We start from the raw sequence: 136,736 nt of genomic DNA, 5'->3' as shown, positions 1-136,736 counted from the left end.
TTATGATCGATCAACTTAGAAAGTCCTGGATGACACATGTTTGTTTTTTATCATTCCATACATGATTAACTTTTTGCGAGTCTACTATACCTTCATGACCTAATTAATGGAGAAAACTACTGCTCTATTTGTTTCACAAGTCACATATAATCAGTACAAAAAAGACTTGACCCTGCTAGAGAGAGAGAGAGATAGAGAGAGACTGGTTCTTCTAAGACCTAGCCTCTTTTAATTGATTGGTTTCAAAAGGAAGCCCTTATGACTTGACCAAGCAATGCAACCAGCGACAATTGATTATGAGGTACACTATTCTTCTGTTTAAATATCTATTATTATTTTTTGTGGTAAGACTTGAATTGAAGATCGATACTCGGACTTCTATATAAGATATCGAAGCTTCTACTTAGAGATATATCGAGTAGCTAGAATATTATAAGCCTGCGCTGAAAGAAGCACCAAATCTAGCTGATATCAAGAGATGGAGGAAGCACAGGGGAAACTCAAGGATGATGACGAGGAAGTAGCAGGTGGGATTCTTCCTGGGTTTCGGTTTCATCCTACAGATGAAGAGCTTGTTGGATTTTATTTGCCCGTTAAGGTGGAGAAGAAAAATATTAGTACAAGAACTTCTACTAGATTGGATCAACTCATCAGACAGATTGATATCTACAAATATGATCCCTGGGATCTTCCAAGTACGCTATTCGCGACGATCAGCTAATTTTAGCTTATATACTAGCTACTTCATCAGTTCGTTCTTAATGATATGCTTCAGTTATAATCTGTAGGTTTTCTAATACGTACTCATGAATAACCTAGGTTTTAGTAGTACTCCATACATGTCTTTTTTAGATCAGCTAGTTATATATAGATAGATGATGTCTGTATGTATGTGTCCCAGCCTACAGATAACAGATCGATATGTTTCTTTGACCAAACAGGATATCATCATCTTCACATATGATGAAAGAATTGGTTTGAGTGCTTTCAGCCAATCTTTGCGTAGTTGATTTTTTTTCTTTAAATTACCGAGTAGCACTTTAAATCGAATTATATGTAGGTTACTTACTTAAGTTTACTCTGAATGAAAAGCAATCATTTAAATGAAACTAGCTTTCGAATTCTTTGACAATACAGCTGGGATCATTTAGCGGTCCTTGATGGAATCATCGATCACTTGACAAAAAAAAGCATGCAACTGGACGGTTAACTATTTGGTTAATCATACCAATCAATTTTGATTTTAAGACTAGTAACTATTCTTAAGTTTTAGTGAAGTATTCTGAAGCTAACCTCGGTTGGTATAGATTGGACATACTCCAGTATCATGAATACAAGAGAAACTGAAGTTATATATATATGACACGTATTCAATGCCTGAATGAAAATACGTATTAGAGGGAATACATGATTATATATATATGACACGTACTCATGTCTCATGCATGCATGTTAGCACCATTTTCCGATTTACACTAAAAAATACAGTACACTTTTGATGTTCTAATGGGGGTCTTTACACTGAAGCAGTGAGCACTACTGTGGGAGACAAAGAGTCCTACTTCTTTTGCAGAAGAGGGAGGAAATACAGAAACAGCATAAGACCAAACAGAGTGACAGGGTCTGGATTTTGGAAAGCAACTGGCATTGACAAACCCATCTATTCAGGTAAAGAACCTCTAGAATGCATCGGCCTCAAGAAATCATTAGTGTACTACCGAGGGAGTGCAGGCAAAGGCACCAAAACTGAGTGGATGATGAATGAGTTTCGCCTTCCACCTAATGGGAAAAGTACCACCAACTTCCTCAATGCCAAAGACAATACACAAGAAGCTGTAAGATTTCACTCTTTAATATACTTCCTTTAAATTTTATTAACTCTTAGCTAGTCTGGATGATCATTACTTGGGGGGTCACAGTTTTGTGAGTCTTCACGCAAACGGTCATCCTTGAACCCAGCTATATCAAGAAAAGTATCGTTTTGAGTACTCTATCTATGAGATAGAGTAAATAAAAATGCTCATGTATTGAGCAAACAAAAGGAAAACAACATAAATCTAGCTTTTCTGCTTACAAACATACATGTATGTATACAATAACTCAATAGTATACTCTTATGTTCTAATGAGAATGAGTTGATAGTGATTTCACATGATTTGATTTGTAATAACTAGACCTAAAAAGCGACTATCATGCATTTATGTTGATCATTTGAAAGTTTAATGTGAACAAAATAATGGACTCGGGTCCTCACATGAGCTGCTGTTTTTCTTACAATATTTATAAATGTAGGCCATTTGTAGATTGAATGTGACCGATAGAACTAGAAGTCAAGTTGTAATGACTTGATAATTTGATATGCACCTTGTATTTGAAATTAAAATAAAAAGGTGATAAAAAGAAACGACGCCTGAGAGATTCGAACTCTCGCGGGGAAACCCCATGTACTTAGCAGGCACACGCCTTAACCACTCGGCCAAAGCGTCGTTGTTGTTAAACTTTCTTACCTTTTATATTGGTTTGGTCATATTGCAGGAAGTTTGGACACTCTGCAGAGTTTTCAAAAGAATCCCATCTTATAAGAAATACACGCCAAGTGGGAAGGAAGAAGCCACAGCAACCAAGCAGAACCCTAATACTACTTATTCAAATTCAAAAACATGCAGCTTCGAGTCCGAGAACTGCAGTACTCACGATCCATATTCGAGCCTCGAAGACTCGGCAGTCATGCAACATATTAATGAAAGAAAGCCAGTTGTGGAACAAGTCCATCGTGGTGTAACGAATAATCACTGGTTTGATGGAGCGCAGTTCGCCTCTCTAGCTGATGAACACCATCATGAGGCAAATTCAATGACAGCAGCATCGCGCAATAGTTCATCCTTCATGAGGAATGAGCTCTCTCTATATCCAAGCGAAACAGATGAATTCTTTACTGACGTCGGAAGCTGCTGGGATGAGTTGAGACCAGTAGTTCAATTGGCTGTGGATCCATCCACTAAGTTTATGACTGTGTATAGATAAGCAAGTTTACAGCTAGGAGTCGATCTGCAGTTCTGCTGTGTATAGAATGCTGCACGTTGATCGACTTTACTTTTGAGTCATTTGCTGTTTGATTGATAGGCATGGATAGGCAGGTTAATTAAGAGTATTAAATAATTATGTAGTGACACTATCATGTTTCAACAAATCTTTTTCCGTTAATGTTAGTCATTACATTATTATGACGCTACATTGCTGAACCTCATCCAACTATTGTAAGTTTTTGACCCTGCTGCCTACCGTCCTACGACCAAGAGATTAACCCTAACTTTGATCATCTTCTGTTACACTCCGAAAACAAGCTATACCACTAGCCAGCTATAGCTTATCGATCAACAATATGTTTTTTTTTGGTATTGATGAGTTGTTGATAACCATTGTTGATGTTGATCAACAACATCGTTACTTTTGTAAAAAAAAAAAAACAAATAAAAAAAAAAACTCCATGACCCCTCCATGTACTTGACGCAGAGATGATATTAATGCTTGACGTTTAGGGGTTGGCAAAAAAGGGTCTATAAATTCTAAACTCTAAATCTTAAATTATAAATTTGAAAACAAGCTCCATAAATTCTGAACTCTACAAGCTAAACTGAAAAACATGCAAAACAAGCTAACTCCATACACTCTAAAAGCCATATGAGTCTGTTACATAGCCTCCTCAATAAACCTCAAACCTCAAGTATAACAGTAACTGAACGTCCTGATCTTTATGAATTAGTATTGGTTTTTTTCCAACAGCTCAATCAATTATAAAGTATACATACATGTCACAAACTGATTTCTTCCGAACATAAAGAAACATTAAGAGATAAAGTAGTAGAATCTAAAAAATTGTATAGTATTGTTGCAATGCTATATATGTACGTCCAGACATATAACACATGACATGGAAACAAGAAGCGTGGCAACATTATGAATTTATGATCGATGAAAGTTGTGTGACTAGCCAGTAAGATGAATATCATTGACATTTGTATGAACACGTCGAAATATTTTGGTTAGGTTTAATGAAAAATGCATGTCAAAACACCAATACTGATTATGTACGTGGCTTTTACAATGAAGGTTACACATCATTTTGTTCCCTTGACAGTGTCATTCATGACTTTGATTCAAGATAGCATTTGATGTACATGCAATCTGACCAAGAGTGAAGTAATGAGTAAATAATATAATTATCCATTCCTAAACAACAATAGAGCTAAATTTTGGAAGTTCTTCTATACGAGAACAAATAATCTATTTGCTGGAACCAACGAGAAATGCACCAGAGTTACTAACTTAAGAAATTAACGTATTGTATACTGTATAGTTCAAGATAGTGAAGATACAAAGTCTAGCAAAAAGGGGGAGAGCACAATGGAGAAGAGACAGCCGGAAGAATGTAAGCTCAGTGGATAGTTTTAAGAGCAACCTCTTCAATATAAGTGAGTTAGGAATACATTATAGCAGTATGGACAGACATGGGAGGAATTGTTGTATGTACTGGGTATAATAACCACATGGAACCATTACACAAAGGCGGGTTTCAACATGTTTTTCATAGTCTGTCAGTGTCCGACCCACTACGACGGATGCGTACAGTAATCTCTGCAGAATCAATTTGTTGAATAAGAAAACACCAAGTTCTCGTTCCTCCTATAACTGACTTCTATATAGTCTTCTCTACAAACGCATCACTTTTCAAGGCTGTTGAAAAGTGTTCCCCCCTTGATCATGATGGTTACAATCTGGTTGGCTAACAACAGGAATATCTAAGCTGCTTCCGTTGGACTCCGGGGGGATTTCTCTTACGTCAGCTATCCTCGACTCTGTAGCCTGAATATCACTCCATTCACCATCTCCAACTGGCCGGAGGTTGGTCTGATCCCCTGCCATATGGACTACACTCTCTCCTGGTACTGGAACTGATCTAGAAACACTGAGGCATGCTTTATCAACATTTTCGTCAGATAAGTCTACATGTTTAGTCAGGGGTGCATTGCCAATATCTGAGCAAGACTCTGATTTTTCCTCGAACACTTGCTTATCAATATGTTCTCTGTAACAAGCAAAATATAATTAATTAACTATGCACCTGCATAACTTAGAACTAGATAAATTATGCCAATGACTTTCTCAAGATAACTCTCTTTGTTATTGACCAATTCAATCAATAACCCATCCGCACAGAGCCCAAAATAAGAAAAGAATATACAACCCAAGTACCCACAGCCATTCGGTCTTTATCCAGAAGTAGGGGGGTCATTACTATCCCCATCAATGATAAAATAACTTGTTGAAAAAGTTGAGGGGCTAAAAGGATTAACACATTATTATTGCCAGGCAAACTAACCTTTGAAGTTGTGCTTGTAACTTATTTACATGGACGAGGAGTTCCTGCTTGTCATTCAGCGCAGCTGACTCTTTCTGCACAGCCTCCTTTATTCTAGATTCAGCATCTGCATCTGCAACCCTGACCTTCTCTTCGGCTCTCACAACGGCTGCTTCTAATATCACAACACGCTCTCTAGCTTTTGCTAGTTCAGTACGCCACATGTGAGCCTCCTGATGAGCAGAGTCTCTCTGCCTGATTAATTGCTCTCTTTCTTTGATCAAGTCCAAAACCTTTCCTTCAGAATCTTTTAGCTACAAATATAGAGAACGCCACAAGAAAAACCAGATCCATTTAAGGGGCTCTAACAATAAAAATCATTTCTACTTAGAACACATATACGAAAAGATTTATAGACATATGAGACCTCATCAATACCTTTGACATGGAAGATTCCTGCTGCTTCTGTAAATCTTTTCTTAAACGCTCAATTTCTGCACATGCAATTCTCCTTTGTTCATCAATTGTATGAGCTGCTGAGGCTGCAGCCTCGGCAGATTCAGCGGTCTCAGTTAATTTCTCTGCAAGTTCTTTGATTGTTGAATCACGTGCTCGTAAGTCCCGAGCCAAACTTTGTAGTTCCTCATCTTTAACCCTCAGTGTCTCCTAAAGAACAGAGATACATACTCAGAAAACATAGGCCATGTGCAACTAGATGATTACAATATTAAAGATAGTCAGATTATTTGTACACCAATGCCAAAATCCCATGCAAAAGGAAATTGCACACGCATAGAAGGCAGGCTTAGACGCAATGGGTAAGATTTGTCCAGAAATTTAGAAGCTCCAAAAGTTCTCTATTAATAGCCAAGCGACCTCAATATCTCTGCTAATAATTAAAAACCCTTCAACATCATGATTGAACCATCTCCGTCATACCAATATAACTCACATAGCTGGATAAAACTTACCCAAGTCAAACTGTAAACTGTTCCACGATGTGTACCCAAAAAGGATTTGACAAATGTAGAAGATAACTATCATTTAAGGGTTCCACCCACTACACTATCAACTTACTGACAAGGGTTTTACTCAATATACTATCAAATTACTGACAAGGAATGTCACTAGCTTACAAACTCATAGGCTCATGCAGCCATAATATCATTCCACCATGCAACTATCATATATACATTCCCTGACTAAACACTATCAACTATCATGTTTTCACGACTGGAACCTACACCTAAAACTCCAAATTCCCCCATACTTCTAAGAAAATGATTACCAACAACTCCCACCCCCTTATTTTTGGTAAACCTTACAAGTAGAAATTTATTCTTACGCTCCATCTTGCTTTCACACAACTTTGAAAAGAATCAATACTCTACCATGCTTGAATCTATATTGAGCTCAAACGGTGATTAAACATTATAGGTGTGTATTACCTTCTAAAAGTGTTAAATATCCTCTTCATTACACCCCTATAAGAGTATAAGCCATGCTAGTTAAAAAAATGATTGAGTAGAAGTGCAACGAGAGCTAATCATTAATAATAAAAAGAAAATTTAGTACATTTCAAATATGAATTTAGGTGGCGCACCTTCATTACTGCAAAATCATCCATGGGACCATCAGTTGTCTTCTGGGTTGTAATTCCCAAAGCATTTCTTAAAGAGATATGCATTGCTGCTTCGATTTCCTTTGAACTCTCTGCAGCAGTTGAATTGGCAGCAGCAACAACTGCTGCAACAGTTCCTAGTTTTGCTGAACCATTGCCGCTCAAGGAATTCACAGCTTCTTTATGGGCCTTTAGTACCAACTGTGTTGCTCTAATTTTTCAGAGGGGCAAAAATAAAAAAAGGCATAAGACACAAGCTATCTCAATGGATTAGCTACTAATCACAGAAAATCACTAGACCGTACTGAAAAGGGATAAAACTTACTGTAATGTTGATACCCAAGCTCTAGCTGCACCAGGAGTTTCTGCACAAAGGAAATAGTCTTTCTTCTGCGGGGTTCCAATATCTAAAGAATTTAGTTAAGTAGCACGCAAGATGATATATTTGGATTGATCGACAGGGGTGTTTATTTTTTTATAGCAATAAAAAGTATAACCTCATGCTTTTACCGTTACTTAAACAACTGAGTAAAACAAAAGGATACAGAAACAGCAGCCATCATACTTTGGCATCCCACTACAAAACAAAAGAGGGTAAACATCAAAATTAACAGCTGCTCAGATGAATGAATGTACAAATCAGGCTACTATGCAAAGATCAATCTTACTTGAAGTTCACTGGAGATAGGGCGATTGTGCTGTTTGCATCAAACAGAATGGTTCCCTTCACACTCGGCTCATTTCTCCTAATCCTAAATCATAACAAAAACACAATGTCATCAGTCAATGGCATTTATAAAACTTAAACGGGAGGCAGGAGTAGCAAAAACTAACTTATATTCCATTCTCCCTGTCGTCGGGTCCAAGATCACCCACCGCTCGTTCCATTTCCGCAGCTGTTATATTCAAAATGACAACTAATTCAGCTAATGTCTACAGCTCTTAGCACCGAAAAGACTCTGCACTTACCTTACTCTCTATACCATAAAATATAAAGAAACTACCAAAACCAAGCTCAAAGATCAACTCTTTCGGTGTTTCTTATGTCATTCATCATTCATCACAATCAAAGTTACAATTTTTCCATTTTGGGAACTCATTCAAGCTTTGAAATAGAACAATTGGGGTTTCGAGCTCATACAACTTGTATAACAATCAATCAACTGAAGCTTATGCAATGTAAGCTAACTAGATCCTACAGAGGTAATACCATAAGCCGAAATTGAATCATACAAAGACTAACAATCACAAGGAGAGAGAGATTAGGGGGGATAGTTTACAGTCTCGGATCGCTTGAGGAGTGGGCCTTGGAGCAAGTTGCGACCCGAACCGGAAGCGAGCTGGCGCTTGATCTTCTCCAAGCTATTCTCTGGGTCTGCAGCTCTCTGTGAATTGATAAAAATTGAGAATTAAAAACCCAAAATTGAATCGAGATCAAAAGGCAGTAGTTAGAGCATTTGAAGAAGGAATGTGGGACTGACCGGAGAAGCACCATTGGAGGCCATGGTGGTAGATCGAGGGAGAGAGACAGAGTTGAAAGGGTGAAGCTTTTTGAGAAAATGGAGGAGCTTTGAGGTCTGTGAATGTGAAGGCTGGTAGGTTTATTGAAGCGACTAGCAGGTGAACAAGTCCCTTTCACGCACGCAGGATTAACCCAAACAATTTACAATTGCAAGTTACAGTGTATATATCTTGACTTTTCTTTTTTTCTTTCTTTTAATTCTGTTAAATTTTATTACATTAGTGTAAACTGTATTAACTTTCCTTTTTATTGTGAAAGAAAACAATATCTCGTATTCAATTTCCATTGTCACAGACTCATAGTGTGGGGTATATTGAATTCACAAGTATAAATGTGTCCCTGTGTTTACTATATTCATTGATACACTAATACAGTTGTGTTTTGATTTTCGTGAGTGTCTATTTTGGTATTATTGGTTCTTAAAACTGAAATGCATATGCAAGATTGTTCCAAATCAAGACACGTTGAACCATATGTGCTATCCATTCGGAATTCAAGCAGGCGAGCTCGATTGAATTCGGGAAGGTTGTTACTAGTCGACTTGACACTGAAGAAATGATCTTATTACCTCTACACAATTTGGTCAGGGGTTTTGGAGCTGATCCCTGTTGAGTCCAAGTCAGAACGAAACCAGCTATATTACCCCCCCCCCCCATTAGATAAGAGTACTGCTTCTCAGTGTGGTGGTCAAATGGCTATATCCGTGACACTATACCAGAGTGTTGAGTTTGGAAATGAATTTCACTCATTTTAAATTTCAACAGATAAAAATCGGGTCCTTTCGTCTCTGCTCTCCACGCCCAAATTAGAGCAGGCAGCAGCAGCACAATAACACACTTCCCGGTTCTTTTTCAAAACCCCAGTCGCTTTCTAAAACCCTCACTCTTCCTCACTCAATCCCTAAACCCTCTCTCTCTCTTCTTCCACCGCCACTGCCACTGCCACAATGGCCGGAATTGTAAAACCCCCCGGCGCTTTCCAAATCACGCCGCACAAAGTCTCCGTCTGCATACTCCTCCAGATCTACGCCCCTCCCGGCCAACTCGCCGTCCCCTTCCCCTTCTCCTCCGCCGACCACCACAACCGCTTCGGCCTCTTCCTCCTCGCCCTCACCAAGGTCACTACTTCCTCTCTCACTCTTCACTCACCACTGCATTTCGACTCCACAGTTCTCATCTTTATCACTCTATTTTGAATTTGCAGTCCTACGATGACATTTTCGAGCCGAAATTGGATGATCTGATACATCAGTTGAGGGAAATCGGAGGCGTAGTCGACTATTTCTTGATTGACTCTCTCACCAATAGGCTCTCTTCTCTTTTGTCTCCTGATGATTTGTTTAACTTCTTCAATGATACAAGAGGTTGTCACTTCATCAATTCGAAGCCTTTTCGTTTTCGTTTTTGAGCTAATATTTAGTTATGCTTATTGATTTGATACTGTTGGATGTTTCTGTTCAGGTGTCCTTGGCGGTCCGGATGTTATTTTGGAAGCTGACCAAGTTGTTTTGGATCCCAATAGCAACCTCGGCATGTTTCTTCGCCGCTGCATTCTTGCGTTTAATTTACTGACCTTTGAGGTAGTCTGTTTTACAAATTCAGTGCATTGCTTCCTCTTAATGTAGTAGTTTATTGTGTGTCGCGATAATGAGGCAAAATCGAAAGAATGTGCTCCATCAGCTTGTGACAAATTTGTAGTACTGTGCTTTTAGCAACCGCTTGATGAATGCCTAGGTGGAAATGAACGCTTTATTGCACTGTAATGGGGGTTATATGGGGAACTGTCGTTTTCTTATGAGTTTGGTATTAACGCAGGGTGTATGCCATCTTTTGGACAGTATAGGGACATATTATAAAGAAGCACTCTCAAGTTGTTCTCCGAATGAGGCACCTCACTTGGATGATCCTTCTAGGTTATCAGAATATGAAAACATGGACCTTGAGAATTTTGTTTTTGATAAAGTTACTGAAGAAATGGAAGCTAGGCAAAGAGATGGTGGAAGAGTTCCTTTTCATCTTCATGCACCTAAGGCACTTGTTGGACTGGTTGAAGGTATAGTACTGAGAATCGTTCTCATGAAGTGCACATGGATGCTTCTAATTCATATAGGTCTTTCTTTATGACTTTTTACTGTTGAAACATGTTTTTGAAATAAGTTGGACATCATTCTCATGCATCTGTAAGAACAGATTGGAAGAGAAAGTTGAACGAGTTATTCTAGAACTTTTCACTGACATATCATTCATAAAGCTAAGTATCCTATATTTGTGATTGCTGGCATTCTGAAGAGACATGATATAAGTTGGACGGGAGCATTAGGTTCAGAAATTTAACATATATCATGATTTTTTTTCCACGTTTACGTTCTTTTTCCTCATAAGAGTATCTGAAAGTCTTTTTCTTCAGGAAAACTGCATGCAATGAGACAAAATATTTCATTTGTTATGCTGAATATGCTGTGCTTACCCTGGCTCACATTTTTCTGTTCCTTAATTCATGGATGTGCTAACAAGTCTCAAATATGAATTTATGATCAAGTTTCAACTCAGTGGTATGCACATGTGTAACACAATTAAACATGCAGATATTGAGGTTCCTGCAGCTCCAAAGCTGAAATATGGTGACAAACTTAGAGAAAGCTCTCAGTATGCCTACCCTCCAAGCAATACATTAAAAGATACAGATCCCAATGGTGGACTATTCCTACGAACAAACTGGCAGGTGCAAGGGTTTCTACAGGAGCAAGCTGATGCCCTCGAAAAGTAAGAGATTAAATATCAGTCAAATATTTTTTTTTACCCCATGTGTTTTACCCTCTTATGTGCTGTAAATCTGTATTAATATTTCTTTGGCAGGCAAGGGGGCACTTTCTCTTTGAATGATTTTGAACTTATGCTGAGGCAGCTTCAAAACTTGGCACCTGAACTACATCGTGTTAGTAACTTGCCTATAAGCTGTACTTATCTAATGATGTGTGTTGTACTTGCACTTGGAACTGTGCTGCTTCTCATTTATTTTTTCTGGGATCTTGATGCAGGTTCACTTCTTGCGTTACTTGAATAGCTTGTCTCATGATGATTATTTTGCTGCTTTGGAGAATCTTCACTGCTATTTTGATTACAGGTATGTCAGAACTTTTAGCTCCGTAGTTACATATGTAACTGCTTGATATATTGCTGGTTTTTGTCTTTTACTTCTTCAATTTGAACCCTGAATCCAGGATGCTTTGATAAAATGCCCTGGCTTCCTGATATTCATACTAAAGATGTCCTTTTAAACGTTGTGATGACCAGATCCTCCACCACTATTTAAGGTTTCTTTTAGTGTCTAGTGTCATGCTTCTTGGACTTACCTCAATGAAATTAAGTCTGACATATATTCTTGGGCTTTGATTTAGATTTTAAGAAACAGATCTTTCAGAATTTTTTTGGGTTAGTTTCCTGCTTCTGTTACCATTTTAATCCACTGTTTTCTTGGAAGAGAAGGAAGGGGTTTGGGGGGGGGGGTGACTAATATTTCTCTGCTCTCTAAACCCCTATGTTCTAGTTTTATATACCTGCTTACTTAGGTTGGATCCTATTGGGCATTATTATTTACATATATCTGGTTTATAATACTTTCTTCACCCATGGATGTTTCAAATTTGAATTACTTTACTTGGTACACTGTTTCGTCTTTTTTATAAAGCTTGTTATTCATAGAAAGAATGAACACGGGGGTATTTTTGTTTCTGTATATGATTACCTCTAGGCTCTAGATGATGCATGAAGAATATTTGTACTATTGTTGTTGTATGTATCTTATGACCACTGATCAGCTGTTCATATATGTTTTGGTACAAAAGTGCAGGGATTGAAGGATATGATTTTGTTCCTCCAGCATCTGTTTCCGATACCTTAGGAAGGTTTGAAATTGCCTTGCTATTTTTGGGGATGATGCATTTCCACTTTGGCCACCCAAAGCTAGCTTTGGTGGTGAGCATGAGGAGGGAATTACCTCTTTTCCAGAAAGAACTCATATTTTCATCTTTTCTAATTATGATCTTTTGTTATATTTCTAATATTTTTTCCTAAACATTTTCAGGTATTGACTGAAGCAGTTAATGTTTCTCGGCAGGTTATTTCTATACCCTACACTTGCATCTAAATCTTACATATTTTAGTAGTCAAATATATTAGTTTCCTTTATCTTAATGTTAGTACACCTTTTAGCGGTGTCTTCATCATACAAGTTTGATCATATGTTTTGGATACATACATTCTAATCAAGGAATACTGTTTTTTACATATATGCTCAGTTAAGTCTAAGCCTTACGACATTTAATTTGTGCAGCAAAGTAATGAGACATGCCTTGCTTACACGTTAGCTGCCATCTGCAATTTGTTGTCAGAAACTGGCATCTCTTGCACAACTGGAATACTGGGATCATCATATTCACCTCTGACCCGAATTGGCATTTCGCTATCTGTCCAGCAACAACTGTTTGTTCTCTTGAGAGGGTCTCTGAAGAGAGCAGAAAATTTGAAGTTAAAGCGATTAGTAGCTTCCAATCATCTTGTGATGGCGAAATTCGATTTGACGGTGAGCCTGGGAATTCAATGTCTTCAATGAAGACTTTTTAAAAGGAATCAACAAGCTTCGATATTAGCTAGCTTGGAGGCATAACAATCCCCTCCTCTCCCCTTCCACTCATTATTTTAGTATAAAAATTGTCCTTTTTGTATATTGTTTTGCAGCATGTACAAAGGCCTCTCATTTCTTTTGGTCCCAAGGCTTCAATGAAGCTTAAAACAAACCCAGTTAATGTGTGCAAGGTAATGTGGATCCCTTTAAGCAATTCAATTCTCTTTTACCATGTTGAACTGTTTGCTTTCCTAATATGTAAATCTCTCTCAGGAACTTAGATTAAGTTCTCACTTGATTAGTGAATTTTCCGCTGAGACTTCTTCAATGACAAGTGAGGGTGCTTTTAGTACTGCATGGCTTAAGAATTTAGAGAAGCCAATGGATTTACAAGTTTTGTCTCATGAAAGTGGAGGAAGCCATACCAATGCTTTCCAATTCTGTGCACAACCAAGTCCAGTTCCTGCATCTGTCTTACAGTTAGTAGGTTCTTCATATTTAATCCGGGCCACAGCATGGGAAACATACGGAAGGTAATCTTCAGTCTGTAATAGATTATGATTTTTTTTTTGTGCTGATTTAACTTCGATAGTTGACAAATACTGCATTTCTATGGGAAAGTGTACACGTTTCATTGACTAGATTGACTTAGCTTGTCATATGTAATTCTGTGTTGATTGCTTGATGGGCCTTACATTTCTTACTCTATTTTTTTATTTTTTAATAGTAAAATCCATAAGAAAGGAAAAAAAAAAGGTAATTAGGTTATTGGTAGTTACTACTTGAGTTTTCTTAGATTATAAGTTTGACTAAAAATGCTGATTCTATTTTTTTCCCCTTGGTCTCACTACTTTTCAGAACTCTATTGACTTGCCTTTCTTAACTTTTTTTCTTCTTCTTTTGTTTGTATGTTATCAGCACCGCACTTGCTAGATATAATGCTGTAGTTCATGCAACTTGTTTTCCTGATGTTTCGAGGTAATTTCGAGCTGAAAGTATTACAAGACTTGCACTTTCTATTTTCATTTATTTACTGAAAACTTCATATTTTTTCGGTTAACTAACTGAGCTCATTATTTCATGGATGCCCTCAGCTCATCTGACACGGCGCTAGCATATTTGAAGCTTATCCAACATCTAGCAGTTTCTAGAGGATACAAAGGTTAGATGAAATGCCTGATGCCCTTTCCTCTAACTTTCTCTTTCTGAAGTGAAGACGGTTCTGTTAATCACACTGTTCCCTCTGAAATGTGTACTTCCTAATATTTTCTTACTTTTGTGTAGTAAATTTCTGATGACGTGTAATTCATTTGTTTATATTTGTTTAGAGGCATTTAGCGCTCTGAAAATAGCTGCTGAAAAGTTTTTGTCCGTCTCGAAGTCGCGGATCTTGCTACTAAAACTTCAGCTGCTTCATGAGCGTGCTTTACATAGGTAAGGTCATCAGGTAAACTTAAACAAAGGTTGTTTTTTTCCTATGCCTTGTGGGTAACTACCTTTGAACCTAATATTTTGCTGAAATCATTTAGAGGACATTTGAAGCTTGCTCAACAAGTATGTGATGAACTTGGAGTCCTGGCATCATCCGTGACTGGTGTGGATATGGAACTGAAGACAGAAGCAAGCCTTCGAAATGCTCGTACATTGCTTGCTGCAAACCAGTTCAGTGAGGTTTGATATCTTTAGCACAATGGACTTCTTACTTTGTATCTAGAGTTCTAGACTCCATCTTAAGAATGCGTCATAAGATTCTTTTATCTTCAAAGTGAGTGTGCCACAACTTAGCAGGGCCTCTGTATGCAAACTTGATATGCTTTAAAAGGATGAGAATAATATTTAGCTTGCATCAATAGGAAGGAAGTTTGGTTGTCTCATTTCATCAAGGCATAGACTTTGATATCTGCTTGTTGAATTGTCTGAGTTTGCTTACATATTGGATGTTTAATGGCAGGCAGCAGCTGTAGCGCACTCCCTGTTTTGCATGTGTTACAAATTCAATATGCAAGTCGAAAATGCCACTGTTCTTCTTTTACTAGCTGAAATCCACAAGGTACAATTATACATTTGATGCAAAATGTGGTTGGAGGTGCATAACTTCAGATATGCTAAACTTGTACTAGATCAGTTTACTTCAATCAATACATAGGAGTTAAGGACCTTATGTGAATCTGTACATGCTTGTTTATAAGGCCTCCTCAGCTGATTTCTTCACAAGCCCAACCTAGTAATATTAATATATATATATATATATATATATATAGATTTTCTCAGTTGCGGAGGTCCGCACCAATGGTTTTGGTGCGGATTTCCATTTTTGTGCCACTTTTCGATAGAATTTCCTCATCTCCATCGTCTAGTATCTAGATAATATTGTGTAGATCATCTCTGCAAAATTTCAGCCAATTTGGTAATCGTTAAGATCCTCAAAATTGCGTTTTTCTGTTAAAAACATGGACGGTTCATGTTTGACAGAATTCAGTCTGTCCATTTGTTTTTCGATTTTGAGGGTTTTAGCGATAACCAAATTGGCTGAAATTTTGTAAAGATGATCTACACAATATTATCTAGATACTAGACGGTGGAGATGAGAAAATTCGATCGAAAAGTGGTGCAAAAATGGAAATCCACACCAAAACCATTGGTGCGGACCTCCGCAGCCAAGAAGCCCTGATATATATATATATATGGTTTTTCACTTTGTCTCATATTTGAATTTAGTTTTTTGTTGGCTGCATTTCTTTATTTGTCTATATTATGTAAATCATGTTGTATCATATAAGTTCCGCAGTTAAATTCTGTATTTTATTTTTTTTAGAAATCAGGTAATGCTGTATTAGGTCTCCCATATGTGTTGGCTAGCCTCTCATTCTGCCAGTCATTTAATTTGGATCTTCTCAAAGCATCAGCCACACTCACACTAGCTGAGTTGTGGCTTGCACTTGGATCAGATCATGCTAAACGGGCCTTGAGCCTTATACATGGGGCTTTTCCTATGCTTCTTGGTCAAGGAGGTTTGGAACTCCGTGCTCGGGCCTATATTGTAGAAGCAAAATGCTATTTAGCTGATCCAAGTTTTTCTGGTAAGTCAACTATAGCCAACCTTTTCTGTTAATCAGATACTACATAATCTCACCCCCATATCCGTTAGGTATCATGCATATATGTCTATCACAACATTTTACAATGTCGAATAATTTTGTACGTTCTGCTTTGGAAACAGTGTGCATCTTATTATTATACCTGAATCAGCGTTGACTTTTATTCATTAAGCATTTCTTCCTAACCTGGTAATTTGACTGTAGAAAATGTTTTTCGAGTTCTTTTGGACTGTTTTGTTTTGAATAATACTGGGATGCTTTGCCTTAACTTTTATTAAAAGATTGGGTTGTGTAGTCTCTAACTAGTAACTACTGTCCCAAATTTCATTTGCAGTTCATGAAAGTCCTGATGTTGTGCTGGATCCTCTGAAACAAGCTTCAGAGGAGCTTGAATTGCTGGAGGTAAACATACTTAAAAATTTGAATATGCAAAACTCAAGAATCCGTTACTAATGAATTAACTTTGATTTTCTTAAGCCAACTTGATAAATCATCAAAGCTTAGAAATTGATCTTCTCGTTGTTTCTTTTTTCTTCCTGTCTGGCAATGATTTTGTGGTGCTTTGTGCTCATGGTGGCTGAGCAGCTTATACAATGTGACAGCCATTTATAACGTAACTGAGATGCAAGTTAGCATATAATAGTATAGACTGTAGACGAAGTATAACATACTAGATTGGAATAGTTGGCTGCTCTAATATCTCTGGTTTTATTAATGAGATAGAAATGTTTCTTGTGCACAGTACCACGAATTGGCAGCAGAAGCTTTCTACTTAATGGCTATTGTCTATGACAAACTGGAAAGACTAGAGGACAGAGAAGAGGCTGCAGCTTCATTCAAGAATCACATTTTAGCCCTTGAGAACCCTCAGGATGAGGAAGATCCTCTGATCGACATGTTTTGAAGGCGACATTGATGTTTGTATATTCATGTCTGTATAGATTACCTAAAATGTGCTTATAAAGAACAGATTTTTTTGGGACATTTTAAGTAGATAGAATCAAGTGACCACACAGGTATTAGGTCATTTCTAAGGATCTTCCAACCTTTTGTTACTATTTGGGAACTGCTTCTTCAAAGGTTCGCCTATCTCTAAGCAATTAGACATAGTATTGTATCATCTGGTGATCATTTTTTTCTTGAGATTAAACCAAAATCCCATTCATGACCAAAAGTCATATTTAGTTATCATGTGAATTAAGCTAGGTTCGTCTGTCACAAAATTGAACTGAGTTGAATCGTCTGTTTTGTCTGGCATTGTTGACATTTCTTTGCTAGGAACCTAATGCATACAAACACTAGCATACATATTCTCCAGTGTCATGGTGATGACTTATCATCCACGTTGATCATACATTTTACTATGCCAATGCTTATTCTGTAGCTCATTATTTTCTATTCATTACAGCTAATCTAAACAAAAGCATATTTGTTTCGTATTCAAAGTTGTATAACTGCTGTTATTCATGGTCACTGTAACCATCCATATCCTGTTGATTAAAATAAAACTCTAATCATAACAACATGAATCCTCGACGGAGCACTTGAAAAGTTCAGTACAAAATCGCAATTTCACCAAGAGTGGTGTAATTAACAGACCCTATTTAGCTATTTACACACGTAAGAGACAATCTTAAAAATCAATTCAAGGGGCAATTCGTAAAAATCATTAGACTGATTATGGAAATATGGATGGGATGTGTGAATGACCCTTTCACTAAAAGATACATAATTTGGAGAATGCTATAGATGTTTGAGATACCTGGACTAAATGGATTTAAAATCACTCATTCCAAATGCTTTCTACTAAGCAAACAAAAGGGTCACCTGTAGGCTGTAGTCCTGTATACTTTAATATAGAGTTTAGAGTAGGAAGACATAAATTTGCTACAGCCCACAGGCAGGAGTATTCATGGAAGACCAATTAGTTCTATAATCAGCCATTTAAGAAAATGACTTGCTTCCCCAATCACTAGCACGACCTATCTTCGTTCTTGAAATGTGGCACTGTGTGAATGAAGCTAGCAAATAGTATAGGACAGCCAAAGCCTAAATTCCAGATTTTTTATGTGACACCCGAGATGTGGACATTGAAGCTAGTTCACTGTATTCACACATCACTGTTCTAATGGCATATCTTAAATTCTTAATTTCCATCTCTGCCTCACAAAACAAGTAAATTAGGATTAAAATCCCATGTCATTACTTGGTGTCCTCCTTTAAATATCATTCTTGATAACTTGAAGGCTTGAAGCACAATAAACAATTATACGGCATATATAATTGTAATCTATCATTTGTGAATAGTTGGCGACGTGCCCTGAATGATCTTCTAATCTTATATGGCATTACATGCAGTATAACATTAGTCTACTGTTATCTCCTATCCTCTTGAATTGACCAATGTCTACATCTGTTTCCATGTAAATCCATAACCTAGCATTTGGTTTGAAGTTTGATGGATCATTCCCTGAAAATGAGATTTAGTGTGTTTGGTCAATATGGGTTATTCCTGTTATCAAGCTTTCTTTTCTGATTTTTAAAAACCAACATCATTTCAGCATCTCTAACTTTTGTGTCTTATTCTGTTACCACCACCTTCAAAACTCAATCTCCATTGTTAGCCTTGATATTTATAGCTCTTCAAGCATCCGCTTTAGTATAATATCTGGAGGTGAATCCTAGACAGGCAGCTAAGACAGCTAAGTAGAATTGTAAGAAACTATGGGGAAGAAAGTAAGCCAAACATCGGTGAAAATATCTAAGAAAGAGAAGAAGGAGTTTAATAACAGTTTGATCAGACTCTTGAGGCCTAAAGTCTACATCACTGACTGCTCAAGCTTCAAGTCCCTGGTTCAGGACCTCACTGGCAATGGAAGCTCCAATATCTCAATTACTACATCCTCATCATACCCGCAGCAACAGCACATAGTACCAGTTGTAGATGTTGAGGAGTATCAAGTAGAGCCTGAAAGGAGCACTAGTAGTGTAGGTGTCTCAACTGATGCATCATTTGATTCATCCGAGCTGTGGAACCAAGAAGTGTTTATGAATGACCAAGAATTGAACCAACTGTGTTCCCAGATGTACTCAAATGATACGACAACAACAAATATTTTAGAAGGTTCATCACCCTCGACAGCTGACCAAATGGTCGATATGTTGCCATTCCAAGATCTTGAGTCCTGGCTTTTAGGGGCTGAGCCTTTTGATCCATTCAACATTCATGGTTGTGGTCTGATTGATCAAGAAGTCAGCATCTTTAACTATGAGCTTTCAGGGCTACTATGATCAAATTGTTTGTTTTTCAAGTAATCCTTATGTAGACTGTAATATTCTTCCCCTCTCCATGTTTCAGTACGTTTACATGTTAATAGCAATAGATTTATTTACTCAATTCTTTGTATAGAGATCCCATTTGCGCTTTTACAAATTACTGTTCTTGTAATTTGTACTACCTAAAGTACTTTATCCCATCTGCGTTTAGTTCCTAAAACCTATACATTAATGATTAATCAATATGGATGCTACTTTTATGAGGTTCAGTCATTGTGGTACTTTCGAGGGAGCCTTTAACTTCCAATTTTTTCTAAATTTGGTGGACACTTGATCCAAATACTGCAATACCGAGTTGCCATAGTGTTCAATTTTGCGAAATCACCATATCTGCAGGGATTATTCCTGGAAGTTCCTATCACAAAACATTTTGAGTACTTGAAGAGAAGACAACTTCTCAATTTGTCAATCCCTTTCAGCATTGCTTATAGCGACCCTGGGATGTGTCCCAAATGAGATATCTGGAGGCAGTGTCTCTAAGCTGTGACATGCGCTCAGATCAAGTTCAAGGCTAATGATCTTGAAAGCACAAAAAGGAAGTTGGGATATTTCTTGTACTCCCCGGAGGTCGAGATACATCAAGTAATTATTCAGTTGAGTCCTCAAACTCTTTTAAATTCCCTCCCATCTTCCACACAAAGTATGATATGCAGGCGTGATCTATCTTGAGCTTAGGAGACCAAGTCCCAAACTAATAAGACCAGGATATCTCCCATTTACAATGAATTCAGTCACCAGATCCTCCACTTTGGGGCCAGTATTCATCCTGTTCATGTTGAACGTCAACAAAGCATGCTGTCATACTACGTACTACTTGACGCAGTGTCACAGTTAATTCAATAATCACCATGATTATTTCTTATTCATATATGTTGTCTACATGACTACATATCAGTGTCACAGTTAATCCCTTGATCCTTAATCTTTTCTATCTTTGTCTCAGAAAACAGCAAGCATATTTCAGTTTAGAGAACAGATTTTTAGTGAGATTGTACACTCACTCAACGACGTATTGGCAGAGCAGGGTGACTGCACATACACAACATAAAATCTGCAAATCTGTGATCCCTGCCCTTCCCTGTTTCCCATCTAAAGCACCATTTTGTAAAACAGCCAAAAAGTGGTTGCAGAACTCGTCTGGTGCACATATTAGGAACCAAACAAGGAAAACAGTTTGGTGCTGGTGATGATTATATGTTCTAAACTATCCTAGCAATTGCAAATGGATCAATCTGTGCACTTAAACGGAGGGCACAAATAATATGTTGCGGACAAGAATATGCAGATAAAAATGAAGAACTTAGCTGATTGATGACACATATATGTCAACCTGTATCACCAATTAAGATTCTAGTAAATAATCTAGTATCAATAACATGAAATACAATTAAAATCTTAGTAAATAACTACTCAACTATTGGTCTGGCAATCTGACATCCTAGATCGTCTGAAAAGAGAATACTTTTCATTGGTTACTAACCTACTCAAACACAGTTGTACCCTGCATCTTCACTCCAAATAATATTGGCATCGTATCGATCCTTTTCAATCTCATGACAGTTGATTTTTTCCAAGTAGCGCAGACGAGGAAACTCATCCTTCAACTTTGGCAAATCTATTATCAAGTTATTCAAGTGCTTGAGACGCAAGACTTCAACTGTCCATTTGTCAGTCTCTCCATGATCCAAGCTATCAAATTCCCCTCCCCTTATATAGAGCTTCTTTAACTTCTTCAGCTGGACAGGGTTCAACCATTCTGGTACATGTGCTAGAGGGATGCCTTGAAGATCCAACTTTTCCAAATCCGGCGGAAAGGAGAACTCCAAGGACTGGAAAGCAACTTTTGCTTTCAAGTTTGGAGAGACCACGCCCCAAGATAGTTTGAGGTGGCGAAGAGATACAATATCCTTCAAATTGTGGAACTCCCCCTTTTGAACTTCAGCTTGATTCCCCATGTGTATACTAAGCCGCTTTAGATGCCTCAGCTGTGCAAGATCGCCAATTCTGCAGGGAGTTCCTTCCAAATCTCCAATCACAAAGCCTTTTAGCACCTGAAGAGAAGACAGCTTTTCAATCCCTTTCGGCATTGCTTCTAGCAAGTAACACTCGGATATGTCGAAATGTGTGAGATTCCTCAATGGTGAGATATCCGGAGGCAATGTCTCTAAGCTGTGGCACGCCCTCAGATCAAGAATTTCAAGGTTGAGAAGCTTCAAGATAGAAGAAGGTAGTTTGGTAATTCCTAATATCCCTCGTAGGCTAAGATACTTCAAGAGCTTATTCTGTGCTCCTAAGCCTTTCAAAAACCCCTCATCTTCGACTTCAATGTGATGTGAAGCCAAGTTCTGCCACCGACCTAGCTGAATCACCTCAACTCTTTTCAACTTCTTAAGCCACTCCCGTTTCAAAATAAGATACTGTTCGTTCACATTGAACACTGTCATTAGATCCTCCACTTTCCGGCCATTAGCTCCCTGCGGAATTGGGTTGTCATAAACTAAACAAGCACGTCTACAACTTGAACTACTATCTTTCTTATAAGACGGCATCCTCGGCCACCTCGAATCGAAGTCGAAAAGCTTAGCATGCTTGGCCAAGGAGACCAACATATGACGAACCCAAGGATGCACTGTACAACTATTTGCAGCCACTGAACTGATTGCATTATGTGGTTGAACTTGGGTATGTTCTGGTAAGCGCCTGACCTCCGAGAGCAGAGCTGACGTGTCAAATGGCTATAGGGTCACAATAATGGTGTCAGTGATCTCCGTCAAACTCAACTGTTAAAAAAAGCGGAGGTGCCGGCAATGCAGCGAGCCTCGTCGGCGGAGGGAGTGCGTTGGTGGAGTCGTCGAGGTTATGAGTTTCCGGAAGATCTCCTCACCTGTCTCTTCAGCTGTTCTGTCTTGAGTTGTTGTGACGAAACACTCGCCAATCCACCAGTATATCAGAGGCCTCTTCTTGATCACAGAATCAGGAGGGAATATTGAAAGAGATAGACAGCACATCTTCAACTCAACACTCTCAAGATGTTCATAGCTCCTCTTAATATCCTCCATGCCGCGAGTGTTATCAACCCAAGTTTCGAGGCCGAGCTCGGACCACTCCGGTGACATTTCCCGATCAGTCAGACTCAACTCAGGTTGAGACCTGTGCCTCCACGTCGGCTCCGAACTGCGCTCGGGTGAAGGCATCAGCTGCACTAGAGGGTATGAGACTTTGATCTGCTCCACATTTTGAAACATGCGATTCAGTGTGGCGGTGATGGCCTCGACGGAGGTCTCAGTTCCCAAGAGGATCTTGTCGAGGCGGCGCTCCAAGTTAGTGAACTGGTTTACCAGAGTTTGCTCCCAGTGCTTCACTCTGGGCAGCACGCCTTTGATGTTCTCAAGTTGTTCTTCCATCTTTTTGAAGCTCACGAGTAAAGCTTCGTCTTCTGTGCCGGCGGCGACGGCTCTGGCTTTACTTAAATGATTCAGCAGCTTGGGCATGAACTTGTCCGGGTCTCTTGACCACAACGAGGCCGACATTTTGCAACGAACTGGTTTCTCCGATGAGCTTGGGAACTGAAGTACTGAACAAGAGGCTGGGGAATCTCTGGACTATGGTCAATGCCCATCATTGTATCTAAAAAAACATAGAGATAAGGTTTGTGACATTTTTTAGTGTTTCACTGTGTCTCTTAGCTTCTCCGCCTATCTGTACAGCATTCGTCAAAAGATGGGAGCTGCATTATTGTCCTTCATGTCGGCTGCTTCTGAAAAACGTAGGGAGCTTTCTTGGTAAAGGAGTTTACTTTAAAGAACTAAACTGCGAGTTTGATCGCCGTTCACGAAACTAGAGAGTTGAAGTACCGGAACAAGATATGACACTGGAAGTTGCAGAGTTCCTCCGGCGCAAGTTCTTGAAGTCCATTCAAGACGCGGAGTCTGAAATATCAGGTTTTATGTTCGTCTCCCACTTCGAAGCAATCAAATGCTTCGTGGAAGAGATACAAATAATCCGGGAGATCAAGATCACTCTGGGCTCCGGTGACGAGCTCTACCACAAGACCGTGTCTTTGCTCTACGAGCTCAACGACGCGTTGGCCGAGTGCCGAGTCATGGCTAAAGAGTGCAACCAGCAGAATAAGAAGCGCTTTTTCTTGTATCAATTGGTGAATTACTCTATCCGGAAGATGAAGAAGCGACTCAACCAAATGAAACGCAAGTTCGCGGCTTTGGTGGAAGAGGAGAAAATGTATTCCACTCTTGTAATCTGTGACCAGGCGAGTCTAGACGGTGAGCCGGGGAGTGAGATGGAGGACGACAGGACGAGTCGTATCGGCGGCGAAACGAGTATAGTCGGCGCTGATGAGCAGGCGGAGAAGATTGAGGGCTTGCTGTGTGGCGGTGCTTCGGCAGTTGGGATAGTCGGCATTGCTGGCGTAGGTAAGACCACTCTGGTGCAACAGGTTTTGAATAGGCAGAGAGTGAGGGATGAATTTTCTCCGATCATTTTGTTATGCTTATCAGACAAAGATAATTATGAATCTACTAGTAGCATCGGCATTAGCATTGTGACACGCATTCTTGATAAGTTGGGGGCTGCCGTAGCTAGTGGCGATGGTAATGGTATCATCGACCATCTCAACGATTCCATAGTCGATGAGGAGAGGGGTATTGAGTGGCACTTGGCAAGGCTATACCGGCTTTTATCTGGTAAAAGGTATTTGATTGTGTTGGATGATGTGTGGCACATTAGTGAGTTTTACTCGGATTTAGGTTGTACATTTCAGGGTCGATTATCTTATGGATTGCCTAAGGGTAGTGGTGGTGCTGTTATTGTCACAACTAGGAAACCAGAAGTTGCTGAATACATGGTTGGCAGAAAGAACTTGATTACTGTTAAGCCTCTGGACACCGAAAGCTGCTGGCGTATATTTATGGAGACTATCAAGGACAATAAGGAAGTTTTAAAAATGTCAACTCATGAAACTTTGGACAAGATTAAGAATGAAATTAAGGATCAGTGTTACGGTCTACCATTGGCTGCTAAGGAGCTCGCAGGAATCATTCCCAAACGCATACGTGAGATCGAGTATTCCTCCCAACTTTTCCTAAATGTACATTTTTGTTTTTCTCTCTATTTTCTGTTTATTTTTCCCTTCTTTCTCTTCTTTTTGATGGCCTGTAATATATGTGTGGATGGAGTGTTGAACTTTACATCCTTCATCTTGAATTCTTGCTACATTATTTATGCATAAGGATGTTATATGAATAAAGAAATAAGAATGAAGATTATGAGAGATTTATGTCTTACAATTTAAATTGTGGATGGAATTGTAGGTCCAACCGCTTTTTGGAGGAGATGTACATACCTGATGAATTGCTTCAACCTGATTTGGATGTTGAACCTGCTATTCATATACCAAAATTTCCAGTATTGGTGTTCGTTGATATGAAAAATATGAACAATAAACGGCTTGGAGAAAAACTCCTCGACAAATTTCGGTACCATCTTAATAAAAAGCAGGTACTCTACATTTATTTATTTGTGAAATAATCAACCCCATGTCATTGCGAAGATGCATGCCTTTTCACCTTTGGCTCATTTCTTTTCAGGTTTTTGCTGTATTGGAAGATGAATCTAATACCAAGCAAAAAGTAAAAACACATAATCCTGAGAAGGTGCTAAATGATATTTATGGGACTTTTGAAAGCCTTAAGCGTAAAGGATATGGTTTTGCTGATGAAATTCAAAAGACAATGATGATTATAGTGAGTAATGTGTTAACATGTCTTATGCATTCCCAAACTGGTCTCTTGTTTTTTGGATTATGGTTGAGTTCAGCTTCTCCTGAGATTTTATGAAATTATTCTTCTCTGTGTTTGGTGTTTGTGTCTGTCTGTATTTTTTTTTTTTAGAACGTGGTGTCTGTATCTCTAACATATAATTCATTCTCAGATTGTTGGTGGTGATTCTGTGGCTAACTGGATTTTGGGAGTTATTTCTGATTTAAAATTGCCGGAACTACCCTCCATTGCTCCAATACCATTAGAATCCATTTCTCCAATTGGTGGTAGCATCTCAAACAACTTTGGATGGGTAGGACATTATCTTTTATCTAGGCATATTTTCTGTGTGCCAGTGAAATGCTGTTGGTTTTTTGTTAGTGTTGCATGCTCTGTGGCTTAGGTAAGTTCTGACTTCTGAGATATGTCACTGTGCCAATGCTGACAAGTTTTAGTCCAATGAGCATGCTAAATATGGACTAGGTGATTGCAGTAGTTTGCAGTTTGTTGCTTCTCTCATAGTTGTGAAGGTATCAGTTTCCATGCTCATGATTTTATAACTACATTAAGCATATTAGACATGCATTGTATATTTCAGTGTCTTCTGCAGTACCGCACTTTCTTCATTATATAAACAACTGGTTCTGCCATAAGCCACTTGTAATTTTCAGGAAACGATGTAGCATTTTAATTTTGTTTGTTTTGTTGATGGCTCCTGAATCCTGATGGAGAGACACAATCCATTGAAAGTGGTGCCAATTTCACCAATTTTTTTCTGAAACAAAATTATATGTAGTAAACTTCATTTGATGGCTAATGTATCAGATCGAGGAATATGGTCATGTGTGTATTTGTACTTCTTTCTCTATATTTGGAAATGGGGATGAGTTTTCTTGTGCATCTTTTCATTTAACTGCAATGCATCTTTTCATTGCTTTCTTCATTTTATTGATGATGATCTGATGATTTCCAGACGAGCATTTCTCCTGATGATCTAGTGAAATTTTCCCTGCTGGATGTGCAATATGCGAAAAAAATGAAAACTGACAGGTAACGGATCTTACCTGAACTCTCAACATGCAATATAATATGCCAATTTAACGGATCTTCTTGAGTTTTCTTCTTGTTCAGTTTATATTCTGTAATTCCCGTCCCAGCAACTTTTACTTTTTCCTTGCTGCATTTTCTTATATGTTAGTCAGTTTGTGGTAGGGTGATAACCTAATTTCTTGTTGGATTCAGCTGGCATATTCTCATTAGGATGAAAACCGCTAATTGCTCTACAGCTAATCAACAAATACCTCATTCTTTACATCTATGCCGTCCTGTTCATGAAGAGGATATGCAAAATGCGGTAATAAAAGTGCTCATTTTATTTCCAAATACTATTCATTATGTTCATTAGCCATTAGAAACACATCTTGGAGTGTAACCATACATCCCCGGCCCGCTTAAATAGAAAGAAAAGAAAAAGGAAGTGCAAGCAAGGCATCAAAATCTAGGCATGATAAATTGGTTGGTTTAGACTGTAATCATCAACAATAGTTCTTGTGAATCAAATAGTTTATGATATATTTGGGGTAAAGTTAATAATACATGAAGGGTTACTATTAAGATTTTGATTATAACTGACAGTTATGGTTGATAGCTAGGCTCATCAACTTTATTCATATGTCCTTGTTTATGCATTTTTAAAACAGAGTATTCTAACTTTCCTTAAAATGCTACATATCTGTGTTCTCTTTCATGCTTATGTATTTATATATCCTAAACTTTCTCCTCTTATTTCTTAGGATAATTTCAAATTGTTTGGAGGATTTTGGAACTACTTTAGCTTGGGTAAGCATGTTTCCTTACTATTTTTGCCTGTAAGGCGGCTGACTTTCTTCCTTACTCCTGTAATCTCTTTCCATGTGATTTGAGAAAAAAAATTTTAAGGTGGTCAAGCAAGTGCTAAGAGTCATTCATTTCAGTACTGCTCCTAGAATTGATATACTGTAGATGTCATTGAGTTGATGTTGTTGAAGACTTAAATATAACTCGCCTCATAATTCAGGGACTCCTTGTATAGTTTTACTTTTTTTAATTGGGTAACTTATATAAAGGAGTTCGAATATATTCTCTAATTGGATTTCTTATTATTATCTGATATAGAAGTTGATGCTCTCCGACAGTATGAAAATCACTGCTGTCATCCTATCCAAAGGTCTTTAGCCAAAAAGAATCCTATTAACAGGTTATGAGCTCCTCTTCTTTCTCTCTGAATATACATTTTTCTGATATCCAATGAATTACTCCCAACTCCCTAAGCATTCTGCGTTTATTCTATTCAGAATCTTTTTGTACTGTTTCTATACTTTTCCTTTTGCCTGCAGGACCTTGTCATCAGTTGCAAATATAAAGGTTATGAAACAACTCGGCCAGTGGGATAATCTTGATATTACTTGCGGGTATCCAGCTTTAAGCTCTTATACATCCTTGCATAATTGACTTTTTAACGCTGGCAACTTAAATTATCTACATGTTTCTATAAACTATTTTGGAGTCATCAAATCCTTTTCTTGTTTTCTCTTTTGGTTCAAAGACTATGAAAACAGATGCTTCCTTTGTTACAGTCTCTCAGCAGACTTACCGAATGAAGTTCGAGAAAAGTTTGATCGATAACATTATTTTCTTTAGTATTAGTGTGCGTAGTTGTGTACTGTATTCTGAGATGTAGTATGGATGATAAAGCTGAATTTTGGATATTCAAAGATGAATAGCAGCAACATCATTGTTCTATGACTTCTATCATTAGTACCTATTAATAATGGCCGTCTTCAATCTTAAAATATGTTAAATAACATTCACAGAACATTTGCAACAAATTAACGTGCTTGAACAACTGGATAAGAGAGGTAGTCAATCACCACGCATACACGGACTTGAGAGTTAACGTTGTCATTTGAATTTATAGTCTCTGTGGTGTACAGCATCAGGTCAATCCTTTGTTTTAACTTGTCTAGACCTCGGATTATGAAGAAAGATCGAAAAGAGGTACGTTATTTTCATTTTGGTTTATTCTCTTCTTCTTTTTTGTTGGTATTCTAACAGGAGTTCTCAATCCTGGTCTTGTCCTTATAAATTTCTGCCCGTCTGCACTTACTAATCAAAACTTTCTTAAATGAAATGATCTACAGAGAGAACCGTTTCCGTCTTTCATAGATGATGGGCATCTTCAAATTATTGGTTATAAAGATGTATTATTTCCTCTTAGTGAAGGTTCTGTTCACCTAGCCCAGGTAATACGTCATCTTAAACTATTTTCAAATTGCTTCTGTTTATTTTTCTTCTGTTTTCAAATGCTAAGAGCTATTAACCAAGTATGAAAATATCAGTTCCTAGTCACTTGCATTGTTCTAAAGGTCGAATCTTGTACTTTGCATTTTACGTCAACCATCCATCTCAGGTCTTCTTTGTTTCAATTTTTGAGCGCTTTCAGTTTGATATTTTTATAAATAGTTTCCGTCTTCAAAGTTTGACATGCTAACATTGCATGCTGGTAGTCCTGATCTTGTAACATTTGCAAGTTCCTTGAATTCATAATCAACTTACTGCCATAATCTGAAAATGATGTTGTTTCTAGTTGGTAGTATTGCATGCATCCTGATTTAATTTGAGTTCCCCAATTGAAGTGAAATGTATTGATTTCGTGCACTGATTTCAAAGAGATGATCCTATTGCTAGGTTCGAGGAATTCGTTTCGAGTTTATTGAAGGTGAAGAAGAGGATGTGAACATGACAGTTGACGGAGCACAATGGGAAAATATCCCCCTTGTCACCGGCCTTGATGATACTGGTATCACTGTGATTGAAATAACTCATAATTGTCAAGTGAACATTCTTGCGAATCTCACCAATCCATACTGTGATTGCCAAGTGAAAAGTATCCATGATTCATCATCATCTGACATTCTGATGCTTCTGAAAATAGTGATGAGAACAATGCTGAAAACTATTCCGAACAACATAAGAAGTTTGGTCAAGCAAGCACTTTCAAACTTTCCTATGCTGATGAAGGGCACATTACCCCTTGTGAAGCAAGCACTTCCGACGTCCTCTAGATCTATAGCTGTCTTAATTTTTTTTTTTTGTATGTAGTTACCATAGCTTAAACTATTTGTGTGAAAAGAAAAAACATGGTAAATTATAGTCCTTGCCATGGCAATCTACCTGCCATTGAGAATGTATTACTCTTCCAAGCTAATAATCTCTTTAGCACTTTCTAAATGAAACCATAATAAGTCTTTTTATTCAATTTATCATATTAAAACCTCAATAAATTAATAGCCCTGGGACCGATGAACTTTATTAATTTAGCAAAATATTAATATATCAAAAAATTAATAATCTATTAATTTATCGATTTATTAATAAATTATTAATTTATAAATATATAATAAATATTTTGCTTCAATTTTTTTCGAAACAAAAAAAAATACTTTGTTTATGTACTACATTGTTTAATTTATCATGTATACTTTATTAATATACTGTCATTTCCTATGTATTACATTGCTCAAAATATTATATTGTTTAATGATTATTCTATTAATAAAATTCTTTAATGAAATCCCCATAAATTTAAAATTTATTATATAAATTATGTCTAATATTTCGGAAACGAGCGACGGATCAAAAGTCAACTCTTAAGTCAACCGAATTAAATCGAAAAAACGACTTAATGGTTCTGGAACCGATTTTTCTACTTCGAATGAAGGTTCTTTAAAAGACGTAGAATATGTATATAACTAAAATATCATTTCATTAATCTTCATGAAATTACAAGACATTAGTAACGAAATTTGGGTTATTACAGATCTAGAGTAGCAAGATAAATATGCATGAAGAGACCAAAGAGATACTTACAAGTTTGTGTCGAGAAGTGTCATCCAAAATGATCTTGAAAAAGTGAGGAGTGGTAGAACAAAATCTAGGCGGGCAGAGAGAAGCCATTACTCAGCTTCAAGAGTTTCCTGGACATGCAGAACATAGAAGATGGTAGTTTCTGATAATTTTGGTGAGGAAGGAGATTCTGGTTTTATGGGTATTCCAAAGCCCTAAGCTACAAACTAAAATTGTTTTGGCCAATAGCTTTTAGTTACTTCTGAATCCGGATCAAGCAATAGATTCTCCATAGAGCTGAAGATGCAACCGTTGCTAAATTGCTATCAACTGAGATTTCACTGCACAGAAGCTCAAAAGCCAATACTTAATCGATTGATTATGCTTCATGCATGCCTAACATTTCTAAGGCTTCATTAGGTTAATATATATATATATATATATAAATATTTTTTTGGTTACAAGTTTAATATATATTTTACCATTGGCCAGAAACCAAAAGACAACTCAATTGTCACTTTTACAGCGTCTCCTGCATCATCAATACATTGGATATGATTTTTGAAGCAATATCTTGCAACTAGCTGGTATATAATTTTGGTCCAGCTTGTCATTATAGTTATCCAGAAAACCAGATACCATTGTTTGAACATTTAAACTAAGAGATTTAAACTAACCACTTCTCTGAAAGCTGAGCCATCTCCATAGCATCTTAGATTAGTGAGAAGGTAATATTGTTACATCCAAACTGCGCCAGAGGAGCATTCACATTGATTTGTACTACTGTAGGCACCACAGATACAATTGATTTAGTAGACATTGCGATGATCATAACAGATAGTTAGATTACTTAGATACCGTAATTTACAAACATCATGATTATAAGAGCATCCAAAAGAGTTAGTAAACTCACATGAAACCTACTAGATTCATCTAAGTATTTAACATAAGCCTGACCCTGCTACCGCAGTCTGCAGTCAATATCAGTCGAGCAGCCTAGCATCTTCTAGATGAAGAAATTTGGGGAACCTGAACCTCCCAACTAAAAGGTTCTTCATCGATGAGATTAAAGAAGTAGTCAACACCAAAGTTGTTAGTGTTAATGTCATAGTCCTCAGAATTGATCATCACCTCTTCCTTGATTAGAGCCGCACTTGTATACACTTTTGATGGTGAGTACTCTTGCTTCATTTCATCATGGACCTTCTCATCATCATCTGCTACACCTGATTTCTTGTCTACTGTTAAATTAGCTCCATTGCTACTTTGCTTCTCTTTCTGGTTGATTCTCTTCCTCAAAAATGAGAGTTCCAGTAGTTCTTTACTTCATTGTCTGTTCGACCCGGCAATCTTGCCGCAATCAGAGCCCACCTAAAGTTTACACATACAATCCGATAATGCAAACCCCAATTCAATAATGAATGAATCGACTACAGAAGAAAGCAAATGAAATGAGCTTGGTATGAAGTTACCTATTTCCAAGTAGCTTATGCAGCCTAAGAATCAAGTCCTCTTCCTGGTCAGAGAAGCCGCCTCTCTTGACGTCGGGGCTCAGATAGTTTATCCATCTCAGCCTGCAACTCTTGCCGTTCCGATTCAGCCCTGTAGTGAATCGGTCAACAAGTTAGTCAGATAAACAGAACAAGCACAGCAAACCAAGAGAAACAACCACAAAGAAAAGAACACAAGAACACAGATTTAAGGTGGTTCAACAAATAGCTTTGCCTACATCCACCGGACAGAAACACACTTCCACTATATTAATAATGGGTACACAAGAAAGACTAAGAAGATAAGGACTCTCTTCTCTTCCTATCTTTCTCCTCTCTGCCCTCTCTCACCCTCTAACCGATAATGGAACACACTATGCTCTTTGTCTCTGTGATGCCTAAACCTAGAGCATAACCCCTCCTTATATAGCCATAAAGACAAACATATTTCCTTACCAAATAGGAATCTTATTCCTAATAGTGGTAGGCTATAAAACCTCCTCCTTCTACAAGTAAACCATCATCAATAAGGATTCCTTATCCTTACCGGAACACCATACTCTAAGAAACCATCTTAGGAAAAACACATGGGCTGAAAACCCAACAATCTCCCCCTCCAGAGCATGAGGGAGGTACACCGGCGCGACTCCATCACTGAGAGTCCGCCCGAGCTGACTTGATGCAGAACTATGTGGTTGGAGCATGCAGCTCCCCCTGATCGAATAACTCATCACCATGTCCCTGTTGGTGGAACAACTCTTGACCATCTTCACCCTGGTCAGAAAACCCATTGGAAAAGGACATTTGGGACCACTTTTCCAGAACGCCTTTCTTCCTTATATGGCCGTCACCATGACGCCGTATGTCCGAAGAAGTATCACCCATTGTACTCAAGTCATCTTTATACACCAAGCTATGTGTCTTGTACAAGGAACGACAAAACTCTCCACTAGCAACGTCCAACGATCGATTCGTCAGCTTCCACTTCCCATCACCAATAAACTGGTAGAAACCTTGCCTGTCAAGAGCACTTGCAGACAGTATGTTGACACGTAGATCCGGAACGTGCCTCACATCCTTTAATGTCATATGGTAACCTAGATTAGTCTCGATGCAAATATCTCCTATTCCCGAAATCTTGGAGTAGCTTGAATTGCCCATCTTTAACATCTCAAAGCCACCTGCCTTGTATGTAGAAAAGAGTTCCAAGTTGGAACTAACATAACAACTTGCACCCGTATCCACGAACCAATCATGACCATTGTCACCCACATATAGACATTCTTGTAAAGTAAGAAGCTCATCCGAAACACAAGCAGAATAACCGTTATCTTCATCTTGGTACTTGCTTTTCTTTTTGTTTTGTTTCCACTTTCGACACATCCGCTTCATGTGGCTCTTCTCTTGTCACCTTTCATCATCCATATTGGTTGGTCTTGCAGCCACACCCTCTATGGCCTCATGCATATCCCTACAATACATGATATCCTCCATTCTTGGCTTCCACGTCACCCAATTCTTGTGGGTGAGTTTGATCATTGTGCCTTTCACATCATCATACATTCTGACAATACCGATTCAGCCGAACCCAACCTTCAACCAGGCTCTGATACCACTTGTAGTTAATCGGTCAACAAGTTAGTCAGAGAAACAGAACAAGCACAGCAAACCAAGAGAAACAACCACAAAGAAAAGAACACAAGAACACAGATTTAAGGTGGTTCAGCAAATAGCTTTGCCTACATCCACCGGACAGAAACACACTTCCACTATATTAATAATGGGTACACAAGAAAGACTAAGAAGATAAGGACTCTCTTCTCTTCCTATCTTTCTCCTCTCTGCCCTCTCTCACCCTCTAACCGATAATGGAACACACTATGCTCTTTGTCTCTGTGATGCCTAAACCTAGAGCATAACCCCTCCTTATATAGCCATAAAGACAAACATATTTCCTTACCAAATAGGAATCTTATTCCTAATAGTGGTAGGCTATAAAACCTCCTCCTTCTACAAGTAAACCATCATCAATAAGGATTCCTTATCCTTACCGGAACACCATACTCTAAGAAACCATCTTAGGAAAAACACATGGGCTGAAAACCCAACAATCTCCCCCTCCAGAGCATGAGGGAGGTACACCGGCGCGACTCCATCACTGAGAGTCCGCCCGAGCTGACTTGATGCAGAACTATGTGGTTGGAGCATGCAGCTCCCCCTGATCGAATAACTCATCACCATGTCCCTGTTGGTGGAACAACTCTTGACCATCTTCACCCTGGTCAGAAAACCCATTGGAAAAGGACATTTGGGACCACTTTTCCAGAACGCCTTTCTTCCTTATATGGCCGTCACCATGACGCCGTATGTCCGAAGAAGTATCACCCATTGTACTCAAGTCATCTTTATACACCAAGCTATGTGTCTTGTACAAGGAACGACAAAACTCTCCACTAGCAACGTCCAACGATCGATTCGTCAGCTTCCACTTCCCATCACCAATAAACTGGTAGAAACCTTGCCTGTCAAGAGCACTTGCAGACAGTATGTTGACACGTAGATCCGGAACGTGCCTCACATCCTTTAATGTCATATGGTAACCTAGATTAGTCTCGATGCAAATATCTCCTATTCCCGAAATCTTGGAGTAGCTTGAATTGCCCATCTTTAACATCTCAAAGCCACCTGCCTTGTATGTAGAAAAGAGTTCCAAGTTGGAACTAACATAACAACTTGCACCCGTATCCACGAACCAATCATGACCATTGTCACCCACATATAGACATTCTTGTAAAGTAAGAAGCTCATCCGAAACACAAGCAGAATAACCGTTATCTTCATCTTGGTACTTGCTTTTCTTTTTGTTTTGTTTCCACTTTCGACACATCCGCTTCATGTGGCTCTTCTCTTGTCACCTTTCATCATCCATATTGGTTGGTCTTGCAGCCACACCCTCTATGGCCTCATGCATATCCCTACAATACATGATATCCTCCATTCTTGGCTTCCACGTCACCCAATTCTTGTGGGTGAGTTTGATCATTGTGCCTTTCACATCATCATACATTCTGACAATACCGATTCAGCCGAACCCAACCTTCAACCAGGCTCTGATACCACTTGTAGTTAATCGGTCAACAAGTTAGTCAGAGAAACAGAACAAGCACAGCAAACCAAGAGAAACAACCACAAAGAAAAGAACACAAGAACACAGATTTAAGGTGGTTCAGCAAATAGCTTTGCCTACATCCACCGGACAGAAACACACTTCCACTATATTAATAATGGGTACACAAGAAAGACTAAGAAGACAAGGACTCTCTTCTCTTCCTATCTTTCTCCTCTTTGCCCTCTCTCACCCTCTAACCGATAATGGAACACACTATGCTATTTGTCTCTATGATGCCTAAACCTAGAGCATAACCCCTCCTTATATAGCCATAAGGACAAACATATTTCCTCACCAAATAGGAATCCTATTCCTAATAGTGGTAGGCTATAAAGCCTCCTCCTTCTATAAGTAAACCATCATTAATAAGGATTCACTATCCTTACCGGAACACCATACTCTAAGAAACCATCTTAGGAAAAACACATGGGCTGAAAACCCAACAAGCCCTACACCGAAAACCCATTATTCTCCACATCAGTCAGTACACAATGTGATGAATCATATTGGGTTACATACATGCATACCAGACAGACCTGCTTTAGACGCTATTGAGGTCCATTTCTTGGCACCATGAGCTGCAACAGCCTCGGTTAGTTTCTCATCTTCTTGGGCTGACCACTTTCCCTTGCTTAGTTGTCTTCCGGTGGGCTCTTGTTTCTGTGAGGCCATTTCTCAGTCACTTGATCGATGTGCGTTTCGAGTTGAGGCTGGTGTGAGATTGAGAGGGGCGTCGGGGATAATGGTGCGGTGTGAGAATGGAATGTAGAGGAATGGGTTCTGGGTTTAGGGGAGAGGTGGATGATGGGGTTTAAGAGTATAGAGAGTGCATGTCTGCAACAGTACAGTGTCCTAGAGACGAAGAAGAAGCTAAATTCGTTTCTTTTGATTTTATTTGTTGTTGTGTTGTTGTTTTCAGGTGGAGACAATAATTTAAATAGTGGTTTTATAAAATAAGAGCGGAGATATATCGAAATATAATAAATTATATCAGATTTATTATTTTTATTAGTTTTAAATTAAATTTATTATCACGCGTGGTTCAATAAGAAAACTCTAATATAGTCGCTAATGAGTCGTGATACGTACATGTAAGCAAAACGCTAGATCCTACTAAAGCAAATGAACCTTCGATTACATGTTAAAAAAAAAAAGTAACCAGTGATATTAGCAAGGTATATGTTGGGCGAAATCAATGTGGAACACATACCTCGATCAAAAAATGACTTGTTAATTTTGTGCAAACTCCAAAAGGATGCCTTTTAGACCTGCAACCCGCTTACCTGCAAGCCCACAAAATTGATTCCTAGACTCATCGAAACATAACCTCTTCGCCACTCACAAGCGGCACACCTGACCTGCGGCGCCCCTATGCCATTCGCATCACGAGGGAATGTCGATAGTTGGCACCATCAAGTGAAACCCTAGGTTGCCAAAGATGCTATAAGAAGTTCGGAGTCGCCTTCATGCTCTCTCTATCAAAAAAGTATACTTAAACTTGTGGTGATCGATCTTATAATTTAAAAAAATTAATTGAGACATTGATTTGTATGAGGATTTACGGAACTCTCAAACTGGACTGTGAATGACATTAATTTTACTATTAATAGGTTAATGAATTAGTCTTTTGTTTTTAAGAATACATTAATGTTTCCACGAGTGTTTGTTCTTTCTCCCCATTTTGGCATCATCTTCTATCCCTTTCCTCGCCAAATTCAAACCCAAAGTCTCAAATTCAGTGTGTTTTCTCCTCCCGCATAGGACGCTCGTCCAACAAAGACCATTGGTGACAAAATATTTAGGGACACAATTGTCTTTTCTCTGACACACTGATTTGTATTCGACTAAAATGTGGGAACATTGGGCACATATCCGATCAGTTGTTGAGAGTATATTATTCTGCACCAAAGGAAACGCGCCGGAAAATGTCTGGTTCAAGCTTACAACGAAGGAATACGGTCCAGTACGTTGTCACAAAGACTATTTAACCCTTTGTGGATTTAAACGCAGCCTGTCAAAGCCCAAAACGGCACCGCTTCGCAGATAAAACTCCAGTCCGGGACTTCCGTCACTCAACCCCCTTCCTCACCACCAACCACACCCCGCCACGCGTCTTATTCACAATTAAACTCCACCCCTGGACACGTATCGCCACCTCACACTTCACTCCAAACCCCAAAAAAGTCCACTGTCAGTCAGTCTTCTATATCCCTCCTCACAGTAGTCGTCACGGACCTGATCATCAGCAGAACCAGAAATGGGCCACCAAAGCGAGACCCAGTTCGAGCTCGTCGGATTCTCCAACTTCGTCCGGTCCAACCCCCGCTCCGACCGCTTCACCGTCCTCCGCTTCCACCACATCGAGTTCTGGTGCACCGACGCCACCAACGCCGCCCTCCGCTTCTCCTGGGGCCTCGGCATGCCCTTAGTCGCCAAGTCCGACCTCTCCACCGGCAACCACTCCCACGCCTCCTATCTCCTCCGCTCCTCCGACCTCTCCTTCCTCTTCACCGCCCCTTACTCCCCTACTCTCTCCGACCCCACTTCCTCCGCCTCCCTCCCCTCCTTCCACCACTCCGCCTCCCGCTCCTTCTCCGCCAAACACGGCCTCGCCGTCCGCGCCGTCGCCATCCAAGTCTCCGACGCCGACCTCGCCTTCCACTCCAGCGTCTCCCACGGCGCCACCCCCGCCTCCCCGCCGGTCCTCCTCGACGGCCGCGTCGCCGTCGCCGAGGTCGGCCTCTACGGCGACGTCGTCCTCCGCTACGTCAGCTACAAAGACCCGACCCACGTCTCCGACCCGAACCCGGACCTCTGGTTCCTCCCCGGGTTCGAGCCCGTGCCGTCGTCTTTCCCGCTCGACTTCGGCCTCCGCCGCCTCGACCACGCCGTCGGCAACGTCCACGACCTCTCCACCGCCGTGGCCTACGTGAAACGCTTCACCGGCTTCCACGAGTTCGCCGAGTTCACGGCGGAGGACGTCGGGACCAGCGAGAGCGGACTCAACTCCGTTGTCCTGGCCTGCAACGACGAGACGGTGCTGCTTCCGATGAACGAGCCGGTGTACGGGACCAAACGGAAGAGCCAGATTCAGACGTACCTCGAGCACAACGAAGGCGCCGGAGTCCAGCACCTTGCTTTAGTCAGCGAAGACATATTCAGAACGCTGAGGGAGATGAGGCAGCGTAGCGGCATCGGAGGTTTCGACTTCATGCCATGCCGGCGCCGCCGCCGCCGCCGACGCATTACCGGAATTTGAATAATAGAGTCGGCGATGTGTTGAGTGATGAGCAGATTAAGGAGTGTGAGGAATTGGGGATTTTAGTTGATAGAGATGATCAGGGGACTTTCCTTCAGATTTTCACTAAGCCAGTTGGAGATAGGTGTGTGCTATTTCTTCACTACATTTCTTTGTTGAAGTTATGATTTTTAGGACAATAAAGATGATGATAGCTATGTATGCTTGCTGAACTGAAATTGGGTCCATTTGGTGTGTCATAACTCATAACTAGTTTTGGGGCCATTTTACCTACTTGTTCATGTGATCATACCTGTTTATATATGTTGGAAAAGGAATAGAGGTATTTACGTAATCACATTGTTTTGATCGGTAGGCCGACGATATTCATTGAGATCATACAGCGAGTTGGGTGCATGATGAAGAATGAGGAAGGGAAGGTTTACCAGAAGGGTGGATGTGGGGGGTTCGGGAAGGGTAACTTTTCGGAGCTCTTCAAGTCTATTGAAGAGTACGAGAAGACTCTGGAAGCCAGGCAGATTGCAGAGCCGCAGCTGTGTGATCATTGAGCTTTATTGCTGTACGATGGAGATAGTTGCGGAAGCCAGGTTGGTTGTAAGTTTGTAAAGTTTTACTCTTTTAAGGTTGGTGTATATGCAAGTGCCGTATTGTGTATCACAAGCTGCACGGTTGGCGGCTATTGAATTGTATACAATGACCTGCATTCAACTCTATGAAAGTATAAAGTCTGTTCTTGATGAACTTGTTACTGGTTCAGGTCATGTATGTAAACAATTTCAAAGATAAATAAAGTCCATATAATAATTTATACTGAAATCTTGTTCTTTTGCTTCATCTATGGGAGACAATCCCACTATAGTGACACAATGTTGCACATTACATGTACACAAGATCAGATAAATTTGGCTAACGAAGTTTTGAGTAGATGATCTGTGATCAATTGATTGGTTTTCTCTGAAGGATGAAAGGCATCCCAGAACACATACTTATTTGCATCTTGGCATGTGAATGGACTATGTGAATCACATAGGAAACTCATCTCAAATCTCCCTGTGCCACAGCACCCTGTTTGTGCTTCCTCAAATCCTGTCACCAAAAGAAACCTAAATATCTTTAATGGAACTAAGAATTAAAAAGCCACACACAGAGTTGATAAATGCAGACATATAAGAAGTGAAAATCAGGTCAAGATTGAAACTTTATGGCAAAACAACCAATCATTTGTGCATTCAAGCTGAAACTTACCATAAACAGAAGGCTTTTTTATGAGTTGCAGCAAGAGGTTATATGCATCTGCAAATACCACATCAATACCAGGAAGCTCCCTGTTCAGCTTTGCCACCAAACCCTTTAACTTGCCATTATATTCCAAACCAACGTTGTTGTATTCCTCCATACAAGCATGATCTTCCATTATATTTGTGGCTCTCTCCAGTGGCAAACACCCCATTGGAGGGACTCCTGTTAGGGACATCCTCCTCGCCCCCAAAGCATATATTGTCTTCACAAAATTTTCAGCAAGCCCTATGATGAAATCCTGAAACTGTTCTACAGTAAACTGCGACCGTCGGGTTGGGAATGTGTAATAGTTTTCTAGAAAGTCATTTGTTCCTATGCTAATCAAGTACAAAGCCTCACTAAGTATTATCTTTGCCTTCCTTTCTCCAAGATAGGCTTTTAATTTTTTCTGGTACTCCTTGTAGTACTCCACTTCCTTCCACAATGGAATCACACCCTACAACAAAGCTACTAGTATCAAAAAGAAAAACAGTGCAGTTGTGTCCTTGATAGAAAATCCTAAAGATTTTATGAACAAATATAATCTACTGATAACAGTTTACATAAACTAAGAAATCAAGTTCAGGATATTACAGTGACAAGTTGATTCGGATGACTTACTGCAACATCAGAAGTGGCATTATCAAAGCCGGTCCCTGCAGAAGCAAAGCAAACTCCAACAGCAAAATCTGAAATTTTATACATTGGATCCAAGTATGCAGGCACGGTTGGCTTGAGGCCTAGTGCTTCAGAGATCATGTCAGGTGGAATTCTGCCGTTACAGAACCGCCCTGTGGCTTGGCCTCCTGGAAAATCTTTACCATAAGGTGCAAAGTTGCTCCTGGCAATTGTTGGATAGAAGTTGTTGTTGCCTGAATCAACAGAAGAATCTCCAAACACAATGACTGCTGGAACTTTAGCTCTGGATTTGGCAACAACTACTAGAGTTTGAACCAAAAATAGCCAAGGAGCCAAGAACTTTGCCATTTTCCCTGGAAATGGATATAGACACGTAATCTAATAACTGGTTTCTTGAGAAAGAAGACCCAAACTTGAGTGTATGTATTTATATTATGGAAGTAGGATATTTACTGAAAAAGTTTGGTGGCAGTTCTGCTCTTAATGAAAATGCCAAGCTGTTAGGTACTGGGCATTATGGGGTAAAGGGTTTATGCAAAATGGGTTCTGCAGTGAAGTAAATTCACTGATTGCCTTTAGCCCTTTATCTCTGCAATCATAGGATTTTGATGAAAAAGAGAGGAGTAAAAAGTGAATGAAAGCCATTACACTTATTACAGTAAGAATGGGCCGGGGAAGTCTGCAATGGCCACATCCTCTTCATTTCTTATGCGATTCTGTGGCTATTTATGATGCCATAAATGTAGTGGATGCAGCTGCAGATCATTGAAACACATAAAAATGTGTGATCAATTCCCTCAAGTCCAGACTGATGGGGAAAAAGACTTCTAAAACTAGGAAGCAATTTTGTTTGATGCGGTGAGCTATGGCCCGTTAGAACTTATTACAACACTGTCAAAAGAACTTACAACTCCTGTGGACGTCAGACGTTCAAATTTCACTGACATCATAGGAATGAGAACACCGAAAATAGAGAAACGTTGCTTTGCGTTAGAGGGGGGTCTGGTTGGTGGCCATTTATGACCAATTGCTTGTATCTATCGATCGCTTCATTGCTGTGATACTAACAACATAAGTGGTACTAACAGCTTTTATTTCCTGCGGTATATCATCAAGACTGCGACTTATTTCGAGTTAGTGTTTCATTAAAACAGTATTATTTCTGTATTTCATTACAATTGGAGAGCTATGCTAGCTTAAGCTGAATAGCTAGTCTGATTATATGAAAATAACCTAGATATGAAAAGGGAGGTTCCATCATCTGACCTCTAGCTTCTATATCTGATAATGCATTTGCTTATACAAGGGCCTAATCAGTGGCGGACCTACGTATTTATATTTGGAGGCGAGGTTTCGGGTTGATATGTGCGTTGCACCCGACAAATATACATGTATTTTTCATGAATTTGTAAAGCTATAAATATGTAGTTTCAACCTAAATGGGGGCTGTCCTTAATGTTTATTAAACTTTTCCATAGCATGTATCGGAAGTATGTTAATTATTCAGGAGGATATGCGAAGTTGAGTAGTGACTAGAGGGCAACAGTACTGTAGGCAGCCCCCTAAACAGTTGAGTCTTGACTATTCTTTCTGTTTCATTTGTTAGTTCTATTTCAGTATCTGAAGTTTGTGTATACAGAAATCAGTCCCTTTTGTCCACTGAAGGGAGTGATCTGATCTGAACCCAGTCACGATTTTTCTAATGGATGTATATATGTTACGATTACATTTTCCTGTCGACTTAGTTAATTAACTGCAAGTCTAGATCATAAGAATTGGATTTGAACGTAAACAGATAGAATAAGGGCTACAGTTCCATCCAATAAATTGAGTAGCGATTAAAAGACTAGTAGCCTAAAATTAATGACATATATTGGTGCTTGCTGCAGGTATATGAGTACAACACGAAAGGGTCTTGGTAGTACGTGATCGATTACGTCTACCTCGGACCTTAAATTTTATTGGTTTTGTTAACTATGCTAAATCAAGCAATACATTGTTGTGCATTCGTCATATTCAGTCACTCACAAAAAGCTTGTTCAATGCAGTTTGCAGTCTGGCATGAAACATGGAGTCATGGAGAAACCCCTGGAATATTCAGTAGTCTCCATCAAAGCATGGACTATGCACGCCATACTGTAGATATACGAAGATCTAATATATAGTTTATGAGTTATGACTGATCTCCCAAATCTTAGATCAAGCAATATTAATGTTATATGATAATGGATAAGATGGAGTATATATTATTTCATTGTCAAGATTCATGCAGTTTAATATTAGAACCTCCATTACAATCAACACGGAATTATTAAACTCTCTACTGAGCTACTGACGTAACTGTTTGACTAATTAAGTAATTTCTTAATGATTTAAGAAGAAGGATTATGTAGAAACTTGAACTATTAATTATTTGCATTGGTGTTTAACATCTTGCTATAAATAAAAGATGAAAACGATGCCTGCAAATTGCAACTGACAATCCATGTTCAAGACATTGAGTTGGCATGGAAATCAAAATGGGAAGTAGCTGCTGCATGCTCTTGTTCATCAGCCTATGTTGAGTTCATAACCAGCAGTGCTGAGAGTCTGAGAGTATGGAGAGATCAGGTCATAAGGTAACTCGCAAAGGTTATGTCCCTGTCCTTTTGGGGAAACAAGGGGATGAAGATGAATGCATGGAAAAACTATGGATGCCGATTAAGCTTCTCAACCATCCTCGCATTGTTGAACTACTCAATAATTCAGCTGATGAATTTGGGTTTCGCCAACAGGGGTTGCTTAAGATAGTTGCTCAAGATGTTCACTATTTCAAAGGTCTGATAGAGAGCTTCTGAAGCAACTTGCACGTATCAGTGTAATAGTATACTGTATAGTAGTATAGACTTAAATAATCTTTTTGATAAGAAATGATCGAGGAAGAATATCATTCTCTATCTCATCGTTCTTATTTCTTGATATTCAGCATGCCAAAACATACAAGCTTATTACGTACGTACCAAACAGAATTTTTTTTTTTTGAAATGGGTTATTGGCTGCACTCACGATGTATTCATTAATAATAAAATCGCAGAATAGAAAAAGGGACATTGAGCCTAAACCTCATACTGTAAGAACTTCCTGAAATAATATCAGCGTTAGGATAACCTATACATTCTAGCAATCACTTTTTAGCAAGGTGTGCACCATTTGCTTTACAAATTTGGCGACACAATGGAAAGACAGTACTGCTCAGGCAGAGCCATAAATTACTATGTCTATCAGCTTTCCTACCATGTTGCCACTGGAAAATACCAGTGATACTAAGTTTCATCTTACCACTAAGAAGCTATGATCATTTGACAAAGCAAAGAACTCGCCGCATCAATAGAGTAAACATGACATAAAGAGTGCAACAACTAAGACATAGCCCACTTCTTAATAAGAACAATAAACGACGAACATCTAAAAACATAGAATAATATAAAACTTTAAACATAATTGTCCTAAATGGGCTAATTTCCTCAACCCAGACCAGGCCCAAATGAAGGATTCAAGCCCAAGCTAAGGGGAGGGGAGAAATCACCGCCGTCAGTGGTGTCATGCCTGCCGTATCAGTATACTACCCAGCGCATCAGACCGCCAACAGCCCTGCACCTCTAGTGAGCTTGCGCCAAAACTCGGTACTGTGATCTTGCCAGATCTGATCACCACCACACCACGAAGACCACAGAACCACCACACCAAGCGCCGTGGTGCCCCTCCCACTCCTCACTTCACACACCGTCGCCGAAATTTCCCCAATCAAAATCGAATGAAGGGTTTAACGACAACAACAAAATCCCACCCGGCCAGTGGCGGATCTTGGACGGCTGTTTAGGGGATACTTGATCTAGAATTGTAATCTATGGAGGATTTGAAATTTGGTCGAAGACAAAAAAAAATTTGACAATGTACTCAAAATACTATGTGATTCACTTTTGAACTGATTTTTTTACATTATCTGCATCAAAATACCTCCAAACATATGTAATCGAGGGTGGATGGAAAACAAACGTAGAAAGCCAGAAATCCCAAATGGGAAAATCTCCAATTCAATCATGACATCCAGTGCTCACTAGAAGAGTGGAGGCCGCGAAGTTAATCACTCTAATTTAAGAATTAGGCTTTAGTTTTTAGGGTTAGAGATTTAATTTTATAGAAAAAAAGAAGAGAGAAGAAGACACAAGAGATAAAAAAAAATTGGTGGTCCGTGTGACATTAGAGATGTTGGTGTGGGAGGAAATTGGGTGTGAGTGTGTGTATGTATGAATGTTGGTGGAGGGATTGAGTGTGGGAGAGAGTAAGGGATGTTAGTCCTAATTAAAAAAAAATTAATAGCAATTTTTTTTGTCTTTCTAATTGACTTGGGGATACTTGAGCATCCCTAAGCTTGTAATAAGATCCGCCCGTGCACCCGGGGACAAACAAGTCTTTCAGCTGCCGGACAGGAAGGTAGGTGACTGTCAAAGTTTTCTCTCAGCTGCGCTAGGTTTTTTTTTTCGACATTTGTACCGAACAGAAACTTGCGTATATATAAAATTGCTAGCCACATTACCAGCAATGATCAGAGACAAAGCATTTGAAGGTTATTTCCTGGTAGTGCATCTCGATATTTCATTGAATTTATAGCTTTGTCTACGGTAAAAGTTTTTAGCATGCATTTGATCGACTACTCGACTTGTGCTTGTGGAAGCTTGTAGCAATGATGAGAAGCTCAAAGAAACTTCCTAGTTATATGTAAAGCTCAAACTAGCTAGAAAAGAAACACGTAAGTACATGTTGTAGGTAGGCAGCAGCATCAACATCCCTCCTCCTCTATCATCCTCCTCTCCTTTCTTTCCCGAAACCCTGCGAATATTCCAGCCAGGTTTTGAAGTCAGCTAGCTAGATCGATCCCGCCATGCATTTTTGTTCAAAACGTACGTTTTCATTAGGGCGTTGCGTCCGGAATCTTTTAGCTAGCGAGGAGCTAGTACGTACGTAGCTACTTAATTTGAGCTAGTAAACCCTTCGTTTTTTCCTTGGTCGATCAGGTTGAGCTAGTAAACCTTAATTGGCATGTCACCACTTAATTTAACGGATGGTTAACAGAGTCACAGAGGCATGACAAACGGTAAGTAAGTTGCTATAGGTGAGCTATCAGAATTCTAGAAGTGATACATTGTGTTTTATTAAAACAAAAAAATGAATTGATATTGTGTATAAAATTGAAAATGTCACTATCGTTCGGGACTAATTTGTGTAATTGATTAATCTTTTTTTTTAAGGAATTGATTAATCCTTTTAATCAGGTAACAGTAATAGTTGATTGAATCATTGAGAAATTTAGATAAATAGCCATATTTTGATCACTAAATTGATTTTTAGCTCTTTTTTTTCTACTTGTTGAAAACTAACCAAAATATGATTGAACAAGACCACAATATAGTTATAGAAGAATGTTAATTCCAACCATACATGGACTTTGGTTATTTCTGGGTTCTGACCAACCAAAATCAACATGACTGCATAATAAATACAACTTCCTTCCCCAAGATCAACAAAACAAGTATTATTTTAGTACGTTCCAAGATACAATCACCCAGTAAACTAAGTTAAATGTTTGTTCAAGGGTCATGCACGTTGGAAAATTGGAGTACTAATTAAGGTCTTGCTATATAAACCTAAAAATTATGGATGTGTGTGATTAAATACACACAAGTTCAAGCTGAAAAGGAGTTTCGATCAGGAAACCGATAATGAGTATGAGCAGCTGCAGCTGCATTTCTCCTTCATCAGTCACAATCCGGAAAGGTTATGCTCCGGTGATTATTGTGCCGAAACTAGCGGACGATGATCATGATCAGACCATTCAGACGGAGAAAGTTTGGATTCCGATTAAGCTTATGAATCACCCTCGAATTGTTGCATTGCTCCAAGACCAATCAGATGAATTCGGATTCCATCAGCAAGGCTTGCTTAAGATTAGATACGACCTCCATCTTTTTAAAGGTATGGTAGAGAGTTTATCAACCCCACGTAGAAGTAGTTCGCACTGGTTGCCATATCTAAAGTTGTGATGTGATGCAATATTAAAATTGGATATATGTGATGTAAATATAGATCAGCCCTTCACGCCATAGATTGTCATGTCAGAAATTCATAATCTAGGCGTTATACATGTTCATACGAAATTATCTAATCTAGCTCTTAACTGCATGCCTTTCCTCGCCCTCACTTTAATAACTAACTTGATATATAAGTGCAGTTAGATTGAGGATCTGTTTAACGATCATACGAAATCTCAACTACTAAAGCATTTTAGATCCAGGATCGTTTCAGGATCGATCATGTATATGGAATCCTCGATCATAAAGCGTGCAATGTTTAGGCGAATTGCTTGGCCTATGAGATTAGCTAGCTGGAGCCGAAAGTGGGTAATATGCTCATCTTTGTAATTAGTATGGATCTCCATGCCAACCATAAACAAAATGAAAGTGGAAAAAGTTCAAACTTCTTTTATACAAGCAGGTATTTGTTGATAAGTATCGGAGCCTAAAATGACACCAAAACGATATCCCAAAACAGTTTGATAACATGTGACTTATACCTAGCTAGCAACAAAAACGTGTTTATATTAGCTTCAGATTCACATGGTGTGATGCCAATATGTGTAGATTGCACATGCTCATTGTTAGGCCTAGGGGTAGTTGCTTTTCCATCTACAGAGGAGGAATGAGAGACCAGAAAACAGACTCCATCGTACTGTTTTATCTGAAATTTGGTAAAAGTAGTGCATGAGGTACGTGTACCATATTACCAATCTAACTAGCTAGTTGATTAGTTATCATCGAGAGTTTGATGCAACGTGGGAAATGGATGCATTGTCGTTGCTTCAATCTCAATCCCTCCAGACGAACTGAAAGAACAAATTTCGTGATGAACTTCAGTATTCAAATCAACATTCACATGTAACTTTTGTATACTGATATTATTTAATTATCATTGAAACTCGCTATAACGGGTTATGATCCTATTACACAGTTGAAGTGTAAAAGGTTTTTTCAAACAGCCTCGTATATAATTTGCAATACAGGCTGGGACATGGAATATAATTTGGAATGTTTAGATTAAAAGATTTTAAACTCAAAGTCGTTCGTCGCCAGCCACCATTGAAGATTTGTTTCAAGTGTTTTGTCAAACTCTTCAAGTTAATTCCAACAGTGGGTGACTTCAAAATTCCTGGTCATCCGGTGACTTTGCGAACTATATTGTATAATAATGTTATATGATCTGTTAAATTTGTCATGCAGATAAATTTATTTGGATCATCACAAATGTCTATCTATAATCTAAATATTTTTGGTCCATCTTCCGACCACTCTAGCGAAAAATTTGAGCGTATTGTCACGTCCCGTTTTTTTGAGTGTCAATCGTGGGCGTCGCTGGTTAAATGAACATCAGACATATGTGGGATTGTTCCAAGATAACGTGTGGGAGATATATGGCTGCTCCTTCCGAGGGGTTCAGGCAGGCCAACCCAGTTCAGTTTGGGGAGCTTATCGTTAGTCGGGGACTTAATGTCGAAGAAAGGAGTTGGCCGCCTTACACACAGGTTGGAGTTGTCGCCGAACTCGATTGAGTTCGCTCATTTCTACGCCAAATTGTTGTACGAGGCGGCCAACGACAACAAGGAGTATGAGGAAGTGGTATGAGAGCCACCTCAACATCGTTGTCGTTGTGTCGCCAAGTGCTCACACGTGTCGCCAAGCGCTCACACGTGTCGTCGTGTCTCCAAGATACGGGGGGCTCCGCGGGGAAGTCGAGTAGGTAGGGTCGCCTCCAGGGGGATGACTGGACGAGAGGATCCATGGCAAAGTCCAGGACGAGAGATCCGGCGCGAAACATTGTTGGGCGATCATTGGGAATTGAACTCATTTTCGTCACTCAAGCATCGCGGGCGTACAAGGGTTACGCGGGCCGCAAGTGAGGATGCCGTGTACGAGAACGTACACCAAGTTTGGCGGGGGAGGATGTCACGTCCCGTTTTCGGGAGTGTCAATCGTGGGCGTCGCTGGTTGTCGTTGCGATTTGGATGTCTAATTGTCCAGGCGGTAATGATAGTATCTTGTACCTGAACCGGTGGCTCACTTTTTTTTAAGTAATGGGGAAGAGGTCCGAAACATGCCACTGAAAGACGCGTTCCGAGGTGTGAGGTGGGAGAGAAGGGATTTCATAATTGGATTGGGGTTTTGAATAAGACATATGTGGGATTGCTCTAAGATAACAAGTGTGGGAGATATATGGCTGCTCATTCCGAGGGGTTCAAGCAGGCCGACCCAGTTCAGTTTGGGGAGCTTGTAGCTAGTCGGGGACTTAACATTGAAGAAATGAGTTGGCCGCCCTACACACAGGTTGGGGTCTGGAGCCGATCCCCTGATGAGCCTAAGGCAGGGCGAAACCAGTGCATTGCCCCGTTGGATAAGGCAAGTTCCATGAGGATGGAGCGCCGCATGGATCAAGTGTGTCAGCCGAATGGCTAGATCCGTGATAGTATGCAATATTGTAATCATGCATGAATAGTTTGTTTATCTGGTAAACGTTATATATTGGACTCGAATTGATATTTTGATTCAAAAGAATATATGGCGGAATGACTCCACAATGCTCTGAAATGTTCTTAAGATAGAATGGATTTTCGGATCGTGATTAGAAGTCCGAGTGAAATTAGGCCAATTAAAATCTAAAAAGGATATGAATCTTGATGAATCTACAATGCATATATCCGAAGTGTTCATGTGTTCATTGATCTAGAATAGGACTCGAATTGAAATTTTGATTCATAAGAATATATTGCGTAATGACTCAACAATGCATTTCTCCGAAGTGTTCTCGAGAGAGAGGGAATTTTGGGACTTGAAATTAGAAGTCCCGGCGAAATCAGGCTAATTAAAACCTAAAAGGGATATGAATCTCCATGTTTGATGTTGATTGAAAGGGTGGAAATTTTCCATATCATTCATATCATTTTGCTTTATTCAATCGTGCTTGGTCCCCATATATGTTTGCACCAATTATAGCAAATATTGGGTACATGTAATTATCATGATGACCTATGATATATGCCGTAAATCTACTTCCTTGACATGGCAAAAGTTCGATCGGTGTGCCTACTTGAGGCCAACTCTCATCACTATATATAACTCAAAATCGGACTCTAAGTTGTACCAAGTTTTCAATTTCAGTTAACCAAGCTTCTTCTTTTTCTAAGCTGTTGCTTCGTATCTGCACTCTCTGTTCATTTTCTTTCGTAGGCATGGCCACAGAATTCCCGGAGACTAACACTTTGCAGTGTGCTGTTGGTGTCAATGAGTTCGAAGATTTGGAAGTCACAGAAGTTGATGGAACCATTCTGTGGGATTTGCTTGAAGAGTTGGATAATCAAGAGAAGAAGAGTGAGCTCACTGGTCATGAACCTAAAAATGTGATGACCAATGCCGAGGAGGTTTCGTTGGAGAAGGACGAGATTTCCATCCCAGACTCGAGCTCAACTTGGGTAATGATGGAAGATATGACGTTGGAGACTGATCCATTAAGCGAAATAGAGGGTTGGTTCACAGATGACATGGTGGGAATGGTGGACTTTGGTTATGCTGTTGGAGATTACTTACAATTGCAAAATGGAGTTGGAGCCTCCAGCAATGAAATTACCTATAATTGCTTGTGGGATGAGAGCTGATTGCTATGAAAGTATCATCTGTTATGTATGGGATGAGTAAATAATAACCAACAGCAATCAATGCCTGCTGTGTCTTTTTATAATATAATGCCTTCTTACTACTGTAAATTCTAACTGATGCAAAATTGCAAATTGTGAAACTGCATTCCGATGACCATTTGTATAGTTCCAACTTCATAGTAACACATGCACTTTCGAGATTCATTCAACGAAACTTCTCTAGTCTATGTAATATAGAACTACTAAATTACATTCCAGATGGATGATACGGATGATCTGGCTGACTAACTGAATTAGATTACATAGGTTGCCAATACCCTGCTTGCTTATTCTGTCAAGTTGCAGATTGTTCCAACTTGGAGTCTTTTGATCCAACTACAAATTTGGCTATGAAAAAGCCGATTGTATCAAGCGGAGATGATGGGTCAAACCTCTGAACAAGTTCTTCCTGGCCAGGTTTCAGCCACTCCCTGTGAGGTCGATCATATTTAGTCAATATGTGATTTTGATATCGTTTGATATTTCTAAACTATTTTCTTCGATGTTGTTTTCATTAAACAGAAACTTATTTTTGGTAATTTGGTCAACAACATATGATTTTGAAGTCATAAATTGTACAGAATAGAATAAAGATAAGCGTGTAGTGATGTAGAATTATTTATTTCCCACATGATACCAACTAAAAATAATAGTACAAGATAGCAACTAAGATAGGTATGTAGTGAAGTAGAGCTTACTCAGTATATCCATCAGGAAATTCAAATCGACCAACTAAACCAGGTCCTCCAATCCTAGGGTTCTACAAATCAAAGTCAGAAGTATATGAAAAATCATATAACGAATAGAAACATAGAGAGATAAACGTAAAGAGTAATATTATATAGACCTCCTAATAACAAAATATAATCTAACCTGTGGTGCCAAAGATAGGAATTTATAGGTATCCAAAGCATATCGAACTACAGCTTCATTCTCTCCAGGATTTATCGTGCATCTACATACGAAAACAATATTGGAAGTTTACTTCGAGGGTAAGATGATACAGAACAGAAGGAAACTAAGTACTTTGATACACATCATGCAATGCTCAATAGAACAATATGAATAAGAGACGGCCAATCTACTTACGTTGAATACACAAGAACTCCACCCGGACGTACTAACTGAACAGCCTGATCAAACATTTTCCTTTGATACTTCGCATGTTTTCTCAAGGATTCAACTGTTTCCTGGAATATGCAAGATGAAATTCAAATCCTCCCAGATGTAGAAGAAGCTTTTGAAGTAAGTTAAAATAACCTATATACATCTAAATTCCAAATTTCTAAAGTATGTTAGAAGTAAAACTTCTAAAAAATCGTGAAGCAAGGAATTAATTTCCCAATGTAGATTACCATTGCAATGATATCGCTACTGTCCTCCCACAGAAAATGCCAAAACAGATATCAAGAAAAAAATCTACCTTCTAAAGACTAAGATCTCAAATGAAAAATGGAACCTCAAACCGGCCATATTTCATTAGAATTATAATGATACCATGAGTGTTAGGGCGTCCCCGAGATATGTTTTCAGATACCACCAACTAAGTCTAAATATCTGTCACAGGTTCACTAATCACTTAACTGTTTATTGGCGGGTCTGACTGGAGACCCTCACCCAAATGAAAAATGAACAAACCGAACACCTCAACAACTGAACAAAGCACTAATAAGCATAGAATTCAAATCTATCCAAAAAGAGCAGAAGGTATAAAATCGATTTAAATAAGTAAACGTGAAAAGAACGCAAAAATTGATTAGACCATAGTACCTCTCCAGCAAAAAGTCGAGGTCTTAAACCAAGAGCTGAGCAGGGAGCATCTAGAAGAACCCGATCAAAACTGTTGGGAACAAAGCCTTTTGACTTCTCAGCCTTGCCACCCACGCACTGATTTCTTCCTGGACCATTACGCTTTCTTCGCATATCCTTCCTGATGTCAGCTCTGCTAATGTAAGTTCTCTCATTCGCTTTTTCATTGGCAACTATGACATTGAGTTAGAAAAGAACTTCTAATTTCAGAAAGACCCATTTCATGTATAACATTTACGCAAAGTGTGCCAACTTAGCTCTAATATGGGAAATATACTATATACATGATATACAAGATGCTATTGTAAATAATGTACTATACTTTTTTTTTTGCTCCATTTCACAAGTTTAACGGGTTTTTGGGCAGACCAACAGAGTATATTGACCTACCATTTTTCTTAAAGTCCTTGTTGGCATTCAACCTTTCTGTGGCAATCGCTTCAATTTTCTCTTCTTCTGACTTCATCAATTCGGAACCTTGATTTGAATTATTTTCATTGCAGCATAGATTAGTTATATCATCTGATTTATTCCCACTACAAACAGCTTTCAGAGCATCAAGTCTGCAAGTGGTAATACAACTAAGGCCCATTTCTGAATATCCAGTACCTACGAACATGGTGGGTGTGAATAACATAAGATAACCAAAAACCTTAAAGGAAAGAAATCAAGGCAGGAATATTGGTTATGCAACATTGAACTCTACATTGTTTTGTGAGACAACTTCTAGAATGATAGTATGATTTCAATAAGGAAAACAGAATATATTCACATTTGAAAACAGCGGGAACCAAAAAGGAGACAACTTTATAAAGAACTACAATATAACATGACCTAAATATGATTCAGGGAATGAAAAAATTAAGAATGCAGGAATATTGGAATGCAAGATTGAACTTCACATTTTTCTGTGACCCAACTTCGTTTTGCAGTAAAGTCGTTCCAGACTTAAAAAGGAAAATACAACATATCTACATATGAAAAATAAAACCAAAAAGGACACAACTCTATATAAGGAACTACAATCTGATATGACCTACATATACAACAACAACAACAAAAAAGCCAAAGGAGATGCATGATAGGGACTATCTTTAGTTACAAAGTTTACTTTATTGTGAGATCTATCAGCAGCAACAATTTCCCCTTCATCCTTCATAAGAATTGCAATTGCAGTTGTCTTCCCCCCGGGGGCAGCACACATGTCTAGAATGCGATCACCTCTTTGAGGATCTAAAACATAAAAGGAAAACAAGCGACGAAAAGAAACTCACTGAGACAAAACAGTCAATTCAGAGGCATATACCAATAGGAACCTAATTCCTATGGAATGAAACATTATCCTATGATAAAAATACCAACCACATCCAAAGAGAAACCAACAAAAACTAACACAAATTTTCCTAACAGAAACTATGGTATCACTTTTGAGATGTTGACACACCAAAACACAGCCTTTCAGAATTCAATGGTGATTATGAAGCAATAACATATGTTAAGTATTTCAGAAACCATAATACTGTAATACGTACCTAGTGCATGAGCAGTGACAATGCTTGGCAGATTTTGTAGAAATATTTCCCCCTCAAGCACACCTGCATATCCAAACAAAAGAACATTCAATGTCTACAAATTTTTCTATATTCCACCTCGTTTTGATATATTCAAAAAATCCTTTTGCTAAACATGTAGGAAATTAATTAAATCATACCACGAAAAGAGGGCAGATTATATACTCTGTCACTGAAATCCACAGCAATTCCTTCAGGAGCACGAAAAATCCCAGACCTAGTCATCATTGCTTTACCCCGGCCAATATACAGCCCACTCCTTTCAGTATGATAAGGATCTACAACACATCATTTTAGCAACATATCTTAACTTCAATTTAACAAAACTCATAACATCACTTCAGCATCATGCTAAATACGTTACCTGTCTCAGCACCTTGCAGAATAGTCCCTCTAGTTATCCCAACCACCCATCCACCCTCCGCACCGGGCTGCTCCACCGACACAGAAACCGCAACCTCATCCCCTTTCTCCACATGAGCACTACAAGCCAATACACCAGGAACATACACCTACATTACAAGAAAGAAAAGAAACTCTTTATTCAGCTAATCACTAAGATCAATCAATAAAAGACATGAAAATGAATAAAGGAGCGAACCTCGGCACCACGAAGAACCGCCTCGGCACATTTGCGGCTGACAAGAACCTCCTTAAGAGGAGGGTTCACATTGCCATCCTCATCATCACAACCGTAATCAACTGAGTGAGGACCTGAGCCCTTCACAAACACCAAGTACTCCAAGCCTTCTACTTCACACTTTGAAATCGAAGCCCCTTTCAGAATCTCCCTCAGCTTCTCGATGGCAGAGTCCGGCGTGGACTTGAGTGTGTTCACTCTAATACATGAATAACAAGACGGCCGCCTAAACCAAACCCAACCCAGTTACAAAAACAGTAGCAGTCACAGAAACTGAAGCAAGAGTTGAAATAGAGAGAGAAGTACGTGAGGGCTTTGGAGATGCGAGAGAAATGGGCGGGTGCATAAGCGCTGGACAAGTAGGATTCGACCTCGGGATTCCAACGAAGAGTTGGGTTGTAACTATAACGTTGTTGCTGTGAACTCTCCATTGTTTTCGGGCGGTCGGTGAAGAAGGGTCTGATGATTCTTCGGAACAAGTCCCTCGCTTTCTTCTTCATTCAAAGAGAGGCGGACGCAGCCACCATTGTTTTGGTCTCTCGCTTAAGCTCGCTCGGGTCGGGCCTTCGGGTCAGTGTCAGGTGGCTCTTTCTTTCTAAATTTTAGGCCCAGGCCACATTCCCGTAATTCTACTTGTATTTAACTATTTATAGATGAATAGATAGACGAAACTTTTGCTGCTTCAGAGAAATTCCAGAGAGCTCCTTGAGGCGATTTAAGTGTGTATGCAAGCCATGGTATGATTTAATCTCAAGTTCTTCTTTTGTTATGGAGCACGCCAATCGTGCCAAGAACTGCAGAAACCGCTTGAAGATTCTTGTTTCAATGGAGCCTCCTCAATCCGTCGACTACGATCGAAGAGTTATTGAACCATAAAGGTAATAGCCATGTTGCATGCAGAGAACTAAAACTAGAGTTTTCAGGGGGCTATGTTTTGTCGCATGTTACGACTGCGTTTTACCGCATCGATCTACATTGTGGAATCCTGCAATGGCTTGATATGCTAACATGGGTTCGGACGCGTCGTGAATTTGTTCTTGTATGGAATCCTAGTGCAGGATACCAAATGCTCGCCGTTTTCGTAATGTTTCTGATGATGATTTTCTCCCTAATCTTTTTGGGTTCGGTTATGATTCTAGCTCTGAAGATTACAAGGTCATGCTTGGGAACATAAGTAGCACTAATACAGAGTGCTTCACCCAAATTTATCTCTTTGCACTAAAAACTGGTTCCTGGAGATGTTTTTGAAGATTGTCGCCCGATTGGAACAAATGATTGTTAAAATGGTCGGCCAAGGGTGCTTATTAAACGGAGCTCTACACTGGGCTGAACTCGTGTTTGACTCTAAGGGATGCCTAGATGGTTCGAGATCGAGAATAGTAGCTTTGGATTTGGCTGAGGAGCAATTTCGAGAGATGGCGTCCTTATCCAGTTTTATCGACAATGAGTACTTGGACGAGATTTGTGTCAGCTCAGATATCATCGTTGGAATTGGGATTACTATTGAAAATAGTCTCATTGTATATCTTTACAATCGAGGGAATCGATGTTCCAAAACTAAAGGTCATATCCTACACTACAAATATGGGTGATGAAGGAATATGGGAATGAGAACTCTTGGACTAAATTCTTAAGCACTTCTTTGAGAATTACGGTGCCTTGTCGAGGCTCCTTACATCTAGCTAAAACGTATTATAATTTTCGTATGAATACTGCTATGGAGGACTACCTATTTCCCATACAGATATTAGATGATGGTAAAGTTTTGATGAGTTGCGATGAAGAGAAGTTGATGTTATACAATCTAAACCAGAGTAGGAAAAGGAGAGTGAGTTCTTGAGACGAGTTTGTTGGAAATAGATTGACTTAGATTTGAATCATTTGGAATTCCACATTCAAAATTGTGAAAAGTCATATTTAAGTTATATAAATTGATACCACACACACACTAATGTCGAGGCTTTTTGTGGAAAACCTCATACCCGAACTTTACCAAGTGGCTAAAGTGGGGGGGTGTCGACATTATTTGACCCGTGTGTGTGATTGTTGATCGCTTCTGCACAACAATTGGTATCAGAGCCCAAGTTACGTTTGAGACTTGATGTCTCGTAGGATCAAATTTAGTGGAGCTCCTAGTTGGATTGAGGTCACAAGATTTGGACTTGGATCAATGTTTGTGGTCAGGTGGAGCTATTCAGATCGTGAAACAATTGGTGATGACTCGAAACATGCCAAGGTGGATATTGTCTTCATATTGAAAAATGTGAAGAGTCATATTTGAGTTATATAAATTGATACCACACACACTAATGTCAAGACGTTTTGTGGAAAACCTCATACCCGAACTCCACCGGGTGACTAAAGTGGGGGAGTATCGACATTATTGGACCCGTGTGTGGGATTGTTGGTCGCTTCCGCACAATAGAGTTTGTCATCTAATGCAGTCATCTATGTGAAGACTATAATATCACCAAAAGTTAGAGAGGGGGAAACATCTTAAATCAACAATGCAGTGACAAGCTCTCCGAAAATGACCAACTGTCTGAACCTTAACAAGCATGTCTTAAAAATCAGCATGAAGCCTTGGGTTGCAATTACGAGAGCTTAAATAAGACAGTTTATATATCGGGGATCCGGTAAGTGATTGTTGCAAAAACAATTCTAGGTACTTTCTTTTTTTCAATGAGAAAATAAGAATTGCATGCTTGAATCTTAAAGTTCGTCTGTTGTACAGCTGTTATATGTCATACAACAGGATCAGACGATGGATAGAGGGAGAAGATGTTGATGTACGTGGGGTGGATGCAGCTGATGTATGCTATACAACAACGTACCCTAGAATTTTTCTGAATCTTTAGACTAATTGATTTTACTTCATTAAAAATGTGGACTATTGGATTGATTTTACTTTATTTAAGTATTTTTGTAATACGAGCTTTGGATTCATGTTTTTTTTTTTTTGCTACGATGGATTCATCTTTGTTAACCAAGATTAATGGTTCGTTATTATGCTATATATTTTATAATTTAGGCATATATATATATATATATATGTGGTTTTCCTTAATTCATTGTTCAATTTCCTTCACTCTCGGGCCATATATTTAGCCGTGCAACAATGCACATATAAAAACTTTTGATTGTCTGAGCATCGACTCATTGGTCAATATCATCAACACGGGAAGCAAATTCATTGACCACCCCTTATATGTCCACTCATACTCACCCACCTAGATGAAAGTCATGTGTATTTTTTTTTATTATAGTTATACTATAGTTAACTCTTACATTTCTTAAATTAATTATTAATTTATTTTTACCATGTGTTCTTAATTTATATAGATAATCATGGTTATATCATAGTTAATCTATGACACATGACTTTCATCTAGATAAGTGAGCATGAAGGTGGTTAAAAAAGGTGGTCCGTAAATTTGTTTCTCATCAACACGTACATGAAACGTAACTCATATGTTACTTGCTAACCAAGCTGCTAACTATTATAAATGTGAACTTGGTTGTTCTCTTTCTTTTTAGAATAAATGTGAACTCGGTTCTGTGTTCACCTTAGGTAGGTATATATCCGGATATATAATTATTAGAACTTCACATGCGTATATACTTGATCGGCCACCAAAACGCGCCTATACCAGAGTTCAGTTTGTCTACATCATTTATACATAATACATGAATGACTCCAATTCCTAACATCACCAACTTAAATAATGTAACAACCCAAGCAAGAGTCCATTGATTTGAATTGGCACCGCCGGGCCAAAATCAAAGCTCGTTATTTCCTTTCATCATAGCTAGTCAATTGTCTAAACTTTGTAGACCTGTCACCAGCTTTCAATATCAAAGAGCTGTCGCTATTCTTATGTAATGCGGCATACTTAAACTAGAGCTCGATTAAATGCATATAAAAGGGCTTCAATACCCCAACTATAGCATCAAAGACAACAAGAGCTTCATCTTCTTTCTCTAAACCTACAACTTCTCTTAAACGTCATGTCTTCCTCTAAGGTCTCAGTGATGCTTCACCTCTCTGCTGTGTTGTTGATTAGTCTTTTCGTGGCCATGGCTTCAGCTGGTAATTTCTATCAAGACTTTGACATCACATTTGGCGAGCAACGTGCTAAGATACTCAACGGAGGACAACTTCTCTCTCTCGACCTCGACCAATATTCCGGGTCTGGTTTCAAGTCCAAGAATGAGTACTTGTTTGGAAGGATCGACATGCAAATCAAACTTGTTGCGGGCAACTCAGCTGGCACTGTTACTGCATACTATGTATGTCTAGCTACATATTTCTTCATTTATGCTAGTAATTTAGAATTTACTTCCCCTTTTGTATATACTTTCATCAATATATACTGATTTCTTGCATGAACACATGTGCAGTTGTCTTCTCAAGGTCCAACTCACGATGAAATCGATTTCGAGTTTTTGGGAAACTCTTCTGGTAATCCCTACACTCTCCACACCAATGTGTTCAGCCAGGGAAAAGGAAACAGAGAACAACAATTCCATCTTTGGTTTGATCCTACAAAGGCCTTCCACACCTACTCGCTCGTCTGGAACAGCCAACGTATTATGTAAGTAGTCATTCACTAGCATCGTTAACCAATTTCTTTCCCGCATTCGATCACCATTTAGAAGGGTCTTCTAACACTAGCTCGTTCATTTCTTCAGATTCTTGGTGGATAACATTCCGATCAGAGTGTTCCACAACTTGGAGTCAGTTGGCGTTCCCTTCCCCAAAAACCAACCGATGAGAATTTACTCGAGCTTGTGGAATGCTGATGATTGGGCTACACAAGGCGGGCGCGTCAAGACTGACTGGACTCATGCTCCTTTCACTGCCTCGTACAGAAACTTCAAGGCCAATGCCTGCGTTGCTGGCTCGTCGTCATCTTCATGCGGTGTCTCCACTTCTGCTTCGACTAGTTCCTTAACTGATCAACAGAGCGCATGGCAGAATCATAACCTAGATGCCGCGGGCCGAAACAGGATTCGATGGGTGCAGCAGAAGTTCATGGTCTACAACTACTGTACTGACCTACAACGATTTCCCCAAGGCCTTCCTGCGGAATGTAGACGATCAAGGTTCTAGTCTTCTAGATCACTACAAATCGATGCATGATATACTCAGATGACAAATTCCATTGCTCTCATGTGCCTGAATGAGCTCGCTACCTTTTACTTTATGTTACTTCATCTTCCCTAAATACTCTTCCATTCAATTAGTTCCCTAAATATGTACATCGCAATTCTCTTCTATGATTTCCTATTATTTTGTTGTATATTGAATTCATTTTCCATGGTCAAATAAAGTTGAGCTAAATTATTGGCTGTCACTACATTTTTTTATGTATACATAATGAATATATATTTATTTCATTATCAAGGAAAAAAAACAAACTCAATAAAATTGCGTACACAGTCGGACCATAATTAACATTGCATTCGGGAAATTCCATGTTGCAACGTTGTATGAGTGCAACGGTCCTAATCCACCACAAACACATCTCATATAACCCAAATGCATTTCAATACAGTCCTCTATTCACCGTCAGATTCGGTGTGTATGGAATTAGTAGCACTACACCCATTCGCATTCGGCCCTTCTTGCACTCACAGCAGTCGCTGTCATTTACTCACTGGGTTTGGCGCGCACAAAGCCAAAGCCAATCGCAATCCTCTGATATATCCACCTTAAAGACCACGATTCCGCTACTCGTTTTCATCGCTGTCGCCTACCCACAGAAACAACCCACTACAAACTTCAAACCAAAGCAAAACCATTATGCTTCGACTCAGTCTCCTCCCATTTCATCGTTTCTCACTCTCTTCCCGTTTCCCTTCTCTCCATCCCAAACCCGCAATGGCCGTCTCTTCTTACACGACGTCGTCTCACTCCTCATCCTCCCCCAAGCTTCTCTTCCGTCAGCTTTTCGAGAAGGACTCCTCCACCTACACTTACCTCCTCGCCGACGTGTCCCACCCCGACAAACCCGCTCTGGTTCTGCCTTTGGCTTTATCTTAAACAAATGAATATGATTCTGGGATTTGATTGGTTGGTTATGAAATTATTATGATCATATCGATCTGATTTGCAGTTGATTGATCCTGTGGATAAGACAGTGGAGAGGGATCTTTCCCTTGTTAAGGAGTTGGGTTTGAAGCTGGTTTATGCTATGAACACTCATGTTCATGCTGATCATATCACTGGCACTGGTCTCATCAAGGTTTGAACTTTGTAGCTTTTTTCTCAATCCTTTTTTGTTTTGGGGATTTTGGGATTGTGCTGGTTGGGACAAAGTTGTGGTCTTTTATGCAATTTAGAGATATGGGAGAAAAAAAGTTGTGATCTTTATGCATTATGTGGTTTGGTACTTTGATCTTGATGTGAATGTGGTGGTTGTTTATGGCAGAGTAAGGTTGATGGTGTGAAGTCTGTGATTTCAAGGGCAAGCAAGTCGAAAGCTGATCATTTGATTGAGGCTGGTGATAAAATCTATTTCGGAGACCTGTATTTGGAGGTTTGGCATCACTTGAGTTTATTGTTTTGAGATTAGTGGAGAAACTGTGTGTTAATTGAGGCGTGAGTGGATGAACTACTGTAAATGCTTGTTTTCTGAGCTAGGATATAGTTCTACTTTTGTCTATATACTTTGTCTCTTTGGTGTTTATTGAGATCAAGTCGTCTTCGTAGTCATAATGAAATAATGAGCGAGTACTAGGGAGATCAATGTCATAGCCTCCCAGGTGAATGTAGAAGTTAAATAGGTTGAATAATTTTCCAATTCGGCCAGAGTTTTGGAAACACATTATGAGGTTTGAGGGCTGAAGAGTCAGCTCTTGTCTGATTAATTAGGAAATAGTTCTGTAATATGGTGATGGTATCTCATCAACTTTAAAACTTTAGTCTAGGAGGATCATATGTACTGGTTTATGCTGTGGTCTACTGCATCGCATCCCAGGTGAATTGAAAGAGATGGCAAGAAACATGAGTCTTTTGCAACTAAGTTTGTCTGGTATTTAGAGATTTTGACTTGCCTAGTCCCGTACTGTTTATGTTTGCTGTGTGTGAATGTACATGTATGCATCTCTGTTCTTGTTTGTGCTTGTATGTGCTGTTTTGTAGATGTCTTAGGTCTACATCATGATCGTGCTATGAACTGACTGCAAAAAAGATAAATAGTTAAATAACCAACTGTACTGAATATGTCTCGTTACTGATTGGGATTAGTTGGTTATAAATGCGATTCTCTGAATCACATTCTGTCTGCCTCTGGGTATGTGTGCACATGTATTGGTACATATGAATCTTGGACTTATTTTTATTGTAGGTTCGAGCTACTCCTGGGCATACGGTAGGTTGTGTTTCCTACGTTACAGGTGATGGGCCTAACCAACCGCAGCCAAGGATGGCTTTCACTGGAGATACTCTACTCATACGTGGATGTGGGAGAACTGATTTTCAGGTACAGTATGTAAACTTCTCAACTCTTCTTATTTTTACCAACTGATTCACTCCTTTTACAAAGAAAATAAAAGCACTACAAGCTTTCCTGAAAAGAGTTGACTATCTCTTTATTCAGACTTGTAAAGGGATTTGTCTAGGGCCTTATGTTGAGTTTTGTTCAATCTCTCTGCAGGGTGGCAGCTCAGATCAACTCTATGAGTCCGTCCATTCACAGGCAAGTACAAGCTGATGAGATATCATACCTTTAAATCCATGGGGAAGAAATGAATATATACTTATACAGATAACATGATTTTTGGGAACCACTAATGTATTTGTGTTTACATCTGCAGATTTTCACATTGCCCAAGGATACATTAATCTATCCTGCTCATGATTACAAGGGATTTACTGTATGGAACCATTTGATTTTCTATATCTTTTCTACCAAGTAAATCTTGGCAGCTTCTTATGCTACATGTCTCCTCGGATGCAGGTGAGCACTGTGGGGGAAGAGATGGTCTATAATCCTCGGCTTACAAAAGATAAGGTGCACCTATTTTTCTTTGCCGTTCTTTTTTTGAAGTGATGGTCACTTTCATTGAATAAATTGCTTATATTGAACACTCTTCTTCCCTGCATTTATCTAACTAATTCATTTTAATGCTTATTTTCAGGAGGGATTTCAAAATATCATGTCAAGTAAGTAAAACACTATGTACCCAAACTTTTAGATATTCAATTCCACAACTCCCATTAGTGTCAACCACTGAGGCTTGGATTAAGTCTCTTATTGTTTCTTTTGGGCTGGATTTTTACAGATCTAAAACTCGCATATCCGAAAATGATTGACGTAGCTGTGCCTGCGAATCTTGTTTGTGGATTGCAAGATTTGTCTGAAAGGCCTGTTGAGTCCGTATCAACCTAGACATAATCATGGGTCAGACTTGTGATTTGTACAAAAACGTCTGGTGGAGCTGGCTTAACTACATGAATACATTACCTTTCCACAACACATGATGAATTCTAGTATTCTACCCTTACCGTTTGAGTGTGTACTAGACTCTAGAAATATACAGATAATACCATAACAGTATTCACACATTGCATTCAAGCATGACTAAATGAGCAAGATACTTGTGCCTGTTGTACAATAATGACTAGATAGTATCATAGTAATAAAACATCTTTACTGCTCGTCATACTGAAGCATCACGATACATTCTACATTTGTTCAAAACTTTTGTTGATCTTGTGGATCTGAAGTTTTCTATAGATGGTTCTGGTCTTGTGGTTACTGTTCTTCAAACATCGTTGGAGTCGTTCTTTTGTTCTTGTTCAATAACAGAATGGATTTCTTAGAAATAAGACAGTTTTATCTCTCAATTTTCTACTTTTCTATTCTCAGTTTTAGACTGTAGAAATTGGATTTAGCTTGAACCAGCACCAACTGATTATCAAGTTGTAAATACTGCTTTGTAGCTTGTGAATTTAACATTCTTGAACATTTTACAGTAAACCTTTCCTGGTCTAGAACCTACAAATGAAATTACTAACATGCAAAGAAAGTAAACTTATTCACCTGCGTTAAAAGTTAAAACGATGAAAAGCTCTTGATTTTCTAAAGCAAAAGCTCTTTAACGTTCGTCTGTAAATAAGCAAATCCATTTCCCTGCAGCCTGCTGAAACTTTGTTTCATTGAGGTTTAAGGACTTGGACTTTATTTTTAAAAAAAAAATTTAAGGACTTGGACTTAGGCAGCTACCATTTGTTTAAAATGGATACTGATAAACTATGAATTATGACGCTAATGACCAAGATGATCTCTTTTTTAAGATTGAGACGTCAATACATCATCAATTGAACTGTTAAACTTTGATAAAAATATCAGGAGGCAGTATTTCCCACATAAAATGTTTGTTCAATAGAGCAATACTATCTCGTAGTGCTTCAATAATGTATCTATATACCTTGGGGGAGAAAAACAGTTGAAATATTAAAAGTACTTCGAAGTAAAACTAGCAGCTATTTCGAAAGTCTTCGGTATAGATTTTCACATTCGGACGATTGAAGAAAGGAATGTGGTGGGATTTTGATTCACATCCAAATGCTACAAGACAGATTTGGCAATTGGAATCCTCATATTATTCCCAAAGTTCAAGATCTTGGTAATCTTTTTACTTGCTCCAATATCCAAATGTTTGATTTTGTTTAAACCCTTTGAGAGTTTGAGGCAAGCCTAAAACGTGATTGCGTGTTGGGACTGCCGTAGCGCCACCACCATCAACTGCTTAATTTGTGTGTCAAATTACAAAAACTCTTTCCCACATTCCACTTCTGCCTTGTTTTAAGATAAACACGTACTGTTTCTAGGGTAAATAGATTTCCATGCTAAAGTGATGCGACTCCTGCACAGTTGTGTACGGGAAAGCTATGTAATTACACCTCAAAGCTATGTATATTGTTCGTGAATGGTAAAATTGTTAAAATACATCTTAAAGTTGGTTAAAATTATCAATTTGCATCCCGAACTTGCATTTGAGTCATTTTACTTCTTAAACTTGGCAAAAATTGCCAATTTGCACTGAATCCGTTAAATTTAACTGTTTCTATCTAATTTTTTGTCACATGTCATGCACATGAGGGGTAATGTTGTCATTTTCTATTTATATTTTTCTTTAAAACAAATAAAAATATTCTTTAAAATTTGGATTATTTTTTTAATTAAATTATTTATTTATATTTTTTTTCTACATACTTAACCCTACTTCGAATTATATATTTAACATACACACTCATTCAAATGTAGTGTGTTGTGTGTGTATATATATATACACATTTATTTTTTATTTTTTATGTATTTATTTCTATTTGTTTAATTTCTTTTAACATACCATATCACGTAAAATAATAAATATATAAATCAATAACATGTTTCGAAAAAAAACAAAAAAAAACATAGTAGCAAATGTTCTTATTAAATAATTTTATTAATTTATTTCATTATTAAATATGAATAAATATATAATGACAATAATGCCCTTAAATGCATGATATGTGACCTAAAATAGGATATAAAACATTAAATGTAACTGATGGGGTGCAAATCAGTAATTTTTACCAAATAGGAGGTAAATTGACCTAAATGTAAGTTCATGGTGCAAATTGACAATTATGGTTAAGTTTGAGGTGCAAATTGACATTTTTGATGTTCGTAAAAGTACTAGTTGTACGTAATTTTTTTATTTGAACAAATTTCCGGCTTATTCATCGAAAAAAAAAATGTTTTGCAGGTGCTGAAGAAATACATTCCAAATCGAGTTACAGGTGCTCGATATATACATTCCAAATCGAGTAGCTAGCTTGGATTCTAATACGTACAGCAGTACATGATTGTTGAAACTGTTGGCTACAATTGTACAGACGACTGTGTCGGGAATATAGAGCATGGTAATAATACCCTGAAAATCTGGCCAATTTCTCTTTGAATTATACTGAGGCTTTTAAGTGATCGACTAGCTAGCTGCTATAACATAGAAATTTATTCAAAATCTTGGTATTTAATTTCAAAGTCAGAACCACATGGGATCAGAGACAAGAAGTTTTTGTATGGCACACAATGTGAGAATTATTGATAAAAAACCAAGTGTTCATATATTTTACAGTTTCAGAGCCTTGTTTATAGGCTTTTTATATTAGTGTTAGTGTTTAGAGTCAACATTACTCAAAACCCAAAGTAGTCCAACACTGCAAACCAAATCCCTTATACAAATCCTTGATTAACCCTACATATTATATGTTATAGTACTGAAAGATGATTATGGCGGCAACGGCATGTCAATTTTATGTGTTTGTGTTCATATTTATAGGTGTCTTGTTGAACATTCCAAGCAAATAATGGCAGACATTCTCCCATATTGAATTGCTAGGTACAGTATTTGGTCCAACATATATTCTCATTTTCTCTTCCATTTCGTTCTCAGAGAGATTATATTCTTGATCGACCAAAGCTAGGTTTCAACAAGTTACGGCAATGTACATTCTCCCTTGGAAAACAAACGTTACAAATTGTCACGTATGTGGAAAAGAAGGCCGGTAGCTTTTGTACGTTATAAGTTAAGGTCACGAGTTCACGAGTCATAATGCCCAAAATAAGGAGTTCGAGTTTGATTAACGAGTCAATGTACGATCAATCGAGAAATATGTTGAAATTCTTACTTCCTCAATATGATCAAGAGAGAGAAATTTCGCTGGTTCCTTCTTAGCGTTGCGGTGTTTGCGTTACTTGTGACGACTGCAGGTCCAACAATCGACCGGCGTCATCACCAATCAACATCGAAGCGAGGGATGTAGTTCAAAACAACACTTAAAAACGTTTAAGGTTCGCCCATCGTCATGATAAGTATATAATCGCTTTCACTTTGAATTCCCCTAATGCTACCCTAGCTACTGGCTACTGCACATCGATCCTCATCAGGAAACCACAACCTTCAACCATGGGAATGGTGTTAATTTAGCTAGCAAGATTCTTTCCGCGCGTTTGGTCGATCTTTTAGTGTGCGAGGCTTTACTTTCCGGTCTATTCTTCATATAATACCATCATCTTGTAATAGATTATCTGTTAATGTACGTACTATTCATGCCCTTCTTTGCAGGGTGATCGACTTGCTTATCACAACTAGTCACGAATCTGACCAAAAGAAATGACGAGTTGATCTGTTGAATACCCTAGTTGATTTATTACTTACGTACGAATAATAAATGCTTAATTTATACTCGCAGTTCGGCTGCGGCCCTTAGAAAATTTTCTTCTCTGACTATATATTTAAGAAGCTGTGCATGCATGTTTGAATTATCAGGTTGAAATGATGCACCTGCCTAATTTTTGAGTAAGGTACTAAGGTTGGGGTAGCCAAAAGAAAACGAAAAGGAAGAACTATATGGTTGAAAGCTTTGATAGCTTCGATCAGTTTATTATCTGATAATTATAGATTAGATAATGAAGGCAACAGTTTAACTTAGACTTAACCAAACTACAGTATATGCAAGTTAAGCAAGCGCGGTACCGACATTTTAATGAAGTATACTCAGCCAGAAGAATGGATATATATGTTCTTGGGTGGGTGACATTTTAATGGTTTCATGAAGTAAAGCGTTTCAAACTTCCTGATACATCTATATGTTGGAATTTCGTAAATGTTTATTGTATTCAAACTCCACATCCCCATGTATATTAAACAATTTCACTAACGAAATATTAAGAACAACCGCATCGATCAGCCCTTGATTTAAAACAAAGAAAGAGAGCAGCTAGATATCACATACATTGGGTGCTTGAGTTGTCCTCCACTCTACTTAGCAAAGAGAGTTTTTCACATTTTTGTAAAACAGTGTCATGCGTGCTTAGTTCACTTAACTACTAATGGTTATGATGTTGATATTGTCATACTTTTGATTAATTTTAGTGTAAATTACCCATATATATGTCAGTAATTTTTTTCTAAATCTTCATAATTATTTTTGGTTAAGTGTTCTTTATGTTATTTCCGTTTTTATACATTTTCAAACATGAAAAGGAAAATAATTATGGCTTACATGTGCGAGAGGGGGTCATGGCCCCGTGCAAGTCAAAATCTCTCCTTTAATTGTTGTATAATTACATCTAATTTATAGTATATTTGTTAATAACTATGGTATAATTACATACTAGCTTTGACGTGAAACCGTAGGGGTGTAATCTCACTATTTGTACTTAAATCCACTCCCACGTCATATGAGTCTCAATCGACAATTGTTGTGGCAGTTCTCCCCTTGCCTCCAATGCCTCGTGGTGTATGTGGAGATAATTTTGCTAATTTTCCTATCTCTCATGGGTTGACTTTTTGACTTTTGTTTGTACCATTACTATCTTATCCATTTACCTTATTTAAGGAATAAGTAGATCTTGATTTTTTTTTTGAGTAATAAGTAGATCTTGATACACTAAGGTAATTCGGACACTTCAAAAATTTAATCATTTTTTAATAATTTTTTTGTTTTATTAATAGAAGATATTTTATGATATGATTGCTATAGTTATGATATAATTGTATGTATTTTGGTATAATTTACCTCTAAATATAATATGATTGCGTAGTAATTAGTATTTAATAAAAAAATTCATGTTACATTGGCCCCTCTGAAATTTAATTTCAAAATCCGTCATTGTTTATATGTCTTTATTTTCGGCCAAATTTACACATTGCTTTTCCAGTTTCCATAGTTTGGTCCCGACAGAGAAGGAATCAAATTGTTTCGTTAAGAAAAAAATAACTCAATATCATGACTATTAGATTTTCAAAAACATGACTAAAGCTAAACACCCAGAACAAATGTAAAGTCAAAACCAGGACCATGGACTGTATTAGCAAGTAAACTAAAGAATAAACAGAAGTAAAAAACACCAAAAAGTATATGAGAAAGACTGGTGCAATGGCAGGCACTTGAAGTCTGTAAGCTTATAACGGTAATTGATGATGAAGAAGAAGACGAGAGAAATAGAGAGGAAGCAGCAGAAGATGAAGAAGACCAGGTAAGCACTTACAGAAACAACCATAAAGGTAAAAATAAAACTTTTTCTTATTGAAACCGCGTATTCAACACACCTCTCCCTTTTGATTCAAAGTCCTTGATGTTGATTCTGAACACAATAGAGAAGAATAGACTACTACTACTCCCTCGCATCCACAACTCAGACGCCTCTTTCTTTCTTGGCTTTGCTTTCTCTCTTCAATATATATATATATTTAAGTTCATATCTCCCACATACACATATTTATCACCTCAGTAAATGTGTTCTCTGTACATTTCTGACCTCTAATTCAAGTTTCAGTTTCTGGGTTTTCGTTCTTTCCTCTGCTTCCTGCTCTAATTCGTTTCTGTTTCTGGGTTCTCGTTGCTCCTTTGTTTGAACATTAAACGACCCTTATTGGAGTTCTTTCTGTTTGCTCAAGAAAGCTTTGTAATTTGAGTCAAAGATTCATGCTTTCTGGGTTTTATGTAGGATTCTTTCCCCAGTAGCCAAACAAGAAGAGAAAATCATCGTCACTATGTTGGTTAATGCCTCTCTGGCTCTGTTTCTGCTTCTCGCCTTCGCAAGCGCTTTTGTATCTATTGCTCGGGTTCACAGCCACAACAATCACAAGCCAAATGGCTCAACTCTCGCCGGCATAGAGTTTCCGGAGCATATGAGCTTCAATGCTGTGTCCTCTTCATCCCACAACGGTTGCGGCTTCGGAAGAGCAGAGTCAACAACCACGGCATCAGCGCCGAACGAAGAATGTGATGAAGAAGAAGATGAAGATGAAGCAGTTGGTCCACAAAAGCAATCAGTGAAGCTTCACTTGAGGCACGAGAAAAACTCTGTTTTCGAGTCCACCATCAAAGACTTGACCAGAATTCAAACTCTGCATACCAGAATTGTCGAGAGGAAGAACCAGAACACCATTTCAAGGCTACAGAAAGACAAGAAGTCCCCCACAAAGGAGGTTGTTGTTGCTGCTCCGGCAGCCTCGCCGGAGTCTTATGTCAGTGGCAGCCAGCTTGAGGCGACGTTGAAGTCCGGGGTGAGCCTCGGCTCTGGAGAGTACTTTATGGATGTTTTCATTGGTACACCTCCTAAACACTTTTCTTTGATACTTGATACCGGTAGTGACCTCAATTGGATTCAATGTGCACCTTGTTATGATTGTTTTGAGCAAAACGGACCTCATTATGATCCGAAAGACTCAACTTCATTCAGCAACATAGGCTGCCATGATCCGAAGTGTCAGTTGGTTTCATCTCCTGAGCCTCCTCAGCCTTGCAAAGCTGAGAACCAGACATGTCCTTATTTCTATTGGTATGGGGATAGTTCTAACACAACTGGGGATTTTGCTCTTGAAACTTTTACTGTTAATCTTACATCACCTGCTGGGAAGGCTGAGTATCGAAAAGTTGAGAATGTGATGTTTGGATGTGGCCATTGGAATAGAGGCCTGTTCCATGGGGCTGCAGGGCTATTGGGGCTAGGGAGAGGGCCTCTCTCCTTTGCTTCTCAGCTTCAATCACTATATGGTCATTCATTTTCGTATTGTCTTGTTGATAGAAACAGCGATACGAATGTCAGCAGCAAATTGATATTTGGGGAGGACAAGGCCTTATTGAGCCACCCTCAATTGAATTACACTTCCTTGGTTGCTGGCATAGACAACCCTGTTGATACATTTTACTATGTTCAGATCAAATCTATCCTAGTCGGAGGAGAAGTGGTGAAAATCCCGGAGGATGCTTGGAAATTGTCATCAGAAGGGGCAGGAGGTACAATAATTGATTCAGGTACTACATTGAGTTACTTTGCGGATCCTGCCTATGAGATCATCAAGGAGGCATTTCTGAAGAAGATTAAAGGGTATCCGGTAGTGAAGGACTTTCCGGTTTTGGATCCTTGCTACAATGTGTCTGGAGTTGAGAAACTGGAGCTACCAGAATTTGCAATTGTGTTTGCAGATGGAGCTGTTTGGGATTTCCCAGTTGAGAACTACTTCATCCAGATTGAACCTCAAGAGGTTATTTGCTTAGCGATTTTGGGGACTCCTAAATCTGCTCTTTCAATTATTGGTAACTATCAGCAGCAGAATTTTCACATCCTTTATGACACAAAGAAGTCTAGGCTGGGATATGCACCAATGAATTGTGCTGAGATTTAACAATATTTGCTAGCAGTTGGAGAAAATGTGTAAACATAGTAGTCTGGGGGGGGGGGGGGGGCAATTTTTTTCACTTCTTTTTATTTATGTTTTCCTCTCATTGAAAAGGATTAGAGGTAACCATACACAGGAATTAGATTCATTGTTTTTCCTTCCTTCTGTATCTTATTGATTAGCTAATTAGCTTGACAGGATCATAATCTGTAATGAAACCAGAAGCATCAGTGCATTTTGTACACATTTTGAATTATTCTTCTGTTTCTTGCATAAATCTATAGTTTATGGTTTGATTTTGTTCCACAGCTCAAGACTTAGACCAGAGTTTTACTTAAACACCCGGTATGAGAGTCTTGCTTATTATTCCACAAATTCATTACTTTGGAGAAGATACCTAAAAACTGTGTGTCAGGACTCAGGATTGCTATATCAATTATGAATCTTTTTATTTTCATCCTAATCTATATTATCTTTAAGCTTGATAATTGTTTATCCCCATTGCGTATCAGAGTTGGACTATTATTTTGTATGGAGGTCGCTTGTCCTGAAATTGAATACAGATCAAAAGCTGGTCAATTGTTAGGTGCGAGAAACCCTTATCAGTTTTCATATTATAACACAAAGAACAAGTCAACCGTTTGAACTGTCACATACTATTTCAATCTGATGTTGCAAATGAGGTCACTTAATTCAACGGTAATTCCAGATATGTGATCTGAATATGTTGATAGAATATTTTAGCTGTGTATTAGATATGTGATCCAGAACTAAACCATTAACCATCAAGCAAAAAATGTAAGTAGACTCTGAGTTACCCTTAGAGGTAAAAATGGTGTAGATGGGCGGTTCTGAATTTTTTACTACTTTGGGAGCTTTGCTTGCAACAGATAAAATCTGACACCAAATGAGTGCAGAGAATAGATGTTTGATCCTCTGCTGCCAATGAGCACAATTGAAATGCTTTGAATTTGTTGCAATGGAAGAATTGTACTAATTCCACATTGATAGGTAGTTGGTTATGACAGGACTACCCTCCAAAAGGCCAATTTTGTGCAGCATTAGCCGTCCTACACCCATTTTATTTTCCATTAGTTCTCATTTTCATCCATTCATGATTCATCTGCCATCTTAGTGCAAGTCACTGTCCAGAACCTAATGTTATATTACCAAATGATCTGATTAGGTTGATAAATAGACCATTAACTCAATCGTAAGCACATAATGCCCTTGTGGGAACTGAATATACTTCATTATTTGGAAATTGTATACAACAGTAGACATTTCTGACGCAAAAGAAATTGCAGAGAGTAGAATGTCCAATCTGCTGCCAATGGAAGAAATGAACAGATTCCAAATGGGAAGGTGGACAATCTCGCTTCCTTGGCATAATTGCATTCAGTTGCAACATTTTAATGCAAGTCCTCGTGTAGGTCCTGAATTAGGACCTGTATCGTTCTACAAACAACTCCAAAATCTCAAAATCATGTGGGAATTGAATTTTGGTTTCGAAATTAATTGCATCTGTTGGTAGAAGGGGGAAGTCTTCCTGGGTCTGATAGGAACTATGAAGAGACTATTCTACTAAATATCTCTATCAATCTTCGACAACATGGAGTCAAGGACTTTCGTTCATATATATTTGCTAGGTTGATGGCTTTTCTGTGTGATCACCATGTATCCTAAGCGAGTAGGGTAGCTCGATCAAGGCAACTGCTCACGTTCATGCTACCTTCTTGGGCTGCTTTGAGTCGAATGTTGAAGTTCAAAGTTCAAACTCCAATTGAACCAAGCTTATCCTCCAAATTGCAAATGAAATCAAACCCACAATGCGAGGGTACCCAACTTTCTAGTCAGCTTTCGAGGTCAGTACGTAGCACCAAAGGAAACGTTTAAGATCTTGAATTTCACTTGGTAAGTTGGTATATAGGTACCAGACTACCAAAGGGATGACATTGGTCAACCTGACATATACACAAGGAAGTTACTTGTTTTTTTTGGGGTCAATAAGAAACATTTAATAATGAAATGGTTATAGTGATTTGTGATACAAGGCTAAGTGACAAGCTTATAATGCACCAACATAAACATTGATCAAATAGACTTCGCTGTGGAAATCCTTAATGAGAGACTGGTGGAACCAAATAGGTCCCGACTCCAAACACATTAACGGTTGATTGATCAACAACACTTTTTTTGAGAGATGGTGAGCAACATTATTATTACCTTCATCACTCACAAACTGACAACTACTACTACAAGAAGAAAAAGACTGAATACGAAACTTTTAACTTGAAGAAGATAAGAACATAGGGAACAAACTTTGGAACATAAGAAAGAAACTTGGTTAAGCAGTCACGGCCAGCAAGAGCTAACCCGCAATCACAAAAGAATGGACACGCGATCAAACAAGTTTCGGGTGCAAGATTAAATAGGATTGCTCGAGCTCCCCAATTTTGCAATAATATGAGAACAAATTGTGCAAGTTTGGGCTTCTTCAAAAGTGAATCTTGGGCCTCATAACCTAGATCCGCCAAAAAGCCCAGAGATCGAGACGGGGAGCTAGGGTTTAAAACCCTAAAGAGACTTGTTTATAGTCGCCGAAGAGAGAGAGTTTTGGAGGCAGCAGCAGCACTCTCAGCACTCACAGCCGTCTCTCCTCCTCGTATCTCAAATGGCTCCTTTCAGGGTATACACCCTCTTCTCTCTTCTTCCACATTTTTACATCGCCTCTTGTTCCCCCGCAACACTTTACATGCTTCGTCTCCCATTTTTATGATGCGTTGGTTTCAAAGTTTTGAGCTTTTGTTGTTGTTTTTGGTTACAATGGGGACCTATGAGCTTTTGTTGGTTTTTGATTCTGGGTTTTACTGATTTGCTTTGTTTTTGTTGTTGTGTGGAAAAACAGTATCATCAGTACCAGGTTGTGGGGAGAGCTCTCCCAACTGAGAAGGATGAGCATCCCAAGATCTTCCGCATGAAGCTGTGGCACACCAATGAGGTCCGTGCCAAATCCAAGTTTTGGTAAGCTTTTCTTCTCCTTAAAGATTGAAACTTTGATACGTAAAGATTATAACTTTAAATCTTAGAGAGAACCCAATGTAAACTTAGGTAAGTGATGACAATCCGTAAAGCTCTGTTTATAAAGTTGAAGTGATGTCGATTTAGTTCTTTCGATTGCTGGTTATGTATTTTGGGATCTTATATTGACCCGGGTTATATGTTTGTTTGGATGTTTTGTTTAGGTACTTCTTGAGGAAGTTGAAGAAGGTTAAGAAGAGCAATGGGCAAATCTTGGCCATCAATGAGGTATTTATCTGATATTTCTGTCAACAGCGCTTATTTTTTGGCCGATGAGTCTTTTGTACTTTACCAAATGTGGGCTTGTTATACATGGAACAAATTTGATAATTATTAGTTGATTGCTCTCAATGTAATGATATTAAGAGATACTTGTTGCAATGATGATAGTTGCGAATCCCAGCTCATTATGAGACCTTTTGTGGTCTGGGAATTGACTTTATTCACTTGTATATGAGCCTTAATTCAAATGTGTCATAGAAGCCATTTCTATTGCTGAATGTTAGAAGCTTAGGGCTTGGTTTGTGCTTGCAGATAGGGTATTTTGTGAGGCCTGGTTGCAATGATGATAATGTGTATCCCAGCTCAATATGAGACCTTTTGTGGTCTTGGAATAGACTTTGTTCACATATATCTGAGCCAGGCTCTAATAAAAGCAGCAGTGTTGATCCATGTGTAGGTTTTTGCCAATGTGTGATTGTTTTGTTTTGTTACTGCAATGATGATATATGTGTATCCCAGCTCAGTATGAGACATTTTGTGGTCGGGGAATAGCCTTTATCCACAGATATCTGAGCTTAAATTAAGGATACATCAACGATAATGTTGTTCAGTTATGTAATGAAAGAAGTTGAGGTCTTATGATGAAACAATACTTTGATCGTGAATCGTACTTGTATGCTTTCTTTTTGCGTTTCTAGTATGGATTGAACTTGACTGTATTAGAAATTGGTTTATCCACTTCTGATTTAAGGTCCTGGTGTGTCACTGGAAAATTGTCTTATAATTGTTTATTTTTGTATTATTCTTAATAGAGATACTGATTTCTATTGTACAAAAGTTGTTATACTGATAGTGGGTTCCTTTATGCAGATTTTTGAGAAGAACCCAACTACAATCAACAACTACGGTATCTGGCTGCGATACCAGAGTAGGACTGGTTATCACAACATGTACAAGGAGTACAGAAACACAACTCTGAATGGTGCTGTAGAAGACATGTACACTGAGATGGCCTCACGTCACAGGGTGAGGTCTCCGTGCATCCAAATCATTAAGACAGCAACTATTCCAGCAAAGCTCTGCAAGAGGGAGAGCACCAAGCAGTTCCACAACTCCAAGATCAAGTTCCCATTGGTTCTCAGGAAGATCAGGCCCCCATCCAGGAAGCTCAAGACAACTTACAAGGCATCCAGGCCCAACATCTTTATGTAATCCTGCTACATGTGCTGTCTTTCCTTCATCGGAAGCATTGTGCTTTAGCTAAACTAGATGGAACTAGGAATGATCCAAATATTTCTTTACTTTTGTTTGTTGGGGAGTATGAACATCTGTTATCTAGGGTGTTTCAGTTTTGAAGATTATGTGGTTTTATAAGATATTGAATTTAATGAGCTTGGCACTTTGTTTTATGATAAAATTTCAGTATGCGCTTTGTTTGCTTTATGTGTGCTTAGAACAACCATTTCTGAAGAATCTTAAGTTCATGTGATTGTTGCCTCCCCTACATGGCTATATGATCTGTTACAGTCCCAGACTGTAACTTTTCCTAAACCAGCAAGCCAAACCTATCGTCAAGTAGAAATGTGCAGGAAATGATGTATGATTGAACAAAAATCTGAAAGAACTAAGAAAATAAAAGTTTGAATCTTTAGGCTTTAGCAACTGGGCATCATAATTTAGAAGGACCCAACTAACTAACAGGTTGGTGGCAATCACGCCCATAGCTACACGTAAACTCAAAAACCACATGTTTTCACTAAATTCATGGGTTTGGTCGAAGGTGGAAGGTACATCAAACCTTTTACATATGATTTCTTCCTACCTCACCAAGCTAGATTATGGTGTTGTCTGCCTGATCCCAACCTTTAACTTCTTGACGTTCTCACCTTCTTCATGCTTGAGAGCTGTTTTTTCACTTTCATTTGAAAGAGTATGTTTCAGTTCCAACGTCTGTAGATTATTGCATCTTCTTGATAGTCGCTATGAGAGTTTGAATGGAACTAGTTCTGCATAATTGGACAAAATTGGTCCACTTCTTGGAATATTTAGTAGCTCAAGCAAATTATCTCTTCCTTTTCTTTCTATCATTGGGTTTATTTCTTTGTGCAGTCTGTTGGAGTCAAAACCTACAAGTTGATTCATCATCAAAATGGTACATGAAGTTGCAACTTCAGATGAACCGGTAATCAATTTCCCTCTGCAATTCTGGTTCCATGATGTTTTCTTCGGTATTCCAGGAGATAGTGAGTGTCAGATGATCATTACTGGGTGTTTCTGTGAATAATCATTTTAGGTTCTTCTTGGAGAAGAAATAGACCATGTGAGGTTGATCACATTGAACCGCGCTCGTCAATTGAATGTCATCTCATCAAATATGGTAGGATTACCAACTCAGTCTTGCAGATTGTTGCATTTTTCATATGAGTGTATTGAGTTATTGACATCAATTTTTGTCCTTAATTACTGTGTTCAGGTTTCTTTGCTAGCTGAAAACTTGGAGAAGTGGGAAAAGGACGATAAGGCTGAGCTTGTTATCATCAAGGTCAGTTCCAGTGTTCCCTGAAATCGTGGACTTGCATCAGTGTTCTTGCTTCAAGTATCATTGGTGATGTGTTTCATTATTATTCCGTTGTTCTTGTATAGGGATCAGGCCGAGCTTATTCAGCTGGTGGAGACTTGAAAATGTTTTATGATGGCAGGAAATCAAGTAAATACTCTCATGAAAAATAATTACATTACATATCAATGATATTATTGAAGGCATTGCATTATCTGAAAGGATACATATAAAAAGTGAAAAACTGCTCATCAATTGATTTTGGGTATTTGACAGAGGACTCATGTCTTGAAGTCGTCTACCGAATGTATTGGCTTTGCCACCACATTCATAGTTACAAGAAAACTCAGGTAATATTTTGCAGCTCTGATTCTATCTCTCTCCTATTCGTAATTGTATATATTACCTGCAGTCTATATTATTATTATTATTAAGATATCACTGAAGAATTGATGTTAATATCAATAGGTTGCTCTTGTCCATGGAATTTCTATGGGAGGAGGTGCCTCTCTAATGGTTCCAATGAAGTTTTCGGTAGTCACAGAAAAAACTGTGAGTACAATTCTAGTCTCTTTGTTTTTTACAGCCTTAATATCTCGGTCTGTTTAGTGACATCAGTTGTTGTGTTTCATTTCATAATGCCTTAATAGGTTTTTTCAACTCCAGAAGCAAGCATTGGTTTTCATACTGATTGTGGTTTCTCATATATGCTTTCCCATCTTCCTGGGCATCTTGGTAAGCATGCGCATCATAAAGGAAAATTATTTTTCTTGGCCTTGACAGAAGAGAGACAGAATGGTAACTTGTGCAGGTGAATACTTGGCCCTAACTGGAGCAAGACTTGATGGAAAGGAATTAGTTGCAGCTGGATTGGCAACACATTTTGTCCCTCTTGAGGTGATTTTCTCACTCCTTGTTATGATTTTCTTCACATTGAAGTCTTGGAGTCTTAATATCCTGTCTGTTGAGCTAATTTGAACGTGAAAAGAAAACATTGAACATTTTAAGTTAAAAACATTTTCCTTTTGTACACCAGAAACTATCTGATCTAGAGAAGCGGTTGATAAGTTCAAACTCAGGAGATGCTAATGCAGTGAAAGCTGCAATTGAAGACTTCTCTGTGAATGTTCAGCCTGATGAAGAAAGTGTATTAAACAAGTAATAATCTCTGCTACTGGTGTTTGATTGCCATCTCCACTTTGATCAAGACTGAACTTTGTATGTCATATCATTAAGCATTCCTTACCTTTCAGGCAGTCAATAATTGATGAGTGCTTCTCCAAGGACACTGTGGCAGAGATTATAAATTCATTTGTAAGTTCCTTTTTGCTATGTCTATTTTAACAGATAGGTGACCAGTTTCATCAGATTCAGGTATTTGCTCATGTGCAACTTCTATAAACATGTGATTGTTATACAGGAAGCTGAGGCAAAGAAAGAAGGAAATGGATGGATAGGTCCTGTTCTTAAGGGACTGAAAAGATCATCTCCTACAGGATTGAAAATAACACTAAGATCGGTATGGTTTCTTACAGTTTTTATTCAAGTCTCAGTCTTTAAAGGAGGTGCATGGTAATGTTCGCTTGTCAAGGCATTAAGGGTTTGCTTAATGGAAGCCATGAATGTATATGAGATTGTTATAAGTAAAGACTCATCTCATGATTCCATGAAGGCATCAATAGCTCAGATATATGTCTCATCAAAATTAAGTAACATTTCTCTCCGTCCATGCTTTTATTTCCATTGCCTTTCTATTCTCCAGATTCGCGAAGGAAGGAAGCAAACATTGGCTGAAGCTTTGAAGAAGGAATTTCGACTCACAATCAATATATTAAGAAGCACCATATCCGAGGATGTTTATGAGGTAATTTTCAGTATAATATATAGACATTCCCATTGATGAGAAAACCAACTTCTCGTCCTATCTCTGTAAGTATGATGATCTACTATTTTGATGAACAGGGTATCAGGGCTCTCACCATTGACAAAGATAACGCTCCTAAGGTAACTTTTCCCTCCCCCAACCCGAGTCTTGTTCTGGTTTTCCTATCCCAATTTCTTAATTTGTAAATGTTGCATGTTTGCAGTGGAATCCACCCGCTCTTGAGAAGGTGGACGATGAGAAGATAGACCTCGTTTTCGAACCGTTTGCAGAAGATTTGGAGCTCAAGGTTCAGGAAAATGAAGAATTCAGGTGGGATGGCAAATATGAGAATTCAGTATATCCATCCTTGAAATGAAGGCAACCGGATGAAGTCAATGACTGATTTTCAAATTGAATAAGCTTGTACTCTAAATGAGCAGGATCGCAACGTTTCGATTGTAAACTTGAAGTACTTATTACCTTTATATCATCTTGTTAATGTAATAAAAAGTTATGATTATTACACCGGACTGACCGGAGGCTTGATGAAATTTAAGTAGAAAATTGTCGAAGGTATTCCCCTTTCGAACAGAAACTTGCAGAAGTTGTAAGTTGTAACAAATCGCATCTGATAAGAGAAAGCTTAAGCAACCAAGACACCCAACTTTCACTAATGTCTTCAGCCACAGCAATCTTAAGAGAGAAGTTTTACTCATATGAAACACATGAACTCAACTGTATTTCCTTTACATTCGATCTGTCATGTACAATGTACCTCTGAATATGGACACATACACTGAAACAAAAAACAAAAAAAATTGTGGTGAAAGCAAAACTATGAAACGCCCAATCTATCTCGAATAGTATCAAAAATTGACGAAGCTGCAGGATTTTGTGAAAACGTCGATCTTAGTCGACCAAGCAATTCCCCATCATTTGCCTGAGAGGCAGCATCAGCTGCTTCCCTGGCCATGCCAATCCGATCATAAGCCTACAATATTGTTAAGATTTGAGTTAATTGAAGAGTGATAGGTGTTAAACAAATTGGAATCATTGGTAATTAGCACAGGACCAGACATTCATGAAAACTATTGTTACTAATGAACCACTTTAGAACATTTAATGCTGCTCAACACAATTAACATTGAAAATGGACTTCTGAAAACTGCAACACAAGCCCAAGCAATAATATGTTCCTATATCAGCATGTTTTAAGTTACCTCAGCTCTGTCTCGAGCATCCGTGAGTTTTGGGATATATTTCAAAGCTTCCCCTCTTTCATCTGCTTCAATGCATGCCTCAACAAATGGCTTGTAACCTATCATAAGAGATAACAAACGAAATATACTAAGTAGATGACTGCAAGCCTGTCATGGCTGTCCCCTAAAAGAACAGAAAGAAAGTAATATTTGAATGGTGTTTATGTATTTTTCATCTATAACAGAAATGTCATTGCTATCTAAGTATCCATAGTTAAATGTATGCCTCACCACTTGGTGGTCTATTCTTTTCTTTTGAAAACTTCTCCAGGGTATCCCAATCTCGAACTGTAGCCAGAGCAAAAGCTTTCAGCCAATACCATCTCTTCTCAGAAACCTGAGACAGGTGCATGTTAGAGCAACCAATGACTATATAGAAGCTGATGCCGAAGGCAAAAGCGAAGATAGGTTTGGAATGAGCACAAGATTCAGTCTTGATAAAATGAGTGTCGCTTCACAGACCTTAAATTCAGTTTTTACTTTCATTGCTGCTTTATGGTTTCCCAGCACAATACAAGTACGAATTGTATCACTGATACTAGAATCAACAAAAATAGCCTGCTTTGTAGACACTTCTAGATCATGCTGCATTCTGTAGAAAAAGAAAGTATTTGAAAATCAATGATGAGCTTCTACATCTTATTTTGTAGTGTTAAGCAAAATTAATCACTGTAAAATAAAAATAGGAAAACATGTAATGGCCCATAAACAGTCGGACACTTATGATTGCTAGGAAGTTCTAACCAATTGTTATTTGTAACAATGATGTTCCTTGAAGCCTATCTAACAAATAAATGGCATTTCATCAAATGAATAGGGCAGCTAATCAAACGTAGTCAAATCTAACCTCAACAATTTTGCATGTTCCTCAGAGGCCTTTAATTCAAAGGTAAAGTCCTTATCCTTGTTATGTTCTCCGAATAGACTACTGGACTCCTTCTCCTTAAATCCTCCAAAGAGTTTAGTGGTGCTCTCAATCAGTTTAATGCGAGGGTTATGCAGGGGAGATCCTCTGCTTGCCATTGGATTTTTATCAAGTTCCCAAGATTCTTTCCACACAAGGAAAGCCACTTCCTACAAATCATGGTTCCCATAAAATGTTAAAAGGTATTTGAGAACTTAATCATTGGACAACTGTTTGATGATAGAAATGAACTGCAGGACTAGTGAAATATATGTGAAACTAAACGATAACCGCAACAAGCCTTCTCCATATATGAGATAATAGACAGACTCTGATAGGATCAGTAAGGAATATTTTCCAAACATATGACCAATTTATGGTTTTCACTCTCAACATGATAATTGCATTTATATATGATGCTTAATGTTGTCTTTATGCCTTCTGTTGTGTACCTTAAAGAAAGCAAAAGTCCATACATGCATGCTATGTATACATAAAAACCAAAAGCCAACTAAGACCTACTTGAAGTTGTCCAGCCGATAGGAAGAAGTCCTTCAAAAATTCATGTTTATAGCACCTGAAAAAATGCCATGATGCATGAGAAATATATAAATACACACAAATGCAACTTAGGATATATCAAGCTACCCTTACCGTGCATATATCACAAACAAATCGCGTGCCAGGGGTTTCGGGTGTATCATTTTGAAAAAAGCCAAAGGCTCTCTCTGCAAAATAAAGCAATTTGTTTGTTCTCCAAATAGTAATCTTAATCAATATAGAGAAACTTGTAAAATGTTGAGTTTCTAGACATTACCTTTTGCCAGATATGAAACAGAACAAGATACACAAGGTCTGTATCACCACTTTCAATTGCCTTCATTAAAGCTGAGTCTTCTTCTCCTATGCTCAATAAGAGGGGAACCTGAACCAAAGTATCATCATCAAGATAACAGACTTCTTTAACATATTTATAATGAAGTTTCAGCTAAGTTTTACCTCTCAGGGATAAAGTATAATATCTTAACTAAAAAATAAAAAAAGATAGAAATAAGACCTGTTTGGAGGACCGCGGTTCATGTTCAACAAGCATAGCGGCTAACTTCCGGCGGCCATTCTTGTCTGCATGAGCAGCAACTGCTGCATATGATATTCCTTTGCATAGTTTCAACTGAAAAATAAAAACGAATAATTGAATATTTTTTAAGATGTTGAAGGAGGACAAACAACATAGTGATGAATGGAGAAAACCACACAACCTTATCAAGTAAGATTTCAAGGAGAGTGGCATCAGGAATTGCCAGGGAAGCTGTTATCTTAGAACATGTCCAGTGCATTATCACCATTTCCTGTAAACATTATGAGAAAAGATGACACATTACATTAAAATTAATAATTTTCAGGAAAGCAGTTTCTGCTCTTGAAACTTTGAAAGTACTCTAGTATGTACGGTTATACAAGAACAAACATACAGATGCATAATAGTACAAATTAAATTTTCTGTATTTTTGGCCACTATGATCTGATTCTTGATCCATTACAAGAAAGAGCAAATTAAATATTAGCTATGTACATGGAAAAGAGTAAACTTACTTGATTCATTCCAAGGTATTCTGATATCCTTAGTGCAAGAAGGTGCTTGTAGGAATTAATCAAACGAGCGATCAGAACAGATGGTGTAAGCAACTGAAGGCAATAACCACATTTGGAATCATTAGAAGAAACAACATAAGCTTTCAGCATTGCTGATAAGAAAATACAAGAGTCCAGCTTTATAAACCTTGTATTGTTGAATAGTAAGAGGCATTCCAACATCAGGATGGCGCACCGCATTTAATACTCGCAAAGTTTTACATATCTCTTGAATATGATCACGTTGAAAATTGCTGCCAAAGCCAACTGGATTTCATTACCGAGAGCAAAAATCAGAAATAATGTACTGAAGCCTATGCAGCTAAGGAGATTTACCTATGGATAGATCTCTCATTTTAAGAGGATTATCTACTGTGAACATTCAGTTAGTGAAGTATGGTACAAAGGCCTTTCTCTATGAAATATGAAGTCATCATAAGCTTGAATTCCAAATACTTTGGGGGTGAGGAAAACTTAATTCGGTTTTGGCACAACTTATTAACCAAACACTTGGATATCAAGTTTCTTCCATGACGGAGGCTATGACTAGGTTCTTGTTTCTAATGAAACCAGATTACAATGAAGCACAAAGTCAATACGATATCAATTATTAGCAAGGCCTGGAAATAAGTTAAAATATCGACAGCACCTTAGTCTGATTAAAGTTCGGAAAAAAAATCTGTAAGAAATTTAATCCCAAGATAACCCAGAGCACTCATGGCTGGAGCAAATAAAGGAAGGGCAAGACCAAAAAGAACAGAATGATCATATTCCACTATGATGGCATGCAAAACTAACCTGCAAAAGGCTTGACCATAGCTTGCAGCTCTTAGCAGTGTCTTTTGACGTGAGAGATCAAATTCATGACCGGCAGCATCAATACATGCTTCAACAGCCTCCGACAAGGATGCCCGTATAAGTCGTAAATTTTCATCAGCCTAGTAAAAACACGATATAAGACCTTTGCCACAATAACTTCATGAAGATCAACCCTTTCCATTTGATCAGAAACAAGAAAAAAGACCCGACCCTACCTTAGCACTCCGTCTGTCAAAATGATCCAAAGCATCAAACAACAAAGCGGCAGGCGACGTACTCCCAATTTTAAATATCGATTCAGTCGAATCAGGCACTCGTTGAAGAAGTTCCATGCTGGAATTCGACAGTATCCTCACTCCATCACATTCCGGAATGAGAACAACCGGTTCATCATAAAAATACCGCACCGGATCCCCTCGAGGACCCATCATTAACAGTATATCGTCCCAATACAATAACACTGTGTCCATCCCACACCACGCTAGCTGCTCCGGCGGCAGCGCCGACTGCATTCCACACAATACATACATACAGCATTACAACTACTCGTACAATAACATAATTAACACTTCAATAAACTACTTATCAAGAAATCAAATTCATGCACTAAGATGCAAATTAAACCTAAATTTGATGTGTTGATTTGACTAAATTGAAGATATGAGTTGAATTTAACACCTCGCATTCCTGCTCAATTAGGATTTCATTGAGATTCGAAGTCATGACCAACAAGCGACCGTCGTGAGTGAACGAAGCCAGCCATTGGCCGTCGCGAGAGACGGCCATCTTCTGCAGCGGTCCACGGAGGACGTCAGCGCCTAACTGCTGGACGCCGTCTTCCTCCACCGCCAAAACCCAAGGCTCGGAGATCCCGAGCAGAACCTCGACGTTGCCTGACATAGTGTACTGCGGCTCGATCACGGCCATACAGTAGGGCGGGTCCTCGATCCCCGGGTCGGCGAGCTGGACCGGGTTCGGGTTGTGGAAATCGGAAATGCAGAAGAGCTGGTTGGACTCGGTGAGGCAAACGACGCCGCTGCCCCAGAAGACGCAGTCGACGACGTTGCGCTCGAAGCACTCTTTCCCCATGGAGATGTTGGGGAGGAGGATCTCGGCGTGGAGGTTGTAGCGGAAGACGGTGCCGTCCTGGACCAGGCAGGCTAGGGTTTGGTCGTCGGTCCAGGACATGCCGATCAAGCGGCCGCCGGGGTGTTTCCAGAGGGTCTCGCCGAGGAGGAGGCCGGAGGAGTTGAAGATGCGGAGCTTGCGCTGGGCGGACTCGCCGCGGAGCTGGACGATCTTGGAGTCGTCGCGGATGACGGCGATGGGGCCGCCGAAGGGGGCGCAGGCGACCTTGTTGCGGCTGAGGTCGACGTGGCTCCAGGTCATGCGGTAGACCTCGGGCTTGCGGTAGTAGCGGTTGTAGAGGAGCTGCCACTCCGCGGCCACCGAGACGTTCGCCATTACAGAATGATCGGAAGTTTCAGAGATCACTAGAATCAAGCAAAAACGAAAGTACTAGTCTTTCTTTTACCGACGGTAAGACTCAGAAACTTACCCCCGGAAGTATGCGGAGGCCAATTACAGTTTTGGAGGTAAATGAGGTTAAATAATGTGACTTTGTGGGTTAATGACCTTTTGATCCTTGTGATTAGGACCAAACGTGAATGACAAGGTCAAATTAACAGCGTGAAATTGGGTCGAAATCGTAACTCGGCCAAATCCTAAACTGACCAAGTGTTCAATTCTGTAGCAACCCTGTTAAATTTTAAATCCTTTTGTAGTGAAATCCTATATAACTAACGAATCATAAATTCTAGATTATGAAGAAATCATAATTATATCAAATTCTAAATCCTAAATCGGTTGAACTTCATCAAATAGTGACTCTGAATCCTAACTCAGGCAGCATCATACAACCATATTAAAGTGTGATTATGAAAGTTGTTTGAAAATACTAAAATGTACGAGAATAAAATTCTTAAAATCGAAGATTAGTGAAGTATCTAAATTGGTATTTATTATGGAGTCAATGAGTGGAATTAGAGATAGTTGAGAGTTCTAATCAAGAAGTCGTTTTACTAAAGCACTATATGCTTATGTAGTTATGTCTAATCAAGATCTTTGGCATTGTCCTAAACTCCTAATACAAAACATTATGCGAGGCCATAGTCATGTTTGATTCTACGTCGTAACTAGATGACCTATTATTGCTTGAAAACACTGATGATTTGCTTTCAGGGTCATCTCATCATTCTTAGTGGGCAGGGGTTAAAAGAAAATGTGACATATGGATCAACAGCACTACGAACCAACTTTTTTATGATTGATTTCATGTGTTATTGCAATGAATCTAGAAGACATGTATGTAACCCTTTTAGAATGTGGTCAAGACTAGGGCAACCCTCATTGTACTATTCTCTTCAGTATAGCCTACTTAATTAGGATAATGATTTCCTAGTTAACCGTAAGAAATCAAAGACAAATCACCCTAATTTCAAAGTTAAAGATGAAAACCTTGTTCTTAGCTCACAGAAACTTGTAAATAAATAAATAAATCATAGAAAGCAAATGCACTTTTCTTTCCAACTAGTTTGGTGGATCAAAGGATTAAGGTCCTCATTTCCAACAGGAAGAAAAATAAGAACACTCTAACAAACATGCAAGAACAAGTAGAAAGGTACAAACTGGTGATGATGAAGTTCAAGGAATCGATATGCAGTAGTATTTGAAAACATAGGACCACATATTCAGCTTTTCTTTGTAGCAATCGCAATTAGATTCCCCACAGTACAAAAGATTTCCAGAAGCTAGCAATCACTACTACTACTACTACTACTACTACTACTACTACTACTTATCAGTAGTCAGTGTCTAACTGTCTAATTATAAGTTTGTTAACCTGTTCATTTCTTGATTAGAACCTTCAAGTAGTGGAATAGGATCTGTCGATCGTGCATTTGTCGTTCAAGTTTAGAGTTGTGTGTATTTCGAGACCCCGCCGTAATCTAAATACTAAATCCTAAGTTAGCTTAGATGGTTTGAAAATCTAAACTAACTGACATTATGGAGAAAACTAATTTTTTTATCTACATTTTAACTTAAATATATCATGCTCAAGAATGTCTTAAGACTCTGGAGTGTGAATGGTGGTGTGTTTTGTTGGTTGGTGAAGCAGGTTATACATACTAGGTTCAAGAATGGTATGGAGCACAGGGCTTAGTGGGAAGCAGAAGATAATGTATACTAGGGAACCCACAATGTCAATTTCCTCTTTGGAGAATTGAAAACCTGACATTCTTTTTGCTCTGAAATTCCACATTCTGCTCCATACACCACCAAATGGCCTGTCAAAGTAGTACTGAAAACCCCACAAAGGTTGAAATATCAATTCAGCCACCTAGTTATTCTTCACTTTACTTTCTTACTTTCGATAGTTTTCTCACTTAGACTAGCAATCTACCATCACCATCCATGCAATTCCCATCTTTATTACATTAAAGAATCCCCACTTTGGCTTCTTTAACCCAAAAAGAAACAGCATCTGCCAAAACCAAACTCAGAATGTTTCAGCACCTTTCTTCAAGTTTTGTTATCTTGCATTTTGACATCTCTCTCTCTCTCTCTCTCTCTCTCTCTCTCTCTCTCTTTTAAGTGGGGCAGCTGGTTTGTATGTGGTTGAGCAATGCTGACAATCCAAAATGCTGTGATGCACTAAAGCCTTATAATGGTCTGTAACTGACATCCAAACCTCACCAGCATATCAAGTGCTTATTCCAGAAGTTGCTTGCTGCTTCACTTTCATATGGGGAAAGCAGGATGAGCTTTCTGCACAAATTAGTTTTCTTCTGTATTCTTTCTCTTGTTTCACCACTCCTTACTTCATCCCAAGAGCATGTGAAAGGTGTAAGCAATCATAAAGAGCATATTCATAAGGTATGAATTAGCTTTGATGCTCTCATTATGCTTCCATTACAGTCAAATGCATGCTTAAGTGTTTATTCCAATAAGGGTGATGATTTTGTAGCAGATGAGTAGCAAACTGTCGTTCGAAATTAAGCTTCACGGATTTCTGTTTTGGGCTTCAATGGGGTTCTTGATGCCTGTAGGACTACTTGCTATTAGAATGTCACACAGAGTTGAGTGTGGAAGGAAGCTCAGAATTCTATTTTATGTTCATGCTTTATCAGAGGCAAGTTCATCTATGTTCCTGTTGCATTAATCTTTAGATCCTCATTGTTTCAATTTCCTTTACTTGAAAAAGACTACCCTACACTGGTAATGAATAAAATTATGCTCCATATTTAGTTTATTAGTTTCAGATGCCCAACTACTATTAGTCTTACTTCCAAATAGGGAGAAGCCAGAATTAAAGTGAAATGATTACTTATTAGCTTATTAGTTAGTTGAAAAACTAACTAAAAAAGTTTTTTATCCAAGCAGAGTATCATTAATGCTTAGAGGACAAGAGAAGACAATGATTATAAACTATACTTTATCACAAGTTCAAATGTTTGATGAATCTAAACCTCTATATTTTTGGTTATCTGAAACTTAGCAAATGAGTATACATGTGGAACATAATTATAGTGTTAGGTGCCTCATTTTCCCAAATCCCAAATCACATCAAGTAAATTATGTGTTGGGTTTTGATTACCACATGACTCGAATGTAATCTGGCTAGTTTATGTGCAACAGATACTCTCTCTACTTCTTTCAACAGCAGGAGCTGTAATGTCCTTCAGAAACTTCAACAACTCCTTCAACAATAAGCACCAAAGGCTTGGGGTTTGCCTCTATGGTCTTATATGGCTGCAAGCCCTAATTGGCATTGTAAGACCAGAAAGGTAAACTACTACACATCAAGGTTGAAATTTGAAAGGGTTTACTGGGAAAACATGAGGTTAGATGGATTTAATTTCTCTTTGTCCACTGCAGGGGTACCAGGGGAAGAAGCATATGGTTTTTGGTGCATTGGATACTTGGAACAGCAGTATCTCTGCTTGGGGTGCTCAACATATACACAGGTTTAGTAGCCTACCACGAGAAGACATCGAAAGGCATACAGTTCTGGATAATAGTTTTCACAGCTCAAGTATGTTTTATTACCTTCTTCTACCTGTTACAAGACAAATGGGATTATATACAAAATCAAGAAGTGAGTTTGGGCAATGAATCAAAAAGGACCACCATAAATCAAGTGGTTTTGCCAAGAGACAAGCAAAAGGAAGTTGCACTGGCAGAGACTTGTTAAGAAAGCAAGTACCAGATGACTTGTTTTTATTACCATGGAATTTCTCCTTTTCCCTTTTTGTTTTATCTTTTTTATATATAGAATATATATGTTTAGCTTTTTGATCTTTTTTCAATAGGGACTGGGTGATGGTGTTCATAGCAGGTGAAGAATTGGATGTTGGGATTAGATTTCTTGAATAATAAGATGAATCAATACCATTTTCTAGCTTGCTGAAACACACCAGTAGCTGAAGTTTGCAATTTCATGAACTGCACAAACAATGCTGAACCTTTCAAAGTGGAATTTTAAATATTTAACTATGTCAAGCTCAGTAAGATACTATTTCAAAGAGTATCTATAAAATATACATTGACATGGAATTTTTTTTATCGAAATGAAATAGTTTTTATCGGGCAGGCCAACAGCTTAAGTTCACAAAACTTAACAGGATCAGACAGTTACTTAAAGTACTATTTTAAGGTGCAATGCTGTAAGAGAGAACATCCTGAGCTCTAAAAAAGATGCATGAATGATACTTAGCCATTGCAACTGGTAGACTAAATTAGTATAAGTATAGACGGGAAAGAGAGGAAATATATGAACTTATGAACAACTGCATCTCCACATTAATTAAGGAAACTTAGCTGTACATAACCTGTTGCTATAGCAATTCCTAATATTACAAGAGGTGGAACAAGTACAAATGCTCCAATGGTGGCAAAGAAAGTTGAATCATTCCTCTGAGACACTTCATTCAAGTAAGCTTGTCTCTTGATATTCCGCTTCTGTGAGACAGTTAAAACCTTGGGACTGAAATTTTTTAACTTTTTACCCAGTGGAATTGTGAAATCATCGTCTCTATCCCCAACCAACTGTGCTAGTTGCTCACGGATTGCAAGTTTCCGGGAGTTAGCATCACTCTCATAACCTAGTAATTTATCAAAAATGTAATACTTAGCAATGTGTTTCTTCATAGTTTTGAGCTACATATATATGACATGCATGTTTCAATTTATGGGCAGAATTTTCACCACCGTCAACTGATGAGCTAGTTGAAGTAAGTTGCTCCAAAAGATCCAGCCGTGTTTGAGCAGATGATGAAGATCCTGTATCAGCAGGCATATCAGAAGTGTTTAGAATGAAGTCATTGTAATCTGAAATTATTCTAAGCATCTTCCACTAGATTTCAGCTAACCAACTCGGAAACAGCATTTACTGAATGCTAATTTATGAGTTATCTTAAAGTTGAAACTATGAAAGTTAGTTATCAGAGATAATTAGACATAAACCCAATTTTGAAGCCCCCACTTAAATCTAAACCAACTATTAAACTTTATAAGATGTTAGTCTTATATATGCTAATGCAAAATCATCACATTGCTATATAAAATGAGTGTTAAATTGATCAAATTGAAGGCTTCATTGAGTTTAATGATTAATTCCAAACCAAATAAAAGCAAGAGTTGGACGATGATGAGTACCGACTGTTGTATATACTGTATAGTACAGGCAGAGCGCGCAGTTCAGTAAAGCTTCCAAATTGGGAAAATATGCAACTTGCATGAGGTTTGCTTTAAATGTTCAATTATGCTATACCGTACTAGGATAGTCCTATGTGTTATGCAGTAATGTATAGTCCTATGAGTTCACCCATACATCGGCCCTCTTTCTATATATTAAGCTATGAAGGACGATCTAATTCAATATTCCTCGATAACTTCATGGTTTGCACTTTGCAGGCAAACTTCCGGTCTATTAGTATTTAACTTGACATTATTGTACAGCTGACAAATCCTAATTTGCTGAACCAAGCTCCATACTATAGTAAGATACATACAGAGAAGTCATCCAAAAACAGCAACAGAATTCATTAGATGCTACTAAAAAGGCGATAAACGAACAATATATATTATACTGACCAGATGATGAAGAAGAAGGATCTTCCTCCTTAATCCAGCTCTCAGCTCCTTCAGACCGAGCAGCAGGTGTTCTGAAAGATGTATGAGGGTGCGACTTGAGAGGGGGTTTGTGCTTTGGGTTAAGAAATGGAGACGAAGAAGAAGAAGAAGAAGAAGAAGAAGAAGAAGAAGAAGAAGAAGAAGAAGAAGGGTTTGGGTAAAGAGAAGCAGCAGTTAAACTCAAGGCCATAGTTTGGTGTGACCTGTGAGTTTACAAGCTTCCTTTGCCATCACAATTTGAGGCCTATAATTTCAGTTGGTCTCCAAAATTCTGTTGCATTTACAGCCACCTCAATTTATATTCTATTAAGAAAAAAAAAAACTCCTCCACACATATATATGTACAACAAGCTGAAGCACATTCTCACATTCCTCCAAAATGGGGAAGAGTTCCTCCATTTCTATTTACATCCTCACATTCTATGGTAATTACTTCTTGAATTTTTGCAATAATTTCATTAGATAGGTATTAATTAGAGGTGTTTCTTTTTCATAGGGCTTCTTCATTCCAATAATTTGAACTTCGTGACTAAGGAAAGGACATGAGCTAGCCATTGACCATCTAATCCCACAGAGTCCCACGTACCGCGCTTAACATAATCCAACTTGCAAACCAAAGGGCAAAGGCAAAGTCCCAGGAAGGGACATATCATCAAATGACCAATATGGCCTTCTTATAAATTGCCCTTCAAGAAACACTTTAAATTCTCTTTATTTGAAGAATTGAAGAGAAGCACATTGTAATTCTTTCATCCTCCACTTTGAGTATTGTAAAACTTGTGCATAGAATATAAGATAAGATTAACTTCATACTTCCTCATAAATAAATTGATATTTGTATTATAGTAAAACTCAGTTACATAAATAATTCATCGTCACACTCATGATTAAAATTCGAATTTTTCATTTTATAATTTTATAAATTTTCTTAATTTTCCGTCTAACAAAAATATTGTATATGGTCTAAGAAAGATCGACATCAAGAGGATTGCTTCTAAAACTAGGAAAACACAAAAGCATTCCTTTCGTCAAGCCCTCAACTTCTCTCTCTCAAGGGGTGCGGGTGCAAACTCCGATCAGGGACTAAACGGTCATTTACTACAAACACGATGATTAGAGCGAAATACGACCGTTGGGTAGAGGAGACCAACAAAAACCAGGCGGTTCGAAACATAATCACCTTCAATTAAAGTGATCGAATCCGATACTAAATCAAATCCTCCACAAATCTCAAACCCAGAAACCAAAACAAAAAAAAAACCTTCCTTTCTCTGCGTGAAAGCCACACACCATGCAAGCAACACCAAAACAAAGCCAACCAGAACCAGAGACAATAAGCGGTGGCGCCGCCGCCGCCATTCAGGAAGTTGTGGAAGCGCAGCCTCATCCCTACTCTTTTCATGTCTCGGGTCCTCGCAAACTCTGCTCCCCCAATTGGAGAGACAACATAAGCTCCAGCTGGTAAGTTACCCACTTCGGTTTTCATTGAATTCATAGGAAGGACGATCTGAGATGTCAATTTGGATATGAAAGCTTGGATTTTTTTTTTACATTTACGCATCTTTTGCGTTATCTCAATGTGTAAGAAAGATGTGAAATTTGATGGTCTAAATTTGTGGCAGATAGGTTTCAGGTTCAATTTGTTGGTTTGGATAGGGAAAGATGCTGACTTTTGAAACTGGGTTTTATGTTTTGATCTGAGCTTTTTTTGATGTATTTGGGAAATTCATCATGGATCTCAGATTATTAAATCTAACCGTGTATGACTTTGGTGGGTCTATTCATTTATGTGTGATCCATTTTTCCTTATCATGGTTCATGTTTGTTTTGAATTTGTTTCCTTATGTGTGCTACTGGATTTTTGGATTTCCGAGTTCATAACAGTATTACTGATCTTTGTATAGAAGGTTAGTTATGAGACAATATATGTTTACCAGTTTAGAGACCATTATGGGTATATATATGGTGACTTTATAACTGCCCAATTGGTATCCTTCACTAGATTATTGGTTGTTCACTTGTTTGGTGTTGTTAACTTACCTTTCTGGATTTAACCAAATCAAATGCTTGATCTCCTGAACGGAATATATTCCATACTCCCAACTCCCAAGTTGATGGATTCCTTTTGAAGTAACACATTTGCCTTATGTATCATTGATTTATCCATTATCATGTTTTATTGAAAGGAGTGGATTTCTTTTGTGCAGGAAGGATGGGAATTATAAAAGAACTGTCATCGCATGCTTCATACAAGCAATCTACTTACTTGAACTTGATAGACAGGAGAATAGAGATGCAGACAATGTTCTTGCCCCAAAGTGGTGGATACCTTTTAAGTATAAACTAACCCAGACTTTAATTGATGAAAGAGATGGATCCATTTTCGGTGCAATTCTAGAATGGGATCGATCTGCAGCACTAGCTGATTTTGTAGTCATGAGACCGAGTGGGGCTCCAAAAGCTGTTCTAGCGCTTAGAGGAACATTACTTAAGGGCCCAACTATGAGAAGGGATATCGAAGATGACCTTCGATTTCTTGCTTGGGAGAGCTTGAAGGGATCAGTCAGGTTCAAAGTAGCTTTGGAGGCTTTGAAATCAGTTGCAGAAAGGTACGGAAGCAGTAATGTATGCATTGCAGGCCATTCGTTAGGAGCTGGTTTTGCTCTACAAGTGGGAAAAGCATTAGCTAAAGAAGGGATGTATGTTGAGACTCACTTATTCAATCCACCTTCGGTTTCTCTAGCAATGAGCTTCAGGAATATTGGAGAGAAAGCAGGATTTGCTTGGAAGAGATTCAAATCAATGCTTCCTTTGAGTAGTGAATCTCAGGTAAACAATGAGGAGGACAAGGCTGTTGGTTTTGGATTGAAGAATTGGCTATCAGGTTTAAAAGGTCCCTCTGGTGTGGGACTGGGAAAGTGGGTTCCTCATCTATATGTAAATAATAGTGATTACATCTGCTGCTCCTATACCGACCCTGATGGAATAGAAGGAAACAATGCTGGGAAGGAGAATGTAGGTCCAAGTTCAACAACTGGGCAAGTAGCAGCAAAGCTATTTGTGATGTCAAAGGGAAAACAGAAGTTTATGGAAGCTCATGGATTAGAACAGTGGTGGTCTGATGATCTGGAACTTCAGCTGGCTCTCCATAACAGTAAGCTCATCAGTAGGCAGCTGAAGTCCTTGTATAGCCTTCCAAATCCCCAACCAGCACTTCCTAGATAGCAAAGGCTGATCTCTTCATTCTTGGATGAATAATTAGCTTGTTTCGGTGGTTCTTACATACTGTCATGGTGTAATTCTTCTTTGTAAGACTTGATATCAGTTCATAATGGCTTCTGCCTTTACTTGTGTTCGATAAGCTATAGTGTTTTCTCTATAATGGAATATATATCACATGTTTGTTTACTGAAATATTAATTTTGATAAGTTGTTATCCTTTTTCTATGGTTTTGAGAAGACTGGCCGCAGAGCTGTTGCTTCAGCTAGCGGCACATTACCTATACTGACATTTCTTAAATCTGAGAGTATTAAGGTTGAATGCCAGTGGTGGCACTGTGGCAGATTTGCTTTAGATAACCTTGAATGCCAGTTGATGGAGACTGACTGGCATAAGCATTTCCAAAAGTTGTATTGGTATTTATAAAACAAGTAAGATTCTCTGCCTCCAAAGTCAAAGAGGTTCAAGGTATACAACTCCTTCCTTCAAGGTGTGTTCATATGTTCAATTGCATACGGCTTTCTATATGGTTTACTAGGGTACCTTTCGGATCGACTAGTTGATTTTCTCTAAGCCATGGGAAATTTTCAACTCCAACCCTATTAGATTACTTCAGCTCTATCAGTAACGATAGGATGGCTAAAGAAACTGTTGGGGTATGAATTAGCAGCTAGGCAATTGCAAGGAAAAAGAGAGAAAAAAAACTTTCATCTTCATTTCATGCCCAGCAATTTGGGATCCGGTTAGATATTTAAGGATTGAGAACCATTTAAACTGTTAAGTAAAATCTGTCCTATTCTAGTTGTGGTCCTCAAGAGTACAAAGAATCTGCTGCTGACTAGAAGGGTGTAGAGATTAATCTGGTGCTGAAAAGGGTCTGCTGCATGGTTGGACCTGATTAGGGAGAGGTTACTGCAACAGAAACATAGCTGTAGGACTAAGGATTCTGGAAACTGCTTGCTGCTTCAAACTCCTTGTGTCCTTTATATCAAGTAGGTTTCTGTAAAAAACTGTAGTGTCCTGTAGTACTATCTTCAGATTGTCATCATGCTAAGGGATCTCGGAAGTGTTTGCCTCTCCAAGCTTCTCATTTTCTCAGAGTACTTTTCAGCAATTAATGTCATCCTCAGGCATTTTGAAGCTGCTGGCTGCACCAAATGTCTTGTGGCCGTGAGAATACTGTCTATTATTACCATCATCGTCTTCATTGATTTCTGACCCCCAGGGTTGGGCTGAGCCATGGATACTTTTCGCTGAGTGATCTTGTTTAAGAAGAACATTTACTTGACAGTGGTAAGAGATTTCAATCTCGAGCAAACTATCAAGTGGAGTTCTTTTCCAGGGTACTCCATCAATTGTCATATTTACAACCACATCTGAATCCTCAATAAGCTTCAAGCGGATTTCTTGGACCTATATAATAACACAATATCAGGTTGACCACTATCAGGTAATGTAGACATGCTCATCTTGAAAGTCAGTTGAGAGTTCTTAAGCTCTGCAAACATGAAAATTTTTAATATGTATCGAGCACCTGATCTAAGCGAATCCACCTTTTCTTCTGGGAAAGCAAATCATCTTTGGAACCAATAATTTCAAGATGTCCATCATCTATGAAAGATGACGTCAGGCCTCTCTATTCAAATTCATCAACCAAGCAAACTTTAGTTAATGAGGGCGTAAGTTTAGATACAAAACTGTGATTGTAAATATCCAATTTCCAATCGCAGCAACAACTCCGCTGCATCTCAGCATATTAAAAAGGAAAAAAGAAAGAAGAAGAAGAGAGGAAACTCACTCTTTGATCTTTATTGATATTTGCTGTTGTCCAAGGAGTTTGTCCACCAAGAAAGCTGGGCAAGTTGAGACACACAATAGACCTGATGCTGTAATTCAAACAAATGACTTTAGAAAGATTGAATTAAGTGAAGATTTGCTCACAGCCATTACTTCGGTACAATACTCTACTACCACACTGAGTTTGCCTTTAAATCTAAAACATTGATCCCATCCCATGGCTGATAACATAATGTTCAGAAAGTATGTGTTCTGAATTTTCAACAAATTGTTTGTTTCTGGTATAGAGATGAGATAAAAGGACATGTATGGTTCATCAAAATTTACAACATAACAAGCAGATTAAATAATTACATATTAACTAAGATGCAATCACTCGCGCTAACAAAAGCAACAATATAAGGTGTCAAGTTTACCTATTAGGAAAGCTAAGAACTTCCCACTGATCACCGTGATGCTTCAACACTTCTACTTTTGCAAGTGCGCTCCTTAAGGTCCTGTTAGAGGAGATACTTTGTTAACCCCACAAGATTAATATACAATTCACAGATAAAAATAACTGGATTGAATTAAGTCAATTATTAAACATAAATGGTTACATATTCATAAACTTGTGTATTTTCATTTTGAAGAAAACGATGATCTAGCTTAGCTTGACAGATATAATGATGAAGTGTTTGACTGGAGCTCCATGTAATTGCATTGCCTTATGAACTACCTGGAAGTATGACGAAAGCGGGAGGCTCCATACAACCTTGGATCATCAACTCCTACAGTAGAACAAAATAGAAGGGCTTTTTGCTTTCAAGATCTGAATTCTGACTATTTTCTTTTGCGTGAAAACAGAGAAACTACGCATGAGATGTCTGAAAAGGAAAGAAATATAAAGATTTGTCCCCCTTCCAGAGAAAGGTAAGACCAGCAAGGGAGATATCTTACCCAAACTGAAGTAGTTCCAAAATCCTCCAAAGATTAATGTAGGATCATCCTGACAGATAACGAAGTGCAGATTATAATAGTAAAAAAGAAACAAGCCTCATTCACTGATTAATTGAAGATAATGTCATTGCAAAGCAAGGAAAGAAAGGTATCAAAGTAATGCTCATAAGGATAGAACTGAGCACTTAGTACCACCTTTTTCATATCTGTTTCATGAACTTGATGAGATAAATGCAAACAATATGGTATTTCTTGATGAGCGGTGGTTTTCATCTTCATGAGGATATGCCAGCTGAAATCAAATACATAAAAAAATTAAACTATTAAAATTATAAACGACAAGAATTAATTCTTGCAAATTAATGCCAACTGGTTATACCGTAAAATAAAATTATAAGTTCCAGTACCTATCTGTTTTCATCTGTTTTGCTCTATTTAGTACCGTCGCCAAAATCTTGTTCACTGGTACTTTATCAGCATCAAACTCCTGCTTAGCAAATCACATATATGGGGTAAACTGGGAAATCATATCAACTGCTGATGCTTCGACAACTTGGTATATATTAATAACAAATCTTTACCCATCCCAATGAACTTGCAATGTCAGCTTTGAATCCCAGTGCTACAGGAACAATGCAGGGTGAGGCTGGCAATTTTAGATCACAGATAACTCCCAAGAACCAGTTCACAAAAACATCCCCACCAACAATCTGAGAAGTAAAAAATATTTTTAGATTTAAAAAAAATTTATATAGAAAATAATATAAAGCTATGTGGGGCATTGGTGACTCACTATAATTGTCATCTTCTTTTCTATTTCTCCAGAAAATTCATGTCCTTCACTCTTTAGCTTTTTAAGTATACCATAAAACTCCTTTAGCGCATTCTCTGGTTCCTCTGTCCTTGTCTTTTGCCTATTAACGAAATTCTTGTCCAGAACAGCAATAACCTTAGAAGTAAATTGCAATTTTAACCAAAGTCAAAAGGCATGCATGATTACAAGTATAAAGATCACAAGCTTTCACCCGATAACAAATAGAGTTGAAAGTGCATCTCAGGAAACAACCTGCTCTTGATTAAGCTGATAGCGAAATTCTTCCAGAAGTCTAACTGCATAGTGTTCCATTTTTAGATCAACAAATACAAACACTGGGCATTTTGGTATATCACTCTTATCCTCAACCCATTTTACATTCCTTTCATTGACTGGGACATATATGAATGAACGGTGAACAAGAAACTCGCGGGGTATCAACATCTCCTTCAGGCCAGACCTACATTTCCATTAGGAGTTTTATCATTGCATGTTATATACTAAATATCATTAGTGGTATCCAAAATCCAATGTGATTCATAAATTAGTCAGTGTTTTCATTCTATTGGTAAGACCTGAACAGGCTAATTTTTTTTTTTTTTTACAGAAGTCTTTAGATAGAGAGGGACATGACAGCGTACACCTCTCAAACAAAAACATAATGATCAAGAGCCAAATGAGGACCAAAACAGAAAAGGAAATTCAAAGACTCTGAAGTTGCATATAGCTTGACCATAGGCCTTTATCTAAAATATTCCTGATAGGGTAATGATGTACCCTGCAAACTAATTTTTTGAGGCATAGCCCTTAGGTTTCCTATTCTAGTTCATTGAGCATTCAAAGATCAATCAGCATTTTTCTAGATTAGAAAAGTAAATCAAACCCAGCTCTGCCCGAGACAGCAACCCTGGTATACACGTACACACACACACGCACACAAGACTCAAGTAGAGATATATGGAAAGAATTCAAGAAATTGGGGATGATATGTAAGTCACTGGAAAATCAAGAAAGTTAAAACATGGTAGATATGTTGTAAGATTAATATGATTTTTCGTATTGGTAGATGAATACAAAGAAACTCCCAAACATGTGCATTTATAATCTTAAACGACAAAAAGATAAAAAGATGGGTGGAAAGAAAATCAGGTACCCATGATCATCAGTATCACTAATCCGTTTCTGGACGATCAACTCTGCAAGTGACTCAGCAATTGATGGTAGACCACTAATTTGATCAAGAATTTCGGTCTCAATCTTACCCACAGTTTCCCAATTCGACATGCTGAAACGTTTTTCTTCACCACATCGTGCTGCTATGGTCGCAATAAAGTACCTAAATTGCACCCAGCACCATCCTCTGTCCCAAGGCTTCGCAAGAAACACATTATATTTCCCAACCATATCTTGAGCCACTTCTGTTATCCTACTTATGACAATAATTGCACCACCACAGTCCTTGGGTAATCCGTGAGATAAGCGTTCCCCAAACTTCTCGCCTTCTGGAAGCTTATAACCTAAATCAGAATAACACTCCATGGTATGCCAGACATCATCCAACACAATCAAATACCTTTTGCCTTGCAAAAGATAGTTGAGTCGTTCCAAGAGCAAACTGAGTCCAAGGCCAGAGAAACTAGCCACCTCCTCACCCAACTTATCAAGAATACATGTCACAATGCTCATGCTGACTCCAGTGCTATCTAGTACAACTTGATTTTCTGGGAATATATCTGACAGACATAGCCATACTATAGGAGAAAACTCACTCCACACCCTGTAAAAATTCAAAACATCCAGCACCATCCTGGACTTAGCCATGCCACCCATGCCGACTATCCCAATTGCTGTGAATCCATCTCCAGCCCCTTCTCTGAGAAGTAATTCATCAATCTTCCATGTGCTTGCTTCAGGAAGTACCATAAGTTCATTACAGTTCTTCTTTACAGCAACATTCTCTGTCACGGCAGAAACTGATGGGATGTGAGGTGGTTTGTGGTCTTGCTGTTTCACCAAAGACATGACAGACTTCCTTTTCAGTGTGGTCAGCTGCTTATTCATACTATGTTGGCGCAGGCCAACCATATCTTGAGCAACTTCTGTTGTTCTACTAATGACAATGACTGCACCGCCAGTATCCTTAGGCAATCCATGTGATAAGCGATCCCAATTTTTATGTCCTACCAGCTCTGGGAATGTATCATTACCTAAATCCGCAAAAAAATTGTTGATGTGCCTCACGTCGTCCAACACAATCAAATACCTTTTCCCCAATAGAAGATGCTTGAGCCTTTCCAACAGCACATTAAGTCCAATGCCAGAAATACCTGTCTTTACAACCTCATCACCCAACTTTTTAAGAAGATATGTCACAATGCTAATATTGAACGACTCATCCGCGTAAACAATATCTTCTACTTGAATTTCTGGCATTAACTCAGACAGACATAGCCAAACGATAGGAGAATACACAGAGTTCACACTTACATTTTCAAACATCTTTCGTACGAAATTGGACTTACCAACGCCAGCCATGCCGACTATCCCAACTGCAGTAAATCCAATGTCATCTGCACCACCAACAAGTAAGCTCTCAACCTTGTCAAAACTAGCCTGAATCGCATCGGAAAGTACAACAATTTCTTCTGAATTCTTCTTCATCGCTACTATAGTCTCAGTAGGTAGTCCCAAGCCTTTGACAACATTGTTCCTCTCTTTCTGCTCCCTTGAGTTAGAAACCAAAGTTACAAACTTCTTTTTGAGTGTGGCCAGCCGCTTCTTCATCTTTAGGATGAAATAAATCAAGGAAGGACTGATAACCAAAATCTTATTGTCAAGCTCATTACTCTCGGTTGTGAAGACCCGGCACTCTGCCAGTGCATAGTTGAGCTCGGTGAGGTAGGTGTTCACCCGAATATACGTATTCATTTCCCATGACACATTCCATGGCACCGAATTCTCTAAAAAAAATGGAACTTTCTGCGTGTTTACTAAGATATGTTTGATTGCTACAAAGTTAGAAAAGAGACTCACAGAACCTGACAATTCAGACTCTGCATCATCAAGAGACCTCAAAAACTTTTTCCACAGAAACTCAGCAACACCAGCCGCCGCCATACCTTGATCTTCCTTTAAGAGAGTCAACACATCACTCCAGTCTTGTTAACCCAAGTGGGTCTCCTTTGACATAGTTTGCACAGTTATTCCAGATAAGAACTCAATTAGATGACCACCCTCCATTGATTGAAAGTAGACTTCTCTATCAACTAGTCTAAATTAGAGAGTTGACTACCCACCTATTAATCATTGATCCCACCTACCAATCTTTGAACTTTGAACTGCCCATCTCACTCCAATAGTCCAATTTGGACTATAAAGAAATAAATAATAATAATTTTTTTGACAAGGATCATTGTTACTCCCGTTGTTAATTTAACAAAGACTCCAGCTTCAGTACATAAGAAACTGATGGCACGTGTATAGTTCCTCAATGAAAACATCCCAGACAACAAAACCTTTACACACTAGTAAATATGATCACTTGCAGATCACAGTCTATCAAGTGCATAAAATTATTTTAATCATAAACAAAAGAGGTGAGGAAAGATAAATCAGTAGGTAAAAAAACTTATCTTAATATCGCCAACACATTGCTGGGAAGGAACCTCCATGGCACCAGCTCTGTTCATCTTAAGAGTGTTCTTCACGGTTCAACAATATTAATATTGGGCCTTGTTAAAATTGGGCCTGGACCGCGCTTTTAGTATATTCTTTTCGGAGGGTAAGGGCTTAGGGGATCCAGTGCCGGCCGTTGATAGATTACTAGATATAATAATGATCAACCGGTGAACCCGATATCATCCTTGAAGTCTCTGTCCCCATTGTTAGTTTATCAAAAGGAAATCAAGTGATCAACAACTACATACGACATATGACATATCTACACTTTATATGCATGCATCGAAGTTTTAGTTTCACAATATGCGTCTTATTCCAAATAGGGTAACGCCTAGGCATGTTGTTTTGGTGAGGCTCAGGTCGGTTTATATGGTTCTGACATCTCTGAAGCGATCATCATCCAACACTCATTTCTCAAAATAGCCAGCAAGCAGCTCAATCTCTAATTCAGCAAGAGCCTCTGTCTCAATTGATGACCGGAATTGTGGAAGTACACTCTACACCAACCTCTTCGGGTCGTTCTCCATGCATCATCAGTCGCAGGATTGCTGGCTATGAGTCATGGATACTTTTTGCTGAGTAACCTTGTTCCACAAGAATGTTGACTTGACGATGGTAAGAGATTTCAATTGCATCTAACCCATCAAGTGGGGATTTTTTCAATGGTACACCATCGATCATCATGTTTATAACCTCAGCTGAGTCCTCTATAAACTTGAAGCGAATTTCTCGCACCTAGCGAACACAAATACTAACAGTTATGTTAACTACTACCATATATACAATGAAGGCATGTAAAACATAACGTTTAACTAAGAAGCACACAGTGATACACATCAAACTGATGTCAAATTCTAAGATATTGTGTATGACCTGATCAAGGCGAATCCACCTTTTCTTCGGACAAAGCATATCATCTCTGGAACCAATAATTTCAAGCCGTCCATCATCTATAAAAGATGGGGTCAAGTTTATCTGCAATTCAATATCATGGACAAGGTTAATGGAATTAATGAGTGAGAGTAGTAACATATTCTGCAAATGTATCTGATTGCAATTGCCAATGACAGAAACAACTTTGCCATAAATAAAAAAAATCAAAATTAAAAAACACTCGCACTTTGATCTTTCTTCACATTTGCTTTTGTCCACGGATTTAGTCCACCAGCAAAGCTAGGCAAGTTGAGACAAACAATTGACCTGATGCTGTACATCAAAGAAATAACTTCAGAATGATGGATGAATTAAAGTCTCGAAGACTATGAGTTTGGATGTGACTGCCAAAGTGCCAAGCAATCAACAATTCAACATAGTCTGTATGAAACGCTTAACATCTAATTGTAAATCTTAAACTTATTCAATGGCTTAGAATACGGTAGTGAGAAAGTATGATCTAACTCCTCAACTATATTTGATCATTTGACAACCATAATAGAAGATGCAATTATCATATTTAAGTTCCATAACTGTTAAAGCAAACAATATCAATAAACAAGGTGATGTAAGTTTGACATTTACCTATTAGGAATGCTAAGTGTTTTCCACTGATCCCCATGATGTTTCAAAACCTCTACTTTGGCAAGTAATCTGTTTAAGGTCCTGTCATAAACACACACGCGCGCATATTAGTATATTACATTGTTACAGGGAAAAGAAAGGACAATCGATAGCAGATCGAGAACATGTCAAGCATAAAACTCAATAAGTATCAGCTATATATATAACATCGATCTAGAAATGTGGCGAAAGCGCAAAGCTCCATACAATCTTGGATCATCAACACCTACATACACGTTGAAATTCCTTTAGTTCTGCCAACGCAAGCACAATAGCACATCCATATATACTAGATGCGGTTTCCAGCATATCAAGAAATCTCATATCTTTAGTGTAGCTTTGATCTCTTGTTGTAATCTGAAACACAAGTAACACAACCATCCTTTGCCCACTGTACGCTTAATATGGTTACAGAAATCATATATGTGCATTGCAACAACAAAAAATTGGTAACAGGAAATTCGAAGCAATAGTTAAACTGGGTGAAAGATTTTGATGTAAAAGCAATAACAACCAACACCATGTAAAAATCGTTGACCAAATGTGTGTTGATTTGCATCTATCAACACTATTCTCAGTCCAGGAGAAAAGTGGGATGGGGGGGGGGGGGGGGAGGAATTCCTTACCAAAGCTGAAGTAATTCCAAAATTCTCCGCAGATTAATGGCTGGTTATCCTGAGAAACAAAACATGCAAATAAAAAACCATGTCTCATTCATGAAAATATAACTGATAATCAGTAAATCAATTAGAGGGAAATCTTGAAGTAATTCTTAAGGATTGAAATGAAAATTAAAAACAAAGAACTGAGTTTTTTTTTACCACATTTTCCATATTTGGTATGTGCACTGGATGCCATAAATTCAAACAATATGGTAGTTCTTGATAATCTGTAGGAATGGTGGCTTCCATCTTTATGAAGATATGCCAGCTGAAATCCAATACATGAACATAACAACAATTAAATTCCTTCACATGCCAAATCCTCAATAGAGAAGAGTAAAGTTTCTCAAGTACCTATCTATCTTGATCTGTTTTGTATGATTTAGTACCGTCTCCAAGACATTGTTCACTGGTGTCATTGCATCAAACTCCTGGAAATTAGAATACAGAACAGTGTTTTTGGGAATCATGTCAAATTTAAAGTAGAATTTTTGATAAAAAGTTGATCATACGAAGACTAGTAGTAAATTTCCTACCCATCCAAATGAAAATGGAATGTTACTTTTGATTCCAAGTGCAATCGGAACAATGGAGGGTGAGTCTGGCAAATTTAGATCGCATAAAACTCCTAAAAACCAGTTAACAAAAACATCTTCACCAACAATCTGATAGCAATACAGGTTGAAAATTAACCACTGTACCCAAAAATAAAATCAATGAGTATCATAAAAAAAAAAGGCAAGTTAGGAATTGTGCTCACTATAAATGTCATTTTCTTTTGAATTTCATCAGCAAAATCATGTCCTTCACCCTTAAGCTTTGCTAGAGAACCATAGAACTCCTCTAGTGCCCTATCTGGTTTCATTGGCGAACATCTTCGCGTAAAGAAACTCTCATGCAACACAGATAGAACCTAAAAGATTAATTTTAATATGAAAAAACTTCACAAAAAGACTTGCAATAATACAGTTGAAGGATTAAATCCTTACAATTTATTGTACTTATAATCATATAGTTGAAATGACTTTTGAAGGAGTGGGTTACTAAGAAAGCACATACCTGCACACGATTTAGCTGGTTGCGAAAGTCTTCAGCTAGAGCTCCTATAAGGTCACTTCTGAAATCGACAAACACAAAGACTGGGCATTTTGGTATATCCTTCTGATGAGCCCATACAAAATTTCTCTCATTGATTGGAACATGTTCCCATGAACAATCAATAAGAAATTCACGAGGTATCAACATCTTCTTCAGGTCAGGCCTACAAAATTTGGAAAATAACCCATCTTAAATCCTCTCAATTCTGATTGCATGCAAATATAAACTCTGGGGGTTCAACAATGATCACAATTTATAATAAAAAACAATGTTGTAACAGTCCAATACAGGACATCATGACAATTGGCAAGCCATAGAAAAGTAGATCATGATACATATTAGCTGTTGGATGGAAGTCATGGAACAGATCAAAGTCACTGATCCTTACAAATAATTTTTAAACTATAGATCAATCAGACAAAAAGAAAAAGAGTATAACTGATGAGCAAGACTATTTTACCTACTATGATCATTCTGATTAATCTGGTTTTGAAAGACTAAGTATGCGAGAGTCTTGGCCATCAATGGTAGACCACAAACTTGATCCAAGATTTCATTATGGATCTTTCTCACAGTTTCTGTATTAGACATGCTAAAACTTTTTTCTTCATGACACCGTAATCTTTCACGGAAGACAAAACTGTCAAAGTATAACAGGCACTGCCCTTTATCCCAAGGTGTAACAAGATACAAATTTTTTTGGCCCAAGCCAACCATATGTTGAGCCACTTCGGTTATCCTACTAGTGACAATGACTGTACCACCACAGTCCTTGGGCAACCCATGAGATAAGCGATCACCAATTGGCTCACCTTCCAGTACTGCACAGCATAAATCCGAATAGAATTCCATACTGTCCCATGCATCATCCAACACAATTAAATACCGCTTACCCGATAAAAGATTGTTTAGCCTTCCCAAGAGCTCGGCAAGGCTGAGGTCTTGAATAGCTATGAAAATCCCTAACATTTCGAGGATACATGCCACAATGCTAATGCTGATCACCTCATGTGTGGCAGTATCATTAGGTCCTTGTTTTGTACCATTTATTATATCTGACAAGCATTACCAAACTATAGGATCATATTCCGACCACACGGTTTTCAAGACATTTTGCACAAAAGTGGACTTACCGACACCAGCCATGCCAACTATCCCAATTGCAGTAAATCCAGTTCCGGTTGGATATCAGCAAGCAAGTGAGAGTCCTTAAATTCACTATATATCCCCACATCACGAAGTAGCACATGTTCACTTGAGATGCTCTTCACCTTCTCAGTAAATGGCAAACATTCCTCTGCCGCACTGGTCTCCTCTTTCAGTGTAGAAACTGATGTGCTTGATGTATTAGATAAAAGTGTTTGGTATTGTTGCTGTTCGTGCACCAAACTGGAGACTGAAGACTTCCTTTTAAGCATGGTCAGGTGCTTATGCATAGTACTTTGGTGTATCCCCACCATATCTAGAGCCACTTCTGGTATTCTACTAACCACAATGACTACACCACCACTATCCTTGGGCAACCCATCAGATAACCGATCCCCAGATTTTTTACCATCAGGAAACTGATAGCCAAGGTCCTTAAAGAACTCCATATTATGCCGCATATCATCCAACAAAATTAAATACTTCTTACCCGACAAAAGGCAGTTAAGCCTTTCTAAGAGCAAATTAAGTTCAAGGCCAGAAATACTGGCAGTCTCCTCCTCCCCCAACTTTCCAAGTATAAGTTTGACAATGCTTAAGCTAATGCTGGCTCCATTGGCACTAACACTGTTGCCTAGAAGATTATCTTCTTGTATTATGTCAGACAAGCATAACTGAATGATAGGAGAAAACTCAGAGAGCACAGCTGTCTCTTCCACAATTCTGTGCACAAAAAAGGACTTCCCGTGCCAGCCATGCCAACTATCCCAATGGAAGTAAATCCAATGCCAACTGTAGAGCCACCAAGCAAGCCCAAGAGATCAACCATAGTTGTATAGTCTTCTGAATTCACTGCATCAGAAAACACCACAGTTTCTTCTGAATTCGTCTTTAACACCACTATATCCCTCTCGGTAAATCCCAAACATTCAATGGATTTTCTCCCTTTACGCTCCCTTAGGACAGAAGTAGATATTGATGGGCTCCCAAGCACCAAACTCTCAAACTTCCTTCTCAGTGCCGTCAGCTTTTTCTTCATCTGTAGAATGAAATAAACCACTGACGGATTCAAGGGTAAAATCTTCCTTTTAAGTTCCCTGCACTCTTTTGCAAAGATTTGGCACTCTGCCAATGCATAGTTGAGCTCTGAGAGATAAGTATTTGCCTGAATATATGTATTCATTTCCCATGATGCATTCCATGGCATCAACATTTCCAAAGAGAATGGAATTATCTGGGTGTTTACTAAGACATGCTTGATTGTTTCAAAGTAATAAAAGAGATTCATAGAACCTGATAATTCGAATTTGGCGTCTACTAGAGACCTCAAGAACTTTTTCCACAGAAATTGAGCAACATCAGCCGCCGCCATTCCTTCAGCAGAATCAACACTTCCCTCCAATTTCTGAATCAACCTTACTGCTAGGTGGAAACTGGATCTCCTCTTACATGATTCCAAACTAAACTAAAATTAATGGACTAAAAACTAGACTTGTATCAAGTAGTTTAATTCAGACAGTTTACCCAATCAAATTGCATCATCCTATCAATTATTGAAGAAAACTCAAAACTAATGAGGTCAACAATTGAGCTTGTCTTACTCTCAGAGAATCATATTCCATTCCATATAGGCATAAACAACACATTCCCCTCCAATTCACATTTCAAAAAAGAAAAATTATAATAATTCAGGGGTCTTTGTTACTGTAATCTTTTTATTAACCAATTGTGACAATGCTTCCAGCCTGTAACCAAGAACCAGCACACAAGACTCTGACGAAGATAAACATAACCAAACGCAGTATAATCATGTATGCGACGACCCGATTAGGCGATCACAGTGAAAAAGCTGAGGAAACAAATAAACAAACAGAAGCAACGAAAAACTTATCAGGGTTCGACTTGTAACTGGTAAAGATGAAAGCTTTGGGGCAAAGTAACTGACGGAGGAAGAGATAGAAGACACCACAGCCTCCATGGCAGCACTCGCGGTGTTTTTTAATCTTCAGTTCACTTTTGAACTGTTCTATGATGTTTCTTAGGAACTTTTAAACCCGAGGATCCTCGACCGGGTTTGTCACAGTACACATGGCATATCCCCATAAGTTCATAACAAATTGGTACATGTGGTTCTTGGTTTTTGTCACTAGATTGTTGAAATATGTTGCTTCGAATGTTTCTTCTTGTCTTTTTTGTCTCAACCTTATTACCTATCTTTGAAGAACTACAGAGTTACAGTGATCTACACATGCTTGGGCAGGTTGGCTAGCATGTTCATCGGAAAATAATTATACTTCATTTGTTTGGCGGAGAGTAACCATCTATCATTTATGTGTTTACTCACATGAAATTATTTTATCACATTATTTAACAAGTTTCCTGATACCAAACACCACAATGCGGAGCACTCAAAAGGCGAATTTCTCATTCCCTTTGAGTAAGACTAAGGGGTTACTTTCTTCTGCCAACCAAACGAGGCTGAATTTCATTGATACAAATCTGCTACTAGTTATGGCCATGTTAAGTATGCCTTTCCCATGACGCCAATTCAATGCCATTTCTGCAGCTGCAGTCCTCTGGAATTTGTGCTGTTTCATTTTTCTTTTTAAAGCAAGAATTGATTCAAATGGATGTGTGTATCTTGGTAACTGAGACTATGTCTCTAACATGTTAGCTCAACAACCTCTTGACTTATGGAGTTGTTAGCTCAACAACTTCTTGACTTATGGACATTATGTATTTATGTAGTTGTAGCAATTGACTTTTGTGCAAAGTCTTATTGAATGAAATAGAACATATGAAAAACTCATCTATTATATCTGATTTGGTATCAGAGTAGATCCAAAAGGATTTGTTGTTTCCTTCTTCTTCTTCTTTTTTCAAGTAAAACCTCATTGTTAGGATTTTCTTGTCTCAAATCAGTGTTGTGTACGTCTGGTGTTGGTGTTTTGTCAGACGGTGTTAAAGGTCTCGGTATTGTTGTGTGGAGTTCGGCAGTGTTCTCCGAGCAAGTCATCCGACATCTGTGTATCATGCCGTTGTTGAGGCCCGTAGTCGAAGCCTCCAGATCGTTCAGCTCATTTCTCAAAAGCTTCCAGGTGGTCGAGCAAGCACCGTTGTGCAGACGTCGTCGTCCCCTTGGAAGAAATTAATCCGACCTGGCTACAGCCTTCAACGACCTGATTCCAATATTCCGACCTGATTTCAGTGTTCAACCAATTTTCAGTACATTTACACTACCAGTGCAGATTCACCTGTTTTCTCCATGTCAGTGCAAGTGCACCGATAGTGCAGGTTCATCTGTTTTCTACCTGTCAGTACAAGTGCACCGATAGTGCAGGTTCACATGAAGCAGGTTGTTATCATTTTTTTTTCGCTGCATCACTACTGATATGTTGATTGTTTTTTACAATGAGTTCTGAAACAAAAAAAGTTTTCAGGTCAATGATGTTCAGAAGTTTGAAGTATATGTCAAGAATTCTGAAAGTAGTTCATTTGGGGATGCCAAACTCAATGGAACCAATTTCCGTAAATGGAAAAGAATTATGACAGCTCATCTCAGAGGAATGCACAAGATGGGGCATGTAACTAGGGTAACTAAAGCCCCCAGTGAAGATGTTGTTGATGCCTACACTAAATGGGAAGATGATGATGGTCTTGTAATGTCTGTATTATACAAAGCTATGAATGAGGATATAATTGACCTGGTGGAGGCATGTGTTACTGCGCAGACAATATGAAGACATTGGAATACCTCTATACTAATGAATCTTATTTCATACAGGTTCATGAGTTAATGTGCACCGCTTCAGCAATGCAACAGAATGGGCAACCAGTGGCACAATATTTCACCAAACTAAAGAATATTTGAGTTGAGATTGATATGAAACGTTCTTACAAGATCAAGAATCAGGAGAACATTATTTGGTGCCAAAAGGAAAATGAGCTTGAACGAGTTCACCATTTCTTGAGAGGTCTTGATGCAAAGCAAGGACCACCACCAGACTTTGAGAATCAGCCTCATCCTCCTTGCTCTTATTGTAATGATACTGGCCATGCCCGTGAGACTTGTTGGAAATTGTATCCGCATCTTACGCCTAAAAGGCTAAATTATCGTTATAAGGCAAATGCAGCCATTCAGTTGGTCCAAGAACCAGATATATATGGTATGGTCGAACATGATCATCATACAGTCAGAGGAGTAACACTCACAACATTAATAACTGGTCGTGGTAAGATTGGTATAGCTTTAAATATTTCTAGCTTTGTTGGTACTGATACATGGATTATCGATTTTGGTGCTTCAGATCATATGACTTATGATAAATCTTATTTTATCGTATTTTCCTCTTCACCAGTACCCTATGTTACTAATGCTAATGGTGAGGTATTCATTGTGTTAGGAACAGGGTCAGTTCGTATTACTCCCACAATAGAACTTTATAATGTGCTATATGTACCCGTTGTATCTCATCATTTGATATATGTCCCACAGCTGAATACATAAGCTAAATGCTATGTGACATTTTTTCCCATATATGTGATACTTCAGGATCTTCTCACCGGGGAATTAATTAGTCGGGGATATCTGAGTGCAGGTTGTTCCATCTGGATCAGACATACGCATGGGAGAAACCAGGAGCATAGTCCCGGACCGCGTTAATCTCCACTTCTGATAAGTTAAGTGAAGTTTGGTTATGACATCGTCGCTTAAGGCATCCATCTTTTAGTATCATGAAAGAATCCATGCCTACTTTGTTTATCGGTGTGAATGAGTCAACTTTACGTTGTGAAACATGTGTTTTGTGCAAGAGTCATTGAGCTACTTATTCCCCTAGTATTTCTAATAAAAGCGTTTTTTCCTTTTGAATTAATTCATTTTGATGTTTGAGGACATTCGAAAGAACCTACTATGTCGGGTATGAGGTACTATGTGTCATTTTATTGATGATTGCACATGTCTTTCATGGATTGTTCTTCTTAAAACCAAGGATGAGGTTTTTTCGGCTTTTCACGCCTTCTATACCAATGTCCAAACACAATACCATGCCAAAATTAAAGTTCTTCGTTTCGACAATGGGAGGAATATGTGAACCGTGTCTTTCAGGAGTTCTTTCAAACACATGAGATTGTTCATCAAATAACGTGTCTTTACACACCTGAGCAGAACATCGTATCCGAAAGAAAAAATCATCATTTACTTGATATGGCTCGTTGTCTTACCTTTAGTGCTCACATGCCTAAATATATTTGGGGTGATGCTGTCATAACCTCTGTCCACCTCATTAATCCTCTTCCATCTAGTGTCATCTAGGGAAACGTTCCATATAAGGTGATTGCATCTCATGTCTCCTTGCCCTCATTTCATAATCTCTATGCTCGTGTTTTTTGTTGTATTGTCTTTGTCCATATTCCAAAAAGTCATAGGTCAAAGTTGGATGTCCGAGCACTTAAATGTATGTTTGTTGTTTACGGAGGACATCAGAAAGGGTACAAGTGCTATCATCCACCTACTAGGAAATACTATGTCACTATGGATGTTACTTTCTTTGAGAACATGAGCTATTTTACCTCTTTTGACATTGCTCTTCAGGGGGAGCATTAATATTTTGAAGAGCTGTATCGTGAAGAAGCTGAGATTGGTTCAGTTGAGATCACTGATGCATCAGCTCCGAAGACACCACCAGATGATTCTGTTACAGTTGCTCCAGATAAGCAGGTACCAGAAGCTGACAACGCATGTAATAACCCGATTTTTCGGGATCAAATTGTATGAATTCAAAAAATTTTAAACTTAATAAAATTTAATAAATCGCATTTTGTATCTTTAATCGACGATGTAAAACGAAACGAAACCGAAGTTTAAAAGTTAAAAACATTACGTTTCCGCAACAAAGGAGTCGACTTTTACTCCGTCGCTCGTTTCCGAAGGAAGTTGTAGAGCTCATCGATACGATTTCGTGGACACATCATGCACCTCAATAAGACATCGTATGTGAAAGTTATCGACGACGAAAGTTGATTTCCGATTATGGAAATTGTATAAAAGGAGATGATTGGAAACCCTAGTTTCCAAAAATAGAAATTCTCTCTCTCTCTCTCTCTCTCTCTCTCTCTCTCTCTCTCTCTCTCTCTCTCTCTCTCTCCCCGTAGTCGCCCCATCTCGACCCGACCTCCCTCTCAAAATTTCCTCCATCAATCTCGCGCCTCCGGCGCGATGTGGCTCTCACCGCCATTCCCTAGGCCTTCGCAAGCTCGACCTCTCCCTCGTCCGGGCTAGACGCGTCCTCCCTCGCCACCGTGAAGCCTCACCGACAAGCGGCGATTTCTGCAACAACCACGCCACCGATCCAAGCTTCGCCGCTGGTGAATGAAGCCAAAGATCGTCACTAATCGACACTTGAGATGTGTATAGCACGAAATTGGAGCTCGAATCAGTGGTTTTAACGTCGGAGAAGAACTTGAAATTTCCTAAACTTCCCGGCGACATTCCGGCCAAACCCCGGTGATATGGGTTACAACGAAGGTATGGTTGTGATCACCTCTGCTTGTTCTTCATCTTTCATGTTGATTGTTTGTGATTTTGTTGAGTTTTGGGTGGAGTTGTTGCAGTGGCGCGTGTCGCCGACTGTGGCGGCGCGTGGGTGGTTATGGAGGTGCAGGGAGACGGTGTTAAACCGTGGAAGGGTGGAGGGGAAGAAAATGAAGGGTTTTAGGCGGCGGTGGGCGAGCTACGCGCCGGTTTTAGAAGTGGCGCCTGGGCCCCACACGCTACCACTGTGGGCGGCGTGTGAGCGCCACGCGCGGTTGCTAAAGGTGGCGCGTGAATAGTAAATTCCGAACAGTAAATGTTTGTAAAAAGTGATTTCAGTTCGGTAAATGTAAAAAGTAATTCTGTACAGTAAAAATATAACAGTACTTTATGTGCATTAATTGTAAAAGTCATTTACGAACAGTAATTGTAAAGTAATTTTCTGAAAGGTAAATCGATAATTAATATTTACTGGAACAGTATTTGTGATGAAATAGTACATTGGTGTACATGAATATGTAAACAGTATGTACTTGTACAGTAATACGTGAATCATATTTACGTGAACATTAATTTCATAAAAACCAAAAATTGTTGAACAGTAAAACATTAGTACTGATTCGACATTTGAGGTTTTACATAACGTTTCTAATAACTTCTTATCCAATCTAGGTGATCGACAAAACAAGTAAAGGATTTGTTTTCGGTATTGTGGAAATTACGCTCAGGAAAATAAGGTGAGTAAATCTCACTAAGACGAGTCTACCCTTGGTGGTGATTCATAGTTACGCTTTATTTTAAAAGACCGAACTATGATATGTATAAGATATAGTGGATTGTGTATGTGTATAAATGGTAAAATCGATACATATATATGAGTTGCTATATTATATACTGTCATATTTCTATTTCCAAATAAGTTTATTTATAGCACTGATATTTATTTTATTTAAGCATGAATCATTTGTCTTATTGTGCAATAACATGTGAGAAATGTATTGTACGTGGTTTTAACTTGAGTTATGTTAAAACGTTTTTTTTTTGTTTTCGGACGTGTTGGCATGTCGGAACCTAGCATTGGCCGGCCGACAGTTAAGATTCAGTTATAGCTCTGGTATGTATGCCGGTGTACTGCATGAGGGGTAACAGATGAGTACATGGATCTCATGAGTACCCGTATTATATATGTATTTGGGTAAACATATGGGTTGCTTGATTTCTAATGAGCACTTATATTTTTATATATTATTAGGCAACCAGATGGGTCGTCCTGTGACTCATGAGTACATCTATAATTAAATGTTTTCAGTATTTTCTCTTGTATTACTATGCGTGTTATATTGTTGTTTTACTCATACGAGCTGCAAAATTTACCGGGTTTGTGTTTACAATCCTGGTGCACCTATTCGATGGTGTAGGGGATAGTTCTGCAGGTGTGGATTAGCATAATTGGCGGACTACTCTGAAGATTTCGAAATTTCTTTATTTTATTTTGTGGTGAGGATTGAGAGGACTTTACATTTCCATTGATATAATGCTTGAATTATTATTGGTTTTGTAATAATCAATTCGACTGAGATGTACTATGAACTCAGTAACGATACGCTGTGATGATAAGATGATTTCGATTTTTTCATGGCTTCGATTTCGAGTTTCATACTTGAAATTTCAAGGTCGTGATAACGCAACTGCCCCTCCTACTTCCATTGCTATTACTTCTATCCCTGACTCATGTTTCCCTGGTACAGAAGATCACTCATATGAGGTTAGTCACTCTATTGGAGTTAATACTAGTGAGGCTAATAATAGACAATATGTTTTACCAAATAGGTCTACTTGAGGTCAACCAGCAAAAAGTATGAACTTACCCTTCGGGCCAAAGCTAAGTATCATGTGGCTAATTTTGTGTCCACCAAAAGATTGTCTGAGTCATATGAATCATTTGTAAATCAAATATCTGTTGTATCAGTACCTACCAAAGTGCATGATGCATTGGGAGCCCCAAAATGGAGGAAAACAATAGAGGAAGAGATGTAAGCATTACATAAGAACAATACTTGGGAGCTTGTATCTCCACCACATGGAAAGAAGGATGTGAGATGTCGCTGGGTGTTTACAGTGAAGCATAATTCAGATGGGTCAGTAAGTCGGTATAAAGCATGCCTAATAGCGAAGGGATTCGCCCAGACATATGGCAGACCATGATGAGACATTTGCACTTGTTGAAAAGATAACACTATTCGGGTATTGCTTTCTTTTGGTGCTAACTTAAACTGGCCACTTAGTTATTTTGATGTCAAGAATGCATTTGTTCATGGAGAACTTACAGAAGAAGTGTATATGAATCTTCTGCCATGATATGTAGCTGGTTCTTCAGGTAACTTCATATGCAGATTGAGAAAATCTTTGTATGGTCTTAAGCAATCACCTCGTGCTTGGTTTGGAAGGTTTTCACAATTCATGAGGAAGATTGGCTACAAACAGAGTAATTCATACCACACATTGTTTCTCAAACACCAACAAGAGAAAGTAACAATCCTAATTATATATGTTGATGATATGGTAGTTATTGGTAATGATACTGTTGAGATGGATAGATTACAAAAGCAGCTAGCCACAGAGTTTGATATGAAGGATCTAGGTACACTCAAATACTTCTTGGGCATTGAGGTAGCCAGGGGGAGTGAGGGTATCTATCTGTGTCAGAGGAAGTACATCCTTGATCTACTAGCAGAGACATGTATGTTGGACTGTACACATGTTGACACCCCTATTAAGCAAAATCATCGTTTAGCACAATATCTAAATCAAGTTCATACCAATCGAGCTCGTTATCAGAGATTAGTTGGGCGCTTGATATACTTGACTCATACTAGATCATATGTTGCATATGTAGTAAGTGTGGCAAGCCAGTTCATGCATAATCCGAGTGAGGATCATATGAATTCTGTTGTGAGAATTTTAAGGTACTTGAAATCAGCTCCAAGAAAAGGAGTGATTTTTCTAAACACAACAATGTTTTTGACGTTTGTGGCTTTACAGATGCAAATTGGGCTGGAAGTATCACAGACAGAAGATCGACATCATGTTACTTTACCTTTGTAGAAGGTAATTTGGTTACATAGAAAAGCAAGAAACAAAAGGTTGTGGGACGGTCTAGTGCGGAAGCTGAGTATAGAGGTATGGCTCATGGTCTGTGTTAGTTACTTTGGCTGAGACATATGTATGTGATTTAGGTGTCAAACCAAAACCTACTATGAAATTGTATTGTGAGAACCGGGCAACAATTGATATTTCACAGAATCTGGTACAACATGATCGCACTAAATATGTTGAGGTTGATCGTCACTTCATAAAAGAAAAATTTGATGTCAATATTATCAATTTTTCTTTTGTTCCTACAGAAAACCAGCTGACAGATATATTAACTAAAATTGTTTCGAAAAAAAGCCTTTTATGACTCGCTTGTCAAGTTTGGCATGATTGATGTGTATGCACCAACTTGAGGGGAAGTGTTAGCTCAACAACTTCTTGACTTATGGACATTATGTATTTATGTAATTGTAATAATTGATTTTTGTGTTAAGTGTTCATATTAGATAATTCTTATAAATATACAACATTTGAAAAATTCATCCATTATATATGATTTAACAGAGACCTCAATAACTCTGCCACAAAGTTTCTAGAGTCGATCGTTTGATTGTTAGTTGGATAATGATCAAATGAGCTCGTGAAAATTCAAGGTCTCCACCGAACTATCATTGAAGAAAATCCATCAAAAAACTATCATTGAAGAAAATAATATAAATTAGGTCGATCAGGACAATGAGCTGTCTCACTCTTACAGATGCTCATATATTTTTCTCGACTTGCGATGGGATGATGGTTGACTTCAACTAGGCCTCTGCAATCTCCATGCTCTGTTTTCATCCATCTCTTCAATCTTCATAGCTGAAACTGTCTGCAACACTTGTTTACATTTCCAAACAATGTCTACTTCATCATCCAAAGACGCAGAGAAATGCATCCCCAAGTTGCTGGTTCGTCTCAGCGAAGCCCGGAAGGCGGCCAACACCGACGACCCGGCGGCTCAAAACAGCTTCCAAAGAATCCATGAAGAGCTTGAGATCATGCAGAACATGCTACTCCTACCCAGAGCCAAACAGTGGGAGCAAACTCTCTCAGACCAATTCAACGCCTTGGAACGCCGTCTCGACAAGTTCATCTTGGGATCCCAAGACGGCGAGGCCATGACCAGCGTGGCCATCAACCGCGTGCTTGATCCCATTTTCGAAAACGTCGAAAACATCAAGCTCGCTATTCCTCTTGTCGAGTCCATGCCTTCGTTTCAACATGTTCAGGAGTCATGGACGCGTTCTTCTCAGAGTCATCAAGTAGCGCAGAAGAAGTCACAGGTGTGGTCTCAACTTGACGTGGAGTATGGTCTGTACGAGAGTGCAGCCATGAATAGTATAAAGCTGAGCTATGATCGTTTAGAGAGCATCGAGCTGAAGATGTGCTGTCTATCTCTTTCGATCTTTCCTGAGGGTTCTGTGATAAAGAAGAGGCCTCTGATTTACTTCTGGATTGGCCAGGGTTTCGTTACAAGAACACAAGACGAGACAGCAGAGGAGGCAGGCGAAGAAGTCTTCAGAAAGCTCATGACATGCAACTTGATTCAACCACATGTGAATGCTTCCAGTATATTTGTGAATAATTGTACAATGCATCCTTGGATTCATCGCATGTTGATGTTCTTGGCTCATGAAGCCGAGCTTTTCGACTTCAGTTCAAGATTGCCATTCAAGGAAACTCTGAAGTCTAGTTTGGGTGTTTGCTTAACTTTTGATAAGCCAGTTCCTGAGTTACCTCCAGCTGGTTTCGACAATGTAATACCTATGGTCTTCAATGTGAGTGCCCAATATCTGGTACTAAAACCAGAATGGTTGATAGGGTTGAAGACACTCACGGTTCTTCAGCTGGGGAGATGGCAGAACTCGACTTCTCATCACATTGAAGTGGATGATGAAGCATTTCTAGATGGATTAGGATCTCTGAAGCACTTGAAGTATTTTAGCCTCCGCGGAATGTCAACAATTGCCAAGCTCCCTTCTGCTCTCCTTAAGCTTATCAGCCTTGAAATTTTGGACCTAAGAGCATGTCACAACTTGGAGATGTTGCCTTCGGATATCTCATCGTTGAGGATGCTCACACATTTGGATGTGTCAGAGTGTTACTTGCTTGACAATATGCCAAAGGGGATTGACAAACTCTCTAGCCTAGAAGTTCTGGAAGGTTATGTGATAGGAGGACCAAAAAGAACTCCCTGCAGAGTTGGTGATCTAGCCAAGCTGAAGAAATTAAAGCGGCTCAGCATACACATGGGAAATGAAGCTGTAGTTAAGGAGGGGGAGTTGGAAGAGTTGGAGAATTTTCAATCTCTTCACCGCCTCAAGATATCATGGGGAGTGGTTGCTCCAAAGTTGAGGGAAAAAGTTTCTCAACAGTCCTTGAAACTTTCATTTCCACCCAATTTAGAAAAGTTGGAACTTCAAGGCATCCCATTAGGACATGCACCTGAATGGTTGAAGCCTAGCAAATTGAAGAAGTTAAAGAAACTCTATATTAGGGGTGGAAGGCTTGATATTTTGAATCACAAGGAGACTGAAGAGTGGAAAGTTGAAGTCTTGCGTCTCAAGTACTTGAAGAAATTGGAAATAGGATTTCAACAGTTGCTGGAAGAGTTTCCAAATCTGCGGTACTTGGAGAAAATTGACTGCCATATGATTGAAGGGAACACATATGATAAAGACATTGTTTGGAGCAAAGTGGAAGGCGATATATCAGATAGGTATATCGATGCTAAGAAAGAAAGTTAGTCGAATACCTGTACTTCTCAGTAGTGATTTGAATGTTTCTTCTGCTTTTTTCACCATTGTTTGCAATATTTCCTGTCATCTATAGTACATGCTGGATCGTATTTGCTGATTATGGCCAAAGATATATGTAAATGTTATTGACTTCAAATGATGTTTGTATCAAGTATATCAAGACAATGGACCAGCTAGAGTTCCAGTCCTTCATTTTCAATACCAGAAATAGGTACTTCCAAAAGTAAATATATGTTAATCTGAAAGAGAGAAATGGTTAGATAACTTCTGATGTTCTTAGCTCTGTCCTACTTATTTCAAGATAAATTACAACACTGATAAAGGTTAATCATGTGAGAGGCATAGAAGATCAAGCTAAGAAATTTGTAATTTATCGGACGATGAGAGCCAAATCCATGGCAACCTGGATGATCATCACTTAGTAGTATCCACATATATGATCTTTCTTGTTCTTCTGTCATTTTGCACTGAAGTGTGTACAGTACAGACTAGAGAATAGCAATTATTAGTCAGAAGAAGTAAACAGTCACTTAGTAACCTCCTTGTTTCTCTATCTGTATATCTGCTACATTGTATTTCTTAGTTTCCTGTATATCTTTTCTCTTTACTGGAATATAACTTACAACAAAACTAAATTTGTGTAAAAACCCTGCAAAAATTCAACTATGAAAACTAAAAACACTTGAACAGCGACAACCAAATTTCGTATTCATGAACTGTGATTCTGTGAAGGTCTTCCTTTACTTGTTATTATCTCACTCCACTGCAGACTGTTTTATTTATTGTATTAGGCAAAATTTATTAGTAACATGCAAAACAGCTGTCCGTTGACTACCAACGTGAATAAAACAAATGCAAATTTCTTGTTTAGCTATTAGGTGGAGTATTTTAATTATTATTATTATTTAGTTTATAGAGTTATGAAAGAAGCATTTGGCTAATCTGCCTACAAGTCCTAAACTGTTAGTCAAAATTTATGGCTTATTAGATAATCTTCAACAGGCCAGATTCTTCAAATCAGAAAACGATCATGCTGATATTATTACTGTCTTCCCAATGAGGTCTGCATCAATTGACTGCAAATTCATGCTCTAATACCTCTCGAAGCAGCCCCTATATATATGAATGAAAAAGGAAGTAGGTTTTTAAAAGAGATCGAAAGCAAGAGTAGATGCAATTAAAACAGTAAAGATACAAGTACCAAACAACAGAATGTGTATGCAACTATGCATCAGTAAAGAAAAAACTTTGTTCACAACTATTCTGGGATTACAAGGAGATCACAACTACTTGGTACATAATTCAAAACGCAGATACATTTACTTTCCCACAACAAGTTTGGCTCTAGCGTGGCCCTCGTTTATTTGGAACTGCTCCCCTATGCCAAAATGAGCCATCAATAACCAAATAAAAGTGACAAGCTCACCACCTTTACACAACAATTGAGCATGGTCATTTGCTCTGCAATGCCCTGCAGCAAATGACAGCAATTCTACCCACACTTCACTTATAAGATCCCATTTATTTTCCTTCAACACCTGCAACTCTTTGGCTAGAATGCATGCATCAAACAGTACTGATTTACTTCTATCCCCTTTGACATTAATAGGTTTGACATCAGTATTTACATCAAGGAGTCTTTTACAAGCCTCTTTCACTTCGGATCTCAAATCCCTTCTGCTGAAGAACTTTTTTGCTTCTTCACATGTATCCCTGAATCTTATTTGTCCAATTCCTGGTACAGAAGACATCAGAGTAGGCTGCATAACTAAGAGATATAACATGTAATCAGACAATGTCTTGCTGTATTCTTTTCTGTTACCGAAATAATGGATACTATCATCACTATCATCATCATCAGCAGCAGCACCAACACATTCATCAGGTTTTAGATGATCACCAGCATTTCGACATGAAACAAGTTGTCGACAATAATTGACCATGGCCTCCCCAAGCCCCCTTATTGCTCCTTTCAATCTCTTGACAAAATCTAGACCTATACGTAATGGTCTTGAAAGTTTTGAGAAGAAACTGTTGATTCTGCCACTAGTAGAAACAGGCTCACCAGCATTACCACCACCATTATCATCACTAGCCTCTTTGTAATCTTCCATGTTATAGCAAAACTCAGTAGCAATGTGCCATAGTAGAATGCTTTGGTCATAATCAACATCAACAACATAAGACAATAACTTACTGATCACCATGTTTTTGTCCACGGTACTATCCCAATAGCTATCTCGGAGAGTCCAATCACTATCTTGGAGAACCCACTCACCTCTGGCAGAACATATTTTCTTTGCAGTTTCAGGATCATCTGCCAGCAGAGATTTACTTTTCACCACTTTGAAAATGAAATCCCATAAATCTTTCTTTAGTGGCTTGCTGGACCTGTATTTCATCCTATCTCGAAGATCCTTAAGACCCAATAAGTCGATGATTTTAATGTATACAATGCCAAAGTAGTCCAAAATTCCAGGGGAAAGTTTTGGATATTCCTCAAGGGAATATTGTATCAAGTTGAATGCAGACACAGACTCATACCATCTCCGAAACAGAAGCTCTCTAGTCCACTCCAAACACTTGGTTGGTTTGGAAATCGGAGCTTGATAACTGTCATTTTTTGTGCTTGTATACCACCTTGATCTCTTAAGATGGAGATACTTTCCTAGAATAGCAGCGGCTATGCAAGAGTCTTGCCAAGACTTATTCAGGGCTGCTACAGTCCAATCAGAGAATAGAACCATGAAGGCAGATAATGTATCCAGGCCTATGGCACCAAACAGCAATCCATATGTAATCCGAACATCATACCTTTGCAAACCCTCTTTCTCTAATTTATAAAAGAAAACAAGAGCTGCAGAAACCGCACCTAAGGATATAGCCCGGAAGAAGTATCCTAGCTTAGAATGCACCACAACCACCTTGGTAAAGAGAGCTTCATATATAAAGTTGAGCTCGACCGCAATTAACTTGAAAGCTTCTTCTGAGGTTCTCTCATGAAAAATCACACGGCTCTCATACCGCTCATGGAAGCTAAAAATGAGATCTACAATAAGACCCTTGAAGATTTGGAAGAAGTGATGAGCATGTCGTACCACTGCAATGTCATTCTCCAAGTCACCTTTTTCAATCACATAACTCAATGTCCTGGACTCTTTGCTGCGTTCTGCTGTGAGTTCAATATGAGTTGGAAGTTGAGCCTCTAATTTTGAGGAGTATTCTTCCATGAGCTTGGCATAATTGGGTCCAGCATCAGGCTTCTTAAGCATGGATTCCTTGAAGTTATCTAAGCTTGCAAGATACAAAGCGCGTGTTCTCTCCGCATACTTGATGATTCCAGCAACAAAAAGTAGGCTTGTTGGGAGCCAAAGCTTATTGGGGAGTGATTGAAGGAAGATATAAACAGAAGCTATGACCTGGAATACAAGGCCAAGCAAGTGCCTTAGCCACAAGGTATTATCTTCCAGAGCAAAAGCAGTGATGGTGTCTGGACCGCCAAGGTGTAACAAAAGAAAGGGAGCCCAAAACACCAGAAGATCACTGGCCTCATCCGAAACTGAACTGTCGCCTTGGCTGTTGGAGATCAATCCAACTGAAAAGTTAGCAGCCCAATCAGCGAGTAAGTATGCTGACCAGATGACCGTGGTTAGCCATGTGTTGGGTGTTCTCTTTCTGAATGGTGCAAAGAGAATTAAAATGGTCTGCAATGAGAGGCTTAAGAGGACAAAGCTCCGGAGATTCCACTTTTCCCATACATTCCTAACGCGGTCAGGAATGATAGTTACCCCCATAGTCTTTCTGGGTGATCTCCTCTTGTTATATACCCCTAGATAACAATATGCATAGGTGATCAGTTTCTACTTCTTACAAGTTATCAATGATGCAGAAGATACATGTGATTATTTACTTATGCAGTCATGATATTAACTATCTACTACTAGACTACTAAAGATCCCTGATGACCTCTATCATTGATAATACTACCAGACTACCATAGGATCCCTGATGACCTCAACAAACAAAGACAATTCAACCAACAATTTGCTCAACCTCAATGAAGCAATACGTAGAACAAAGCAAAATTCGAAGATAGTGAAGGAAAGTAAGAAAACATACACAATCAAGTTGCAGCAAATGATTAATGATAGTGTGCTCGATTATATATCGATATGATACTTCTCATATCTGAAAGCCAAGCCAGATCGCCAGGAGTCAACTGTAAGAGTCCATCCCTCTGCGAGACTATATCTCCACCAGAACTGAAACAAAACTCAATTAATCGAGCAACCTCAAAGTAGGTAAAAATTAAATGAAAGTTTACTCGATATAATATATTATGGCATTGACTACTTAACTAATAATAGTTCCAGCTTCCAGGATGCCTCCGTTTACTAGTAGCTAGGCACCTCATAAATTATTCCAGAAATGCAAAACAAGAAAACCATTCCGGGAAGCCAACTTCAACTTATTTTAATGAATTGGTTGCATATGGTTAAACAAGCATTTCTAGCCAACTTACTTTCTACCTTCTCTCACAACTTCGGCTAGTAGCCTCAAAACAGTTAGCATACCCCAATCAGAAACATAATATTTTTCCGATCTTGGTTACATATGGAATTTTGATTGAAGCTAATTAGCAGAAATTGATTCCTCAACTGCCAGCTGACATTCAACACATATAAGTGTTTCCACAAACACCTTCTATTCAAGATCATTGATTTTTATGAGAAAAGTTTAAACCCTAACGCAAAGATGGAGCCAAGAAGGCCGATATCATATAAAGCAACAACAGACGAAATGAAATGATTGAACAATAAACCAAACCCAAGAACCTGTGGAGAATTCTTAGCCGACAGCTGGACAGGCTCCTCATCGTTCTCAACTCTACTGATACTCTGATAGACTCCTCATCAGTTTGAAAGCCAGTGATTACCCTCCGACGTGACTGAAAAAGATGACGTCTTTTTCTCATGCGCCGAGCCTTAGAAACTTTTATCAATTGTCAATGCGGACATCTTTATGTCACCTATTGACTTTTATCATGCGCCGGGCCTTAGAACCATTGATCAATCGTCAATGGGGACATAAAGATATTTTTCTCATGCTTCGGGTCATAGAAAGTTGAAACCATTGATCAATCGTCAATGGGGATAGAAATATTAGGGCTGGATTGGTTGGTATACCAGTCTTAATGTTCTAATATCATATACCAACCAATATATATTTGGTATGAAAAATCCACAATTTATACCAACCAATAACGTTGGTATACCAATTAAGTGGTACGGTTGGCACTCAGTTGGTACGGTTGGTAATGGGCTTGTACTAACATATTTAAGGTCCAAAAATTTTAAGGCCCAACCCAAATAAATAATAATAAATAAGTGAAATAACAATAGAATTCCAAAGTCTTATATAACTTCAACCAAATTACCAAATACAAAGTCATAAATAGAAAGTCAAAGTCCAAATAGTCAAACTGTTAAAGTACTTATGAATTCTCAAAACAATTGAAAAAATTAATGATAGGTTTAAATGCGATATATGTTGACATGTTGTAAGCAGTGATGGTGCTACTGATAGGTCTAAGCATTTGTACTTGGGAATTCGATTGAATCGATTCATTCATAATTAAATAAAGAAATTGAAGACGAGAAAAATAGTGTACTTGAGAAAGAAACTCAAAGAGATTAGATTAAGGTTAGTAGATATATATAGTTTGGATTTATTTTTCAATAAATCTACAATTGAAATTTAAAGATATATATATTTTTTAATTAAATAATTTAATATAATATAAGTTGGTAGGTACGATATACCATGGTATATGGAAAATCTATACCACCTACCTACCGTATTTTTAATATTGGTACGGTATACTGTACCATATACCATGTACCAAGTATTTGGTATACCAACATATTTGGTACGGTTGGTATACGAATTGGTTGGAATGGTTTTCTATACCATTGCCACCCCTAAGAAATATGGTGCTATCTTTCTGTCCCTAATTGATTTTGATCATGCGCGGGGCCTTAGAAAGATGAAACCATTTATCAATGGTCAGTAGGGACAGAAAGGCAGCGTCATCTTTCTGCCCCCTATTGATTTTTCTCATGCATCAAGCCTCAGGAAGTCGAAATCATTGATCAATCGTCAATGGGGGTAGAAAGATGGCGTCATCTTTCTGTCCCCTATTGATTTTTCTCATGCATCGTGCCTCAGAAAGTTAAAACCATTGATCAATCGTCAAGAAAGATGGCGTCATCTTTCTGTCTGCTATTGATTTTTCCATGTGAGGCCTTAGAAAGTTGAAACCATTGATCAACTGTCAATGGGGACAACCATCTTTTTGTCCCTTATTGATTTTTCTCTTGTGCCAAGCCTTAGAAAATCGAAACTTTGATCAATTGTCAATGAGGACAGAAAGGTGGCGCCATTTTTTTGTCCACATTTCCGTCCCCATTGACCCTTGCATAAATTTTAATGTGAATATGAGTGTGAGATGTCATGATTTCAAGTTTTCGACTCATACTCCTTGTAAAAAAACCACCTGCTTTTAGTTTTAGCAAATGGAAGTTTATGTCACTGCCGTCCATAAGATCACACAACAAGCTACATTATTGTTTCTTGCCTTTTCGGCAAGATGAATGGGAAATTGTATGTATATTTGGGCAGGGCCGTACCTGAGCTTTGAGGGGCCTGAGGCGGGATATGAAAATGGTGCCCTCTACTTTCTTGAAATTAGCCTCGACCTGGAGACATGGAGCTACTCAATTTGAACATACGACTTAGAGAGTTAGAGGATAGAGTGAGAGGAACTGCGGCTGAGAGAGAGAGAGAGAGAGAAACCCAAAACCCCCTGAAATTACAAGACATAATGGATTAGTAATTCGACCCTTCAATTCTTACGATTATGCAACCTAGAATATCTCAATAACCATAGGATTTTCCGTGTTCGACGGACGATGAATCTAAAGATCAGTTGTGTATTTAGTATTTCATTTCCCTATTTGAGTTTCTGGTGCCCTCTTTGAGGTTTGGTGCCTGAGGCGACGGCTCTAGGCCTACCCTCAGGTCTGGGCCTATATTTGGGTAGTCTAATGGAAGCCGCAAAGAGGTATATTCATTTTTCATTCTTAAAGCTACACTACAAATGTAATACCCCGAAAATTCATATCTAATTTCTAATGAGTTCTCTGATATTATTAAGTTGGTCATTGTCCAAATTTATTTCACGAGGATGAAAACGAAAGGGTTCGAAAGATTTATTGTTCGGGAATGTTCAATTTGACGAGTCTAAGAGTTGAATTTTAACTCATTGGGTTCGAAAGATTTATTGTTCGGTACTGTTCACGGAAACTGTTCACACCCGAAAATCCCAGATTTTTCTCTCCCCGAGCGGCTGACTTTGGGCCGCGGGATCTCCCTCGTCCGGCCACCATAGTGCGGTGCACCGGTCACGTTTGAAAGGTTGTTGTGTCCCATGTCGATTGATGACAGCGCCACCCGCCATCTCGCCGCCGTTTGGGAGTGATGAATCCCGGAAATTCCCCCGAAAATGCATATTTTGCCGAACTTCAACTTGTCAGATCTCCCTCCTCCGGCAACCAATCGGTAAGATTCTTATCCCATTTTGAATGTCTCATTCTATACTACAAACCCTCCACAACATTTAACCCAAGTCGTTGTGTACTAGGAGAATCAAAGAAAAGAAATCATAGGTTTTAAATTTGGGCTTTTCAGTTTTTGTTAAATTGAAGTGTTTAGACTCAGAATTAGACTTTTTGGTGAACTAGAAAGTTGTTAGGAATGTCATTTAAATTGTGGTGGTGAAATTTGGTGGTCATTGGTAGTGGTCGGGAAACAGTGGCGCCACATGAACAGTGTCATGAACAGTTACAGTAAACAATATTCATGAACAGTGTTTCGTAAAACAGTAAACTTGTACAGTGTTTAGTAAACAGTAAAACATGAACAATATTTTATGAACAGAATTTAGCTGTACAAAAATCGTCATCTGATATTTTACGTATCGTTTTCTAAGCATTATATCATGCTATTATGTGACCGACGAAACGAGTGAGGGAATCGTTTTCGGTGCCGTGGAAGTTGCACGCGGGAAATAAAGTGATTAAACCTCATAATGATCATCATGATCGAAGTAGTATTATAATTATTGAATTTAGTTTGAGTTTTCACCATAGTCGTTGCATCACTAGTTTATAAAATTATTTTAAAAATATGTTTTAGTTTAAATTACTTGAACTTGATCATCTACGATTCATAGGTAAGTGAAACGTTATTTTAATAAATGATTTTAAAAGGGTTTTAGTGATTATGAACTGTGGTAAATGTGAGTAAATCTCACTATGTCGAGTCTACCCTTAGCAGTGACTCATATTTACGTTTTCTTTAAAACATCGAACTATGACATGTATATAATATAGTAGGTTGTGTATGTGTATAAAATGGTAAATACGATACATATATATGGGTTGCTATATTATATATTGTTACGTTCTTATTTCCAAATGAATTATACTGTGGCAATTATATTTATTTTATTTGAGCAAAAATCGCTTTGTTGTAGTACAATAACATGGGTGGATTGTTATTGTACGTGGTTTTAACATTGAGTCTTGTTAAAATATTTTCTGTCTTCGGACGTGTTTTTTTTTCTGTCTTCAGATGTGTTTTCTGTCTTCGGACATGTTTTTTTTGTCTTCGGACCTGTCTCCGGACGTGTTGGCAGTAATCGGAACAGAGCCTTGGCCGGGTGTTGTTTACAATTCAGTTAGAACTCTAGTCTGTATGTCGGTGTACTGCATGAGGGGTAACAGATGAGTACCTGAGTCTCATGAGTACCCATGTTTTACATGATTTTAGGTAACCAGATGGGTTGCCCAGTGCATGTCGGTGTACTGCATGAGGGGTAACATATGGGTTGCCTAAGTCTCATGAGTACCCATGTTTTTAAATGATTTTGGTAACAGATGGGTTGCCCAGTGTCGTATGAGTACGTTTGTCTTTAAATGTTATTTGACATATTTCCTTTGTATGCAATGTATGTTTACTGTTGGTTTACTCATACGGGCTGAAAAGCTTACGGGGTTTGTGTTTACAATCCTGGTGCACCAATTCGATGGTGTATGAGATAGTTCTGCAGGTGGGGATTAGCATATTCGGATGACTTACTTTGGTTTACCCTTATTCAACTTAAAATTGGTCAACATATATATTTGGGCTAGAAATCCTTTTCTTTCCATGATTTTGCATATGGTAGCTTTAGGGTTTAGGCCTCTAAAATTTTTCGAAACGTTGCCAATTGAGAAAAAAAATACCTTAATTTTCTTAAGTGATTATAATTTATAATGTAAACGAAATAAATAGAGATCATGATTTTTGTCAACACTTGATGGTGGTCTAAGGTAATATATCTATTTGGTTCTAGATTTGAGAATCCATTTAAAAGGAAAGCGCGTAATCTCACCTTGTTGCACATGCTCACTATCTAATAGGGGTGTTTTGAATCTATTTTGTTTTTAGCTTTTTCATATTTATATATATCTTTTGTGTTAGTCATAAGTCTTTAAATGAGGTTGTTATTCTTCTCACTATAAGGTTAATAGAAGCATTGGAGAGGGGGTTGGGGTTACAGTGGAGCCCATATTGCATTGTTATGAAGATCAAGATAAGTATTGCTCTCTCTGTGCTTTTTTTTCCCTCCTATTGCTTTGTCCTCATATCCTCAGAGGTAGTTGTTAACATTGTGTTCCTAATTGTTTCTTTGTTTCTAAATGTAGGTTGTTGATTGTTTTTGTTTGGTCTTTGTTGTGGTTAAAAGCTAATGCTATTAGTTGCGGTAGAGTTTGGTTGGTTCTATTTTATCTTTTATTTCATCATTTGGTTTTCATAAGTCACTCATTCACCCAAATTTAAAGATGGAATATTCATTCCAGCCCCTTTAATAAACCAAATGAGGGCGGATGGGCAGTTTCCAGAACCCAACGAAGAGAACCTTCCCAGCGTAGTCGTCTGGTCTTTTTCGTCTGCCCAACTACACTCCGCATCATTAGAACTAGAAGGATTTCGTTGTTGGTGGATGTGGCTATCAATCTCCCAGGAATTTAAAATGACAAGTGAAGAACAAGAAGGTATCCAACTGATCTTTTGATTATGTGTAATAAAATCATTAAAACTGCATTTAGGATTGATCTTGCTAACTTCTTTGCTAATGGTGATTTTGTATTGATTACTTCATCAATATTACGAATTTGAACCCAACAAACAGTTTATAAATTCCTTCATTCAGCCTTAATCGTAGAATCAACGAAGCAAGTTCTTAGTTTTTCATTGCGCTTAGGTTCTATAGTAGTGTTGTGGAATTGATGTCATGATGATTGATTGCATATAAATGATTATTGTTATTCATTATTTTTATTGCATGTTGATGATCACCGGGTTTTCTTTTCTAGATCGAAATAAATGTGCTTTTTTGAATGAACTACTTTATTTTGGATTTTTGTTTGTGGGTTCTTAGAAAAGCCGGGAAGTAAAGGAAGCATACTCTCCCCCCTCTCATACTATTCGCCAAAATGGGGTGGTTGATTCTTCTTAAGGTCTAATGACTTTGTTTCCACCATTTTTGTAATCGTGAAATTAAATTTTGATTAATTGCAAGTTGTGACAAAGAACTCAGTAGTTTGAACTTTGATTTAGAGGGCAACTATATCTTCATAGGCTGTGTGTGCAGGTTGTAGTTGTCAGGGTTAGTTAGGTCTACTAAAAAAGTGCATGTAGTGTACCTTTTCTTTCTTTGTACATGGTTTGGAGACGGTAGAGGCTACATGAGAATCCTTAAATAAACAATGATTCCTGACAATAAAAATTCTACACGAGATAATAAAGAATAATATTTTCATAACGAATGACAAATGAACATTCTAATATGAGGAATGAATGAGCATAGTTTTATTCAATTCGAGATTATGTGAAAAAGTACCAATTGCTAATAATGTGGGTGTTGGAGAAAAACAAATAAATGAGTGTAAATAATTGTATTTATAATGTGATGCATTATTGGCCATCATTGTAAAAAGAAAATATATCGATAATTCGATATAGTTAATTAGAAAAGATATATGAATTGCACGAGGGATATCTTAAATTGGGAAATCATGGTGCTTTAAAAGAATTTAGTAATTTTCATTTTAAAGTTTTAACATTAATTAGTGACTGACGTGCTTTTGTATTTGCAGATATCATAGTTGGAGATATGTGATTAATAACAGAGTAGGAGCAGTTTGGTGAGTTCTTCAAGTCTTTGCGAGTAATTTTATGTTATCAACAAATCTTTCATTTTGACATCATATGCCATTTTTGCTCTTAGATCAGTTTTGTCCATTGAATGTATAGATAGATGTATGTGTAGATATTCGGCATTAGTTTTAAAACAATTCAGTGACGAATGATCTTTTGCCCTCTCGATCTAATCAGTAGGTGCACAATCTTCTTCTTTATAACCCCAAGTCAGTTATACATCGTGTTTGTTTACATGTATGTTGCCTTAATGAAGATGGTTCTCCCTTTGATGACAGTGGTATTGGAAGAAGGATAATTGATTGTGATCATGGTATGATTTCATGTTGTGTTGCACAATACCCTTACTTATAAGTTATAACAGTAATTGATCTTTTTTTTTTTGGTCCTTTGGTGATCAAGTATTGTATCCTATTTATTATTTTTTTTTTTCAAAATTTAGTTTACCTTTTTGAAGTAGCATGCTATATTGTTTAGTTTATCTTTCCACAATAGAAGTATAATTATTTCATGTGGTCCATCGTTATGAAAATCAAATTATTTTGCCAATTTTAGAAAATTATGATACCTATACTTATCATCATTTTATTCTACCATTGTAACATCAAACCAATCAGCAGGTCCACTACATTCAAAGCATCAAGCAACAAGTTGAAGCAGAGCAATTGAATACTATTTTATGTGACATAAATTAGATTCCGACTTGATTTTCATTCTCATTCTGAATATTTTAAAAATATAAAAACTAGTGATTATGTACAGTTTTGTTGCTAATCTCAAATTATCAACCCGCGGCGAAGCGCGTGGCACCTATCTTGTAATACTAGAAACATTACAAAAGAAATGGATACTTAGCTTATCCAGGTCGGAAGTGAAGGTACAGAAGCACAATTAAACTGAGCTTCAGCTTAATAATCTGTCTTTTGACAATTCTTCAAACCAGACTGGTGTTGGTATTTAACTCCATCAATTGGTGACATAAACCGAGGTGTTTTTTATACAAAGGTTTGGATATTATATGAAAGGAAAATAAGACTGGATGCTCCTATAAATTTTCATGTAGAACCTTGTTAGGTAGAAGTACTATGAACAAACCTTACAAAATTCACTATTTTTACCAAATGCTGATGCGTACAAAGTCTAGATTGAACAAATTACAAAGACAGTAATTTGTAAAAGCAGAAATGAGGCTCTCTCTCTCTCTCTCTCTCTATATATATATATATATATATATATATATATATATATATATATATATATATATACAAAGAATTAACATACACAGGAGTAATACATCGATAGCTATGAACATATGTGTACTAGCTGAAGTTCGATAGAGCAGAATTTTCAGTGTACAGAATGAATACTAAAACGACATTTAATCTGATCATAGTTGCCCTGACAGCTCATAGTCAAATATGCTGACCTCTTGATCAATTTGGCCATAACTATCAATATTGAAAGGGTAGAATGGTTCACTACCCAAAAGCCAGGACTCAAGATCTTGAATTGGAAACATATCCACCATTTGGTCTGCTGTCGAAGGTGATGAACCTTCTAAACTGTTTGTTGTTGTAATATCATGACTATCATCTGAGAACCTCTGATCACACAGTTGGTTTAATTCATGGTCATTCATAAACATTTCTTCAATCCACAGCTCGGAAGAATCAAATGATGCATCAGTTGAGACATCAACACTGCTAGTGCTCCTTTCAGGCTCTACTTGATACTCCTCGACATCTACAACTGGTACTCTTTGCTGTTGCCGAGGGCGTGATGAGGAAGTAGTGACTGAGATATTCGAGCTTCGATTGCCAGTGAGGTCTTGCACCAGGGACTTGAAGCTTGAGCAGTCAGTGATGTAGACTTTAGGCCTCAGGAGTCTAATCAAACTGTTAAACTCCTTCTTCTCCTTCTTAGATATTTTCACCGATGTTTGGCTTACTTTCTTCACCATAGTTTCTAGCAATTCTACTTAGCTGTCTTAGCTGCCTGCCTAGGATTCAACTCCAGATATTATGCTAAAATGGATGCTTCAAGAGCTATAAATATTAAGGCTAACAAGGGAGATTGTCTAAAGGTGGTGGTAACAGAATAAGACACAAATTTACAGATGCTGAAAATGATGTAGGTTTTTTTTAATAGTAGAAAGAAAGCTCGATAACAGGAATAATCCATATTGACCAAACTGAAATCATACTCTCATTTTCAGAGAATGAGCCATCAAACCAAAGGAAATGCTAGGGTTTGGATTTACATGGAAGCAGACGTAGACATTGGTCAATTTAAGAGGGTGGTTTTTACTGTGGAATAATACAACACTGTATGTACGTAATGCCATATAGGGTAGAAAAGCATCCAGGGCACGCCGCCAACTATTTAGAATCAATTATATATGCTGCATAATTATTAATTCTGCTTCAAGTAATCAAGAAAAATAAACAAAGGATCGGAGGACACCAGGTACTTACGTGGGAGTTTAGTCATTATTTACTTGTTTTATGAAGCAGAAATTAGAAATTAGATGTGTTATTAGAACAGGGATGTGTGAATGCTCGTTGCTAGCCTCAATGTCACATCATAGGTGTCACATATGCAATCTGGGATTTTGGTTTTGGCTGTCTTAAACTATTTGCTAACTTCAAATAACACTGTGCCACATTGCAGTAATGAAGATAGATGAAGTGTTGTCGAAGGAAGTCATTTTCTTAGGATCACTTAATTAATAAGAGAAAAGGTCATTTTCTTAAGTGGTTGATTAGAGAACTAGCCGGTCTCCCAGGAATACTGCAGCCTTATGATCCCGACTGCTTGTGGACTTTAGTAAGTTCTATCTTGCCACTGCAATATTCATAATCAAATTCTATGCAGGTAACCTTGTGATTGTTTGATTATGACAAAATTGGAATGAGTGGTTTCAAATCTTCTTAGTTATATACCATTCTCGTTATGTTATATATCTTACTCAAAAATTTATGAAATTATACTAAATTTTCTCGATCTGATGAAATTTCATAAAAAAAAAAACATATCCCGGGTATTCATTTAAATACGGAGTTTCATTTTAATCTACAAGGTACGGATGGTCACTGTAACCATGAGTACAAGCAACTCCACAAGTTTGAATAGGAAACAAATATGCTTTTGTTTAGCTGTAATGAATAGAAATAATATAAGCTTATAAATTGTATGATCAACGTGGATGATAAGTCATCACCATGACTCTCCCTAAAGACTGTATGCTAGTGTTTGTATGTATTAGGTTCCCAGCAAAGCAATTTCAACAGTGCTAGACAAAACAGACGCTTCAACTAAATTCACTCCAGTGACAAAGAGGGGAACCTAGCTCAATTCAAGATAACTAAACTTGGCTTTGGTTCATGAACGGGTTTTTGGTCTTGACTCTTCAGAAGATATGATCTGTAATTGCTACAGATAATGAACACGTTGAAGGAGCAAAATCTGAAATAGAGTACTGAAGAGTTGAATTCTCATGAAGAATATCCTAAGAAATAACATGTACCAAATGTTGCTGCTACATTATTGAATGGAGGTTGATATGGAGCATTTTGAACCATCAAGTTTATCTCTTAATCTGGAACATTCTTTATCAGATTCATAGGTGTAACCTGAATATATTGTAATGTGAAGATTTCATTCAACAGTATGTCAATATACCAACTCAGAAATCCAGAGGATGCCATCTTTCACATCATAATAGTTGCAGGAAACATAGTTTAGCAGTGCAGTTGCAAAAAGGTTGGCAGCATATATATGCATCAAACCGATTCAAACTAAGACAAACCTCGTGTCAAATCCTCTGTGTTTTCACGAGTCTAGTTAGCAAACCATTCAATCTCTACAGAAATCTCTATATAGTTTCTTTGTAGAAATTTAAACAGATTTCAAACTCATCAAGTCATATTACTATCATTAATGAATACATGGTAGCTTAGACTTTAGAGAAGGTCATTAACGGTTTTCTTTTATTGTTCTCAACTTCTCATAATAATCCGCCAATCCTCCAGAATAACAGAGAAGGTCTCATTCAAACATGAAACAACAGATGATCAGAGTGGAATGTTTGCTTACGGTAGAAGTGGCTGCAAAAGTTTATGCAGTAATATAATGAAATGAAAAGTTCATATAATCTGAGCACCAACGAAGCATTACATTTTAATATATGCATATCTATTTGATTTGCACCACAAAAGGGTGAAAGAGAAAGAACAGAAAAAAAAAACAATTACAAAGAATCTAACCAACTGGAGTCCGCCTGCTGTCATGCAGAGTTCAAAAGCTACTAAGCCCTCACAATTTACTTATCAGTATAGACCTAACACCTGAAGAACAACAAAATGATTGGCTGGAAGATGATGCAGCGCTAGTAAAGAAAACTTGTGTACCTCACAGTTGCCGATGGAAGTGTTAGAATTCTTTAGGATGTATCTGCAATTATCCCCATCTACAACATTTTTCCTGAAAAGCAACCTGCCTGAAGCTTGCTTCTCAAGCGAGAACCATACAGGAAGTGAATGGACATCAAGGCTTTTGGGTTTCAGGAGCATTTTCTGTCAACAATGACCCCAATTGAAGCATTAGAGGATACACAGGGCTAAACTCTTTGTCTCCTCTGGCCCTTACATGTGTAGCATAGTCATCAAGTGTTGCCTTAATACCCTTCCAAACCTGGTCCTCTCCTTGAGAATCTAGCCACAGGGAGTATTGCAGAGGTGTTAGCTTGTTCCTCTGCAGTGGTGATTGCAGTTCATCGGGACCTCGAGAGTATATATGGTGAAGTATGACACTTGGTGGAAGGTCTTGAAGAAGTGGGGAAGATCCTAGTTGGGACGTGTCCAAGAAAATGAGAGGCCGGAATGCTCGAAGAGCTCTATATGGTGCACCAAGTTGCTCCACAGGAAACAAGTTCTGGCCTACAGCTAATTCCAACTCAGCCATGTCCCTAGCCATCCTCAGCTTCCCTGATTCTGAAAGGGGTCTAACAAGAGAAGCGTGCCTGATAAAAAATATTAAAACCCTTGCTGCCATGCTCCTAACAAGTCTAGTGCATATGGTCTCTACTCCCACAGTTGCCGTTTTTGAAGGCAACAGCCTAGACAGGAACTCACTCCGGAAGTGAAGAATGCACTTCTGCAACTCCTCCATGTAAGGTGATGCATTGTTATCCATAGCAGCATCCATGCCTAGCACACCAAATTTCTGTTCATGAATTTGCAAGATGCAAGATTCAAGACGATCAAGCATGGCTTGAAACAAGGTTGTCACTGAATCACAAGCAACCCCATAAATTGCACCTAATGCCGGCGACAGCACATCTGAGGCAATAGTGGGCAGTCCACTAATCATTGACGATATACGTGTATGAATTTCCTGGAGATGTTGACATAAAACAAAGTTCTTGAGTTGGGCAGGAGTTGCAGGACCATTGACTTGCCGTGCTTCAGGACCAGCTGATATCTGTCGTGCCAATGCATTCATATAATGAGCAAAATTCCAACATCGCCTGAAATTACTGGACATACTAACAGAATCTCAACATAACTGTATACTGTCTAGAAATACACCTAGTACCAATCTTTTGTACCGTGATGATTAATTGATAAGCCAAAAATCTCCCAGAATATGTATGCAAAAAACCTAGAACCTCATACATCTCACTTAATTGTTTCATTTTATGTTTATCGTCATATGTTCCTTTTCTGTGCTTTCTTGAACTTAATGAAAAACTTAAGCGACCACTGTGAACCTTAACTTGTGGATTGAGGGAATAGAGAAACTACAATGGATTTTATAAATGTTGAGCTCCTTATGTCAAACTGACAACTTTTACTAAGAAAAGAATTGTCACTTTCCTAGGCAAACAAATGTCAAACATTAAGCAAGATAAATCACCTGGTATTCAGCTCGTTCAGCAACTAGTAGGAGAACCTTGCCAATCTCATGTAATACAAGAAGAGTCAGGCGTGCATCCAGCTGAACAGATTCTATTTCTTCCTGAATCCTTGAAATGATTCTAGATATATGGTCTTTAGAGGGTACACTCCCACGGCTGGATACAGGAAATACATTATTCACAAGATCTGAGAGACGACCAAGACAGAGAGCCAAGAATGAAGTCTGGAAAATATCAACAGCTGCCACCAGTTGTTCTTTTCCCTCTGAAGTAATAGCTGGTAGAACCCCTTTCACATCTGTGTCACGTGAAACCCTTTCAAGAAGATTATCTATCATCGCAAAAAGCTTTGGATACCCCATGGTGAATATCTCTTTCACAAAACTTGATGCAGAGAAAGCAGATTTCATTTGGTTGGCAAAAGCCTTCACAAGGGCCTCCCACACTCTATCTGTTATCATGGGCTCCCCTTCCTAAGAAGTAAAAGTAGAGTACAATGTAAGAACATTTATGATCTTAGACAGGATAAGAAGTAAATATTAGCAGCAAGAATATCAATCATTACCAATTAACTACTATCAGATGAACTTCATATGAAATTGACACTGTACTCAAAGAAAACTAATGATCTCTTTGTAAAGTATATTGAAACAATCTATACAGTCCCTGATACAAGGTTATATTGACTGTTCTCGTTAGTGAGAATTTAGTGGAGCGTAAAACGGATGAAAAATCAACTTCAACTAAAGACAGCCCATTGGTCAGACATCGGCAAGAGAAACATAAACTATATCATATTCCTTTGGGCCAAATATTGTAAGATGTGATGTGAACCATTTCCAGTTGAAATCCAACAACACCATAAGAACAACTGCAAATATGGCTACTTGCAGATCTAACCAAGTAGAACCACACAACTTAGTTAAAAGGTAATGTCCACTTCTCTTTATCAATCTTCCCTTGTTACAGTACCACCTAGTACAGCCACATCCATCTCCCAACACGGAACATCTAATACTATTTCATGAACACCACCTCAGCTAATTAACTATACATCTGTCCCAACTACTTTACACACCACACTACGCACCTATAATTCTTGGCCTCCACTCTCATTTCATATAAGATAGCAAACTATTACTCAGCACATCGCACATAACTATATCCGAAGATAGTAAATTCACTAGCAATCCAATAACTGAATAGCAACAAGTCAGCACACATTTGCCCTCACCTTAATAACCTCATCAAGCAGCAACACATGCGTAAACGGATCCCTCTTCTTCGACAGCACCTTCTGCAAATGCCACACAGCCACCATAATAGAATGCAACTGCTCCATACACATCCCCATTCTCTGCCACAGTCCCTCCCTCGCCTTCGCTCCGCCGCCAATCTGCGGTGTCCCACTCCCTCTAATCCCTCCAGGCCCAAACCCGCTCCCCACCGACCCCGAAATGGCCTTCATATCCAATGCCACACTGATACTCTTCACTCCCATACCCTTGTACTTCCCAATCAGCTCCTCCATTGCTTGCTTCAGCTCTCCGAGATTGTAGAACACCTGCAGACCGATCGCCACCTCACCTTGGTTCAAACCCTCCATCCCAACCTCCAAGGCCTTCATGGCCGCGCCGCGGAGCTTGTCGCCGGTGTCTCTGACGTAAGCGAGCTCCTCCTCCACGACATCGACTCCGGCGAGGTCGTACTCGTCGTAGAGGGAGAGGATCTCGCAGTGGAGCTGCGCGGCCTTGGCGAGATCGAGATTGTCGGCGGCGGCGAGGTCGCGGAGCTTCTTGGAGAGGCGGAGGGCGCGGAGGGTGTGGTGGAGGAGCTCGGAGGTGGAGTGGAGGTGGGAGAGCTGGAGAGTGAGGGCGGAGATGGAGCGGAGGGGGTCGGAGAGCTCGGATCGGGTGTGGCGGAGGGAGGACTGGAGGGAGTGGACGGAGGATCGGACGGTGGAGAGGGCGTGGTCGGCGTGCTGGAGGGAGGAGAGCTGAGAGAGGAGGTCGGAGTGGCGGGAGAGGACCTCGGAGCGGAGCTGGGACTCGAGGAGGCGGATGGCGTGCTGGAGCTTCTCGGCGGTGGAGGCGGGGGAGCCGGAGGAGAGGGCGGCGGAGGAGAAGGAGGTGGAGGAGAAGGAAGGGGAGAGGAAGGCCGAGAAAATGGGATCGGCGGCGAAGGTTTCGAGCGGGGACGCGGCAGCGGCGGAGGGGGTGGTGGGGCTTTTGAAGGTGGAGAGGCGTTGGAGCGGAGAGGCGGTGGAGGCTGGAGAAGTCGCCATGGTTTTTTCTGACCCGGTTTGAGTTTTGGGAGGGAGAGACACTCCCCTCTACTTAAGTCGCTTATCTAGATCTGTGGTGAGTTACTTGGCCCAAATGAGTCTGGCTTAGTGGCCCAAACACCTAAACTCCGAACCTCATCTCCAAAAAACTCTCGCTCAAATCTACATGTGGACAACGCAAAATGTGCACATAACACTACAGACGTCTCTAATTTAAGCTAAGTACCTCCATGGTTCCCCGTGAAACTAAATCACTCCACCCTGTCAAAAATGAACTCGAAACTCGAAACTTTATATTTTAAA

At 38.5% G+C, this 136,736-nt stretch overlaps 21 protein-coding genes, 4 non-coding genes and 1 pseudogene across 32 annotated transcripts; 14 read left to right on the top strand and 12 right to left on the bottom strand.

Moving 5' to 3' along the window:
• Positions 1–368: 368 nt before the first annotated feature.
• LOC126798910 (transcription factor JUNGBRUNNEN 1-like) lies at positions 369–3,227 on the top strand. Of its 2 annotated transcripts, none has more exons than XM_050525995.1 (3): positions 369–695; positions 1,528–1,835; positions 2,536–3,227. In XM_050525995.1, the coding sequence occupies exons 1-3, from the start codon at positions 479–481 to the stop codon at positions 3,022–3,024; spliced, it is 1,014 nt and encodes a 337-aa protein (XP_050381952.1). In that variant the 5' UTR covers positions 369–478; the 3' UTR covers positions 3,025–3,227. The 2 variants fall into 2 exon arrangements, with proteins under 2 accessions (XP_050381952.1, XP_050381953.1); XM_050525996.1 differs by having other exon boundaries at positions 373–695; positions 1,531–1,835.
• TRNAS-GCU (transfer RNA serine (anticodon GCU)) lies at positions 2,405–2,486 on the bottom strand. Its single transcript has one exon. It is a non-coding gene; the product is annotated as a tRNA-Ser (tRNA).
• A 1,198-nt stretch (positions 3,228–4,425) lies between the features above and the next one.
• On the bottom strand, positions 4,426–8,606 carry LOC126798477 (uncharacterized). The gene is made up of 10 exons (XM_050525458.1): positions 8,462–8,606; positions 8,261–8,365; positions 7,815–7,876; positions 7,649–7,732; positions 7,526–7,557; positions 7,306–7,387; positions 6,963–7,191; positions 5,798–6,025; positions 5,381–5,673; positions 4,426–5,086 (listed from the first exon to the last, which is right to left on the bottom strand). The coding sequence occupies exons 1-10, from the start codon at positions 8,483–8,485 to the stop codon at positions 4,729–4,731; spliced, it is 1,497 nt and encodes a 498-aa protein (XP_050381415.1). The 5' UTR covers positions 8,486–8,606; the 3' UTR covers positions 4,426–4,728.
• Positions 8,607–9,297: 691 nt separating this feature from the next.
• Positions 9,298–17,376, top strand: LOC126798427 (anaphase-promoting complex subunit 5). The gene is made up of 20 exons (XM_050525389.1): positions 9,298–9,619; positions 9,706–9,865; positions 9,963–10,081; positions 10,317–10,554; positions 11,087–11,264; positions 11,358–11,436; positions 11,540–11,625; positions 12,347–12,476; positions 12,586–12,618; positions 12,835–13,083; positions 13,239–13,316; positions 13,399–13,658; positions 14,044–14,103; positions 14,220–14,287; positions 14,454–14,559; positions 14,655–14,796; positions 15,077–15,175; positions 15,941–16,205; positions 16,558–16,625; positions 16,966–17,376. Exons 1-20 carry the CDS (start codon positions 9,449–9,451, stop codon positions 17,125–17,127), a joined length of 2,751 nt encoding a protein of 916 aa, XP_050381346.1. The 5' UTR covers positions 9,298–9,448; the 3' UTR covers positions 17,128–17,376.
• Positions 17,377–20,995: 3,619 nt separating this feature from the next.
• Positions 20,996–23,103, bottom strand: LOC126797244 (disease resistance RPP13-like protein 4). Its single transcript, XM_050523903.1, has 2 exons — positions 22,378–23,103; positions 20,996–22,278 (listed from the first exon to the last, which is right to left on the bottom strand). The coding sequence occupies exons 1-2, from the start codon at positions 23,087–23,089 to the stop codon at positions 21,044–21,046; spliced, it is 1,947 nt and encodes a 648-aa protein (XP_050379860.1). The 5' UTR covers positions 23,090–23,103; the 3' UTR covers positions 20,996–21,043.
• A 178-nt stretch (positions 23,104–23,281) lies between these two features.
• LOC126798237 (uncharacterized) lies at positions 23,282–29,477 on the top strand. Of its 5 annotated transcripts, none has more exons than XM_050525136.1 (13): positions 23,282–23,989; positions 24,074–24,638; positions 24,887–25,073; positions 25,163–25,318; positions 25,506–25,646; positions 26,307–26,383; positions 26,576–26,687; positions 27,127–27,172; positions 27,488–27,569; positions 27,709–27,783; positions 28,306–28,369; positions 28,513–28,614; positions 29,060–29,477. In XM_050525136.1, exons 1-13 carry the CDS (start codon positions 23,425–23,427, stop codon positions 29,471–29,473), a joined length of 2,586 nt encoding a protein of 861 aa, XP_050381093.1. In that variant the 5' UTR covers positions 23,282–23,424; the 3' UTR covers positions 29,474–29,477. The 5 variants fall into 5 exon arrangements, 4 of the variants coding, with proteins under 4 accessions (XP_050381093.1, XP_050381094.1, XP_050381091.1 ...); XM_050525137.1 differs by having other exon boundaries at positions 23,282–24,266; positions 24,396–24,638; XM_050525134.1 differs by having other exon boundaries at positions 23,282–24,638.
• Positions 29,478–31,179: 1,702 nt separating this feature from the next.
• On the bottom strand, positions 31,180–35,555 carry LOC126798712 (transcription factor MYB114-like; annotated as a pseudogene).
• A 1,504-nt stretch (positions 35,556–37,059) lies between these two features.
• Positions 37,060–38,951, top strand: LOC126798751 (4-hydroxyphenylpyruvate dioxygenase). Its single transcript, XM_050525797.1, is given in 3 exon segments — positions 37,060–38,099; positions 38,102–38,259; positions 38,491–38,951. Coding segments are annotated over 3 exon segments (1,317 nt in total). The 5' UTR covers positions 37,060–37,133; the 3' UTR covers positions 38,684–38,951.
• Positions 38,952–39,027: 76 nt separating this feature from the next.
• On the bottom strand, positions 39,028–40,400 carry LOC126799578 (GDSL esterase/lipase At2g42990). The gene is made up of 3 exons (XM_050526808.1): positions 40,035–40,400; positions 39,381–39,870; positions 39,028–39,221 (listed from the first exon to the last, which is right to left on the bottom strand). Exons 1-3 carry the CDS (start codon positions 40,398–40,400, stop codon positions 39,028–39,030), a joined length of 1,050 nt encoding a protein of 349 aa, XP_050382765.1.
• Positions 40,401–49,811: 9,411 nt separating this feature from the next.
• Positions 49,812–54,350, bottom strand: LOC126800663 (rRNA (cytosine-C(5))-methyltransferase NOP2C). Its single transcript, XM_050528060.1, has 12 exons — positions 54,157–54,350; positions 53,812–54,076; positions 53,575–53,722; positions 53,351–53,488; positions 53,172–53,234; positions 52,729–52,872; positions 52,030–52,248; positions 51,601–51,812; positions 50,920–51,020; positions 50,704–50,785; positions 50,529–50,590; positions 49,812–50,261 (listed from the first exon to the last, which is right to left on the bottom strand). Exons 1-12 carry the CDS (start codon positions 54,348–54,350, stop codon positions 50,126–50,128), a joined length of 1,764 nt encoding a protein of 587 aa, XP_050384017.1. The 3' UTR covers positions 49,812–50,125.
• A 3,477-nt stretch (positions 54,351–57,827) lies between these two features.
• Positions 57,828–58,986, top strand: LOC126800662 (xyloglucan endotransglucosylase protein 1-like). Its single transcript, XM_050528059.1, has 3 exons — positions 57,828–58,140; positions 58,252–58,445; positions 58,543–58,986. The coding sequence occupies exons 1-3, from the start codon at positions 57,859–57,861 to the stop codon at positions 58,961–58,963; spliced, it is 897 nt and encodes a 298-aa protein (XP_050384016.1). The 5' UTR covers positions 57,828–57,858; the 3' UTR covers positions 58,964–58,986.
• Positions 58,987–59,584: 598 nt separating this feature from the next.
• On the top strand, positions 59,585–62,538 carry LOC126801072 (persulfide dioxygenase ETHE1 homolog, mitochondrial). Its single transcript, XM_050528524.1, has 9 exons — positions 59,585–59,872; positions 59,970–60,098; positions 60,285–60,392; positions 61,203–61,337; positions 61,512–61,553; positions 61,672–61,731; positions 61,815–61,868; positions 61,996–62,020; positions 62,140–62,538. The coding sequence occupies exons 1-9, from the start codon at positions 59,657–59,659 to the stop codon at positions 62,244–62,246; spliced, it is 876 nt and encodes a 291-aa protein (XP_050384481.1). The 5' UTR covers positions 59,585–59,656; the 3' UTR covers positions 62,247–62,538.
• A 5,611-nt stretch (positions 62,539–68,149) lies between these two features.
• Positions 68,150–74,784, top strand: LOC126797243 (uncharacterized). The gene is made up of 6 exons (XM_050523902.1): positions 68,150–70,032; positions 70,519–70,624; positions 72,636–72,727; positions 72,947–73,062; positions 73,284–73,347; positions 74,212–74,784. The coding sequence occupies exons 1-6, from the start codon at positions 68,407–68,409 to the stop codon at positions 74,551–74,553; spliced, it is 2,346 nt and encodes a 781-aa protein (XP_050379859.1). The 5' UTR covers positions 68,150–68,406; the 3' UTR covers positions 74,554–74,784.
• On the top strand, positions 73,490–73,584 carry LOC126801298 (small nucleolar RNA snoR69Y). Its single transcript, XR_007672793.1, has one exon. It is a non-coding gene; the product is annotated as a small nucleolar RNA snoR69Y (small nucleolar RNA).
• On the top strand, positions 73,672–73,763 carry LOC126801297 (small nucleolar RNA snoR69Y). The gene has a single exon (XR_007672792.1). It is a non-coding gene; the product is annotated as a small nucleolar RNA snoR69Y (small nucleolar RNA).
• Positions 73,828–73,922, top strand: LOC126801299 (small nucleolar RNA snoR69Y). Its single transcript, XR_007672794.1, has one exon. It is a non-coding gene; the product is annotated as a small nucleolar RNA snoR69Y (small nucleolar RNA).
• A 435-nt stretch (positions 74,785–75,219) lies between the features above and the next one.
• Positions 75,220–78,285, top strand: LOC126798250 (3-hydroxyisobutyryl-CoA hydrolase-like protein 5). The gene is made up of 15 exons (XM_050525158.1): positions 75,220–75,271; positions 75,451–75,523; positions 75,635–75,718; positions 75,815–75,883; positions 75,985–76,048; positions 76,175–76,248; positions 76,367–76,450; positions 76,549–76,633; positions 76,710–76,795; positions 76,935–77,056; positions 77,152–77,212; positions 77,319–77,417; positions 77,661–77,762; positions 77,861–77,902; positions 77,986–78,285. Exons 2-15 carry the CDS (start codon positions 75,491–75,493, stop codon positions 78,136–78,138), a joined length of 1,158 nt encoding a protein of 385 aa, XP_050381115.1. The 5' UTR covers positions 75,220–75,271; positions 75,451–75,490; the 3' UTR covers positions 78,139–78,285.
• A 194-nt stretch (positions 78,286–78,479) lies between these two features.
• Positions 78,480–83,876, bottom strand: LOC126798249 (protein VACUOLELESS1). The gene is made up of 15 exons (XM_050525157.1): positions 83,055–83,876; positions 82,592–82,882; positions 82,356–82,495; positions 81,706–81,811; positions 81,519–81,611; positions 81,185–81,274; positions 80,983–81,096; positions 80,743–80,850; positions 80,580–80,653; positions 80,448–80,502; positions 79,869–80,095; positions 79,484–79,613; positions 79,253–79,358; positions 78,983–79,080; positions 78,480–78,753 (listed from the first exon to the last, which is right to left on the bottom strand). The coding sequence occupies exons 1-15, from the start codon at positions 83,838–83,840 to the stop codon at positions 78,598–78,600; spliced, it is 2,574 nt and encodes an 857-aa protein (XP_050381114.1). The 5' UTR covers positions 83,841–83,876; the 3' UTR covers positions 78,480–78,597.
• Positions 83,877–86,126: 2,250 nt separating this feature from the next.
• LOC126798251 (cytochrome b561 domain-containing protein At2g30890-like) lies at positions 86,127–87,850 on the top strand. Its single transcript, XM_050525159.1, has 4 exons — positions 86,127–86,312; positions 86,404–86,568; positions 87,075–87,223; positions 87,315–87,850. Exons 1-4 carry the CDS (start codon positions 86,196–86,198, stop codon positions 87,628–87,630), a joined length of 747 nt encoding a protein of 248 aa, XP_050381116.1. The 5' UTR covers positions 86,127–86,195; the 3' UTR covers positions 87,631–87,850.
• Positions 87,851–88,038: 188 nt separating this feature from the next.
• Positions 88,039–89,818, bottom strand: LOC126800115 (uncharacterized). The gene is made up of 3 exons (XM_050527404.1): positions 89,532–89,818; positions 88,644–88,718; positions 88,039–88,540 (listed from the first exon to the last, which is right to left on the bottom strand). The coding sequence occupies exons 1-3, from the start codon at positions 89,758–89,760 to the stop codon at positions 88,239–88,241; spliced, it is 606 nt and encodes a 201-aa protein (XP_050383361.1). The 5' UTR covers positions 89,761–89,818; the 3' UTR covers positions 88,039–88,238.
• A 965-nt stretch (positions 89,819–90,783) lies between these two features.
• LOC126799625 (GDSL esterase/lipase At4g10955-like) lies at positions 90,784–92,948 on the top strand. The gene is made up of 2 exons (XM_050526862.1): positions 90,784–91,031; positions 91,778–92,948. Exons 1-2 carry the CDS (start codon positions 90,862–90,864, stop codon positions 92,793–92,795), a joined length of 1,188 nt encoding a protein of 395 aa, XP_050382819.1. The 5' UTR covers positions 90,784–90,861; the 3' UTR covers positions 92,796–92,948.
• Positions 92,949–93,498: 550 nt separating this feature from the next.
• On the bottom strand, positions 93,499–99,583 carry LOC126798172 (uncharacterized). The gene is made up of 12 exons (XM_050525037.1): positions 97,494–99,583; positions 96,593–96,800; positions 96,320–96,475; positions 96,108–96,236; positions 95,934–96,013; positions 95,722–95,818; positions 95,527–95,575; positions 95,306–95,357; positions 95,004–95,084; positions 94,589–94,676; positions 94,325–94,426; positions 93,499–94,203 (listed from the first exon to the last, which is right to left on the bottom strand). Exons 1-12 carry the CDS (start codon positions 99,455–99,457, stop codon positions 93,898–93,900), a joined length of 3,312 nt encoding a protein of 1,103 aa, XP_050380994.1. The 5' UTR covers positions 99,458–99,583; the 3' UTR covers positions 93,499–93,897.
• Positions 99,584–100,166: 583 nt separating this feature from the next.
• On the bottom strand, positions 100,167–106,489 carry LOC126798280 (diacylglycerol kinase 1-like). Of its 2 annotated transcripts, none has more exons than XM_050525197.1 (12): positions 106,391–106,489; positions 103,297–103,498; positions 102,998–103,150; positions 102,774–102,902; positions 102,592–102,668; positions 102,397–102,505; positions 102,202–102,250; positions 101,752–101,801; positions 101,537–101,619; positions 101,137–101,224; positions 100,892–100,993; positions 100,167–100,753 (listed from the first exon to the last, which is right to left on the bottom strand). In XM_050525197.1, the coding sequence occupies exons 2-12, from the start codon at positions 103,480–103,482 to the stop codon at positions 100,571–100,573; spliced, it is 1,209 nt and encodes a 402-aa protein (XP_050381154.1). In that variant the 5' UTR covers positions 103,483–103,498; positions 106,391–106,489; the 3' UTR covers positions 100,167–100,570. The 2 variants fall into 2 exon arrangements, with proteins under 2 accessions (XP_050381154.1, XP_050381153.1); XM_050525196.1 differs by lacking the exon at positions 106,391–106,489 and adding an exon at positions 103,796–104,448.
• Positions 106,490–115,005: 8,516 nt separating this feature from the next.
• On the top strand, positions 115,006–116,895 carry LOC126797241 (disease resistance RPP13-like protein 4). The gene has a single exon (XM_050523901.1). It carries the CDS (start codon positions 115,006–115,008, stop codon positions 116,893–116,895), a length of 1,890 nt encoding a protein of 629 aa, XP_050379858.1.
• Positions 116,896–118,070: 1,175 nt separating this feature from the next.
• On the bottom strand, positions 118,071–121,807 carry LOC126799118 (uncharacterized). Of its 2 annotated transcripts, XM_050526242.1 has the most exons (3): positions 121,743–121,807; positions 121,027–121,169; positions 118,071–120,736 (listed from the first exon to the last, which is right to left on the bottom strand). In XM_050526242.1, the coding sequence occupies exon 3, from the start codon at positions 120,699–120,701 to the stop codon at positions 118,227–118,229; it is 2,475 nt and encodes an 824-aa protein (XP_050382199.1). In that variant the 5' UTR covers positions 120,702–120,736; positions 121,027–121,169; positions 121,743–121,807; the 3' UTR covers positions 118,071–118,226. The 2 variants fall into 2 exon arrangements, with proteins under 2 accessions (XP_050382199.1, XP_050382198.1); XM_050526241.1 differs by lacking the exon at positions 121,743–121,807 and having other exon boundaries at positions 121,027–121,293.
• A 10,573-nt stretch (positions 121,808–132,380) lies between these two features.
• Positions 132,381–136,454, bottom strand: LOC126798198 (conserved oligomeric Golgi complex subunit 5). The gene is made up of 3 exons (XM_050525083.1): positions 135,384–136,454; positions 134,149–134,622; positions 132,381–133,713 (listed from the first exon to the last, which is right to left on the bottom strand). The coding sequence occupies exons 1-3, from the start codon at positions 136,431–136,433 to the stop codon at positions 132,778–132,780; spliced, it is 2,460 nt and encodes an 819-aa protein (XP_050381040.1). The 5' UTR covers positions 136,434–136,454; the 3' UTR covers positions 132,381–132,777.
• Positions 136,455–136,736: the final 282 nt, after the last annotated feature.

The sequence above is a fragment of the Argentina anserina genome, chromosome 6 (genome assembly GCF_933775445.1).
Source record: "Argentina anserina chromosome 6, drPotAnse1.1, whole genome shotgun sequence".
NCBI classification, from domain to species: Eukaryota; Viridiplantae; Streptophyta; class Magnoliopsida; order Rosales; family Rosaceae; genus Argentina; species Argentina anserina.
This window is presented reverse-complemented; position numbering and strand designations above follow the sequence as displayed.

Excerpts from the sequence above, each read along its gene's own strand:
- LOC126798910 (XM_050525995.1), top strand. The coding sequence starts at position 479 with ATGGAGGAAGCACAGGGGAAACTCAAGGATGATGACGAGGAAGTAGCA. Across the intron at positions 696-1,527 it reads TGATCCCTGGGATCTTCCAA|CAGTGAGCACTACTGTGGGA; the intron begins GTACGCTATTCG and ends TTTACACTGAAG. Across the intron at positions 1,836-2,535 it reads AAGACAATACACAAGAAGCT|GAAGTTTGGACACTCTGCAG; the intron begins GTAAGATTTCAC and ends GTCATATTGCAG.
- LOC126798477 (XM_050525458.1), bottom strand. The coding sequence starts at position 8,485 with ATGGCCTCCAATGGTGCTTCTCCG. Across the intron at positions 8,366-8,461 it reads CCTCCAATGGTGCTTCTCCG|AGAGCTGCAGACCCAGAGAA; the intron begins GTCAGTCCCACA and ends ATCAATTCACAG. Across the intron at positions 7,388-7,525 it reads GTATGATGGCTGCTGTTTCT|ATATTGGAACCCCGCAGAAG; the intron begins GTATCCTTTTGT and ends TAAATTCTTTAG.
- LOC126798427 (XM_050525389.1), top strand. The coding sequence starts at position 9,449 with ATGGCCGGAATTGTAAAACCCCCCGGCGCTTTCCAAATCACGCCGCAC. Across the intron at positions 13,659-14,043 it reads GCATGGGAAACATACGGAAG|CACCGCACTTGCTAGATATA; the intron begins GTAATCTTCAGT and ends GTATGTTATCAG. Across the intron at positions 14,104-14,219 it reads TGTTTTCCTGATGTTTCGAG|CTCATCTGACACGGCGCTAG; the intron begins GTAATTTCGAGC and ends GGATGCCCTCAG.
- LOC126797244 (XM_050523903.1), bottom strand. The coding sequence starts at position 23,089 with ATGTCGGCCTCGTTGTGGTCAAGAGACCCGGACAAGTTCATGCCCAAG. Across the intron at positions 22,279-22,377 it reads GCACTCCCTCCGCCGACGAG|CTCTGCTCTCGGAGGTCAGG; the intron begins GCTCGCTGCATT and ends TTGACACGTCAG.
- LOC126798237 (XM_050525134.1), top strand. The coding sequence starts at position 23,425 with ATGACACTGGAAGTTGCAGAGTTCCTCCGGCGCAAGTTCTTGAAGTCC. Across the intron at positions 24,639-24,886 it reads AAACGCATACGTGAGATCGA|GTCCAACCGCTTTTTGGAGG; the intron begins GTATTCCTCCCA and ends ATGGAATTGTAG. Across the intron at positions 25,319-25,505 it reads AAAAGACAATGATGATTATA|ATTGTTGGTGGTGATTCTGT; the intron begins GTGAGTAATGTG and ends ATTCATTCTCAG.
- LOC126799578 (XM_050526808.1), bottom strand. The coding sequence starts at position 40,400 with ATGGCAAAGTTCTTGGCTCCTTGGCTATTTTTGGTTCAAACTCTAGTA. Across the intron at positions 39,871-40,034 it reads ATGCCACTTCTGATGTTGCA|GGTGTGATTCCATTGTGGAA; the intron begins GTAAGTCATCCG and ends GCTTTGTTGTAG. Across the intron at positions 39,222-39,380 it reads AAAAAAGCCTTCTGTTTATG|GATTTGAGGAAGCACAAACA; the intron begins GTAAGTTTCAGC and ends TTTTGGTGACAG.
- LOC126800663 (XM_050528060.1), bottom strand. The coding sequence starts at position 54,350 with ATGAAGAAGAAAGCGAGGGACTTGTTCCGAAGAATCATCAGACCCTTC. Across the intron at positions 54,077-54,156 it reads CGCATCTCCAAAGCCCTCAC|GCGGCCGTCTTGTTATTCAT; the intron begins GTACTTCTCTCT and ends GGTTTGGTTTAG. Across the intron at positions 53,489-53,574 it reads TCTGCAAGGTGCTGAGACAG|ATCCTTATCATACTGAAAGG; the intron begins GTAACGTATTTA and ends GATGTGTTGTAG.
- LOC126800662 (XM_050528059.1), top strand. The coding sequence starts at position 57,859 with ATGTCTTCCTCTAAGGTCTCAGTGATGCTTCACCTCTCTGCTGTGTTG. Across the intron at positions 58,141-58,251 it reads GCACTGTTACTGCATACTAT|TTGTCTTCTCAAGGTCCAAC; the intron begins GTATGTCTAGCT and ends ACACATGTGCAG. Across the intron at positions 58,446-58,542 it reads TGGAACAGCCAACGTATTAT|ATTCTTGGTGGATAACATTC; the intron begins GTAAGTAGTCAT and ends TCATTTCTTCAG.
- LOC126801072 (XM_050528524.1), top strand. The coding sequence starts at position 59,657 with ATGCTTCGACTCAGTCTCCTCCCATTTCATCGTTTCTCACTCTCTTCC. Across the intron at positions 59,873-59,969 it reads ACCCCGACAAACCCGCTCTG|TTGATTGATCCTGTGGATAA; the intron begins GTTCTGCCTTTG and ends TCTGATTTGCAG. Across the intron at positions 61,732-61,814 it reads ATGATTACAAGGGATTTACT|GTGAGCACTGTGGGGGAAGA; the intron begins GTATGGAACCAT and ends CCTCGGATGCAG.
- LOC126797243 (XM_050523902.1), top strand. The coding sequence starts at position 68,407 with ATGTTGGTTAATGCCTCTCTGGCTCTGTTTCTGCTTCTCGCCTTCGCA. Across the intron at positions 70,625-72,635 it reads AAAAGCTGGTCAATTGTTAG|TCGCCGAAGAGAGAGAGTTT; the intron begins GTGCGAGAAACC and ends ACTTGTTTATAG. Across the intron at positions 73,348-74,211 it reads AAATCTTGGCCATCAATGAG|ATTTTTGAGAAGAACCCAAC; the intron begins GTATTTATCTGA and ends TCCTTTATGCAG.
- LOC126798250 (XM_050525158.1), top strand. The coding sequence starts at position 75,491 with ATGGTACATGAAGTTGCAACTTCAGATGAACCG. Across the intron at positions 76,451-76,548 it reads CGGTAGTCACAGAAAAAACT|GTTTTTTCAACTCCAGAAGC; the intron begins GTGAGTACAATT and ends ATGCCTTAATAG. Across the intron at positions 77,418-77,660 it reads TGAAAATAACACTAAGATCG|ATTCGCGAAGGAAGGAAGCA; the intron begins GTATGGTTTCTT and ends TCTATTCTCCAG.
- LOC126798249 (XM_050525157.1), bottom strand. The coding sequence starts at position 83,840 with ATGGCGAACGTCTCGGTGGCCGCGGAGTGGCAGCTCCTCTACAACCGC. Across the intron at positions 80,503-80,579 it reads TTGTTTGTGATATATGCACG|GTGCTATAAACATGAATTTT; the intron begins GTAAGGGTAGCT and ends GCATTTTTTCAG. Across the intron at positions 79,081-79,252 it reads AAAGAATAGACCACCAAGTG|GTTACAAGCCATTTGTTGAG; the intron begins GTGAGGCATACA and ends CTCTTATGATAG.
- LOC126798251 (XM_050525159.1), top strand. The coding sequence starts at position 86,196 with ATGAGCTTTCTGCACAAATTAGTTTTCTTCTGTATTCTTTCTCTTGTT. Across the intron at positions 86,313-86,403 it reads ATAAAGAGCATATTCATAAG|CAGATGAGTAGCAAACTGTC; the intron begins GTATGAATTAGC and ends ATGATTTTGTAG. Across the intron at positions 87,224-87,314 it reads GGCATTGTAAGACCAGAAAG|GGGTACCAGGGGAAGAAGCA; the intron begins GTAAACTACTAC and ends TGTCCACTGCAG.
- LOC126800115 (XM_050527404.1), bottom strand. The coding sequence starts at position 89,760 with ATGGCCTTGAGTTTAACTGCTGCTTCTCTTTACCCAAACCCTTCTTCT. Across the intron at positions 88,719-89,531 it reads TCCTTCTTCTTCATCATCTG|GATCTTCATCATCTGCTCAA; the intron begins GTCAGTATAATA and ends CTGCTGATACAG. Across the intron at positions 88,541-88,643 it reads TAGCTCATCAGTTGACGGTG|GTTATGAGAGTGATGCTAAC; the intron begins GTGAAAATTCTG and ends ATAAATTACTAG.
- LOC126799625 (XM_050526862.1), top strand. The coding sequence starts at position 90,862 with ATGCAAGCAACACCAAAACAAAGCCAACCAGAACCAGAGACAATAAGC. Across the intron at positions 91,032-91,777 it reads GACAACATAAGCTCCAGCTG|GAAGGATGGGAATTATAAAA; the intron begins GTAAGTTACCCA and ends TCTTTTGTGCAG.
- LOC126798172 (XM_050525037.1), bottom strand. The coding sequence starts at position 99,457 with ATGGCGGCGGCTGGTGTTGCTGAGTTTCTGTGGAAAAAGTTTTTGAGG. Across the intron at positions 96,237-96,319 it reads AAAAGAAGATGACAATTATA|ATTGTTGGTGGGGATGTTTT; the intron begins GTGAGTCACCAA and ends TTTACTTCTCAG. Across the intron at positions 94,677-95,003 it reads GTTCTTAGCTTTCCTAATAG|CATCAGGTCTATTGTGTGTC; the intron begins GTAAACTTGACA and ends TTTGAATTACAG.
- LOC126798280 (XM_050525196.1), bottom strand. The coding sequence starts at position 104,304 with ATGTTAGGGATTTTCATAGCTATTCAAGACCTCAGCCTTGCCGAGCTC. Across the intron at positions 101,802-102,201 it reads TTGGAATTACTTCAGCTTTG|GTGTTGATGATCCAAGATTG; the intron begins GTAAGGAATTCC and ends ACGTGTATGTAG. Across the intron at positions 101,620-101,751 it reads TGCGCTTTCGCCACATTTCT|AGGACCTTAAACAGATTACT; the intron begins AGATCGATGTTA and ends TGTGTTTATGAC.
- LOC126797241 (XM_050523901.1), top strand. The coding sequence starts at position 115,006 with ATGTCTACTTCATCATCCAAAGACGCAGAGAAATGCATCCCCAAGTTG.
- LOC126799118 (XM_050526242.1), bottom strand. The coding sequence starts at position 120,701 with ATGGGGGTAACTATCATTCCTGACCGCGTTAGGAATGTATGGGAAAAG.
- LOC126798198 (XM_050525083.1), bottom strand. The coding sequence starts at position 136,433 with ATGGCGACTTCTCCAGCCTCCACCGCCTCTCCGCTCCAACGCCTCTCC. Across the intron at positions 134,623-135,383 it reads TGCTTGATGAGGTTATTAAG|GAAGGGGAGCCCATGATAAC; the intron begins GTGAGGGCAAAT and ends TTTACTTCTTAG. Across the intron at positions 133,714-134,148 it reads CTGAACGAGCTGAATACCAG|ATATCAGCTGGTCCTGAAGC; the intron begins GTGATTTATCTT and ends TTGGCACGACAG.